This window comes from Carassius gibelio, chromosome A10 (genome assembly GCF_023724105.1).
Source record: "Carassius gibelio isolate Cgi1373 ecotype wild population from Czech Republic chromosome A10, carGib1.2-hapl.c, whole genome shotgun sequence".
Taxonomy (NCBI): Eukaryota; Metazoa; Chordata; class Actinopteri; order Cypriniformes; family Cyprinidae; genus Carassius; species Carassius gibelio.
In genome coordinates this window covers 7672196-7816374 of record NC_068380.1, presented here as the reverse complement: position 1 = coordinate 7816374, position 144179 = coordinate 7672196, and the positions used below count along the sequence as shown (strand labels likewise).

At 36.9% G+C, this 144179-nt stretch overlaps 17 protein-coding genes and 1 long non-coding RNA gene across 21 annotated transcripts; 6 read left to right on the top strand and 12 right to left on the bottom strand.

The window, feature by feature from the left end:
• Window positions 1-27749: 27749 nt before the first annotated feature.
• On the top strand, window positions 27750-32038 carry LOC128021023 (SET and MYND domain-containing protein 4). 3 transcript variants are annotated; one of them, XM_052607893.1, is made up of 10 exons: window positions 27750-27995; window positions 28193-28337; window positions 29286-29375; window positions 29507-30428; window positions 30646-30786; window positions 30873-31045; window positions 31125-31260; window positions 31331-31447; window positions 31610-31733; window positions 31790-32038. In XM_052607893.1, exons 1-10 carry the CDS (start codon window positions 27862-27864, stop codon window positions 31938-31940), a joined length of 2133 nt encoding a protein of 710 aa, XP_052463853.1. In that variant the 5' UTR covers window positions 27750-27861; the 3' UTR covers window positions 31941-32038. The 3 variants fall into 3 exon arrangements, with proteins under 3 accessions (XP_052463853.1, XP_052463852.1, XP_052463850.1); XM_052607892.1 differs by having other exon boundaries at window positions 27751-27995; window positions 30526-30786; window positions 31811-32038; XM_052607890.1 differs by having other exon boundaries at window positions 27751-27995; window positions 30526-30786.
• A 16396-nt stretch (window positions 32039-48434) lies between these two features.
• On the top strand, window positions 48435-49511 carry LOC128021033 (trophoblast glycoprotein-like). Its single transcript, XM_052607908.1, has one exon. The coding sequence runs from the start codon at window positions 48435-48437 to the stop codon at window positions 49341-49343; it is 909 nt and encodes a 302-aa protein (XP_052463868.1). The 3' UTR covers window positions 49344-49511.
• Window positions 49512-56088: 6577 nt separating this feature from the next.
• Window positions 56089-57117, top strand: LOC128020643 (olfactory receptor 10A4-like). Its single transcript, XM_052607256.1, has one exon. The coding sequence runs from the start codon at window positions 56152-56154 to the stop codon at window positions 57115-57117; it is 966 nt and encodes a 321-aa protein (XP_052463216.1). The 5' UTR covers window positions 56089-56151.
• Window positions 57118-59286: 2169 nt separating this feature from the next.
• Window positions 59287-60092, top strand: LOC128021034 (cytochrome c oxidase assembly factor 4 homolog, mitochondrial). Its single transcript, XM_052607910.1, has 2 exons — window positions 59287-59433; window positions 59625-60092. Exon 2 carries the CDS (start codon window positions 59626-59628, stop codon window positions 59872-59874), a length of 249 nt encoding a protein of 82 aa, XP_052463870.1. The 5' UTR covers window positions 59287-59433; window position 59625; the 3' UTR covers window positions 59875-60092.
• A 1450-nt stretch (window positions 60093-61542) lies between these two features.
• LOC128020642 (olfactory receptor 1468-like) lies at window positions 61543-70721 on the bottom strand. The gene is made up of 5 exons (XM_052607255.1): window positions 70465-70721; window positions 70348-70405; window positions 69925-70164; window positions 69238-69295; window positions 61543-63106 (listed from the first exon to the last, which is right to left on the bottom strand). Exons 1-5 carry the CDS (start codon window positions 70719-70721, stop codon window positions 62088-62090), a joined length of 1632 nt encoding a protein of 543 aa, XP_052463215.1. The 3' UTR covers window positions 61543-62087.
• A 537-nt stretch (window positions 70722-71258) lies between these two features.
• On the top strand, window positions 71259-73674 carry LOC128020641 (cytochrome c oxidase assembly factor 4 homolog, mitochondrial-like). Its single transcript, XM_052607253.1, has 2 exons — window positions 71259-71300; window positions 73474-73674. The coding sequence occupies exons 1-2, from the start codon at window positions 71259-71261 to the stop codon at window positions 73672-73674; spliced, it is 243 nt and encodes an 80-aa protein (XP_052463213.1).
• Window positions 73675-74468: 794 nt separating this feature from the next.
• On the bottom strand, window positions 74469-75585 carry LOC128020640 (olfactory receptor 1M1-like). The gene is made up of 2 exons (XM_052607252.1): window positions 75564-75585; window positions 74469-75487 (listed from the first exon to the last, which is right to left on the bottom strand). Exons 1-2 carry the CDS (start codon window positions 75583-75585, stop codon window positions 74469-74471), a joined length of 1041 nt encoding a protein of 346 aa, XP_052463212.1.
• A 312-nt stretch (window positions 75586-75897) lies between these two features.
• On the bottom strand, window positions 75898-76746 carry LOC128020639 (olfactory receptor 2S2-like). Its single transcript, XM_052607251.1, has one exon. The coding sequence runs from the start codon at window positions 76744-76746 to the stop codon at window positions 75898-75900; it is 849 nt and encodes a 282-aa protein (XP_052463211.1).
• A 6622-nt stretch (window positions 76747-83368) lies between these two features.
• Window positions 83369-84958, bottom strand: LOC128021027 (olfactory receptor 1468-like). The gene is made up of 2 exons (XM_052607900.1): window positions 84849-84958; window positions 83369-84729 (listed from the first exon to the last, which is right to left on the bottom strand). The coding sequence occupies exon 2, from the start codon at window positions 84699-84701 to the stop codon at window positions 83703-83705; it is 999 nt and encodes a 332-aa protein (XP_052463860.1). The 5' UTR covers window positions 84702-84729; window positions 84849-84958; the 3' UTR covers window positions 83369-83702.
• A 2375-nt stretch (window positions 84959-87333) lies between these two features.
• LOC128020638 (olfactory receptor 1468-like) lies at window positions 87334-88338 on the bottom strand. Its single transcript, XM_052607250.1, has one exon. It carries the CDS (start codon window positions 88336-88338, stop codon window positions 87334-87336), a length of 1005 nt encoding a protein of 334 aa, XP_052463210.1.
• Window positions 88339-92723: 4385 nt separating this feature from the next.
• Window positions 92724-93722, bottom strand: LOC128021030 (olfactory receptor 1468-like). The gene has a single exon (XM_052607905.1). It carries the CDS (start codon window positions 93720-93722, stop codon window positions 92724-92726), a length of 999 nt encoding a protein of 332 aa, XP_052463865.1.
• Window positions 93723-101416: 7694 nt separating this feature from the next.
• LOC128021028 (olfactory receptor 6N1-like) lies at window positions 101417-103976 on the bottom strand. Of its 2 annotated transcripts, XM_052607903.1 has the most exons (2): window positions 103963-103976; window positions 101417-102410 (listed from the first exon to the last, which is right to left on the bottom strand). In XM_052607903.1, exons 1-2 carry the CDS (start codon window positions 103974-103976, stop codon window positions 101417-101419), a joined length of 1008 nt encoding a protein of 335 aa, XP_052463863.1. The 2 variants fall into 2 exon arrangements, with proteins under 2 accessions (XP_052463863.1, XP_052463862.1); XM_052607902.1 differs by lacking the exon at window positions 103963-103976 and having other exon boundaries at window positions 101417-102415.
• A 3437-nt stretch (window positions 103977-107413) lies between these two features.
• On the bottom strand, window positions 107414-108412 carry LOC128021029 (olfactory receptor 2A12-like). Its single transcript, XM_052607904.1, has one exon. The coding sequence runs from the start codon at window positions 108410-108412 to the stop codon at window positions 107414-107416; it is 999 nt and encodes a 332-aa protein (XP_052463864.1).
• A 1957-nt stretch (window positions 108413-110369) lies between these two features.
• LOC128020637 (olfactory receptor 51E2-like) lies at window positions 110370-111368 on the bottom strand. Its single transcript, XM_052607249.1, has one exon. It carries the CDS (start codon window positions 111366-111368, stop codon window positions 110370-110372), a length of 999 nt encoding a protein of 332 aa, XP_052463209.1.
• Window positions 111369-116082: 4714 nt separating this feature from the next.
• On the bottom strand, window positions 116083-143523 carry LOC128021026 (olfactory receptor 51E2). The gene is made up of 4 exons (XM_052607899.1): window positions 143425-143523; window positions 142936-143099; window positions 117569-117713; window positions 116083-117371 (listed from the first exon to the last, which is right to left on the bottom strand). Exon 4 carries the CDS (start codon window positions 117341-117343, stop codon window positions 116339-116341), a length of 1005 nt encoding a protein of 334 aa, XP_052463859.1. The 5' UTR covers window positions 117344-117371; window positions 117569-117713; window positions 142936-143099; window positions 143425-143523; the 3' UTR covers window positions 116083-116338.
• Window positions 119425-127696, bottom strand: LOC128020636 (olfactory receptor 13C2-like). Its single transcript, XM_052607248.1, has 3 exons — window positions 127069-127696; window positions 124905-125281; window positions 119425-119628 (listed from the first exon to the last, which is right to left on the bottom strand). The coding sequence occupies exons 1-3, from the start codon at window positions 127694-127696 to the stop codon at window positions 119425-119427; spliced, it is 1209 nt and encodes a 402-aa protein (XP_052463208.1).
• On the top strand, window positions 129576-133424 carry LOC128021035 (uncharacterized). The gene is made up of 4 exons (XR_008185460.1): window positions 129576-130333; window positions 131416-131456; window positions 131549-131663; window positions 133021-133424. It is a non-coding gene; the product is annotated as an uncharacterized LOC128021035 (long non-coding RNA).
• Window positions 134540-135514, bottom strand: LOC128021031 (olfactory receptor 8-like). Its single transcript, XM_052607906.1, is given in 1 exon segment — window positions 134540-135514. A coding segment is annotated over 1 exon segment (960 nt). The 5' UTR covers window positions 135500-135514.
• Window positions 143524-144179: the final 656 nt, after the last annotated feature.

Sequence of the window (144179 nt, the reverse complement as noted above, 5' to 3'; positions counted from 1 at the left end):
CTGGACTTACCCAGGGGCAAGTTACACAATCAAACAAAACTGATCAGAAAGTGCTTTCATAATAACATAAAGGAAGTCCATTCATGTTTCAGGGATGTCTAAATGATGGCATGAGAGTGAAAAGTAAGGTTGAGAGATGAAAGCATGGCAGAAGTGGTTCATTTTTGATCTGTGAAGATTTACAAGGCAATATGAGACACACAAACAACTGTTCTCAAGTTTTCAATTTACATACAGCATGAACAATGGGATTTCGGCAATTGCTAATAGGTGTGATTTTATCGTGCAGTTTCGGTTTGATATCTCACTCAGGTTGGGGTTGAGGTGAGCTTGTTCTTTGAAGACTTTAGCTAAACTCAGAGCAGGATGCAGATTCTCCTGGCAGGATATATGGTACAGCATGTCTAATCTGAGCCTGAGGCGGGAAACCCACAGACCACCCACAGTCTGTTCATGAACTGCCTGATGCTTACTGCACACAAAAACGCCAAGTGCTAACTAAAAACCATCCATTTCAGTCTGATTGAATCTGACTGGATTTACACCATTTTTGAGTGTGCCAGTCTGCTAAAGATCCAACACTTTTGAAGAAGAGCTTTTTACTGGGTTTGCTGCATTAGTAACAATTAAACAAGATATCCACAAGCAGAACTGACTGTTTTACTTTTCTCAGCTATATCTGTTAAATAATCTGTACACTGAAAAAAGAAGGCGTAGAAGCAATTAGCAATCACTAGTAAATTTAAAACAATTACAAAAAAACAGCAAGTTTAACTTTTATTTTTGTTTCAGCAAATTGAGAACTAATTGTGATTACAGTGTTTCAGTAAAAAAAAAACATTTGTTGCATCACTAGATAAATATTTTCATGTTATGACCAATAAATAGCTCATAAATTAAATAAAAACTTAATGTACATATTATTAGTCAATACATATAATTAAACATCCACTCTTTCGACCCATACAAAATCTCTAATACTTACTGATTACCAGTACAGTAATTATTTCAAATCATGCAACTTTAGAGATACACATTTCCAAGTACAAACTGGCATGAAAAGCCAGTTTTTGAGCACAGAAACAAATGTCTGCTCTGAAGAGGTGCCTGCGCTTGAAAGTGACAAGAGTTGTAGAATCTGTTACGCACCAAGCTAACTGGGGAAGTCATGGCCTAAAGGTTAGAGAGTCAGACTCGCAATTGAAGGGTTGTGAGTTCGAGTCTCGGGCCGGCAGGAATTGTGGGTGGGGCGAGTGCATGTACAGTTCTCTCTCCATCTTCAATACCATGACTTAGGTGTCCTTCAGCAAGGCCCAGCTGCTCCCCGAGCGCTGCAGCATAAATGGCTGTCCACTGCTCCGGGTGTGTGTTCACAGTGTTTGTGTGTGTGTGTGTGCACTTCGGATGGGTTAAATGCAGAGCACGAATTCTGAGGGTCACCATACTTGGCTGAATGTCACGTCACTTTCAACTGAGGCACCGGTAGCTTTCTCCAGATGTTATTTTATGCATATATGACTTTACAAGCATACAGATTAGTATATAGAGCAGAGAAGATGGAAAAACTGTGAGTGTGTGAAAAAGAACAAAAAGTTCCCTCGTGAAGGCCCGAGGGCAGAGATGGTTAGTGTGACAGCCTTCCATCTCGTCAGACAGAAGCAAGCACAAAACTGATCAGTCTCCTCAAATTTAGGTGCAAGAGCACATTTGCATGACGCCACTGGAAACTTGAAGGGTGTTTCATGATGCGGGCACAGCAGGGGTGACTCATATGACAGCGCTCTGACATTCTTGAAGTTCTGGCTTGGAAACCCAAAATAAACTGCCAAATTAAAACTAAATTAGTTATAATTTCATGTATATTTTTATTTTATTTTTTCTGAAAAAATAATATATATATATATATATATATATATATATATATATATATATATATATATATATATATATATATATATATATATATATATAATATAATATATAATTGTATATATATATATATATATATATATATATATATATATATATAATAAAGTTATATATTATATTATATATAATATATATAATTTTTTTTTTCTAAAAAGAAAAATATAATATATATAATATATAATTGTATTATATATTATATAATATATATAATTGTATTATATATATATATATATATATATATATATATATATATATATATATATATATATATATATATATATATATATATATATTATTATTTTTTTTTTATTATTTTTTTTTTTTTTTTTTTGGAAATAATTATAGTATATTTACACATATGACAAAAACAGTTCTTATAAAGGAACTGCAGTGTACTAAAATTTTATTCACATTATCATACAAAAGTTTGGGGTGAGTACAACTTCAAACTCTTTATTTAGTAATTAATAATAATTCCTTACATTTATATAGCGCTTTTCTAGGCACTCAAAGCGCTTTATATAGACAGGGGGTATCTCCTCATCCACCACCAGTGTGCAGCATCCACCTGGATGATGCGACGGCAGGCATATTGCGCCAGAACACACACCAGCTTACTGGTGGAGAGGAGACAGAGTGATGAAGCCAATCAACAGATATGGGGATTGTTAGGAGGCCATGATGGTCAGAGGCTAATGGGCGAATTTAGCCAGGATGCCGAGGGATTTTTAACGACCACAGAGAGTCAGGACCTCGGTTTAACGTCTCATCCGAAGGACGGTGCTCGTTGACAGTATAGTGTCCCCATCACTACACTGGGGCACTAGGACCCACAAAGACCACAGGGTGAGCACCCCCTGCTTGCCTCACTAGCACCTCTTCCAGCAACAACCTAGTTTTCTCAGGAGGTCTCCCATCCAGGTACTGACCAGGCTCAGCCCTGCTTAGCTTCAGTGGGCAACCGGTCTTGGGCTCCAGGGTGATATGGCTGCCGGCTATTTAGTAAGAACTTTTAGTAAGAATGCATTAAACTGACCAAAAGTCATCAAAAGTGAAGCAAGTAAATAAATGTATAATGTCACCAAAGATTTCTATGTCAAAAGAAATTGCTTGAATTCCTTTGTAATGTTTATTGAGCAACAAATCAGCAAATAAAAATTATAAAGGATTCAACTTTGCAATCAAAGGAATATAAATTTTTTTAATAATCATATCGGAAAATCTATTTTAAATTAAAATTTAAACTGTTTTTACACAGTTTGAGCAAATAAATAGCCTTTGTGAATATTAGAATATTATATTGTCTTATATGTTACCATTTTTGAACAGTCTGTGTGTGTGTGTGTGTGTGTGTGTGAGAGAGAGAGAGAGAGAGATATTGTGATATTCTGATGCCAGAATATTTAACACTGCTCTCGATTGCTGCTCTCTCTCTCTCTCACACACACACACACACACACACACACACACACACACACAGGCAGAAATTATGTTGACAGCCACACACACAAAATAATTTCTTTCTGACAAGCAAAGCCAAAACCTTAGGCCATCAACTTCTTTTCTGCAAAAAAGATCCACATAAAATCTACATGAAATCATGCCCGAATATGTAAAGGCCTCAATCTCAGGGAAGCAGGGCTGGACCCTTGAGAAAAGCTAATCCTCTTCATCGCCTGAGCCAGATTCATTCTGAACGTTTCAGACAGACTAGTACTGTGACTCATCATCGCTGGTGTAGGGAGGTGCAAGCATTTAACAGAACAGCCTGCAGAAGAGGGCATGAACGCGTTTAGTGGAACAGCCCTCGGGACAGCTGCTGATGGCTCGGAGTAGACAAAAGCAGTTTGCTCATTTTCTAAGGATGTCTTCCTCACATAGTTTATTATTTATTATTCTTTGCTAATGCGCCGAATGTCCATTAACTCTAGGCGTGGCATGTCTCTGGAGTTGTCCTGTCAAAGTGTGTCCCTGGAGACATTTGCATGCACACACACACAGTATCCATGTCTCAATACATATCTGTCATACCAATTTCTATAGCTGTAATTGGCAGTGACTAGCGGCTGTTGGTGAACGTCCACTTCCATACAGTCGTTCTCAAATAAAAGCAAATGCTTGCTGTCGGCTGGGATGTCTGCTGATCCAAAAGTCATAATTATTCAACATGGTGAGTCATTCAAAGCTGGGACAATTAAGAGCTGCCTCAGTGAGCACGGCTACAAGACTAAAGCCTGTGACACCAACATCAGAGCGGTGTGCCGACTGTTTTGCCACTGAACACACCGCAAAAAGCCAACAGGCACATAGATTCTGTACCTGTGTGAGAGAGAATACCTGTCTATAACAGCAAGTGGCAGGAATAAGGAAGCCAATTTCTGCCATGGAATAAAAAAATTAAACCGTTATTTGCAACTTTTTAATCGGGCAATTTTGACTTTCTTCCTCTTAGTCTGAGAAAATTCTCAGAATGTAAAAAACTCAGAATAGAAATTCAAAACTGCGAGATATAAACCCAGAATTGCGACTCGCAATTCTGTGTTTATATCTCCCGATTCTGACTTTACGGGCCCTATCTTGCACCCAGCGCAATTGACTTTGTACACCGACGCATGTGTCATTCCTATTTTGCACCTGCGCAAAGCGCGCTTTTCCCTCCACAGAAGCACGTCGCTAAACTAGTGAATGAACTTGCGCTCCCTGGGCGGTTCAGCGCAAAAAAGGAGGCGTGTTCCGGCGCAAACAATCCCTGGTGCTATTTTGTTGTTCCATTAAACAATTGCGCCACTGACCAGAAAAAACCTAGTCTAAAGTCAGTGGCGCGTTGCGCGTTGTTCATTATGCTATTTTAAGGGCGCATGCTTGGCCATAATGTATAGCGTGCACAACGCGCATACACTTTGCTCATGTAATCTACACAGATGCAACAGTTATTTTTGCAAATCATAAATTGTTACACTAAAAAAATATTAACACATGAGATGACGGAAATCATTGTGGTGTGCCACGAAGATGTGAAAAAAATAGGCATAAAACTAGCTCACAAATTATTCAGGCTAATTATTCTCCCATCCCCATACAACACAACTTCTCTGTCTTTCACTGCTCTTACAAGAACATCAGTCTCCTGGCTGTGAACCGCTCCTGGCGTGCGCCTGGTAAATACGCCATAATAATAGCAATCCATAATGGAACTTGCGCACCTGCTTTTAAAGGGAACGTTGGATGACGCTCTGATTGGTTTATTTCACGTTACGCCCAAACCACACCTATGAATAATGAAGCTACTTCAGACCAACCCATTTTAGATTTGCGCCGGGCGCAAGAGCCATTTATCCCGCCGGGAAAATAGCAACAGCGCCGAGACCCGCCCACAAAGTTACTTGCGCTTCGCGCTTTGACACTTGCGTTTCAGATCGTTAAAATAGGGCCCTACATCTCGCAATTCTGCTTTTTCTGTTCCCACCACAAAATAAAGAACAAAAAGGTAATTGCGACATCCTCACAATTCGTTTCTTCTCAGAATTTTGAGCTTGTATCTCACAATTGCACATTACTAATTAACAAGTGTCGCTGACAAGGTCCAACTACTGCCGATGATGAAGAAAACGATGCAAAAACTGGACTCACAGAAGCTCAATGATGTCCCAACTTTGGCCAATGTTGGCTTGGGGTGTCGCCACTTTTAGAAAATCACATTTAGAAAAACAAATGTTTAAAGTACATCGTGGAAAAGTCTGTCTGCCTTGTGCAGTTCTTGGCTGTGTGTAGCACCTACTGCTCTGCAGATGATTTCTGAAAAATTTGCATGTTTAATTCCCTAAAAGTCAGAAAAAAGTCTGATTTTGCTGCAAAAATGTAAATAATAATAATAATAATGATAATAATAATAAATATATATAAGCAGATCTCAAGGTAGAAATTAAACATAGATTGTATAATGGTTCATTTAAAGGCACACTGGATTTTTGGGCTCTCTATTACATTTTACCATTTGTAGTTGACATAAAATAGCAAGTTATTTGTAAAGGAAATGTTTTTATTATATACTATTATCTTGCTTTCTAGTTTCTAATGAAAAGCTTTCCATAGTGTACCTTTAAGTAAACTTGTTTACTCCTGCCACCTGGTTATACACACCCTTCATGCAAGACCATTTAAACTTCTTGTGTTCTTTTTCAAACATCTCAAATAAATTACAAATAACTCTGCACTCAGTACACACAGATTTTTGCAACTTACTTCAGAGTGCAATGTAAGTCTTAAAAACAAATTCACTGAAGCCTCCAAAAGGCTTTCAGAGCAGCAGGAGGGCTTCTCAACCAAGCATCACATTGAACAGAGATGTCTTCATGGCCACAAAGAGTCCCCCAGCAGGCTTCAATGAAAGAATCTGCAGAGAGCACATTTTCTCTATATTCTCTTTATTACCATCATCTCTGTTCTGACTGAAAAACAATGGCAAAAATAATTATTGATGTTTATCAGTCAGAGGAAACTATCATTTCAGCATCTAAATAGATAAAACATATTACTTTAACTAAATGGTGAGAAAATTGTGGAATGCAAATTATGCAAGGAAAAATAAAATAACAAAATAATATAAAAATAAAACGTATTCTATAATAGAATATTTGATATTACACAAACAACTAATAGTAGGTATTAAAGGTTTTAGTGTTAAAGTGTCAACATTTTTTAGGATTTAATTTTTCACAGTGCTTGAAATAATTTAGAATTCTGTATTCTAATATTCAGATAAGGGATCAAAATAATAAAACAGTTGTGGAATAACATTTCAGCATTGCAGACACAAAAACTGGCTACTGGCTAGTTTCTGACACTCAATTTCCAAATCTGTGCTTGGAGTCACTGTGCAAATGAGAAAAAAATGCCAGCAGAGTTATTGCTGAATCAAGCCTTTTGAGGAAAATAACCATAATAAAAATGTCAGTGTGAGGATAATTCATAAAGCTCTCTATTATCTTCATCCACCACAAACACACACAAACACACTCACGCTAATTTCCCATAAGTTTATTAAGTATGCCTATTATATCAGCTTTATGGGTGCGAGTGTGCGTATGCTTTGAGTGATGGGTTGAACATGTCAGTCTGTGTTTTTCAATTTCAACTGATTATTTTGGGGGTAGCTCAAAAATGTCCTGTAAAATTAACTGAATATAAAATGGATTTTTCTATCAATTGAATGGATCATTACCCTGAAACCCCTTTGAGCAGATAAATCTGTGCTATTACTTTCAACTCGACTGGACGCCAGCCAAGTTTAAATCGCCAAATGAGCCAGAATTACAATTTGAGCATCTGCATTGCATACCTCATTCTGAAAATGTATATTTTCATGAATAGTAGTCAATATAATAAAAAAAAAATTCATTTGCAAATCAAATGCCAACAAGTATCATAATACCGTACCACATTATTTTCACCAACACATTCTTGTTTGACATTTGTCATTGGTACCTTTAATAAAATGAATGAACTTGTCGCCATGGTGACAGTCAGTCACTAGTGATAAATGTGTAACAAAAAAAAGGGGTGATGGCATCCATTCAAAGGAGAATCTAATTAAAAAGGTTTCAGGAACAGAGAGCCACATAGGAATCTTTTAGAAAGCTTCTCGGCAGATGTCAGGAGGTTATTACACCCCTACATTACCACTCTGCTCTCATTAATATTATAGATATGCATTGCATGCATAACAGGGTACATTTTCTTGGATTGACCTTCTCGGGCTCCTTGAGAAAGAAAGTTGGACCCCATGTGCTCTAGGAAGCTCTAAAACTCAAAATGTCAAAGCAGACTGAAAGATATACTATACATTATCTTGTGCATAGATTAGGATTGTCATGATACACAATATTCAGCACATAATACTAATATCAAAGAAATTTCATGACTTTGATTCTATAGCAAAAACCAATATGCTATTAAATATAGTACAGTACATGGTATAAAGTAATATGCCATATGCTATAAAAAGCTACTAGTAATAAAATAATCAGCTATACTGTATGATAATATTTAGCAAACTGAATATTCAGCTTAATTTACTGTAGCTGTTATTTTACGGTATCTCCTGTCATGTCTTTGAACAAAAAATAAATAGTAGAAATAAATATAAACCTCTAAAGAAAAATGTAAATATCATAATCAGGATACTGACATTTTAATTTTGATGAAAGCATGACATGATATTTTGCATAATGTTTATAATTTAAATTACAATGTGCTGTCGAGACCACAGACAAGTGGAACTACACCTGTGAAACACTTGATGGCACACAAGAGAGTGCTTAGTGGAAATATGGAACAGGAAGCATCCAGTCTAACACTTCATCTGTGTTGGCACAAACACACACACACACACACATATACACACACACACACACACACACACACATCATGGATAGCTGCAGTGACCTGATACTGGCCCTGGCAGTTTTGAATCAGCTCGGCTTGAGTTTTAAAGGAAGTGGCACTGAAGTAAGTACAAACATGAGTGGCACAGACACTCAGGCCAAGTTAGTCCAGAAGGATGAATGCAGAAAGAGAGAGAGAGAGCGCTCTTTTTTTTTAGATCCATCTTTCAAATTAATGTATATGCCTATAAAAGTCATGATTTGACTCAGTGAGGATTTGGAGGATTTAAACATTGGGCCAGTTGTGCTTTTTATAAGGCAACTTCATAATTTTGCATTTATATTTATATACATGGAGAGAGTAAGATTTAAAATAATAATAATAATTAACTAATTAATCAATAATTTTACCAAGGTAGGATGCATTAAATTGACCCAATATGACAATAAAGACATTTATAATGTTACAAAAACCTCTATTTCAAATAAATGCTGTTCTTTTGGACATTTTTTGTTAATACTAGAAAATGTTTCCATGATGTCCCCAATAAATATTAAGCCGTTTTCAATATCAATAAGAAATATTTCTTGAGCAGCAAATTAGCATTTTAGAATGATTTCTGACAGTGTGAAGACTGGAGTAATGATGCTAAAAATTCTGCTTTGTCATCACAGAAATGAATGACAATATTTACAGGAAAGAAATTAAGAAAAATAAATAAATATTAAGCAAACAACTAAACTCACACTAATGCTGCGTTCCAGGGAGGTTTTTGAGCCTGTAAGCCATGATTTCAAACCACGACTAATAACTTTGTACCGTTCCAGGCAAGTCACGCCAAACTTCCTGAGCGCAAGGAATTGTAGCGAGATTATACATTTTATTGCAACATTACATTGTCCTAAAATCTATTTTTCAATGTGTACCACTTGCATAAACACTGCATCCATAGGCAATATTATCCGTAGGGGCTGCCATCGTCGTTTCGCATGATGTGTGACGTCAGAACTCGGAACTTGGAGTACATCGATCTAGGACGAGTCACGGGTTTGACTGCCGTTCCAGCACACTTTCACGGGTTTAAGGTTGGAAAAACAATGGTTGCCTGGAACACGGCAATATGCTCACTCACTCAACAAATTGTTCTGCATATAGGGTAATCAGCGGTCGTCTTTTTTTTTTTTTTTTTCACCGCCTGCGGTTCCAACACACGATCATGACCCTTTTTCGGTGGGACTGCATCATCCTTAAGAAATAAACGATACGCAAATCCGGCGTCAAACTGGGTCTTGTTTGTAAAACAAGCATCTTCGAAATGCAGGGAACAAACACAAACACTTGCACAACTACGTTGATGCTCTGTAAAAATAAACTCCATCCACTGGTCCCTTAATGCTTTTTTTTTTTTTTTTGGTAATCTGTGCAGGGTTGTCTTGCCCTGGCAACCAAAAACACACTTCTTTTGTGACATTTCGCTCTGGCTCTGATCAGTGAATGTCTCTGCTCTGTTCTAAGGGAGTGCGCGCTCTTCCAGCAGACGTACCCTTAGGACCCATTTAAGGAAATTCCGCTCCATCTAACGTCATACAGACCCATACTCGAAAAAACTTTCCGAAACTTGTGACAAACCAGAAGGAGTATTTTTGGAACAAAAATACTCCTTCAAACGTACAACTTAATTTTTGAAACTTTTTCCATGTTTAGCATGGGAATCCAACTCTTTAACAGTGTAAAAAACTCAGTATGCATGAAATAGCATTTCACCCCCCCCCCCCCCCCCTTTAATAAAGTTGAGATTGTTATGCTCTGTCTGTCTGTGGCTTTTGCAACTATACACGACAAGGGATGGTGCACCGTTTTCCAATGGATAATAGATCTATTAAAGTCTACAGACAGTCTACCTGGAAATGAACAGCTTTGGGGGCTCATCCACAATTTGAACCCAGGACCTCTCGCAAATTGGGGGCCCCTGCTGCCAAGAGGCCAGGTGCCTTTAGAGTTCCTCTGCAAAACACATGTAAAGTAAAAGTCTTAACCTTTTCTTTTTCCAATCAAAACAGAAGAATAGGAACTTTTTATTGAAACTACGTGTATGTATGTAAGTGTGAAAGGGTAGACAGACATTTGTGAGTGGGTTAATTGAAAGAAAGAGGGTGCAGTCAGAGGTTAGACAGCGAGCAGTGACCTCAAGCTCATGATAAGCACAGCTTCATTAAGATAACACCCAGCACCCTGCCTCTGATCAGGGCCCATGACTCCAGTGATAACCAGCGTCTTTCTGTCTCCCTCTATCTGTCTGCAGATGAGAGGAAAGCCTGAAAAAACTATTTAAAACTTAACGTAAGCTCCCCAAGAGCCTGTAAGTATTCGACCTTCAAAACATAATTTTGCACCAGCAAAGGTCCTTCAAGAGATACATACAGGTAGATTCTTATTTAGTTTTAAAATAAACATACACATTTAATCTTTTTTTCAAAGTTTCTATATATATATATATATATATATATATATATATATATATATATATATATATATATATATATATATATATACACTGTATAGTAAATTTATATTTGATATAATGCATTTAATGTAACAATAATATCAATTATAAAATAATGAATGATTTTAAATGATTTTAAAATAATGTTATGATTTTAAATATTCATATAGTCACACAGTTCTTATCACAAAGTAAACCCTCTTAACACCAAAAAAATCACAAGCAAGCAAATAAATAAATACAAAAATAAATTAGTGGTCGACCGATACTGTTTTTTTTTTTTTGACTGACGATGTCGATATCCTGCAAAGCAGGGGGTCCGATAGCCGATATAACTCTGCTATATACGTATAGCAGATAGCCGATATATATATACATATACACATATATGTATACTGAATGTTTTTGACTGTTTATGTGAATCTAATCGTCTTTCTTTTTTACACCAAAAGTAATTTTCTCCACCTCTTCCAAGAGTGAAAATGCTTCCTTTTTCTGTTATGGTATGTAAATAAGGTCATGTTTAATTAGACACGTTTCCTTTTCAATGATGCTCTGCACTTCAGAGCGGAGAAGAAGCTTTCAGAAAAGGTCACGGAGAGCAGGAAACACTGCGGATGTGAAAGAAGGGGGTTTATTAAGGAAGCGGTAGGCAAGCAGTGATTTAAGAAGATCAGAGAGAGGCCTTGGATGTGTGTGAAATTTGCTCGACACGCTGAAATGACTTGTTCCTTTTGAGTGTGTTGGCAGTGACACGTGTGTGTGTGTGTGTGTGTGTGTGAGAAAGAGAGAGAGCAGATTTGACATCAGCAAGTAAGAGTGTTACAGCTAATTTCGGCCACTCCCGTGGAAAGCACTCATCACCAACAGAGACATGGCCAAACCGAATTCTCCATGGATAGCGCTGTCAAGCTGTAAACACATACATAAACAGAAGCGTACAGACATAGAGAGCCACTCAGGCAGCAACGAAGCCTTTTAACTCACACAGGATGAAATATTAAATGGCACACCATTTTAATGTTATACCAGCCACACTGTCTAAAGGCTATGTTCAGAATATAATTAAAAAAGCATAATGCATACTGCGTAGTATACTTGTATACTTATTTCTTGCACTTTATGTAAGCTAAACATTTAAAAATGATGCTACATTTCTATCACGGTGCCTCATTACATTAAATGTTAAATTCAGCATTTGGATTTAGTTCTAAATTTGAATTTAGAATTTAATAATTATAAAAGCTTGTATAAAAAAAAACTGTTTATAAAAATAAACAAATAAAAAAATTATATCACATTTTGAGATACTGTGACATAAGATAAACACACTAATTAGGAGAAATTAAGACACACGATACAATTGTTAGATGTAACGTTACAATTCTGAGAAATAAAGCTGCAATTGTGAGATGTTAAGTCCAAATAATGATTTGCAGTTGAGATAAAGATATAACGATATTAAGGATATAAAAAAAAAGTCTAATTGTGAGATAATCATAATTATGAGGAAACAAAGCACCAGTTATGAGAAATAAAATCACAGCTACAAGAAATAAAGCTGCAACTGTGAGAAATAGTGTTGGATGAAAGATAGAAAGTCCCAAAAAATAGTCACACTTTGAGATACCCATTTTCATTTATAAGAGAAATATTCACAAGTACAAAAAAGTATATCAATTTTGGAGATATACATTTGCAGTTGTGAGTTGAAAACACCAGATATGTGAAATAAAGTTGCAACTATTAATAAAGCTGCAAATCTGAGATATTAAGTTGAAATTACGAAAACTACATTTGCAATTACAATATATATAAAGTCTTATTGTAAGATAAAAAATTAAATATGAAATAGTCACACTGCGAGATAAAGTTACAAATAATAAGAAAAAATATGAAAAAAAGCAATTTTGAGATACACGGTTGCAATTGAGATAATACACCAATTACAAGAAATGGCCACAATCATAAGAAATAGATCTTAAACTGTAGGATCTTAAACTGTAGTAATGAGAAATACATTTACAATTGCAAATGTTACAGTGTCTTTGTGAGATTCTGTTTAAAATAATAATTTATAATAATTATAACAATTCATTACATTTATATAATGCTTTTCTGCTGTTCTAAGCAGTCAAAGCACTTTACATTGTGAGGGGGAGTCTCCTCATCCACCACCAGTGTGCAGCATCCAACTGGATGATGTGACGGCAGCCATAGTGTGCCAGAACACCCACCACACACCAGAGAGGAGAGGAGACGGAGTGATGAAGCCAATCAGCAGATATGGGGATTGTTAGGAGGCCATGACGATCAGAGGCCAATGAGAAAATTTGACCAGGATGTCGAGGTCACACTTCTACTCTTTTCAAAAGTCATCCTGGGATTTTTAATGACCACAGAGAGCTAGGACCTTGGTTTAATGTCTCATCCGAAGGACGGTGCTTTTTTTGAAAGTATAGTGTCCCCATCACTATACTGGGCCACTAGGACCCACACAGACCACAGGGTTAGTACCCTCTACTGGCCTCACTAGCACCTCTTCAAGCAGCAACCTAGTTTTCCCAGGAGGTCTCCCATCCAGATACTGACCAGGCTCAACCCTGCTTAGCTTCAGTGGGCAACCAGTCTTAGGCTACAGGGTGATATGGCTGCTGGCCGAATAAGAAGGTTACACTGTGAAATTTCATTAAAACGCCACAATTACAAAACAAAGTAGCAACTGCAAGATATAAAGCCTTAGTTACAAGAAACAGAGTCAAAATTGTTATTTGACTCTAAGGTGGCTTCCATAAATATGAGTCAAAAGGAAGTATGGCATGGTACTGTGCTATTCCGAGCCTCGCCTTAGTACATATTCATATTCATCAGATCTTTCTACGTTCTCTCAAAGGCTGCCGCTATGTAGATTAGCATCTCTCCACTGGAGGTAAAATTGAGCTCAGAGTTGGTCAGATCTGTCCACACCTGATAACAGACAGGATGTGCAGACAATCCAGCCACAAATGACTATGATAAAGACTCTTATCTTGCCTTAAAATTCAGCATATCTATCCAATTCCCTTAGATGGCCCAAAAACACTTGCATGCTCTACTAAACGTTTCTACGTTTGTCAAACATGTCTAGTCCAGGACCGCAGGTTAGTTTAGTGATTACAGATTACAGGGCACGGAGGGACAGAATGTGATGCAAACATGAAATATTGTGCTCATTTTTCTATTTAACATGAGCACAAGATTCCAAAACATCTATTTACAGCAATGTTGTTGCTCTGATAAGACGGTATAATTTTTATGAAGTGTATGTAATTATGAAGTGAATGTTACACTGAATTAATGATCCATTCATAAATATTAAGAGGATTAATACAACTAAAGACGGCAAATACGTGTCATGCAGGCAGACGTTTTATTCAGAGGGACCTTATTCCAAATTCTTCGCAATTTTCGAGATGAAAGAACAACTGTTGGGTTTTTGTTTTGTGATTGTGACAAGAAAGGAACATTAATTTATGTAATGCAACTAAAATAAGCTTCTTATGTCGAATATGTTGGTTTCCTGTGCTTGAAGGGGGGAAAAAGTCACTCTGATAGTCACAATCACTTTGGTTCATCAGAGTTATCAGTGCTGAAAATGAAATGCAAGAATACCTTTCCACCCTGTCACTATAGAGCAGAGCTGTTTTATTGTAAGTGTGACCCACAAAGCATGCAGTGTGGAAAGCATTCTTTCATCGTCTAAAGAAAATAAATCTTGTTGAAAGCCCTGTGAGGAAAAGCATTAACATACAGTACATGCAGAGAGAAACAATTTTTCAAGCACAGTTGGGATGTGGGACAGTTTTGTTTTTGTCTTCAAACACATGGAGATCGCTGAGCTCAGCTGAATAGATCTTGTATGTTCATTTGATAGGGTGTGTTTGTCCAGTGGCTTAAAGGATTTGTTCACTCAAAAAAAAAAAAAAAAAAAATCATCATCATTTGCACAACCTCATGTCATTCCAAATATGTGTGAATTACTTTCTTTAGTGGAACACAAAAGAAGATATTTTGAAGAATGTTCATGCCACTGTCTTTCATTACACTACCGTTTAAAGCTTTTTAAAAGAAATCAATTCATTTATATGGAAAGGATACAATCTATATTATATGAATGCAAATATATATTTACTATAAAGGATACACATATACATACTTAATGGTAATATTCCTGTTTTGAATAAATGTTGCTCTTATACATGTAAAAATATATTTATATAAAAGCAGAACATGGATACTGAAAATTGAGCTTTGCCATCACAGGAATAACTTGCATTTCAAAATATATTTAAATGGAAAACAGATATTTGAAATTGTTATAATATTTCATAATATAACTGTTCTTACTGTATTTTGATCAAAGAAATGCAAACATGGTGAGCATAAAAGACTATTTTTTGTTTGTAGTTGTCTCATACTTTTAGATATGTGGTTATTTGTAAATGCTACTGCTAATGTTAGCTTTTAATACATGGTTTTATCCTGATTAAAGCTTTAATACAGCACGGCAACCGCGTGCACGTCCATGTTTAATGCTTCTCCTAGTTATGTGTAAAATATCTGTCTGTCTATACACAAAGGGTATAATTGGAACAGTTAATTGTTGGAGCGGAGCAGATGAGCTGAATGAGAGAGAGAGAGAGAGAGAGAGAGAGAGAGAGAGAGAGAGAGAGAGAGAGAGAAAGATGCAGGGCGTGTGCAGAGCAGGGCGACATGAGGAACAGTATTAAGAACCACTGCTTTAGAATGTTGATTTTGAAACTTGTGAATCCATTAGAATCATTAGAAGACAGAATAGCGATACATATATGAAAATATTTTTCATGCACTAGTTTTGACGGCATGGCAACAACTCTTTCTCTTTTCTAAAGCAGTGCAGCATGGCCTCGCCCCCTTCTTTGCATTTGTTCCTGGATGTGGGGTTTATGTAAATTTCAGGGTTTGTGACATCACAAACCTGGGAAGTAACTCGTTGTAGTCCCTAAAAGCTGTTATTGTCGGCATTGAACTGCCATAATTTTAAAAGATGATATCTCCATTTGCATTGAACTATCAGCATCGTTTGCAGATATTGTTTATGCTCAAACAGAAACATTACACACTATTACACACGTTAAAATAGTGAAATCACAATGAACCACACTTTTAAAGGAGAAAAAATTATTTACAGTTCAGTCAAACATACGCGGAAATCCTGGAGGGTCAGAGGGGACAGGACCCCCCATCTGAGGGTTATCCCCTCGAAAAATATGATTAAAAACAATGCTGTATATTATAAATAACCTGTTATACTATGTCAACGTTATTTTATTTACTTAAACATGGGATGAAGTTATTATTTTCTCTTTAATACAGATGATGGCAATCTATTTTTCGATGAGTCCGCTATGTGGGCGCTGTCACGGTGAGACCACAACAGCTTGAAGTTGTCTCATTTGGCACGGCCTCCCTGCTACACTAATAGTAGTAAGGCTTTCTTCTGTGCAAACTTTTCCTTACAGTACAATTTTAGCTGTATTATTTTTGTCCCCTTCAAAAATTGCTCTTGAGAAACTTCATGTTTATTCTCCCCCCTACTGTTAGACGACATTTCTGCTCCTCCAGCCAACACAAAACTGTTTCGCAGTTGTCAGGTGAATGAGGAAGCTGCTAATAGTGGATTTCCATGCATACGTTACTTCATCAGTTCATTTGTCACCTCAGATGAATTTGCAAAACATTTTAACATGCATATAAATGTTCCATGAAAGGCCATAACATGAAATGGTTTCCTCTACAACATTTCTTCAGTTTTATAATCAAATGCATTTAATTATGACTGTAAAACACCAGGGTCAAGAAGAACTGGAAAAAAAGACTGTAGACAGGAGGTGAGAGGGAAAGGCCAAATGTGTTTGCAAATGCGTGTGTGAGAGATCAGAACAAATATTCTGGGAAGTGGTTCAAGGAGCTGAGAGGATTCAACTTTTTCAACAATGCAAATCACAAATACAGGCATATTAAAAATGAAGTGAGAAACGTACATATGTTTGCCAAGATATGAATTTCAGTTGAAGGTTACATGCAAACACAATCTATTTGTAATGCAAACTGATTAGTGGTGAATCACAGGAACATTTACACCCTGGGCAACAACGCATCTACAGCTACATCAGTCACCTGACATAATGAAGTAACTCTGTAAGGAGTTAGTGTTTTCTGTACCTTTAAATAAAAAATTATATACTTGTGCTGTAATTTAATGTTTCTATAAAAGGATATATATATATTGGTTTAACACAGAGACATACACTTTATTAATAAGTTGATTATTTCTACAATAAAAGAAAGTGAGTTTGTTTCTTCATCTGAACAGATTTGGAGAAATTTACAGTACATCACTTGCTCACCAATAGATCTACTGCAGTGAATGGGTGCCGTCAGAAGGCGAGTCCAAACAGCTAATAAAAACATCATGACATAAAGTTACAACTCCCTAATATTGGATTTCTTTTTTACAAACATGCAGCTTTTCACTTTACAAGACGAATTGTGAATTATCACTTTAAGAACTGACTTTTATTCATTTAGAGTAACATGAGACTTACAAGGTTAAACATTATGTTGAAGAGGACACATGAGAAACCTCATGTTAACCTCATGTTAATATAAAATAATAACAAATTAAAATACAATTATCAAAACAAAACATGTTTTGTTAAAAACAAGACAATAGCAAAATCTGCACAAATTAAAGCAGTACAATTCTTTTTTTCAAATACTTTTTAATTAATAACTCTGTGTTTACCTAATTATTATATTGTAATACTACAAAATTAACAAATATGAACATTTGATCCATTAAATTAAAGCAAAAATGATTGGGTAAATGTGCTAAAGAGTGGGACTCTTAGAATTCTCAAAGTGAGCAAATACAGAAAGGAATTAATTAGACTAAAAACAGCATACAAAATTATGCATTTACATACAATAATTACCACACACACAAAATTAAATGCCGACTGCTCCATTTATGTCAATATCAAGTTAATGCAACCATACTGTTTTTATCCGTATGTTTTCAAAACACAAATTACCTCAGCTTTAACTACCAACACAGATTTCTTTATTTTTTATTTTGGCAGGAATAAACTCTTCTTTCTCAATGTTGAGACTGTAAAATAATGAAAAAGAACATTTTTAGCTTCATATATTCTCATTAGCAAGTGCCTCATTAGCTGTAAGTATGTCCCCATAAGGATCATTACATGATGTAGAGAGCAGCAGTGGGTGGTCCTGGCCAAAGAATCCCCCAATGCTGCAACACACCCCTGACAAATATTAAATTAATTACATTTATATAACTGGACAACGCTTCTTCCCATGCATTAAAAAATTTGAAGTAAGCCGGTGTTTAGAGAGAGCGCGGCAGTGTACATTTACACTGCAGAGAGCCTTTTTTATTTTGCCTTTTTTAACTTTTTTTTTTTTTTTACTTTTCTTAACTTTTTTTTTTTTTATTCAGGCAGGGGAAGGACATGTTAGGATAACCTGAAGACTTCTAATGCATAAAATCACATCACACTTTTTTCCACTCCATTGCTCGCAGGTGAACAGTTTTTTCCTCACACACACAAAATAAATATTATCTTGATGCCTCTCACATCTATCAATTAAAGTTATGTTTACACTTCAATTAACATTAGGTTGTCATTAAAGGGTTAGTTCATCGAAAAACCAAAATTATGTAATTAATAACTCACCCTCATGTCGTTCCAAACCCGTGAAGCCTCTGTTTATCTTTGGAACACAGTTTGCAAGTTTTTTTATATCACCCGAGGACCTTAAATAAATGGCAAAATCCTCTCAAATTTTTATTCAATTTACTTCTCTTGTTTAATTTCATGCACTCTTATCCATGAATGCAAAAAGGGTTGTCATACTTCAAAACCTATCCAAAAAGCAACAAAAGTTGCCCTTAATATTACAAGCCTTCTCAAAACAAAAGCTTTATGCAAGGGAAATCAAACAAATTATGTCCATTAAGTTAAACCAGAAGCAACCTGTCTTATTTCAATATACACACATGCAAATGAGATTTTATAGCAAGATAATTTTTCAATGAGAAAAAGGTGATTTTTTAAAGGCTCATTTGTGAGCCCACAGCCTAATGGTTAAGTGTCCAGCATGTGTTGTGACATGCTGAGCTGTGGTGATCATGTGGATATTGTGCATTCAAATCCATTTAAAACACTTCCTGTTTCTTTTTCCCATGATACCTTCTCCCTGCTGTGTGTTTATCCAATAAAGAGAGTAACTTTGTTTGGCATGGAGTATTTTATGTATGACATCCTAAAATGGAGATCAAGCTGTGTGGGTTGTGAAATCGCTCTCCGGTGAGTAGTCTTCCTTTATCTCCACAAGCTAGCTGCTAAAACAGCAGGTGGCATGAGCCGTGTACCGGCACATGTATCTTTTGATGCATGACAAATGACCGGTGTCATAGTAGCTCATATGTGACAGACACATTTTGCATGAGTTTAGTGGGTCGTCTCCCCATGTCTCTGGGCTCCCCGTCTAATGATGATTTATAGGGCTCATCACACCCACGGCATTGGCCATGCCTCTGTCTCCATTTATATTCACTCGCTGTTCCCACTCGGCTTCGCTTGCCTAGGTGACCTAATTCCATACACGTACACACACCGGCACTTTTACTTTTTTACTGAAGTTTACATAATAGACTGCTTTACTTGAATGTCTCTGTCCTTTTTATTCTGTTGCTCTCTCTTCTGTGGTATTATTGTTGAATTATCTTACTTAGCCATTGGGCATGCTGTACATTTCAGGAACAAAATTTACAAAAACTATGTAAATACAAGTTTATCAATAGCAAATGTATGACATATTACCAATAAAAAAATTAAAAAAAATTCAGTATTTTAATATAATAGCCACTTAAACATTAATAGTAACCTTCTGTGCAAAGTTATATCTGACCTTTTAATGCCATAACCAAGTACTCCACCTACAAGAATGACATCAGTAGACAAGAAGAGCTACCTGAAAATGAACAATTTGTCATTTTTTAGAAATCTTGACCTTTCAAACATTCACAGACTTATAAATTAACATATGCATAACTCAGTTACATTTGTTCCATAGAATATTTATATAAATTGCTGTAGTACAATGACAACATCAAATCCAATTGTTTAATTGTAGAACTGGTTGTTTTATTTTGTTGTCTTTTAATATCATACATATTTTTCTCAAACAATTTTTTTATATATTAAAATATAATCTACAGTTTATGGAAGTGAGTTTCCATATTTTTTAGTTTATATCTCACTATTCTGACTTTTTTTCTTGCAATTCTCAGGCGAAAAAAAATCAGAATTGCAAGAAAAAGTCAGTTTATATCTCACAATTCTGTATTTAGATCTTTAGGAAACAAAGTCTGAATTGTAAGTTAAATAGTCACAATTACGTAACAATAACCTTTTTATTTAGTTATTTATTTTATTCCAAGGCACACAGTTGCCTTTATACACGGATCCCTCTTAAGCAGGATTTGTGGTCTGAAAGAATGAAAACACCTTATTTAAAGAACTTTACATATCAAACTAAATATTAAATAATACTACATTTAAATTTAGTAGTAATAATAATCTATTAACAAAAAAGCTTCCATTGTTAGTGAATTACCATAAATGTATTTTGGTTTGCTTTTACTACAACAACAAAAGGATGAGTCAAAATTATTTTATTTTTTTGTGAAAAAAGCATGTTACAGGCACTGCTGATGAAGCTTAAGTTGTATTTAACCCAGAACATTCCTTTATAAAACATTATATGGTGTCTTTTGTGTTTTTGATTTCTCCTGTGTGTAAAAAAAAAAAAAAAAAAAAAAGTAATTACAGATAAACACCAAAGCATAAAAATAAATTAAAAAGCCACAAAGTAATGTTTCTCTTTTTACATTGTGAAAAAAAAAACCTTGTTTACAGTGTCTGTGCCTAGTGATACTAGGCATCTGAATCTTATCAAAGCTTTTAGTTCTCAGAGTATTTAAAAGAGCACCGTGACTATCACACACACACACACACACACAAGATGCAGAGGACATGCAGCAATGAAATGATAGGTTTAATTAACAAACAGCCAACTGAGTGTTAGTGAGAATTTACAAGCGAGGTGAATATTTGATGGAGTCTGACATTCACGTGGACGGAGCGCCAGTAAGCCTCGTTCCAGCACAATGCTACCTGTCTTATCAAGACACCACAGACGCGACAATAAACCAACAGAGAAGCCACAAGACAAAGGAGAGAGAGAGAAAGAGAAGGAGCAAAAAGGGCAGAAATGAGAGAAAAAGGGTTTGTGTAGAGGGAGACACTTCATATCCATCTCATTACAGTAAATGAGAAACACAAACAGCGAGTGTGAGGCGGACAGAGCTAATGAGCCCAGAGTGCTGAGGTAATTACATCAGAGACGACACTTCATCAGTAATACCGACCTGATCCCAGCCTTCACACACACACACACACACACACACACACACACACACACACACACAGTCTTGACACCTAATCCAGCAAACACACAGTTAGCAGGCCACATGCTGTAAACACACAAAAACCAGAGATGTATCCTTACTACAAGGAATGAAATGCTAGCATGATTTAAATTACTAAAGACTCATTTTGATTTATTTAAACTAATGAAAAATATGGATAAAACAAGTTCTATAAAGATCTGGTTACATAAAAATCTCTAGATGGAAAACATTGGCCTTACATAAACAGGTTTCTTCATCACAAATCTTTCAGATCTGTATTCCTAGACGAGATTTCTTTTTTTACATTTTAGGAAGAAATGTATTCCTGTGATGGCAAGCCGTTTTTTCAGCAGTTATTCCAGTATTCATTGTCACATGATCCTTTAGAAATTATTCTAATATGCTCACCTGTTGCTCAATTATTATTGGTGCTCACGTTGTTAAAAACAGTTTTGTTGCTTTATGATTGCAATTTATGATTAATATCATCATATATTTATTATCCGCTCCCTGTAACTCTGCTCTCTAATGTAAAAAAAGAAGCCCTTTCACGCAAAAATACATTTTATCATCCTATTTCTTGAAACGCTAGGAATTTTTCAAGACAATTCATCTACATACTGTTTGTGACTGGACAACTATCCTGTCAAAACATTATCAATAAAGGATAATGTAGTGAAAGTCTAGGGTTCTGAGGGTTCTGTTACATAAGATCGTCTTATACAAACCACCAAATTATAATGCGAGCATTACTAACTTGTTTTGCAGCTCAAATGAACTTCAAGCAGATGCTCTTTTTGCCTTCAGTCAACCAGAAGATCCTTTTTTTACATCCCTGATCCAGTGGAGCACATTCAAATTAATGAAGCTGAATTCATTAGACACTAAAGATTTGTTGTGAAAAATTATGGAAAGACTTGGGGAAATTATGATGAAAAAGTATGGGAAAACTGGTGAATTTATTTTTATATTATTGTGTGTTACATATTATTGATCAGATCATATTTTATTATATTATTATTATAAATATTTAAATGTAACAAAGGAAAATACTTTAGAAACTGCAATATAATTTGTTTTACCATAAAAATACTGCAAACTTTCAGCTTGCTGTAAGCTTTTGATAGATTTGGACTTTTTCTCTTCAGTTCTCCCAAATGGTTTGCTTTATTGATCACCAACCAATGCAACCAAAATTAATAGTGAAACACAAAAAGAAAACAGATGTTCTCTATTGATCTTCATGACACACACACAGAGAGATATATACACACAACAAGAGTGACACATGCACGATCATAGACAACCCTAGGAAGATGCCAAAGTCTGTCAGTGGATATGACACACACACACACACCATCGGTCTCTCTCGGTTAAGGCGATCAAACGTAAGGGCATGGAAGGCTTCTCACAATAAATCAGCAGTTGTCTTCTTGGATTCTTGTCTAGATATTGTATAAATAATGTTGTTCCAAGAGTGGATATGAATGCTGTCCATGACTATAAATAAATGTTATAAGCAGCTGCTCAATGATTACACTTACATCACATTCGATCAGTTGCCAGACACGTTTGAACAAAGTGTTTTACAATGTATTCAAAATATACAACTGTACCCTTGAAATAAAACTCATGGTTTTATTGTAGTAAATTGTGAATGCATAATCACAGTCCTATAAATACACCCAAAGGAAGCTTATTCAGATTCACAAGAACAATGGATACACTTTACAAACACTAAAGGTTTGCCACAGTGGCGTAGCCACGGATGTACCAGGGTGTGCCTGTGCCACCCACAGTGGCAGCTGGCACACCTAAAAATAGATGCAGAATTATTTTTTATAGTCTCAATAAAAAAATGTTTACTAAACTTGGGCTATTGTTGTTTACTTAGAATATTTTTTTTTTTTTTTTTCGCGACTCGGTTGATTCAGATCGGCACTTCGGAGACTATTCGCGACTCGGTTGATTCAGATCGGGACTTCGGAGCCTGTTCGCGACTCGGTTGATTCAGATCGGCACTTCGGAGCCTGTTCGCGACTCGGTTGATTCAGATCGGGACTTCGGAGCCTGTTCGCGACTCGGTTGATTCAGATCGGCACTTCGGAGACTATTCGCGACTCGGTTGATTCAGATCTGGACTTCGGAGCATGTTCCCGACTCGGTTGATTCAGATCGGGACTTCGGAGCCTGTTCGCGACTCGGTTGATTCAGATCGGCACTTCGGAGCCTGTTCGCGACTCGGTTGATTCAGATCGGCACTTCGGAGTATGTTCGCGACTCGGTTGATTCAGATCGGGACTTCGTAGCATGTTTGAGATTTTTTTAAATTCAGATCTGGACATCGAAGCAGGAAGTGTTTGACAAACAGTTGGTGATAAATGAATATTTGAACTTGAGGCTTTTTTTTTTACCTGTCGATTCAGCATGTACATGGACCCACACACAAAGGTGGACACACTCTAGACGGGTGTGCCAGGTAGGGTGACCACCCGTCCCGCGTGGCGCGTGCGCGCACAGCGTTTGAAGCCCAATACATGCCTCCCACAAATTGAGACTGTGTCACGCATAATCAATGTTTGGGTGAAAAAAAGTTGGTCGCTATATCTGAAGTCACCAACCCGTCGATCGCGGTCGACAAGACGATCTTGGAAACATTTTAAGTCGATCGCGAAGATTTTTCAAAATCTGAGAAAAAAAGGTGCAAGCCTCCTTGGAGTTGGGAGGTGCGAGCCTCCGCTGACTGCGCGCGCACCTCTCGAAACAGACGAGACATTTATACTTGACGCAACTGTTTTAGAATGAAAACCAGACCATACAACTGATTTAGACGCGGGTGCCGGTGTGATGAGATGTACTAATATCCGTCTGCTCGGGTATGATTGTTTTAGGCCTAATTGAGTGATTATTGAGGTAGGTAATATTGATGGCAAGGTTCGCTGAAATAAAAAAACAAACAAAAAAACAGTTCGGTTCACCACACACAGTTCGGCACTCGCTTCAACTTAAATCTGACAAAGCATCAGTAATATCATCTGTAATATGGCTTGCTATAAATGGCACGTAAAAATGCCTGCGCATTCTGGCTTCCCAGACATTACAAAAACATGAAAAAAAGATCTATATTGAGCAACTACAATTCATTTTAATCCTATAATTATATATTATAATTTATTTAAAGTGAATAAATTGTAATGAAAAATAAACAAAATGAAATAGCTAAAGTTAAAAAAATATCGTATTTGGAAGAAAATTATTACATTTAACAATTAACTACATTTTGACACGACCTGCAAATTAACACTAGGAGTATGGTTGGACGGAAGCAGTGTGACAAAAATACTATCCCATAATTTTGCACAGTAATCTGACAATAAATGTGGCACACCCAAATTTTCATATGCACACCCAGAGTCTCTTTTCTGGCTACACTACTGGTTTGCCAAAATAGTTTATCCTAATTTGTAAAATAAGCAGAATGATTTTGAATCAAACTAATTTACAGCTTGAAAAGATGTCGGACTCAGATTAACACAATGCAAAGTTACTGTAATTTGCTTGCAAACTTATTTCTTGAAGACTTCTGTTCACAGTTCAAGGGTTTGGGAAAGATTATGAAGTGGTTTTGTTTTGTGGTTTTTTTTTACAAATTTTTATTCAGCAACAATGCATTAAATTAATCAAAATTGTCAGTAAAGAAATGTACAATTTTGTAAAGGATTTCTATTCAAAATAAATACTGTTCACCATTTTATTGATCATAGAATACTGAGAAAAAAATTCCATAAAGATATTAGGTTGCTATTTTCAAAATTGATAAGAAGAAAGTTTCTTGAGCACCTAATCAGTATATTAGAATGATTTCTTAAAGATCACGTGGCACTGAAGACTGGAGTAATGGCTGCTGTAAATTCAGCTTTTCATGTAAGGAATAAATAATATTTTCATATTTATTCAAACAGAAAAACTTAAATTGCAATAATATTTAACAATTTCAAATGTAGCTTCTATCTTGCAATTTTACTTCATATTTCTCAATCTGCATTTATCCCACAATTTAAAATCATTTACATCTCACAATCTGACTGCTATTCCTCATTTAAAATTCATCTCATAATTACCTGTTTGCCCCATGAAAGACATCTATGTTTATAAAGGTCTCAAATGATTTAAAGTTCAGTAATACCAAATACAATGAGATCACAAGCTTACTGTGTGTACCTACTGAAACAAAAGACAAATGTAAATGTTCCTCTGACCTCAGTGGGCCGTGAAGCTTAACTGAGCTAACTGGCTTTCACAACCCAGAAAATGAAATCAAACAGTCTGTTTGGACAGAACATGGATCAGGACTTCATTATCCCATGGCTGAACCAAATCTCACAAGACACACACAATAAAAACACAGGGAACCCGAGCCACGGTGTCTCGCCTGGTGGTGCATGTGGCTTTGTATGAGAAAATGACTGTGTATTGACATGCATCCCCACACAACTAAAAATGTTTGTTCAGCTGTTTAACGCATTATGGTTCTCGGCTCTGATTAAAATGAGATCGTTCAAGCCCTAATTCTGTGCATAGACTGCATACACCAACTAAAAGCCATTCAATTACGTGATAGCACAACATTGTTATGCTCTGCAGGGTGCTGTTCACATCTGTTTGCTGGTGTTATTCCAGAAGGCACTGAAAACTGACTGGAGAAACTTCAATGATCATTTATTGTTAGGGTTTATATAATCTAATCTCTCGCCATTTTCTACAATAGAAGCCCTTCTGCGGCTCCTACAGGTTTGTTTTAGTTAATGAAATGCATTCTGCACAACCAGTGTCTTCTGAGTACGTATATTAAACTTAACAGTGAAGTTCATTTATGAACTGACTTATATTTAGAAAAACTGAAGTGACTGTATGCAAATGAAGACTCATTAGTCAAGCACTTTCAAATAGAGAAAACTCTTAAGAAAGATGGTAATATCAGAAAAGCACTACGTTCTTGGAAAACATTCCATCCACAGGCAACAACAAAGACAGTCATGAAAATACAAGATGTGCAAAGTGCCCTAGATCACAAGGTGCATTAATAGCATCTACTGAAACAGAAGTATGAAACACAACAGCAGAACTTAAAGCTCTTATAGAGCAACAACCCTATTTGTGATAAGCACAATCTATCAGGACCTGACTGAAGCAGCTGCTTTCTAGATACAATACAACATTAATATTCATATGCAGACACAGTGACACTTCATCAAAGCAAGTTATGACAGTTAAATAATCCTCATTTAAAATGAAGATGAATATTATCTTATCTGCTGATAATGGTGCCAAAGATATCAAGTTCAGTCAGAGCAGTATGGCATTTTGTTGAGATGAAAAAAAGAAAGTGTCATAATCTATCTCTATATATAGTAATAATGAGATAAATAAATAAAAAGTGACCACAGATTAAGGAAGCGGTAGTGTTTTCTCTCTCTCTTTCTTTTTCCTCTTTCTTCGGAGTACAATTTCTCACATCAAACCAAAAAACAGACAAATTAGCCTTGCAAATCCTATAAATCCTTATGAAGGAGATTCAGACTTTCAATTCAAATTACTGGGACACTGAATAAACATTATTTATAATAATGTCATGGACAAAATCTAATATTCAGTGGAGAATCTGAATTATACCTAATCTGAAAGCATTGTCTCTGTAGACACAATTGACTCTCTAAACAGACCCTTTTCCCCACTGGAAATACAATAGCTAATGAAGTCTCTAGAGAGCTTGACCAACAGAAGAGATATTAATGGAACAAAATGCATGGCGACAACTGAGACACAATATTTTTTTTTTCTCTAAAGAAGATAGTAACGTGGAACAATATTGCCACCTATTGGTAAAATTAACGCACCGTCCATCCTAGTGATTCTCACAGCATTTCCACTTTTAAATACACGCATGTGTTGATGAATAAAGCAAGTTATCGTCGCTACGTGAATGCTATTGCAAAACAATAAATAAATAAATTATATATATATATATATATATATATATATATATATATATATATATATATATATATATATATATATATATATATATATATATATATATATATAATGAAATAAAAGAATCTTATTTTAGATATTTTCTTGGAAGGGGTCTCAAAAAAGTGATGTATTCAAGTTTTTAAACGAATAAATAATAATTAAAATTGATGAAAATATATTTGAATTAATGTTTAATAAATGTATCAATACGTCCAGCTTCAGAGATTTGAAGTTAAAAAAAAGGCCCATCATAACCTGTATAAAAACATAAATATGCGTTCAGTACGAGTAACAGTTACAGGGCCTGTATTTTGAAAGTTGATAAAAGTTTCAACAGGAAGTCACTTTACTGCAGCGAAATCAAAAGCGTTTGAACAGTTTCGTGCCTTTTGTTTGTAGGGTTATAGCTCACTGACAGGATTTTTGAATGGATCTGCCCTGTCCAGAGTGGGTTCTGTATGTCGAGCAGAAATGGACGGAACTGAAAACCGAAGGAACTGAGCGCTTTTGCCGTCTGACAGATATAGATGCCATATTCAACTACGGGCTGTCATTAATACGGTCAGCACTGTGGAATTAGATAAGTTAGATAAAGTGATTAATACTACACTACTTTTTTATATTATTGCTGCACGAGTTATTATACGTTATTCAGATGGAGTGGCAAAAATCTACAAATGTTTAAATATTAGCTATATATACGTTTCTTAATAAATATAAATATTCTACCTACCTTTTGTCATTTGTCCATATTTTAGCCCAGAAGATCTCAATGCCTTTTCTAGACTCTCAGAGAAGTACTCCGTACAAAAATCTCCCGAGAGGGCACCTGAATTTAGACAGCAGGGAAACCTAAGCTTCAAAGTGAAGGATTATACATCCGCAGCATTGTATTATTCCAAGGTAAGGAAAAGACGCGATCTAAACACCTGCTTCATATAACATTACTTAAGTAAATGTAATATGTGTACAAAGTCGTTTTGTCGTCTTATTTTGGTGTGGTTATAAATGTTCCCTTACTGCTGCTTAAGATGCATCAACCGCGTTAATTTCCACGAAAATTGTTTTATTTATTCAAGTAACCAAACATAGCTGTAGGAGGCTCAACCAATGAAGTGGGTTTGGCAAGGGCTTATGTTCTTGTCTGACCAATGAAAAATTTAATTGGAGCAGAGAAAACCTGTCTGATAGCAGTCTTTTGTGGCTCTTAAAGTGATAGTTCACCCCAAAATGAAAATTTTATGTTCATTTGCTTTACCCCCAGGGCATCCAAGATGTACAGTAGGTGACTTTGTTTCTTCTATAGAACACAAACCAATATTTTTAAGTCAAACTGTTGCAGTTTATCACTCTTATAATGTAAGTGGATGGGAAAAACATACAATGGTTAAAAGAAAAAGAAAAAACCAAATTAGACACAAAACGATCACTCTGTGCAAGAAACTGAACCGTATTTATATAGTTTTTTTCTTACCTCTGATTCACGCAATATCTGAACTGTCAAAACTCTCCTGGGCGCATCCTTCTATGTATGTTCTCAGCAGGAGGTGCATTATGCCTTGTCTTGCTTTATGGCGAATCGCAGACTTATAAGTGCATTACTGCCACCTATCTCTCGAGTGAAAGAAGGCCTCACTCGCCTGCTTCTGAGAACACACATAGAAGGACGAGCCAAGAATCTGTTGTGGAGGAACAGTGACATTGTGAATTTGTGAAGTTAATCATCGTGGCTAAACGTTTTATGCTGGTTTGAGCTTAATGTTTGCATTACACTGATAATGGTTTGGATTTCAAATGGCAGATGGTACTGTGACCATAATATATTCCCACTCTCTCGGTTTGATGTTTCAGGGTGTTTGCCATGCTGAAATGAATACAGAAGAGATATCACTGTGCTATGCTAACCGTTCTGCTGCCCTCTTTTACCATGGACTCTACAGAGTAAGAGTCTGTCTTATGCATCACAAAACATTATTTTTTTTTTAGCCATTCAAATAAGAACATGGCACCTTATTAAATGCACAGCTGACGCATCTATACAAGTTTAAGTGATTATCTCCTTTTTTTTCCAGGAATGTCTTGAAGACATCCGGCGCGCTTTGGAGGCTGGTTACCCAAGCCATCTGCAGGACAAGCTGAGAGCTAGACAGACCGCATGCCTGAGCCAGCTTAAAAAACCTGAAAAATCCAACCAGACAACCACAAATAATCAAACACCACCATGCCAGAAAATCAGAAACACTAGGAGTTGTATTTCACCTGGTGTGACTGTATACTTTAGCCCTGAGAAAGGTCGTCACATATTAGCCACGGAAAATAAGACCGCTGGTGAGGTCATTCTGGAGGACGAGGCTTTCTGTTGTGTACTTATACCAGGAAAGACATTTAATACTGAAAACCGACACTGTCACCACTGCCTGAGCCAATCACTGAGCTTTGTGCCATGTCCAAACTGCAGTTACGTTCGGTACTGTGGAGAGAGCTGTCAAAAAGACGCTTGGCAGAGCTGGCACCAATGGGAGTGCCATATTGGAGCAGATCTGTTGGCCATTGGGGTTTTGGGACATCTTGCACTAAGAGTGGCGCTGAAAGCTGGACAAAACGAGGTCAAAAGGGTGAAAAAAAGCACTTCAGAAGAAGACCATGTGACATGTAGCTCTTATAAAAGTGATTTGCCATTCAAGTTGAGTCTTGGAGATCCCTGTGGAGGAATTTCAGACTGTTATCACGGCAACACGTACATGAGCATCTATAGCCTTTTACCACATGTGGCACAACACTCCCCCAGCTCACGCTTCTTATTAGCGATTACCATGGCAATGCTTTATAGGAGACTGCAAGGTGGACCCCCACCGGACATGTGGGCATCTTGCGAGAACAAAGGAGTTAGTGGAACCTGGGAGCCTGAGATGAGTGTGTTGGGAGCCACAGCTCTGAGACACATGATGCAGCTTAGGTGTAACGCTCAAGCAGTCACTGCTGTGATGGTCAAAGGTTCGACAGAACTCATGCTTAAACACAAACTGCAATTTAATACATTTGATTACTGAATATTCATTATTGTTGATCTTTTTTTTCTCAACTCTTACAGAAGAAAGTAGCATGGCTGTTCAGTCGAGTAGTGAAATCCGCATTGCCACAGCAATTTTTCCTGTTCTCAGCCTGCTTAACCACTCCTGCAGTCCAAACACAAACATCTCTTTCACCACAGGCTTTCAGACTGACCCACTCAATCAGTTCGTTTGTTCTGAAGATAACGATGACCATCCCAAGAACTCTCACAGTTGTGTGAAAGCCACTATACGTGCTTCAAAAGATCTTACTCCAGGCCAGGAGATTCTGCACTGTTATGGTATTATGTAATCTTGGGATTATAATTTTTGGGGAATTTGTGGGGATTCATCCGGAAACAGCTGTCATAAATGTCATTTTTCTCAGGTCCTCACTGTAGCAGAATGGAGGTGAAGGAACGTCGGCGCCTCCTGCTGGAGCAGTACTATTTCCACTGTAACTGTCAAGCCTGTCAAAGAGACCTATTAGAAGGAAGCCAGAAAGCGACAGAAAACGCAGCCCCAGGGCTGAAGTGTGTAAAATGCGGAAAGCCTCTTCAGGTAAACTTTTGCAGAAAAGCACACCTGATCATTTAGGTGGTTCATTGTGTGGTATCTTAATGTATGGTGTACATTTCAGTCCCATATGGATGGGTACAAGTGCTCTTGGCCGTCCTGTGGTCATCAGATCACTAGTGCTGATGTGCAGAACACACTAAAGGCTTTACAGAGTCTATTGGATAAGGCATTTCATCTCATGGAGCAGCACAGATTAGGTACAGCCTCAATTTGAATCACAATCTATTTTGTGTATTTGTGTATACATAATGTTTTCATGTTTTGCAGACGAGGCCCTAAAAATCCTAAAATCAGCTTCTTCTCAGGCAAACAGCATGCTAACAGAGATTCACCCTCTCCAAGGAGAGCTAGCAGATGTAACAGCTCGTGTGTACGCCACCACCGGTGAGAATAAGAGTCTAATGCAAATTGTACCTTTATGACACTGTAAGATATGTAAATGTTGTACAGCAGTGCTATATGGCCTTTTGAATAATTAAATAAGTAACATCTGAGTTCATAAAAGGAAAATGTATAGTATGATTATTATTATTAATTTTCTAACAGGTGAATGGAGTCTGGCTTCATCTAGTCTTAAGCGTAGCATTGTTGCCATTCAGGTCCAGTTCGGAGAGGACAGCATTGAGCTGGGACGACAGCTTTTTAAACTAGCACAGCTACATTTCAACGGGTAAGATCTCAATGTGTCAAACTCTCTGATGAGACTTCTTATACTCCTCACCTCAGCGTCACTTTTTCCTTTGACAGCGGAGACTGTGGTGCGGCTCTCTCTGTGATTCCCAGGGCCCATAAGCTCCTCTCTCTCCACTGTGGCCCTCACTGTGAAGAACTACAGGAACTGTGTGAAATGGAACGGTGTCTGCAAGGACTTCTGTGAAATGAAATAACATCTAAAACTTAATGATATTTTCAGCAAATGTGATACTCTCAAAGCCTGCTTTTCAGATTTCAGTATTAAAAGTTATGAATCAACAATGTGCTAGTTTATTGGAGTTCTTGGTGCCCCAGCTATTATTGCTTACTTCTTTGCACAAAGAAAAGAAAAGAAAAACTAATTTCTGGATGTAAAGAATTTATAATAAATATAATTTAAAACCTGATTTCACCTCTAGATGGCGGTCTTTAACAACATCCATGTGTATATGTGCATGGCACATTTACGTGTAAAAAAAAAAAGACCTAATGCATCACTTTTAGACTATGATTGTACTCCATATTCCGATTTAGCCTGTTATTTGACATCATTAAAAGCTATTTGTAATTCATACTGTACCATCACGTCATAATATCCCTCAGGAAACACTTAAGAAAAAGTAGAATCCTGCGCTCTTGCATATTTAATGTGCTTCAGTACATAAACAACGGAAGGAGAACCTCTTAAAACATTTAGTTCATCATATTGCTGTCGGCTTATACAGTGGGATCCCTTGAAGTCAGATGTGCTAGAAGAAAATGTATCGCCAAACTCCCATTCAATAATACAAAAAGATCATGCATTTAAGAAAAATTGTTGTGAATTAGTTATTAGGCTTAAACAGATTAATCTTGCCCACATTCACTCATCTCTCTACATTGGTTCAATAATCCATTAAAGGCCATTGATGCCACTGACATTTTATGTTGCTAATGGACTCTCACACAATTAGAGTGTAGCCCATGGGATGATCTTTGTGCCCGCAAGAAAGTAAACCAGCCTCGATGTACTTCTTCAAAAAGAATAACAACTGGTAAATGGGAACACAAGCCAGTGGATTTTGCAGGTTCATCAGTCTTGCGACCATCGGCCTGTGTGAGGTTTTTGGATATGCTGTTTATTCCAATGGTTGGTTTGAGCCTCTGGTCAAGGTTCTTGCGTCGGTAAATCTGCAGGGGATCATGTGATTATATATCTCAAGAGAGCAGGCACTATGTGTGTGTTTGTGCGACCTCATGTTGACATTCGGGGCCGTTCAGACTCACAACAGACAGATAATCATCGTGGCTGGATATGTGACCTCCATGTAAGAAACACATTTTATGCTTAAGGGCATGTTCATTATATTTTTATGGAATGAGATTAACATTTAATACCTTGGAGATTAATCATAAGCTTAAAGGGCTTATCTGAAGTGGCTTATCAATACATTAAATAAAAATCAAATATATATATATATATATATATATATATATATATATATATATATATATATATATATATATATATATCCATTGATTGACTGATTCATTCATTCTTTCATTCGTTTTTATATTTTTGTGAGACTTAAAATAAAAAAATGTCAAGGTGATTACAGTCCTGAGACTTCATTAAAGGAATCCAAAATGTCTTTAAAAAAATAGTTATAAAAAATAGTTTTAAGTGGAATTAACATCTGAAAAAGCAATATGTCAGTGTGACAAGTGGAGCGGGGCGGAGAGCCGTGGGAACGGAGCGAGGCCAGTGGAGTGATTGGGAAATGAGCGACACCTGCTCCACTCACCCGTCTCGCGTCCCACGGAGGAGATCAGAAGGATACAAAAGAGGAGCAACGACAGGGAAGGACGAGAGAGGACCAGGCCTGGGATTTGTTTTGTGTTTGGTTTTTATTTGTACGCGACAGTCATCCGCAAGGGGCTGTCGCGCTGTTTTGTGTTTATTATTAAACTTATTATTAAACTTTCACTTTACATATTCTGTAAAGAAACACTCATTTGTCATATGACATATTTGTCTAAATGTATACATAGCATGTGATTTACATGGTACGTACAGTTGGCCCGGATTAACTACTTAAGACTTTTTAAGACCTGGACAAATAAAATGAATGCCATATAATTGGGGTAAGGCAATGTCTATGTCAACATATTACGCAGTAAAACAACTGCAAAAAGCATGATTTAAAGTTCAGATACAGGTTTTCACGAAACAAAAGTTGTATACAATCATAAACTTAAAATTTTAACCTTTAAACAAATTTTTATGTATGAGTCAATAGTTTTAATTACATTCATTTAAACAATTCTTAGCAATCAATTATTATGTTAATTTAATAACACATAAATATATATTGGTGTCTGAATTGTTTCGATTTTTTTAATGCATTAGCAATAGATTACTGTCGATCCACCAGGTCACATTTACAAATGCTTGATTGCTGCTTAAAAATATAGCTCGATTTTTCGAATTGGTCTGAAGAAAAACAGAAGACAGGATTTTGAAAAATGCACATTCATTCACTGCCAGCAGATGGCGCTTTCAGAACAGCAGAGAAACAGTGGTTTACCCTGCGACAGCAGAACACAAAACAGTGCAGCACCTGACTTTGAAACATGCAGCGCCCATGTTTAACCAATGAAAACATAGCCTTTTGAAGTTCAAAGGCCACATTAAGCCATATGGTCTTTCTGTCCCCAAATTTAAGACCTCCTGAAATCATAATTAAGACCCACAGAAACCCTGTGACCTAAGCAGATTGACACCTGCATCTCCCGCTCTTTTGTTTGCAGTGCAGGGGCTTCTGTAGCAGCAGAAATGCCCGCCACTTTATATCAGGTGGATTTATCCGTCTCCTCAGGCTTTTGCATTTATCCTCACACTGTCTACATGGATTAAAGCCCAACTGAGCAATACACAGTGTGTCCCAGTATGCAATGCTTACTGCGCAAGTCAACAAAATATAATCTACAGCAGCCTCAAACGTATTTGGACACCCAAGCCACACTTAAAAATGTACAAATTTAATTTCATTAGATATAAGATATAAAACCAGTGGGATTAAATGATGCTAGATGCTTTTCTCAAAACTAAAATTCACTTTCTGAACCATTTTTGCAATGATAATTTATTAATAATAATAATAATAATAATAACAAAACAATAATATGAGAGTTTAATTATTAATTTATTCTGTGCTGATTGTTGGGGGGAAAAGTGCCCCAATGACTTTTAAGAAGTATTTTTATTTTCTTTCTTGTTTTTATTTGCATAATTATTCTGTACTGATTTTAGGAGGAATTTCCAGAATGGATTTAAACATAGTAATGTGTTCAACTTAAACAGACCTGAATTCTACACTTAGCTATTGAATTGCTTTCAGTCTCAAATGCCGTCTTGGTCTTTTATTTATCGGATAGCTTTCTGATCAGTAAAAATGCATGAAGTAATCAAGCATTTATACAACATTTATACAAAATCTTTTTTGAAATTTGAATTATATATATGTAATCCTAAATATAGTTTAAATATAATTAAAAACACATCTATTTATGAAACATTTTAAGAGTGCTTAAGTGTTCAAATACTTTTCGGGGCCATAAATGCTTCTTAGCTTCTGTTGATAATGAAAAGGCATCTATCACGTCTCTTATAGATCATTGGCACATCCTGCTGTGTGTCTGGCCTGGGTTCGTGCCACCACGTAATTCCATCAGGTAACCAGACCTGATTATGTAAACTGTCTGCATGCAGGTTTTATGATATACAGACTCATGAAAGAGTCGATCTCATTGGCTGATTTGTCAGATTTGTGTGCGTAAGAGTGTGTGTTTTGCTGATGTCAGTGTCTCAAACTCTCTCTGCTGGGGAGATGAGTGAGCGGTCCCACCAAGCACAACACTTGGCTGTCAATCAAACACAGCAATTTATAAGCCAAGGTCACGACAGGCAGCGAGCAAGAGTGAGAGAGGCAGTCAAAGAGCTTCTGCCATCCCTTCAGAAAATATGATCAAACTATGAAGATGTTTGTAAATATCTAACTGATGAATCATAATACTATGATATCCGTTATATCTGATATGAATCTATAATACAGAATACAGAATAAAACATGCAGAATCTGAAAATGCTGTGAACATTTACTCAACATTCATTTTGTTACAAAAGCTGCATGAGGTTCTATGTTGCTTTTCTGTCATTTTGAGTTTGACAGTCCTAGTTCAGTTAAATGTCAAAAAAAATTATATATGGAACTATGTGTGTAAGTAAATGATAACAGAACTCATTTTGGGGTGAACTGTTACTTAAAACAGGTTTCCATTTATGCTTAATTAACAGATATTGTATAACAGGCTGTATATAACACAATCAATAACCTGGATCATAATGCATCAGCTGAGGTTTCTGTATTCAGACCTGCAACGCCTTGGTCATTTGAAACATGAGCGGAAGAAAAAATTATATTTAATAATTATAATTATAATAAGACTATATATATAATAGATTAAATTAAAAATTATATTAAATTAAATGTATGCATTTAGCAGACGCTTTTATCCAAAGCGACTTACAGTGCATTATAATATTAATATAAAGAAAAATGAGATTACATAACAACAATATAGACTAGTGTGTGTCACACAATTCTAATATCAAAGACTATAGAATAATTAAAAGGACTTTGCTAATATGCTGATTTGTTGCTCAAGAAATATTTCTTATTATCATCTTATACTGTATGTTGAATATAGTTGCTTAATATTTTTGTGAAAACCATGATATACCGTTCAAAATTTGGGCAAGTAAGACTTAAATAAAAATCAATTAATTCATCAATTAATTAATTAGTTAATTTTAGTAATTAATATATTTAATTGCAATAAACTGACCAAAAGTGACCAAAAAAGGCATTTGTATTGTAACCAAAGTTTATTTGGTTCCACTTTATATTAAGTGGCCTTAACCACTATATATTTACATTTAAATTCAATTCAACATCGATAATATGAACCATTATTGATAATTTCGTACCAATAATGACTGAGAGGCAAATCAGCAATGATTTGAGGATCATGTGACTCTGAAGACTGGAGGAATGGCTGCTGAAAATTCAGCTTTGCATCACAGAAATTAGATTTTAAAATAAAATTCAGTTTTTATACTTTTCAGCTGTTATAACAATTTACAATATTACAGATTTTACAGTTTTTACTAAATAAATGGCAATTATAATTATTAAAAAAGCAGTAATAGGATATCATGTCATGCAGAGGTGCTAAATATTAACACATTGTTCATTACACTATCTCTGACCTTATTTTTCATCTTTTTTTAGTAAGCTCACTGACACATAATGGCTGATAAAGCAGTTTTAATCTCCTCTCCATGTGCATAATAAAGTCTTCATTACTCTCCTCATTAAAGTCATTATTTTAATGTATGAGCCAAACTCACTAATTGACGGGTCTAAGGGCCATTAAAGTTTAATCAAGCTACATTTTTCCAGCAAAATGGGAGGGTGCTAGCTTGAGCAGAGACTGATTTAATAAGGTTTCAGTGTTGTCTAATAATTTATCTATCTATCTATCTATCTATCTATCTATCTATCTATCTATCTATCTATCTATCTATCTATCTATCTATCTATCTATCTGTCTGTCTTCTTTAAAAAACAATGAGATGCTGCTCATATTTGTATGTCAAGATTGAATGCGGCGCTCTTCAGCTCTATACTGTAGCACACTGAGCTATATTAACCAGCTCTCTGGGCAAAAAACCAGGTCAGCAGAAAAGAATGAAAGAGAGAATTAGAGAGGGGAAACTGAGTCAAGTTTATTTGAAAGGTGATGTAATTTCAGCTGCAGTTTTCTAAAATTGGAAGTTTAGGAAGGACAGAGCAAATCCCAAGAATATCATGTACAGTCATCAGATCTCCTCTATCAGAAACGCAGGCAACATAAAGTTCTCATTTGGTTTGTTGGGTTATGTTTTTTTTGTTTGTTTTTTTTCCAGCAATAATGGATATTTCACCTCTATTCAGGGTTCTCAGAAATAGAGTTCATTATAGTTGGGTAATTCGAATTTTTGAGTTTCATTTGCTCCAATAGCAAAAGAAAAATAGCATTTCTGACTTCACAAAAGAGGTAAAAACCATCAAAAAATTTATTGCATTCATTTAAAGAGAGAAAGATGTCAAATTTGTAGTCACTCACTCAGCTGTTGTATTAAACACTCATGCAGTAGCATTTACTAGTTTTCTGTAATTTAATTACAAGCTGATAAAACACAAAGTAGTGAACACGAAATACAAAAAATTGTGCTTGATCAATTATGCTGATAACCATGGAAACACATGATCAGTCTGTGAAAAGGGTCGATGGTTTTAAACAATCTGGCCAATTTCAGTTACTTGTCCTCAAGAGATCATCATATTTTGATTACTTAATTACTTTTTCAAATAGTTCCTGTGCACAGTTAATGTTGGTGTAAATGATGTCTCTTCTCTTAATCTATTTCCTGTTGAACAGATGTCTTTTCATTCAGGTGTAGTCCCTGAAGCTCTCTGTGATGGAGGAGGACACTTCTTCACTGAGCAAACACGAGTTCTACACAGCCACATAAATAATTGAATTTGTGCGCAGACACTGCCCAGGCCACACATCAGTCCCACCAAGGTCACTTCCGAGTCCCACCCGTGGAAAGCAAGCTCCACTTGTCTTCAGCATCCAGGAGAAAAACAATGAGAAATGCAACATTTTTGATTTTAGCCCCTTTCCTTTCCTATCCTGTTTTCGAGAGGAAATGGTAATATAAAAATAAAAAATAAAGAATAAAATTACACTATCGCTCCTAGCGCTCACAATAGTACTCACATTAATGCAAAGAACTGTAAACACTATCAACCATCGGAATGACAGAAAATATGAAGTTGTTTGCTACTTTTCACATTTTAGGGCAGTTTTGGGGGGGGGGGGGGTCAAATTTAGTGATGTGTTACAGTACATTACAGTAATTATTTTATGGTTGTCCTGATTTCAAGGTTAGAGTTATGGCAAGTGACAGAAAAAAAAAATGCAAACATGACCCAGATGTTTTCTGCTTTTAGATAAACTTCTGTTTATTCTGTTTACTGTATTTAAAGTTTTTCTTTAAGTATTATCCTTTGAAATTTGTAAATTAAATTATACATTCTGAATACTTTTGTCATTCAGACCAAAACTTTTGATATCTTACTGCTTTTATTGTTTTCACAAGTTTAATAAAGCTGTATCATAGCCTGCATGTAATATGAAAAACTTCTTTTTGGGGGGGTGGGGGCAGAAATCATGCAAGCTTGTGCATGACGGTGGCACCAGAAATCTGTCATTAGGCTAATGCCAACTGTGTCTTTGTGTAACTGTGAATTTAGTTTGTTAAAACCACTTGATGAAATACATACATTTTGTAGAGGGAAGTAAATACACATCAGTTCTGTTGCTCTTTCTATCTTGTTCATCAGCTGAGCATTGCCAAGAAGCATCAGGAGCAGCAGATGTTGTTGTCCTAAAGGTGTCAACCTGCATTTAGAAGCCATTTATGTCAGAAGCTGAATGAGATGCATTATAAGATGGTCATGTTGGAACACGTAACCAGATGATACTGAGCTATGCTGCCCGTCTGGACGCAGCTTGCTCCGTTACAACTGTGGATGACTAATTAATGCCTCTTTGACAGGTGACACTTTTTTATAAGTATCTGTTACTCTCCAGCCAATAGGCTGGTATATGCATCCAGAGTGACCAAGCAAAGATGGATTCCACCTCCATTATTAATTCCCGTGGTTTAGGAGTAGTGTTTAAGTAGTGTGTCTCTCTGCACTCCTGCAGTGTTCCTCTGGGCCTGGGACTACGCTTGAAAGACCCGGTTTGATTACAACCTCAGGGGCCTTTGCCTCGCTGTAGATGTATGGAGAATAGGAACGTAGAAGGAATTCCTTTGAATTTTTATGACTTGGAAAGTGATTAGAAGGGTTTTTAGTCCGTCTCTGGGACGGGAGATACATGACACCTGTGAATGATGAGATTGATCGATGCGATGATTGATTTTCTTCATAAAATCCATTTGTGAAAGGGTAGTTTGGAGGATTGTGTGTCTAATTCTCACTTCCTTTAATAGGGATGCTTGATCTATAAGAATCAATGACCTTGAGCGTGAAGCAAAAGGACGTGTGATTCCCGTGGAGTGTGAGATATAAATGACCTTTTGATTGATGAGAAACGTGTACCTGCATTGGTGCTTTATCAGGGCAGAGCAGTTTGTCATGCAGACAGCCAATTTTAAATTTACGTGGTGGTGCGTGATGAATGAAAAACCTCCTGATGAAGATATAGCTTGCGTGTGTGCCAGAATAGCATACCATAGGGCAGAGTCCTTCAACTCCTCACCCTTTTCTTAGAGGCAGCTCTGAAGGACTCAAGCAATGGGAGGGACAGAATGAACAGCATTTACCCACAAATCCTTGCCTTTTGGGACATATGCGCTCCCCTGATGTGAAGCCAATGGGAGCGCACTGTAAACACATGAGCTTGAATCTCCACTGACTCATCGCTTCTGTAGGTCACTTTCATCACTGATACTTTCTGCATATAAACTTCTCATTGCCACTGCAAGCCTCCAGAAGTTTCTAGAAGTCTTACAGGTAAACCTGGAACCTTACCAAGCATAAAAAAACTGTCAAAATATAAACCTGCACGGCAAATAGTAATGAAAAGGGAAAGGGATTTCACTGTGTATATCTTATTTTGGTATGGTGACAGCTCTTCAAGTGAAGTGAAAATGTTCAGATGTCTATCAGAAAAAAAAAATTATTCTGATATATTATTAATAGTATTTTATGGTATGTCATTCTGATATAAATGCATTGCTGAAATAATAATATATTCATAGAAATAAAGCTGCAAATGATTTCCACAATCATTTTACATACATAAACATATTAGGGATGCAACAATACAGTTAGCCCATGGTTCAATACATACCTCAGTTCTTTTAACCATGCTTTTCGGTTCGGTTCAGATGGATTGACAACATTTTTTTTGTTATTCTATGCTTAGGCAATAGGTACGAAATAAAAACGATTATTTGCAATACTCCTTTATTTTACTTAAAAGCATATGTACTGTATGCTGGAAGGATTTAGCGAGGGACTGTTGTTTTTTTAAAGGACTTTATTACCTGCTCTGCTATCCTGCGTTCAGATATTGCTGGGATGTGCAGTCATGTTGGAAGGGTTTCCGTTTGAGTAGGCTACATGCGTTAAACAATGCTTGCAGACAGTAATTTTTTTGTTTAACTTTATCTGCCTCAGCATTATACTCAACGGTAAAACCCAAATGTCTCCACACCATGGATTTAAAAAAAAACTCCGCCGTTTCCTTGAACTGTAGCCTATCTGCACCGCTAACTCGCCATGTTAAAGTGTGGAATGATGGTTCAGCGCCCCCTAACTTTAGAACACAAGTGATTGAATATTTACTTGCCGGGAGGAGTTTCCTCATCTCAGCTCGTAGACTACAGGCACACACAAACAGTCAATTCGGAGAGAAATAAAACACACATCAATTATTTAAACGTAAAATGCAATTCACAAGCGTGTATTGCACCGTGGATTTTGTACCGAACGGTTCAATATTAGATTGAGAATTGTGGCATCCCTAATACATATATATGTATGTGTGTACACACATATACCTAAAGTTAGTAGACAGACAGACTGACAGATAGATAGATAAAAAAAAAAAAGATAGTTGCAGCTTTTACTTTAAGAAACACATGAGTTCCCTCTCTTACACAGATACGTTACATTAGGTTCTTAATCTCTGTGGGTTTTTTTGTCTGAAAAGTGCATGCTTGACTTAAAGGTTTGTCATTACTCCAGCTTCCTGGTTTAATTCAGCCAGAGGAAAAATTCAACAATAAGCAGGAAGGAAGGCTACTCACCCATAACAGCTAGTTTAAATAAGTACACAGAAAGCTTTATTTTTTTTTATTTTTTTTACAAGGCTACCGATTTGTTTTCCTACCGTCTGCATGTATTCAGAATGTAAGAGCATCTCATATTGAGCAGTTTTATATGCAACTATAATATGGATCTGAATAAACATTTGTACGTCTGTTGACATGTCCTTGTTTTAAGGAGCTAGGCTTTTGAAGCGCAAGACCACAAAGTGATGAGTATGTACATATCATTTTTAAATTCTGCTGCCAGTATGGCAGAAGTTCAGATCTACAAATCACTAGTGGCTGGCACCCTTGTTTCCATCAAGCCTGCGGGTCAATGTGACAGCTGTAGTGTTATAATCACAAGGTTTCTCATCTGTGTTTTGGTAATCACATGTAGACACAGTCTGACATTCTGGTTGAGTACAGATCTTTGCAGATGTCCCCATGTGATTTCCTCTTTCTCTGCCAGCCAAGAAGAAGCACCTCGAGTTAATGAGGAAAAAACCCCTCTGTTAATGCTTATCAGAGCCAGCAGAACAGCCATAATCAGCTCCTCCAGGCTCCACCATCCACCCACCAACCCTTTTGTCTGGGTCACGGGTGAAAAACAAAACACTTTGGTGTGATCATAAGAGGAAAACTGATGTTTGCAGTTGGACACCTACACCACACACTGGCAACAACACCTGCAGGGACTGCAATTACAAAGCTGCCCTTTAGGAGTCTCAAAAATGTGACGTTAAGAGAATATCTCAGTACTGCAAGACAGAACGTCTTACTTTCAAAGAAAAAAAAAAAACAGTTAAGTGCTTATTTATTATTGCATGCATCTTGGGAAATCCAGAAGGAAAAAAACGGAAGCCCATTTCCACCACAGAATAAAAAAAAAAATAAAGTTAAGACTTTTCTTCTCAGAATTGCCAATTATATCTCACAATTCTGAGTTAAAATCTAGCTACTCGCAGTCTTTTTATTTGAGCGGTACACCAACAGTTCATATGAATTAGTCACCAATTCCCCAAAACATAAAATAGTTACAAACTGCTACAATATTGTGTTCTTGTATATTAATAATTCAACAGTCTGGTTTTGATTGTTCTAATGTGTTGCATGAGAGACGTTTGATAATGCACTGCTTTGGTTAAGGGCTCTTATCTGACAATTAACTAAGATTCACTCTGGAGTGGATGTTGGAAATTTGCGGAAATGTGCTGTCAGGTTTAATGCAGACCTTTCGTGGAGAGATCAGGTTGATCTGAAGTGAGCAGAATGGAAAATGAGATATCAGAGGAGCTCACCCAAACATAGCACACTGTTACCACTGATCCAGCAAGCAGAAAGCAGCTCACATGCTGCCAATACACACACACACACACACACACACACACTTTAAAGTGACGGGCATACAAACACATGGCTGAGTGACGCTAAACTAATGCTCTTTACAAACAATGTACATGTGGTGCAAATGCACAAACACACAAAAAATATGTATACACAAAACTGATGTACAAAATTACATTTCAAATGCTTAAATATAAATTGGAGGAAAACAAGCACAATTCACAAATAAGATTTTTGCATTATGGTAATGAGAACTTTGTTGGAAATGTGTGAAAATGTTTTTGTAATGTCTCCCATTCTCACCAAAGCTGAATTTATTTAATAAAAAATACAGGGTAACAATAATGTTGTGAAATATTATTAGAAATATATAAAAAAAAACAAATATAAAAAACACTTTTCTATATAATGTACTTTGAATTTTAATTTATTCCTGTGATGCAAAGTTAAAGCTACAACTTCAGTGTCACATGATCCTTCAGAAATCATTCTGATTTGGTGCTTAATTTTAAAAATTATTATTGATGCTCTATTAATATTTTTTCTATTTTTATTAGTTTTATTTTTTTGTTACTGCACAATACTTTTTTAATAAAAAATTTATACAAAATTTTTTCAGGATTCTGATGAATAAAATGTATACAAGAATAACATTAATTTGAATCTTTATTTAATCCTTATTGTTTGATATTTTGCAATATTATAAATGTCTTTACTGTCACTTTTGATCAATGTAATGTGTCCTTGCTGAATATAAGTATTTATTTATTTTCTTATTTCTTCCAAACTTTTGAATGATAATCACATTTTCCACAAAAAAAAAAATATTATACAGCAAAAACTGTTCTGAATATTGAAAATTATAAATGTTTCTTGAGTATCAAATCAGCATAATAAAATTCATTCTGAAGGATCGTGTGACACTGAAGACTGGAGTAACAGCTGCTGAAAATTCAGATTTGCCTTTACAGGATTAAATTACATTTTAAAATTATATATATATATAAATAAAAACAACTAAAAATTCAAATTCACACATTTATTCACTGCTGTAAAGCATCGTTCTCGCTTACTTTCTGGTGATGGCGGGCAGCCTCAAGGATAAAGTAATATACCCAGCCAAGATGCCCATTTGGAACATGAGAGCTCATATCTGTTGCACGCCTCAAACCGGCTTATAGGCTGACAAGTACAATTAGGCCACTTTGTCGGGTACCCACAGAATAAAATAATCATGGTGCATCACTCGATAACAGCCATCACTTAGGCTATAGCCCTTCTGATGCATGCAATTTTGATGATTACGATGCTGCTTCTCAGTGTTGATGTAGACATTGGGTTAAAATCGAAAGCACACTGTTACGTTTTAAAGTAAAGTGATCTGTAATATATTTTGTGTGGCTAAAGGGTAGAGGATGGCTAACTGTAACAAAATGCCACAAAAATGTAATTATCTCCAAGCGTTAAAAGCTATATGCACCACTTGACTGGAGAAAATTACGAAAATGCTGAGTGCTCTTGTTTGAACTCGAGTAACCTTTGGTGGAAAAGTGACTTTTCTTGGGGCCACAATTCTTCTGAAGGAGCCAGAAGCTTTAACCTTGTCACCAAAATGAATCCTCCATTTAGGTCTCTTAGCATGTGAGAGTTACCAGTATCTATTTGTCTGTCAGATTACAACTGTAGAATTTATTTTATTGTGTTATATTCAACACAGTGCCTGAGAAGACAACAATCCAGAGAAGCAGAAACTGTTCTTCAAAAATATTGTTAAGGGACCAGTTTTAGGACAAGACAACAAAAATTGCAATGGGTTGAATAATACTTTACATGCCAACAGATAGTACACCACAGACCGATAGGATGGAGTAACATTAGACCCTGTAGACCGCTGGCGTTCACAATATAGATTGGATTGCAGGGGCCACAATAAACAGATAGAGCAAATCAAAGATGGCATCAGAGAGCATGCATGCAGAATTATCTTTTGGATATACAAAACTACAAAGAATTGATATTGTGCTTCGGTGTTAAATATTTAAAGGGGGGGTGAAATGCTGTTTCATGCATACTGAGTTTTTCACACTGTTAAAGAGTTGGGTTCCCATTCTAAACATGGACAAAGTTTCAAAAATTAAGTTGTACGTTTGAAGGAGTATTTTTGTTCCCAAAATACTCCTTCCGGTTTGTCACAAGTTTCGGAAAGTTTTTTTTCGAGTATGGCTCTGTGTGACGTTAGATGGAGCGGAATTTCCTTATATGGGTCCTAGGGCACGTCGGCCGGAAGAGCGCGCGCTCCAGTATAGCAAGGCTGAGCAAAGACATCAGAGGGATTCACTGAGCAGAGCGTCGCGAAAAGTCACAAAAGAAGTGTGTTTTTGGTTGCCAGGGCAAGACAACCCTGCACGGATTACCAAAAAAAAAAAAAACAGCATTAAGGGACAATTGGATGGAGTTTATTTTTACAGAGCATCAACGGAGTTGTGAAAGTGTTTTTGTTTGTTCCCTGTATTTCGAAGATGCTTGTTTTACAAACAAGGCCCAGTTTGACGACGGATTTGCGTATCGTTTATTTCTTAAGGATGATGCAATCCCAATGAAAAAGGGGTCACGATCGTGTGTTGGAACCGCAGGCGGTGAGTAAAACTGCTTAATATATCTCTGCCTCCTTGTTAGTGCGTCCTCCTCCCATGCCGGAGACCCCGGTTCGAGCCCCGCTCGGAGCGAGTTGTTGCTGCTGCTGCTCTCGTTCAGTTTCAGCCTCGGGATCTGATTCTGGATCATAAATAAACGGCTGAATCTGACTGTAAGCCATGGTTTGTTTTGGATGATGGTTTTTCCTCACGATAATGTCACAGCTTCCAAACGCTCTCAACGCAAAAGCCTACTGGTGCTCGTGATTCTTTAGCTCCGCCCACACGTCACGCCTCCAGGCGCTCTTGTTTTTCCGGGAAAAATCGGTACAGATTATCTTTCTCTTAAGAATTTAATAAAACTAAAGACTTTTTGGAGTTATGAAGGATGCAGTACTACTCTATAGGTACTCAAGATTAACAGGATATTGAGTTAAAACGAACATTTCACCCCCCCTTTAATAGATGAAAGAATTGTTAGCCCTACATTATCAAACTCAGTCCATAGTAAACCATGCATACAGGTTAGTTCATGAGCATGTAGAAGTAAACTGTGAGCAGGGTTAAGCCATCCATGTACAGGGATTAGTAAACGTTTATGAATTAATAGTCGTAAGGATTGTTCAGATATTAAGCATAAAAAAATTCAAATAAAATAATTAGGTGCGACAACTTCATTATTCACTGTGCACTTATAATACAATGGACATACAAGGGGGTTTAAAAGCAGAAATGTGAAGCTTGTATTTTTGGTTTGGATTTTTCATTGATTTTTCAGTTTGTTATTCAAGATCTCTGAATCCTCAGGTGGAAGAATTCTTATGTGAGTTAGCTCAAAGTCAGCAGTCCTTCTAATTGTGTCCTGTCCCGACTCACCATTCCATGTAGGACTGTATATCTACACTGCAAAAAGTAGTAACCAGCAGTTGTTACTTTAAAGAGTGGTTCACATATCAGTGCACTGAAAATGTCGGTCCCAAAACCTGGTATTGATTGCTACAGTCTTTCTACATACACAAACACACATTAAGCACATATTAATATAGTAGCTATTTTAACAATATCAGACAACAATAGTTATACATTTCGATACAAACTTTTTAATGGTTAATTACAATTAGATGTGAATTCTTACAGTTTCTGACAAATTTTTAGTTGTTGTTGGGATACTTTGACCTTTAATTAGTGTTGCCACCCACCCTTAAAAAATACAGAATCCCATATTTAAAAAGGTAAAATTATGCGCCTGGTATCAAATCAATTCGGAGCGCGATGCGTCCCATATTTTACAAATGTCAACACATAGATGAATCAACAAAGCTATTGTACACCGTTTAATACTACCAAATCACAATTATAATGAAATCAAATTTATAAGCATTAGAGAGAAGTATATTTTCACGTTATTGGAATTTGGCGTCTTTGTTTCCATAGCGATGGAGTTGAATACCCAAGACGCGTCACTCGTATAGTTTTGAATGGGGAGTAATGCAGCGCTCAATATGGCCGCTAAATCGAAAGAAGAATGTGGGTAACCAAACGGTTTCTGGTCCCCAATTAATCTAATAGAATTTTTTCTCTAGTTACCGAGGATCAGCAGCTGTCCTACCTACATTCTTCAAAGTATATTGTTTTGTGTTCAATAGTTATGCAGGTCAAGGAAAACCTGGATAAATTTTGACAGAATTTTCATTTTTTTTTTTGTTTTTACCTTAAGAGTGACAGACACATCCATGCCTCTAAAGGTATAGGCCTATTGTTTGATTCAAATGTGGTTAGTCTTAATATACTTCATACATTATCAGAACTTAGTAGACATAATTATATTTTTTAGACATTAGTAGCCAGATTAATTAATATATTATAGGCCTTTATGTTATACATTATTAATTTATCATATTAATCATAAATAGGGCTATACAATAAATCATGTAATTTGGCATTTAAAAAAAAAAAAAAAAAATGTAGACAATTACACACACACACACACACACACACACATATAAACAATTCATCCCATACTGGTAAAAGCTGCAGAATTATTATTATTATTATGGATAATCTAATTTAAAATAACATTAAGTTGTTATGTTGCAAGTTTCCATATGGTTAACTGTAGAGCTACGACTTCCTCGATTATTTGAGTATGAGTGGGTATCCCTTATTTTGCCTAGCTGAAGGTGGTAACCCTGCCTTTAAGGAGTCAAATTTTGAGAATGTACCCATGCTTATGATTGCTATTTTTACACCCCTGCTGAAGAGTCTCATAGGCAGCATGCTTTATTCTCCCACAGCGCATGTAGCTGTCCCGTTTAAAAGTTTCTAAAATGCACGGCTCTGTGTATCTCTCTCTCGCTGAAAGTGGGCGAGGTTTTGCTCACCTCAGGGATGCTGCTAGACTGGACTTGATCGCCTTTTAGTGTAGGCGTCGTCAGGGGAGCTCCAGAAAGAGAAAATGCTGCCGGACTGAACACTCTCTGGCCACATGGACTGCTTTCCTCGATGGCTGAAACGGTTTCCCGAAGCGAAGTGAATCCGAACTATGAAGAGAACATATGCTGCCATTAAACCTTTGGAATAACATTCGCGTCAGATTAAAATGGAAATGAACAGAAAACCACTTTGCGTTTCATCTCACACTTTAAAGCGATACCATTTTAGCGTGAGGCTGATGTGTTTGTTTGTTTTGTCCGCTGAAGCTAATCAATGTCACGATACCTACATGCGTTATGACGGATTGGTGAGTTGTGAAAGACTCATACTACCTCTCGAAGTGCCCAGAAGCATCCAAAACTTAACTTTATACAGATACAATATCTCAGTTTTAACTAAGAGAGCGTTTTCAGTCAATGAGACCGACACGGACTTACGCGCGCTGTCACTGCAGGACAACAACATACAGGTGATCGAAAATTGTGCGTTTTGTGGACTCCCCCGACTTCTTTCTTTAGATTTGAGTCACAACCGTTTAATGGTTGTGCACCCTGGAGCCTTTTATGGCTTGGAACAGCTACGTTATCTTAACCTCAGTAACAGTTTGATGACCTCGGACGCGAGCCAATTACCCCTCGCGCTGTCCACGGATAATTTGGGTAATCTTCAGAGATTGGACCTGTCTGGAAACCGTTTGGAGGTAATTCCTCTTTCTGGGTTTGGAAACCTCAATTTAACCACATTAATACTGACAAATAATTCCATTGCGACCCTGGATAGTCACAATTTAACGAAATTAAACGAGTTCAAGGAAATACGTATCTATTTATCACAGAACCCGTTCGAGTGTAAATGTGACAAACTGAAGGAGTTTTATAATTGGCTGAAGAATAGCTCCCAATGCGCAGACTCCAATAGCCTGAAATGCGCACAACCCGAAAAGAGGAAGAACACGCACGTGATGGATCTAGAAAAGAGGGACATGGAGTGCCAAAACTTGGATGCCCGATCTTATGTGCTTCTAGGCATTGTGTTGGCCCTCATTGGAGTTGTGTTCCTCATGGTGTTGTACTTGAACAGAAGAGGCATCAAGAGATGGCTTAATAACATTAGAGAGGCCTGTCGGGATCAAATGGAGGTGTATCATTACAGATATGAACAGGACTCCGATCCCAGGTTAGCAAATGTTGCAGTTTAAGCGGAACCTTCTGACCTTGTCTCCTCGAATTGTTTGATGAAACGCTATGACAATAAAGTTTTGTAGATATTAAGCCCATGTATGTTAGTTATAAGACACGCATACCCTTACAAATTTACAAAATTAACTTTCAGCAGATACACTTCTTAAATAAATTGTTGAAATAGATATGGAATTTCACTCATCTTGCACTCATGGGTGTATTATTATTATTATTTTTTTCAATAAAATGTTGAAATGGGAATGTACCTCCATCCTGTCTGGGACCAGCAATCAAGAAAGCTGTTTTTTTCTGGTTACAAGCCATTGAGATGAATGGGAATGCTGATGGGTAGCTTTCTCCAGGTATTACAGATCTCATTGCAAGCAGTAACCAATCATGTTTCACGATGTGATGTAAATGGAAGCCTGTTGGCTATTTTTAAAAGATCCTTAGACAGAAAATTCATCAAAACAGCAAAGACAACAGGGCTCAGATGAACCGTTCATTTGTATTAGATGCTATGGAATGAAGAAAGTTTAACTGTATATACATTTACCAGTTTATAAAAATACTAATACATAAATAACAATTCTGAATAATATATGAAAGTGCAGGATTTGTGTAACACAAATGCTTTCCTCTGTGCATTGACTTATTGCACCAAACAGTCCAGTTATAAAATCCTGGACAAATGTAAGCAAAAATATACAATAACTTCTCTTATACTGCTGAGAAATGGGCATTAATGTATTTAATGAAATGGGTAAAGGATCAACTTTTGTGATATCATTTGAGAATGTTTAATTGCAATAGGGTGAATGTGAAAAAACTTTATATGCACTGGAGTACTGCTTGAATTTAGCTTTTTTACCATATATAACCCTGTATACAGTGCCAATACATTATTGATCTAGAGTGAGACACAATAAGCCTTTTTTTTCTCCAATGTTTGATTAGACAGTTGGTTATGCATATGGAGATTTGACTGTACAAAAATGTGCAGTTCTTAACTTCATCATCTTCATCTGTTATGCAGACCAGATAACCTTGTGATGAAATTAAATTATAGAGCCGTGACATAATACTATTTTATAAACAAATGACTTGCATCCTCAATAAAACTCAAGATATCCTCATTGACTGCTCTGTTTGTGTTTTATGTATGGGTCATTATTTTTGGGTATTTTTATTTATGCTTCATTTTGTCTGGATTTTATCATTGAGAATGTCAAATAAAGGCATCAGAATGAGGAAATCCAGGCTGAGAGAAAATCTTTTTTTTTTTCTCCATTCAAACATAATGTGATTGCAGTGAAGCATCTGGTAGTTTCTTACAGTAAGTGGGATTTTATTGAAAACTTTCAAATATAGTTTATATGTACACAATTTTTCCTCTCAATCTCTTTCTCTCTTTAGAGGATATCTCTCCCCAATACTGATGATAGCTAGAGACAATTTGCTGCTAATAAAAGAACAGAGGCATGACTCAAGACAAATCTGTAACATAATTATAGCAGAGCTGGGATTAATCCCATCAGGGTCATATCTATAAGGGGCAAGCTGACGTCCTATAAATCCCGAGTCTCGCCCCCGAGCCTGCTTCATTTGCCCATGGTTTAATTACTAGGTTCCTTATGACTGGGTGTTTGATTTTAAAAAAGGTCAGTCGTGCAGCAGCACAAGCCTTGATACAAATCCTGTAGGTACTGAGAAGAAAACAAATGTCCTGTGCAAATCTATTTCCCTCCAGGCAGCCCAAATAATTTTTTGTAATGAAGTTTTTTTTATTGATGTTCACTGCAATGCTTCTAATGCTTCATTAACCTTTAATTGGTTTCTGTATCCTGCTCAATACAGATATTCGAGAGGCTAAAGTGACTTCTCAGTGTGTGGGAGACTTTTCTAATTTTCAGTTCTCTATATAAATATTGTGCGCTGACTATAGACGTGAGAACAACTGAGATTTACTTTAAGTTTCTTCTCATTTGTTTTCCACCATGTGGCAAATCAAATTTATATAACTTGATTTTGAGTAAATATGACTTAAACTATACAGCCTGTTTTTCACATAAAGCAATCTAATTAAATAAAAGATTTAGTATAATGCATACTAATCATACTTTTATGGTACTTTTATGTGAGTTTTGGAGTCTGACAGTCACAATCAGTGATCTTTACAAGTTATCCTTGTGTTTTACCAGTGATAAAATCATATGCTTTTGGAAAATGGCAGGATTTGGGCCAACTACTTCTTTCATTTTTCTCCTACAAGGCAGTGTTGCTTATTGAGTCATTATAAAACTATTTTTTTAATTAAAAAGAAGGGCACTATTTTAACAAAAACATTAAATTACATTATTTGAGTCCTAATATTCTGGGGAAATAATAATATTATATTTACTATGGATATTTTATGTTCCTGCACCTTCAGGGGTAATATTTTACTATTTTTCAGAATAATAGTGTTTTGAGGTTTCTCATAATATCACAAAACTAGTGGTGCTGATGCTGGCCAAGAAAGTTGCAGATGTCCATATTATGTGCTGATAGCATCAGTTCAGGCCTTAGACGAAAGATGGAAAGAATACCTGCTGCATCATTCATCTGTTATATTCAGCTCCTCACAAAGAAGACGAATCCTCTTTCCCAATATTTTCCATTTCTCACATATGAACATATTAATCGTACATGACCTACTCCAGCCCCCAGTCTCTCAGCGTCCCAGCAGAGTTAGTCACTCTCCGTGTGTAAAGAGTTAGGCCTCTGACTCATAGTCCATTGGCTCTGTAAGCCTGAGTGAAATTCAAAATGACTTTGTCCAGTTCACTGCCTCTCTAGAATTGAGGAATCGGTCAAATATTAAAGCTGACCACAGCAAAAAAGAAAAAGAGCAAGGGATAAAAAAATGAAACCCATCAAAATAGGCTATTTTCTCTTATAATGGCCAGCCATAGTCTTTTGTGCTCCTCTGGTCTTGTGCCAATTCACTCTCAACCAGCCATTATGATTCTATATTATCTTTTACAAACCAGGAAACATTAGCATAGTACCCACCGCGCAACTAGACATATTTTCAACAGTATACAGAAGTTTTTCAGAAGGTAGCATTCCTTATACACTCTAAATGAATTTTTAACACAATAAATAACCATAATAGAGTGTTTTTATCTACAGTAAATGCAGTGCTTCAAATGGTTAAAAACAATCTGGCACTTCTCCAAGGAAACAACAAGTTATAGTATTAGCATTATCTCCCATAAGCACTTACTAATTATTGGAATGTCTGTTCATTTGGGATTGAAAATGGTTGTTTTCATCACTCTAATTGAGACTCATTAAAATACCTTTATGTTGACAAGTTTAAAGAAAGTGACTGTGGAAAGGAAAACTGGTGACTTTGGGAATTTTGATAACCAGGCTCTGCTCATTAAGCAACACACACACACACACACACACACACACACACACACACACACACACACACACACACACACACACACACACACACAATGATGAAATTCAAGTGTTTGTCTTTTATAAGAGGAAATGGGGATGCCACTTGACAAAACAATCGTTTCATCAGCAATCTTGAGGCCAAAGCAGCTTCCAAAGAAGATATATTTGAAGGTTTGGAGAGATATTGAAGGCAGATGTCAGCTGCTGTCTAACTGGAGTTTCAATTAAAGCAAAATCAAGGTGGCAGATGCAACATCTCATTTATATTCACATCTGATTTTTCTCTCCATATATCACTGCAGCCAACTCTCAATATTTTAAATAATCATAACAGGAGAAAAGCTTATCACTATCTGATGATCATTGTTAACCTCAGTTGACTTCTTAAATTTTGGATCCTACAAACCAAATGAATCTTCTTGTTAATGACTAGGGGCTTTCTCTCTCATTTTCTTTATTTTCATTGAAGTTCTGAGAGTATTATGTCGTCTTTTAGACTGGGGAGATCAATTAACTCGCTCCGAGGGCAAGCATTGTTGTGTTTACATTGTGTCTCCTCTAAAGTCATTAGCCCTGACCCTCATGAGATGAGAGCAGCCTGGGGTTAATTAGAGAAGAAAGCATTCACACAGACTAGACCTGATTGTTTCTGTTTAAGAATCGCCTTAATGAGATAAAATAACAAATTAGTCACTAATTTGAGAATCAGGTTGTTTATGGGTGTGTTTTTCCCATTGGATTGTCATTTCTTTGTACAGTATGTATACAGTTGGTGCCAATTTACAAGGAGATGGCTGCATTTCCAAGTCCAAAAAAAATGGTCATTCAGTTCTGTTTGTCTGACCAATGTCAGACTGGAAACATTCACTCATCTGGAGAAGATGTGAAAACTCAAAACAGATTGAGTTGAGACATTTGGTCAATCCAATATAGCCTCAATCCAGACAGCGCAAATCCCTTATGCAGTGGAAGTCCTGATCAGTGTTGGGGGTAAAGCAATGCAAGTAATGTAATCAGATTACTTTTCAAGTAACTAGTAAAGTAATGCATTACTGTTTAATTGTTTAATTGAGTTGCTTTTTCAAATAAGTAACTACCCATTTACTGACTGACAGCTTTCCCATCCCCATGTTGAGAGAAATCTGCAGTAAGTGCAGAGGTGTTGTGTGTACCGTGTTGTTACTATAGTTCTTTAGTGTCTTTGCTGCTGACCTTCAGTTATCCAATTCAAACATAATGTTAAGCAAAAATGACTTTATATAAAATTTCATCTGTGTTTCTTTATTTAAAAAGTGGATAAGGAGGATAAAAAAACAAAGGACTGGAAATGCCTTTTATATTACATTAAGACATGTCTATGGTGATGTGTTTTACTGTAACAGCACTGTTTGTTCATGAAGTGTTATGATTCTCAAACGAAACAGTGCTTTCAGGCATCTCAAATTAATTTTATAAAAATAAAAAAAAAGTTTCAGGATTGATTTACCACATCAAGCAATTAAGCCGTTTTAGAACTTTATAAAGGTTTAGGTTGTTTATGTGTGTCCTTTTACAAGTTGCACATACTGAAGCATTTAAAAGGAGATTTTCTGTCTGTATGAAGAGAACACACTGCATGATTTTCAGAATAGTCGGATCGCTGTTCATTTCACACTTCACAACTGTCTGGAGAATCATCTAGTTGCTGTTGTGTGCTCATATTACACAGTTTTTCAGTGGAAGAATCGCTGACAACTCTGTCTAGTCCACAAATGTTTAACAACCAAACACATGCAAGAAGTGATATAGAAAATAATGTAAGAGCACACAGTTCTTGTTGGAGACATTATTTCTTTCTGTTACAAATTGTAGCCAGCAGGAAGCTTGCGATATAAGCACTGATTTGCTGTGTAAAATAAAAATAAAAAAGGAAGAATATGAAGGAGTAAATGGTTGCCTGCTAAAGTCATGCTTGTTGATTTTCTGTTGCAAGTTTATGACTCTGAACTTTGATTTAATTTCCAGTCAAAACACATTTCACACTGCATGAGTCATGGACAGATATTTAGCATGCCCTTCTCCCTTCTCTCTATCCCATTTGTTTTCTGTTAATATGTAATGTCCTATTTATAAAAAAAAGGCAAAAATATACCTTTAAAAAAATTGTGTAGTGTGTACCCAACATAACAAGTCATTATAACATTCTGTTTCCTGTTTGTCTGAACACTGTCAGACTTAAAACTGAAATACATTAAAATTATTATTTCACAAGTTTGCCTGCCCATCCAGTCTTGATGGTTAATAGTAAACATACTTGGCTTGCTTAAACGAGTTTAAATACTATTCAAATGAAAAAATTGTGTTCATGGTGATGTGTTTTTACCCTGGCAGCACTGTTTGCATTATTAGCATTATTATTAATGGAGCATTATTATTTCCAAATGAAACGGTGCCTTCAGGCAACTCAAATTCATTCATTTTAAATGACTCCAAAATTACAGCAACAGCTTGATATCTCTAAATCTACTTATTATGATACGAAGAAAGGGTTTCAGGATTAGTGTCAATTTAACACCTCAATCAGTCAAGCTGTGTAAATTGTAAAGCTGTGTTCACACATCTCTGAAGTGCAGTCGTGTTAAGTTATTATCTTTTCCCAGTCTTCACTTGCACATCTGGTATTTTCTAAAGAATGCCTTGCTTGTGTTTTATCATTTTTGTTAATTCTTAGATTTTTATTTATTTCTTTGATTTGACTTCATATTATAAAATGAATGTTTTTAAAGCATTTCAATCTTAGGTTTTTGTTATATGATTTTCCTACTACAGTGTTATTTAGTTCATAATGCCGCCTTTTGAATCATGCCTCCAGGGATTTTTGTTGTTTAAAAAACAACACAAAACATAAACAGACTAATTAGTTACACCATCATTAATCTCACATTAATGAAGTAAAAATCACTAATGAACGTCTTTTCTCTCAAGACTATTAGATACAGTAGCAGAGGTTCTTTTCTGTTTAATGATACCTCTGGAGGAAAAACTGGCTCATATATTGGCCAAAATGTTCTCAAGTTCACATCCAGGATTCACAGTGATCCAGAACTGCGAAGCGGAGACAAAACCGTGGTTTGTTATCCACAAACCTCTACGACATTTTTTTTCATGTATGTATGATAATCAGTCACTGTAATATGTTCAATGTAGGAAGTTTCTTTATCATATTTCTGGTTGAATGTCATAAGGGCTTATGTCCTCAAATAATACAGACTTTAAAGGTGATTTGTGAAGCACAGACTGTTTGTGACTGTTTTTCGCAGGTATTTGGTTTCTCACTCACAAAAAGCAAAGCACACTGCAAGGAAGCTGGGTCGTAAGAAAAGGACGGCCATGCAAAATGCCAGCAACTCCATCATTCAGCCTGCAGGATTTTACATTGTTGCCTTGAGTTCAATGTCTTACAGTAATATCTATGTCATGTTCCTCACTGTGGTTTACGTGATCACAGTCACATGCAATGTATTTCTGATCACCATCATTTTCTATGACCACCGTCTGCATGTCCCAAAGTTCATGGCCGTTGGTAATCTGGCTTTGGTTGATCTTATTCTCAGCACCTCTCTTGTGCCTGGCATGATTAAGACTTACATTCTTCTAGACAATTTTGTGCCATTTAAACTGTGCCTTCTGCAAATGTACACTTACTATACTTTCTTATCTCTTGAACCATTTTCCTTATGTATTCTTTCTTATGACAGGTTCATCGCGATCTGTTTCCCTTTAAGACAGGAATCTATAAACACAAACTCCAGAATGGCTTATTTAATCAGTGCAGTTTGGTTCTTTTCTATTGTTATAATTCTCTATGCTGTTACATCCATCCCAACCCTGTCCTTTTGTGGCTCTCTTGAGGTCCACAGCTATTTTTGTGATTACGCTCCTGTTTTAGTTCTTGCTTGTGGTGACACGACACCTCAATGGAACTATGCCACTGCTTTAACTATGCTCTTCATTACTGTACCTTTGGTTTTTATTTTCTTGACCTACATCGGTATACTGACTGCTGTATTCAGAATGAAAAACCATCAGAGCCGTTATAAGGCGCTGGCCACGTGCACAGAGCACCTTATATTAGTGGCTCTTTTCTTCATTCCTATTGTAATCATCTTCAGTTTTACATTTTTTGGAATTATTTGGAACCCCAATGTAGGTCTGGTGAGCTTGTGTTTGTCATCCCTCCTCACACCGTGCGTGAATCCCATCCTCTACTCACTGAAAACTAAAGAGATTCGAAGCAGGATTCATTCTTTGTTGACCCAGAGACTGTCTGTTCATCCTCTAAGAAATGTACTTTAATGTAGAACATAACTGTGGTTGAAGTGTAAAGTGCTGAGATTATTTATAATATTGTCTTGGAGGCTTTCTGTAATGCTTTTGTGACTGTATTATACTGTGTTTATATTAAAATGCCTTGTTTTTCTACAGAATCTTTCTCTGCAGTTGTCTTGTAAATACTAACATACTTTTAACATACTAATTTGTATTATTTAATTATAAAGAACACAATACATGTTTTTTAGTTCATTGTGCAACCTCTCTGTATGTTGCACAAGAAAAGAAATTACAATTAAGTGTTCATCCATGCATGGTCATTCTCAAAGTTCACACATAATATAAGATTGGTTGGAGAGAAACAGTATAAACTAAGTGTGATAAAACAACAATATTCTGTATCCACAAAATACATTATCACCACTCATAAAACCAATTATTTATTTTTAATAATAGCACTGTTTAAAATGTTCTTTCTGTGTATCCACAAAAAAATTAAAAGCTGCTTGGTCTGCAAAGTGCAAAGATGGTGCCAGGTTTACTTGCAGGCCTGTTTATTCGAACAAGGTCATTGCTTTAATAAGACTGGCAAATTAGTCACTTTGGCATTGTTGACTTAATTTAGGGAGAATTGGGTTATTTGGGGAGTCATAAGGTTGTTTATGGGTGTGTGTTTTTCCCATTGGATTGTAATTCCTTTATACATTATGTGTACAATAGGTGTCCAAGGTGATGGTTGCATTTTTTTCAAAGATTGGGAATGTTCTTTATGTTATCGGTTCGTCTGACTTGAAACTATAGCTCATCTGGAGAAGCTGTATCCACTCAAAACACCACAAATTAAGAGAAGTGTTCAATCCAATAGCCTCTGGACAGTTCAAATCAGCAGAAGTTTTGATCACAATGTATGGAGTCCTGATTATGGGTTATCAAAGCTAATTATACATTTTCTTAAGCATTTAAGAAAAGTGGGTTATGTGTATAAAAACATGAAGAGCTTTAAAAGTGAGTTTTATTGTGCTCTCTAAATTGAGACAGCTTTCTGTGGTAATGTGTTTTTCCTGTTTGCAGCACTGTTTATATATGAATCATTCTCAAATGAAACAGTGCCTTCAGAAGTTTCATTAATTGAGTTTAAACTACTCAGAAATTACAGCCACAGCTTGATATTTTTAAATGCAATTATTGAAAGAAAGAAAAAATGTTTCAGGAATTATGTTACACTGTTTGTCAGACTTCACTGAAGTGATTTTTCTCAGTCTTCCTCTATCATGTCTGGCATCTCCTGAAGCATGCAGGATTGTCCTATGATTTCTAGAATTTTAAAGTTAAATATGTGTACTGTTTTATATAGTATGCAATGTCACCTTAACTGTTTGTTTTTTTTTTTGTTTTGTTTTTTTGTCAGAGGCAGGGACTGTTCATGGAAGGAAAGATGAACACAACAAAATATGGAGACATTCTAAATGAAAACCTGGTCTAAAGAGCTCAAGATCTCAGACTAACTCCAGACTCTCTGGAAAGACCTGAAAATGGCTGTCCACTAAGTCACCAACCAACCTGTCAAAGGATCTGCAGAGAAGAGTATCAGACAATCCTTAAATCCAGGTGTGTAAAGCTCGTCACATCATATTCCAAAAAAAAAAAACCGGCTCTAATCTCTGCCAAAGGTGATTCAGTATTGAATACTTATTCCCATTTCTTTTTTTTTTCTTTTTTTTATACATTTGCAAATGTATCACAAATACAGTTTTTGCTTTATCATCACTGTGCGTCATGTGTTGATTAATTAAAAAAAAAGTTAAATCAATTCCTACATAGAATGTGTGTGTATGTGGGGGGTATTAAAGCGGTATACGTTTATACTATTAGTCTACTCTGGCCATCACCATTTATTAATCAAAGAACACAATCTATAAAGGTGCAACACTCGTTTAAATCTCACATATTTAAGAATTTTCCTGATAGAGTAAACACGTTTGGAAATGTTTTCAATAAAATAAAAAAATGCAGAAATAAACCTGTATCAGTTATACGGTGCTATCGTGGCTGCTATGTGTGACGTGACAATCATGACACCCCACACGTGCACCCTCAAAAACACGAGTTCATGACGCCCTGACTGAGGTGTCGTGACTAGCAAAAAAGTGTACTGTATTAGCTGATTAAAATTGTCTGATACAACACTGCCATCTAGTGGTTGACATCTACTGCCATTTTACCTCATGCACTCCGACCCTTAAAAATGTAACACATTTCCTGTTCGTGGTACGAAATGTTGCCGAAAGGACATGTTATGAAACCGTCCTGAAGCTCTTGAAATCTTAACACACTTCAAAGGCAAGTTTATTTAAATATCAGAGTTTTGCTGCACAAACACGAGCGTGTAAGACGATCTTAATACTGATTGTACGAGCGGTTTGTTGTTGTTTTTTATTTAAAATTTGTATACAACTTTTTACTTGTATTACTTTTAAAACTTAACTGGATACTTATTGTAACACATTTAAAATTGTAATGGAAATTATTAGGATGACATCGACTCCATCCCCTCACAACCGGAGCAGGAGTGAGGAAGAAGATGATCCAGTGGACGGGATGATCTCCAGGACAGGCTGTGCTCAGCTGCACTATGCTCTACAGGACTGTATGGCTGAGCACCAGGACTGGAGGAAATGTCAGACTGAGGTTCAGAAGTTTAAGGAGTGCATGACCACCTACCAGAAAACTCGCAAAGAGCAGCTCCTGAAACAGAGGACTTCTGCCACACAATCTGCCTGACACACAGGCCTCTGAGACAGTGCTACACAATAAAACATTAATCTCGCTTTCCTGAAAAAAAAGGTGTAGTGTGAAGATTGTCTTTCAAAAGTGCATTGAAATTTTTCATGATATATGAAAGGTGTGATTGTGTAGTACGTTTTTAATGTATGTTTATATGCTTAAAAAACACGGTTACTACACTTTTACTTTAATAAAACCATGGTTAATTTTCGTAAGACTAGTATGTTATCTGCTATTAATCTTTCCAAATAATCTGTAATGAGCACTACACAAACACGTTTATTTATTTTTATTTAAGCGTTTTACACGTTTGTGTCTCATATGTATAGTTATGTCTTCATTATTAAGTATTTTGGTCTGTTAGAAGATTTAATTCGATTTTTTGTCTTTAATTTTAATTTTTTAACACTGTGACTGTTTGAAGGCTGCAACAACATGTTACTTACATTTTATGTGTTTATCTTGAGCTCTAATGCTCCCCGTAGACTGGTTACCACTCTTAATGCAAGCATCTTCTCTAATATAGTATAATATAAAATAACTATATAAAATTGTTAAAACCTTCGTACACATTAATATATTATCCTTTAGTTTTTTTTATGTTTTTGCATACAAATAATTTTTCAATTTAGACTGTCCTTATTGAAGCTTAACATTATTGTATGTTAAAGGGTTAGTTCACCCAAAAACGAAAATTATATCATTAATAACTCACCCTTATGCTGTTCCAAACATGTAAGACCTCCTTTTATCTTTGGAACACAGTTAAAGATATTTTTGATTTAGTCCGAGAGCTGAACTGAAGATGAACACAGAGCCGAGCCAGATAACGAACAATAGACTGACTCGTTCACGAGTGAAGAACCGTTTCTGTCAGACGCGTCCAATTCGTGAACTGAGGAGCTGATGTGTGATGTGTGATTCAGCGTGAAGCAAACCGACACACAGGGCGTCTGAACTGAACTGATTCTTTTGGTGATTGATTCTGAACTGATTCTGTGCTAGTGTTATGAGCGCGGGTAAACCGAAGGCTTGAATCAAGGGCAATCATCGCAAATGACGCCATTACGTCGAGCGCAAAAGAACCGGTGAACCGTTTTCTTCAACCGGTTTATTGAATCGAACTGTCCGAAAGAACTACTGGTGATCCGAAAACCGATGCAACCGGTTCTTCACTCGTGAACGAGTCAGTCTGTTGTTCATTATCTGGCTCGGCCCGGTGTTCATCTTCAGTTCTCTCTTCACAGCAGTTCAGTCAGTGTACTGTTTGAGTGCATGCATTACTCCGGGATATTGGTTTGTTTGAACTCCGAGGGAGTGTCAGCCACATTAAAAAGTGAACCGCTTAAGTCATTTGTGGATTAATGCGTATTAGAGATGCGAACCGTTTAAAACGATTCAGTTCGATTTGGTGAACTGAATGATTCGTTCGCGAACCGGAAATCCAGCTGCTTTGATTTGAACTCTTTTCTCAGTCTTCCTCTATCATGTCTGGCATCTCCTGAAGCATGCAGGATTGTCCTATGATTTCTAGAATTTTAAAGTTAAATATGTGTACTGTTTTATATAGTATGCAATGTCACGGAAGAGAAGACAATGCTGAATAAAATCGTCGTTTTTGCTATTTTTGGACCAAACTTTATTTTCGATGCTTCAAAAAATTCTAACTGACCCTCTGATGTCACATGGACTACTTTGATGATGTTTTTCTGACTTTTCTGTACATGGACAGTATACCGTACACACAGTTTCAATGGAGGGACTGAGAGCTCTCAGACTAAATCTAAAATATCTTAAACTGTGTTCCGAAGATAAAAGGAGGGCTTACATGTTTAGAACAGCATAAGGGTGAGTTATTAATGAAATAATTTTCATTTTTGGGTGAACTAACAATTTAATTCTTATTTTGAAATAAAATTTCCTTCGTCGTGTCATTAAAGGCTACAAAAAAAGAGCCACACTAAATCAGTGCAAATAATTTTATTTGAGCACTGTGAAGGTAAATTCTGATCACATATGAGAAATTTGTTTAATTATTTTATATCTACACAGCTGATCCTGTTCAAGTGGATATTTGTTAAATTATCAATTATAATCAAAGTATATAGCTTTTTCTGATATTTATATGCAATTAAGGACATCATCTTTCATACAATCATAAAACAAACAAAAACATAAAGGACAAAATGTGAAAAGACGAGCACCTTTATTTATTTTCTCTGTTTCACATTTCTTTCTATGATAGTGTTTACTTTGTTGCGTTTGTATAGTTCTTTTATGGATTGCATGACCTCCTCTGTCTTTAGAGTGTATATGATTGGATTCAGCATAGGGGGTATTATTTGTGTCAGGGAATTGTTAATTATCCGTGCATTTAGATCAATAGATGCTGAGATGGATTTAACATTTACACTTAAAAATGGAAGATAAAAAATAGCCACTAATAAAAGATGTGAGGTGCAGGTTTTCATGGCTTTGATGCGATCAGCACCATGAGCAATCTTAAGCAATGCTGCCGCAATGCAAAAATATGAGAGGCTTATCAATATCACTGGGAGACAAATTAGGAGACCAAATAAAATATATGCCATTAGATAATTTATGGAATTACTGTTACAGGAAAGACTGATGATGGGGCCATGATCACAGAAATAGCTATTGACCACAGTAGATCCACAAAAAGAGAGTCTGTTGACTAATCCCACAAGTACAGCAAATAAAGTCATAGAAAAAATCCACATACAACCTATAATGAGTGACATTGATGTTTTGGTAATAACTGCATGATACCGTAGAGGAAAACAAATAGCAACCAGTCTGTCATAAGCCAAGGCAAGTAGTGTCAAAGACTGAACGTTCATGAAATGAAACACAAAAAACATATTCATTAAGCATGCTTCATATGAAATGTCCTGGTGCTCAAATAAAAACATGTCTATGAGTTTTGGAATCAAAGCAGAGCTTCCACACAAATCAGAAAGAGCCAGATTAAAGACTGCAATGTATTTGGCTGTTTGAAGTCTGCGGGCCAAATATATGATACACATGATAAATGAATTCCCCAAAACGGTCACAGCATATACAAAACACAAAAACACATAGAAGTATTTTGCATGTGGGATATTAGAAAATCCATTGATGGAGAATGTTGCAGGGCGAACAAAGGTCACATTTGCAGAGTTTGAATGCACTGAAGTCAAGCTGCCTGTTGTGAGGATTGTTGTGTTACCTGTGATAAAGAACTCTTTTTAGATATACACTCAATAGCAGACTATTAAAATAATTATTTGAGTGTATCAGTCAATATTGCTTGGCACTATGATTCCTATCATCCTCCCTAAACAATTATTCTTAATAAATACAGAACAGTGTGTCTAAATAGTTGAATAGTAAGGATAGTTTACATGAAATTTAAACAAAATAAGACTGGCACAAGATTAAAGATGCGACACTTACAGTTTATACTTAAAAACAAACACTTTCATATTTAGTTATTTTATAATTATTTTAAAGAATTCAATACAAAAATCACACTGCTACTAACAATATAACTGGAACACAGTTTGTATAGTAAAACATGATTTTCATCATTTCATCATCATCATTTTATTTTTTATAATTTTTTATAAAGCATTTTCACAGACATCAAGTCCTTTGTCATGATAAGGTTAATAACTGAAGAAAATATAGATGTCAGAGCAAGAATAATTATAGTATTGGTGCTTAAAAGGACATGAAAGACATTTGTTAGGCAGATGGGCACATCAAATACAGCCACTACTATTAAATGAGCAGTACATGTCTTTGTGGCTCTTTGATGGTCATGTGGGGTTGTGAACAATGTTACAGCTATGCATGTATATGAAAAGATAATATAAAAAACTGGGAACACAATGATGACCTGAAACAGAACACGCATGCTGACACAGCTTGGGACATTTGACCCGAGATCACAGAAATGAATGATTATGACACTAGTTCTGCAAAATGAAAGTCTGCTCATGTTTGTGTGCATTAGTGCTAGCATCCACAAAGCAGCAATTATAACAAGCATTGATCTAATAGCTACTAATCTGTCAAAAGACAGAACAGTGAGAGTTAGGGAATTAACTAAAACAAATAACACATTGGAGAGTATGTTACACAAGCAAAATCCAACTGAGGCTTTCAAATTCAACTGATTCCCAAACAAAACTGCATCCAGTTGCTGAGGGATTTTTGTAATACTCTCACTAATGTCTGTCAATGATAAATTAAAGACAGAGATATATTTAGTGTGAAGATTTCTGTCCGTAATGATAATAAACATGAGACAGGTGTTTCCTAGAAAAGAAATAAAGTAGGCAATTAAGAGGAATAAATAAAAGTATCTCATGTGAGGCATACCAGAGAATCCAGCAGACAGGAAGGAAATATTCCTGCTTCCAGTGACCTCTTGAATCATCTTTTTTTCATCCTGTCTGGGCAGAAATGCAGAATAAGAAAAGGTTTAAAAACAATATTAATGTTAATGAATAGTTAATATGATATACTTACAGTAAGGTCTTATGGATGTTTGCCTGGCCTGCAGGGTCACCGTAATGCATTATATACTAAATGAAGAGATGTCAATCCCTTCAGACTATCACTATAACATTCTCCACCAATGGCAAACCTTTAAAGAGCGGTCATCCTGCCAGTCAAATCACAGCTCTGACAACAATGTCAAAGACAGTTAGTGTATTGTTCTAGGTTGTACAACTATTATTTCTTGGCCCACATCTTAAATTTAAACATCTCAGGTGAATAGAGTGGAAAATTTAACTAATACACAGAACTAATATCACTATATGTCACCAGCTGATTGATTACATTAAGAATTGCAAACATCTTTTGTATTACAAGTTTTCTAAAATGTTTAATATGACAATAGAGGCATTATTTAGTTAAATATGCATTAATTTGCATGCATTTCCAGAATAGAGATCTGAATATTCTAAATGTCATTTTGTTTACATATTACAGATCCGGGTTTGAGCTAAACTCTGCAGCGCATTGGCCCTCCAGGACAAGATTTGAATAACCCTGTTGTACATAAACACAACCCTTTGTAAATCCATCAGAATATAGATAGGAATTACATTTGGTAAATGCAAGATTTGTGGCTCAGTGCATGAGAGAAAAAAACAATTCATTTTGAGAAATAGGCCTTTAACGATATGTATTAAAAACGGCTCATCGGATGGCCATTTTTCACACGTTCATATGATTCTTTAGGGTCTTAATGAAAACTCTGTAACATCGTTTGGTAAAAATTTCTCAGTGGTAGTGTAAAAAACACCTTTTTTTTACCCTGTCACAAACAACTCCTTTCAGAGCATGCCGTTTTGTAGCATTTTCCTTTAAATGCAATATGAGCTCTGCTGACCCTGCCCCTTTCTTCCTAGCCGCTCTCAGAGAGACTTTAGTCACATTCATCGTCCAACTTACTAATTAGCACATTACACTAGGAAAGGTGATTTGCAAAAGATTCTTTAAAAAAAACTTTATACTCACTTGTTGGTGAAGCTGGACCACAAATGATTCGCATGAAGATAGAAGCATAGGTAGATAAGGGGCACATTCCCTTTAGAAACAAATCCACTGCATTTTCAGTGGCTCAGGTGTCAGAAGTAAATGACGACTGCTATGTTAATTATTACATCCAACAACAGAACACCTCACTCATTTAGGAGACATTCTTGTCCACATCTGCTTCGGCGGTGAAACAATGGTGGACTGATGACAGCTCACTCAGGACGGGTCTAAGGTAAGACGCCACACCAGTCTGTGCTGAAATGCCACTGTCAATCAAACTATTGTGGGAGGGGTAATGTTTTGAATAAAAAGTAAAAATACATAAATAAAACATAACCCTATATCAGTCATACAGTGCTACTGTGGCTGCTATGTGTGACACAAGCATGACCACCACCACCCACACGTGCCCCCTCAAAAACACAAGTGCCTGACGCCCTGATTGAATTCAGTAGAAATGTAGTGACTTTAGAAAATAAGCATATTAGATGATTAAAATTGTCTGATACAACACTGCCATCTAGTGGTTGACATCTACTGTCATTTTACCTCATGGACTCGGACCCTTAAAAACTGAACACATTTCCTGTTCATGGTAAGAAATGCTGCCGACTAGTCAAGTTTTGAAACCTTCCAGAATTTTGCTACACAAACACAAGTGTTAAAGACAATCTGAATACTGATTGTACGAGTGGTTTGTTTGTTTTTGTCAGGGCAAACAAACACTGGATCCAGTTGCGAATGAACAGGGAGGGAATGTTCAAGAGAGCAAAGAGGCCAGATGGTAGGAACAAGTCTCTCAGTCGGTAGTCACTCCTTGTCAGCGCAGGGACTGCAGTGGGCATAACCTCGAGAGACAGAAACTAAAACAGGAAACAGTGAAGGCAACACACCAACTCGAAACCATAAATCCAAGCACTAGCACTACAGCAGGAAACTCCAACAAACTGGACTTGATGGCACTGCAAGGAACGAGAATGACAGAGAACAGTAACAAACGATCTGACACTAGACAAGACAAACACATCTGATCTGATTTCTCGTCAGCAGCAACTGATGCTGATGGCCAATCAGAGCAGTGACACAGAATGAGCAAACGGATCTGCAAACCACGACATTACCCCACCCCCTAGGAGCATCACCTGATGCTTTCAGAGGGTACTACCTGTCAATTGTAGTCATCAATAACGGAGTGATCCAATATGTCTCGGGCAGGAACCCAACTCCTCTCCTCCAGACCGTAACCTTCCCAGTCCACTAAGTACTGGAATCCGCATCCCCTCCCCTTTGAGTCCAGAATACGACTAACCGAATAAGCTGGTTCCCCATCTATGATTCGCGGTGGTGGGGGAACTGGGGTAGGCGGATTAATAGCAGAACGAATGAGGGGCTTAATTTTGGAAACATGGAACACGGGATGAATTTTCCGGTATGCCAGAGGAAGTTTAAGGCAGACCGTCACCAGACTAAGGATCTTGGTGACATTAAATGGGCCAATAAATTTGGGAGCTAATATTCTACAAATGGAGCAGAGAGGAATATCAGTAGATGAAAGCCACACTTTTTGACCAACAACGTAGATGGGAGGCTTTGACCGGTGGCGATTGGCCTGGTCCTTGGTGTGTAACCCCACCTGTAGAAGAGTCATCCTGGCTGTTCTCCAGATGTCCCTGCACCTCTGGACGAATTTGTGAGCAGAGGGGATCGCGACTTTGGATTCTAAACTGGGAAAAATAGGTGGCTGGTACCCTAAACTACACTCAAATGGTGATAGGCCCATGGACAACACTGGTAATGAGTTATGCGTGTACTCAACCCAAGAGATCTGCTGGCTCCAAGAAGACAGATTCTGTGACGCCAAACATCGCAACCCTCATTCCAACTCTTGGTTGGCCCTCTCCATCTGACCGTTACTCCGGGGATGGAAACCCCAGGAAAGACTAACATTCGCCCCACTCTCCAAAATTTGGATATAAACTTCGGACCCCTGTCAGAGATCACATCCGTCGGGAGGCCATAAATAGGAAAAACATGGTCAATGACAGCAGCCGCTGTTTCTCAGGCAGAAGGTAATTTGGGCAGAGGGATGAAATGAGTAGCTTTCGAGAACCTGCCCACCACGGTTAAAACTACCGTGTTACCCTGTTTCGCCTGTGACGAAATCTAGCGCAATGTGTGACCAGGGTCTCGAAGGAACTGACAACGGCTGAAGGAGCCCCGCTGGGGGTCGGGTTGAACTCTTACAACTAGCGCAGACCAAACAAACCAATACAAATTGGCGAGTGTCACGAGCCATAGATTGCCACCAGAACTGTTGCTTAATAAGAGAAATGAGAAATGACTTACTCCTGTATGACAAGCCACCTAGGAACAATGACCCCACCGAATAACGTTGGACCGTAACCTCTCTGGCACGAATAATCTACCCGGTGGACATCTGGGCAGAGGCACTACCCTATGTAAGGCCGTGCGGACCTTCGATTCGATCTCCCAAGTTAGCATCGAAACCACACACCTCTGTGGAACGATGGACTCTGGAGATACCGGACGTTCAAATTGGTAAAAAATTACGGGATGACGAGTCTGGTTTGATGTTTTTAGAACCAGGACGGTAAGAAATGGAAAAATCAAATCGACCGAAAAAAAAGTGTCCACCGAGCCTGCCTAGAGTTAAGTCGTTTGGCGGATCTGATATATTCAAGATTCTTGTGGTCGGTCCAAACAATAAAAGGTACCCCCGAACCCTGCCAACAACTCTCTATTACCCATGTTGTAATTGCGTTCAGCGGGTGACAAATGATGAGAAAAATAGGTGCACGGATGAACCTTGCCATCCGCAGAGGAGCGCTGAGAGAGAACCTCACCTACCCCCGCCTCTGACACAACGACCTCCACCACAAACTGACGAGACGAGTCAGGGACGACAAGAATGGGGGCTGAAACAAAGCAGCTGCATTAGACCACCTGAAGGTCGTCATGGTGGAGGTCAAGGCAGTCAGAGGCGCAGGTCAAAATTGGCAAAGCCCAGAAACCTCTGCAGGACCTTGTGGGAATCTGGAGTTGTCCAATTTACCACTCCCTGAATCTTGTCGGGATCCATGCGCATCCCCTCGGATGACACAATAAATCCTGGAAAGGGGACAGACTGTGCATGAAAAATGCATTTCTCTGCCTTGATGAAAAGCCCATTCTCTAACAGCCTCTGAAGCACTCGCCTGACGTGCTGAACATGTTCCTGGAGAGACAAAGAAAATATCAATATGTCATCCAGGTAAACATATCAAAAATTGATTGACCATGTCTCTCAGCACATCGTTAACTAGTGCCTGGAAGACTGCAGGGGAGTCGGACAGGCCGAAAGGCTTGACCAAGTAATAAAAGTGCCCCCTGGGGTATTAAAAGCGGTCTTCCACTCATCTCCCTCCCTAATGCAGACCAAATGATAGGCGTTCAGAAGGTCCAACTTTGTGAATAAGGAGGCCCCCTGCAGTCTCTCGAAAGCTGAAGAATTCAATGGCAAGGGAGAGGTGTTCTTTACTGTGATGTTGTTCATCCTTCGATAGTCAATACAAGGACGCAGGGTACCATCCTTCTTAACCACAAAGAAGAATCCCACCCCTGCAGAAGAAGTGGAAGGGCAGATGAGTTTGGCTGCTAGAGAATCAGAAATATGTTTCTTCATGTCCTCCCTCTCTGGAGCGGAAAGTGAGTATAGCCCACCCTTAGGCGGAGACGTACTTGGCAATAACCCTAGGGCACAGTCATAGGGACGATTCGGAGAAAGAGACGCAGCCCGGGACTTACTGAACACTTCCCTCAGGTCCAAGTACTCCTCGGGCACGTTAGACAGATCTGTCTGCTTCTCCGGCAACACAGAACGAGACACAGAAGAACAAGCAGACACCAAACAAGACGCATGTCAATTCTCACTCCAAGACATGATAGTGTTCTGCCGCCAGTTTATGTGAGGATTATGTAGTGTGAGCCAGGGGTGTCCCAAAACCACTGGAGCACCAGCAGAATCAATGAGGAGGAAACGAATCTCCTCCACATGGTTGCCAGATGTGACGAGACTCACTGGTCCAGTAGAGTGTGTGATCGAGGACAGTAAGTGACCAGCCAGAGAGTTGACAGTGATGGGAGGCTTGATGAAAATGAGGGGGATCCCGGGTTGGTGGGCCAGGCCTTGATCCATGAAACTTCCCTCCGCCCCAGAGTCCACCAAAGCCACACACTGATGATGAGAGTTGGCCCACTGCAGTCTCACTGGGAGGAGCGTTGATTCGCGGGTGGATTCGCATAGGGAAATGCCACCCATCAGTAACCTCCCTGCTACTGATGGGCCCTGACTTTTACTGGGCATTTAGTTGCAAAATGACCTACTGCTCCACAATACAAACACAGACCCTGTGCTCTTCTGCACTCCTTCTCCTCCCGGGAAAGGCGAGCTCTGCCCACCTGCATGGGTTCGGGATTGAGTGCGGTACTCACCGTATCGCAAGGAGGAAAGGGGGGACGAGCCTCCATGTCTGGAACCTGGTCTTGGAGTTTCAGACCATCTCGACGTTTCAACCTTGCGTCCACTCGAATGGCCAAGTCAATCAATCCATCCACTGCAGTTGTTAAGTCCAGAGTGTATATCTCTTCTTGGATACGGTCATCCAACCCATGCAGAAACATGTCCCACTGTGCCTCATCGTTCCAACTGCACTCCGCTGCCAGCGTCCGGAACTAGATGAAGTAGTCTACCACTGACCTGTTGTGTTGTCATAGATCCGCCAGTGCCCTGGCTGTATCTTTGCCAGACACAGCCCGATCGAAACACCTTCCTGAGTTCACTACTGAAAACTTGGAATGACTATAGACACCGATGTCGCCGCTCCCATACTGATGTTCCCCACAGCGCCACTCTACCTGATAGCAGCGTGATGACGAGTGCAACCTTGGATTCCTCAGTGGAAAATGATGAGGGCTGCAGAGTGAAGAACAGTGAACATTGAGTCAGAAATGCACGACAGAGTTTGGGCTCACCCAATTAGGCAGCAGGCGGTGACAGTTGTGGTTCCGTGTTGCTGGTATGTTGGCTGGTGGGTAAAACGTTTTGGCACAGTGGGCACGTGAACAGGCTCGACTCTCAGCTGTTGTATCTGGGTAATGAGATCTGAGACCTGCTCTACCAAGGCCTGAACTGCTCGACTGGTAGCCATGATCTGTTCACCCTGACGATGAAATCGAGTGTCGTTCTTCTTAAGGATCGCTCGTACCACGGTTACATTAGCTGGATCCATGATGTTCAGATCATTATTTCAGGGCAAACAAACACTGGATCCAGTTGCGAAAGAACAAAGCCTTTATTTGAATGTTCAAGAGTCAAGAGAGCAAAGAGGCCAGATGGTGGGAACAAGTCTCTCAGTCGGCAGTCACTCCTTGGCAGCGCAGGGACCGCAGTGGGCATAACCTCGAAGACAGGAAAATAAATCCAAGCACTAGCACTACGGCAGGAAACTCCAACAAACTGGACTATACGGCACTGCAAGGAGCGAGAATAACAGAGAACAGTAACAAACGATCTGACAGTAGACAAGACACACACAGGACTATAAGTAGGCCAACAGAAACAAGACGCACCTGTCGCTGATCTGATTGCTCGTCAGCAGCAGCTGACGCTGATGGCCAATCAGAGCAGCGACACAGAATGAGCAAATGGATCTGCGGACCGTGTTTTTTGTTTACATTTTTTATACAACTTTTTTACTTGTATTACTTTTAAAACGTTCCTTGTTACTTATTATAACACATTTTAAATTATAATTGAAATTATAAGGATGACATCGACTCCACCCCCTCACAACTGGAGCAGGAGTCAAGTCAAGTCATCTTTATTTATATAGCATTTCAAACTAAAAAGATTGTGGCAAAGCAACTGAACAACATTAATTAGGAAAACAGTGTGTCAATAATGCAAAATGACAGTTAAAGGCAGTTCATCACTGAATTCTGTGATGTCATCATCTCAGTTCAGTTTAAATAGTACCTGTGCAATCATTTGCGATCAAGTCAACGATATCGCTGTAAATGAAGTGACCCCAACTAAGCAAGCCAGAGCGACAGCTGCAAGGATCTGCATCTGTGGCTCTAGCTGTCCTGGTCTCGGCTGTCTTTCAGGGCTGTAGAGGTCCTCTCTAGGTGCTGATCCACCATTTGGTTTGGATACCTACTGGATCCGGGTGACTGCAGTGACCCTCTGATCTGGATACAGACTGGATCTGGTGGCTACGGTGACCTCGGAATAAGAGAGAAATAGTCTAATATTAGCGTATATGCCATTATTCTAATGATGTAGCAAGTACATCAGGTGTTATGGGAAGTTTTCACGGTTCCGGTGTACCTATTTAATGCAGCCTAAAAATCCTTTAACAGATTTGGATATTAGAAGCGTATTAGTGTGTTATGTGTAAGCCAGGTTAAAGAGATGGGTCTTTAATCTAGGTTTAAACTGCAAGAGTGTGTCTGCCTCCCAAACAATGTTAGGTAGGTTATTCCAGAGTTAAGGTGCTAAATAGGAAAAGGATCTGCAGCCGCAGTTGTATATTATATTGTATATATAGTTGTATAAGTGTTTGATATTCTAGGTATTATCAAATTGCTTGAGTTTTGAGAATGCGGTGGATGTGGAGGACTATAATGTAACAAGAGCTTGTTCAAATACTGAGGTGCTAAACCACTCAGGACTTTATAAGTAATAAGCAAAATAAAATTAAGAACACTAGCTGCTGCATTTTGGACTAACTGGAGTTTGTTTATTAAGCATGCAGAACATCCACCCAGTAAAGCATTATAATAATCTAACCTTGAGGTCATAAACGCATGGATAAAAATGTCTGCATTTGACATTGAGAGCATAGGCCGTAATTAAGATATATTTTTGAGATGGAAAAATGCAGTTTTACAAATGCTAGAAATGTGGCTTTCTAAGGAAAGATTGCTATCAAATAGCACACCTAGATTCCTAAATGACGATGAAGAATTGACAAAGCAGTCATCAAGTCTTAGACAGCATTCTAGGTTATTACATGCAGAGTTGTTGGGTCCTATAGTTTACACCTGTTTTTTTTTTTTTTTTTAGAATTTAGCAGTAAGAAATTACTCATCATCCAGTTTTTTATATTGACTATGCATTCTGTTAGTTTTTCAAATTTGTATTATCAGCATAACAGTGAAAGCTAACACCGTGATTCCTGATGATATCCCCCAAGGGCAACATGTAAAGCGTGAAGAGTAACGGCCCTAGTACTGAGCCTTGAGGTACTCCATACTGCACTTGTGATCGATATGATACCTCTTCATTCACTGCTACGAAATGATGGCCCATCATAAAAGTACAATATAAACCATGCTAATGCACTTCCATTAATGCCAGCAAAGTGTTCTAGTCTATGCAAAAGAATGTTGTGATCAATAGTATCGAATGCAGTACTAAGATCCAATTGCACTAATAGAGAGATACAACCATGATCAGATTGTTTGTTTGTTTTTTCTCTAAGAAGGAATATAATTGTAAGGATACTACTTTTTCTAGTATCTTGGACAGAAAAGGGAGATTCGAGATTGGTCTGTAATTAATTAGCTCTTTGTGGTCAAGTTGTGTTTTTTTTTTTTTTTTTTTTTGATGAGAGGTTTAATGACAGCCAGTTTGAAGGTTTTGGGGACTTATACTAATGACAATGAGGAATTAATAATAGTCAGAAGAGGATCTATGACTTCTGGAAGCACCTCTTTTAGGAGATTAGATGCAATAGGGTTGAACATGCATGTTGCTGGTTTAGATGATTTAACAAGATTATACAGTTCTTCCTCTCCTATAGTAGAGAATGAGTGGAACTGTTCCTCAGGGTATCTATAGTGCACTGTCTGATGCGATACTGTAGCTGATGGCTGCATAGTTACAATTTTATCTCTAGTAGTATTCCTCTTAGAATTAAAGTCATTATTGCTGTGATGTTGGGAAATGGCAACACTTGTTGATGCTTTATGGAAGAGGATGATCCAGTGAATGGGATGATCTCCAGGACAGGCTGTGCTGAGCTGCACCACGCTCTTCAGGATTGTATGGCTGAGCACCAGGAAGGGAGGAAGTGTCAGACTGAGGTTCAGAAGTTTAAGGAGTGCATGACCACCTACCCGAAAACTTGCAAAGAGCAGCTTCTAAAACAAAGGACTTCTGCCACACAATGTGCCTGACACACAGGCCTCTGAGACAGTGCTGCACAATAAAACATTAATCTCGCTTTCCTGGAAAAAAAAAGGTGTAGTGTAAAGATTGTCTCTCAAGAGTGCATTGAAATTTTTCATGATTCATGAAAGGTGTGATTGTGTAGTTCATTTTAATGTATTTTTATATGCTTAAAAACATGGTTACTACACTTTTGCTATAAACACACCATGGTTAATTTTGTAAGACTATTATGTTATCCGCTAGCATTCCTTTCCAAATACATTTGTAATGAGCACTACACAAACTACACAAATCTTCTTTAATATAATATAATATAAAATAACTATATAAAATTATATTAAAACCTTTGTACACATTAATATATTCTCCTTTAGTTTCTTTATTGTTTTTGCATACAAATAACTTTTCAATTTAGACTGCCCTTATTTATTTATTTTTTTACTTTTTTTTTTTTTTTTTTGAAGCTTAAAATTTTTGTATGTTAATTCCGATTTTGAAATAAAATTTCCTTCGTCGTGTCATTAAAGGCTACAAAAAAAGAGCCACACTAAATCAGTGCAAATATTTTTATTTGAGCACTGTGATGGTAAATTCGGATCACTTATGAGGAATTTGTATAATTATTTTATAATATCTACACAGCTGATCCTGTTCAAGTGGCCATTTGTTAAATGATCAGTTATAATCAAAGTATATAGCTTTTTCTGATATTTATATGCAACAAAGGACATAATGTCTTTCATACAATCACAAAACAAACAAAAACATAAAGGAAATGTGAAAAGACAAGCACCTATATTTATTTTCTCTGTTTCACATTTCTTTCTATAATAGTGTTTACTTTGTTTCGTTTGTATAGTTCTTTTATGGATTGCATGACCTCCTCTGTCTTTAGCGCGTATATGATTGGATTCAGCATAGGGGGTATTATTTGTGACAGTGAATTGTTAATAATCCGAGCGTTTAGATCAATAGATGTTGAGAAGGCTTTAACATTTACACTTAAAATTGGGAGATAAGAAATAGCCACTAATAAAAGATGTGAGGTGCAGGTTTTCATGGCTTTGATGCGATCAGCACCATGAGCAATCTTAAGCAATGCTGCAGCAATGCAAAAATATGAGAGGCTTATCAATATCACTGGCAGACAAATTAGGAGACCAAATAAAATATATGCCATTATATAATTTATGGAATTATTGTTACAGGAAAGACTGATGATGGGGCCATGATCACAGAAATAGCTATTGACCACAGTAGATCCACAAAAAGAGAGTCTGTTGACTAATCCCACAAGTACAGCTAATAAACTCATAGAAAAAATCCACATACAACCTATAATGAGTGACATTGATGTTTTGGTAATAACTGCATGATACCGTAGAGGAAAACAAATAGCAACCAGTCTGTCATAAGCCAAGGCAAGAAGTGTCAAAGACTGAATGTTCATGAAATGAAACACAAAAAACATATTCATCAAGCATGCTTCATATGAAATGTCCTGGTGCTCAAATAAAAACATGTCGATGAGTTTTGGAATCAAATTCGAGCTTCCACACAGACCAGAAAGGGCCATATTAAAGACTGCAATGTATTTGGCTGTGTGAAGTCTGCGGGCCAAATATATGATACACATGATAAATGAATTCCCCAAAACGGTCACAGCATATACAAAACACAAAAACACATAGTAGTATTTTGCATGTGGGATATTAGAAAATCCATTGATGAAGAATGTTGCAGGGCGAACAAAGGTCACATTTGCAGAGTTTGAATGCACTGAAGTCAAGCTGCCTGTTGTGAGGATTGTTGTGTTACCTGTGATAAAGAACTCTTTTTAGATATACACTCAATAACATTAAAATAATAATTTCAGTGTATCAGTCAATATTGCTTGGCAGTATGATTCCTATCATCCTCCCTAAACAATTATTCTAAATAAATACAGTACAGTGTGTCTAAATATTACAATACAGTTGAATATGGTAAGGATTTCTTATATAGTTTACATGTAATTTAAACAAAATTTAGACTGGCACAATATTAAAGATGCTGTACTTACAGTTTATACTTCAAGTAACACAAAACAAACACTTTCATATTTAGTTATTTTATAATTATTTTAAAGAATTCAATACAAAAATCACACTGCTACTAACAATATAACTGGAACACAGTTAGTATAGTAAAACATGATTTTCATCATTTCATCATCATCATTTTATTTTTTATTCTTTTTTGATAAGCATTTTCACAGACATCAAGTCCTTTGTCATGAAAAGGTTAAGCACTGAAGAAAGCATAGATGTCAAAGTAAGAATAATTATAGTATTGGTGCTTAAAAGGACATGAAAGACATTTGTTAGGCAGATGGGCACATCAAATACAGCCACTACTATTAAATGAGCAGTGCGTGTCTTTGTGGCTCTTTGATGGTCATGTGGGGTTGTGAACAATGTTACAGCTATGCATGTATATGAAAAGATAATATAAAAAACTGGAAACATAATGATCACCTGAAACAGAACACTGACACAGCTTGGGACATTTGACCCGAGATCACAGAAATGAATGATTATGACACTAGTTCTGCAAAATGAAAGTCTGCTCATGTTTGTGTGCATTAGTGCTAGCATCCACAAAGCAGCAATTATAACAAGCATTGATCTGTTGGTTACAATCACATGATACCTCAGTGGTAAACAAATAGCTACTAATCTGTCAAAAGACAGAACAGTGAGAGTTAGGGAATGAACTAAAACAAATAACACATTGGAGAGTATGTAATACAAGCACAATCCATACAGGATCAACTGATTCCCAAACAAAACTGCATCCAGTTGCTGAGGGATTTTACTCTCACAAATGTCTATCAATGATAAATTAAAGACAGAGATATATTTAGGAGTGTGAAGATTTCTGTCCGTAATGATAATAAACATGAGACAGGTGTTTCCTAGAAAAGAAATAAAGTAGGCAATTAAGAGGAATAAATAAAAGTATCTCATGTGAGGCATACCAGAGAATCCAGCAGACAGGAAGGAAATATTCCTGCTTCCAGTGACCTCTTGAATCATCTTTTTTTCATCCTGTCTGGGCAGAAATACAGAATAAGAAAATATTTAAAAACAATATTAATGTTAATGAATAGTTAATATGATATACTTACAGTAAGGTCTTATGGATGTTTGCCTGGCCTGCAGGGTTTCCCAATTTATTATATACTGAATGAAGAGATGTCAATCCCTTCAGACTATCACTGTAACATTCTCCACCAATGGCAAACCTTTAAAGAGCGGTCATCCTGCCAGTCAAATCACAGCTCTGACAACAATGTCATAGACAGTTAGTGTATTGTTCTAGGTTGTACAACTATTATTTCTTGATCAACATCTTGGGTTAAATTTATACATCTCATGTGAATAGAGTGGAAAATGTAACTAATACACAGAACTAATATCACCATATGTCACCAGCTGATTGATTACATTAAGAATTGCAAACATCTTTTGTATTACAAGTTTTCCAAAAATGTTTAATATTAAGATGAGGCATTATTAGGTTAAATATGCATTAATTTGCATGCATTTCCAGAATAGAGATCTGAATATCCACATTTCATTTTTTGATATATTAAAAGTTAAGTTTTTTTTAAACTTTTGTTGTTGTTGTTGCTTAAAGGGGGGGTGAAATGCTATTTCATGCATACTGAGTTTTTTACACTGTTAAAGAGTTGGACTCCCATGCTAAACATGGACAAAGTTTCAAAAATTAAGTTGTACGGTTTGTCACAAGTTTCGGAAAGTTTTTTTCGAGTGTGGCTCTGTGTGACGTTAGATGTAGCGGAATTTCCTTATATGGGTCCTAAGGGCACGTCTGCCGGAAGAGCGTGCGCTCCCGTGGGGCAGAGCACTGAGAGCAGAGGCATTCACTGATCAAAGCGAGAGCGTCGCGAAATGTCACAAAAGAAGTGTGTTTTTGGTTGCAAGGGCAAGACAACCCTGCACAGATTACCAAAAAAAAAAAACATTAAGGGACCAGTGGACAGAGTTTATTTTTTAATGGCATCGACGGAGTTGTGCAAGTGTTTTTGTTTGTTCCCTGCATTTCGAAGATGCTTGTTTTACAAACAAGGCCCAGTTTGACGCCGGATTTGCACATCGTTTATTTCTTAAGGATAATGCAGTCCCAAAGAAAAAGGTTCACGATCATGTGTTGGAACTGCATGCGGTGAGTAAAACTGCTTAAAATATCTCTACCTCCTTGTTAGTGCGTCTGCCTCCCATGCCGGAGACCCGGGTTATATCACCGCTCAGAGCGAGTGCGAGGAGTGTCAGGAAGGACCCGGTGAGAGAGGGGTCCGAAAAAAAATCAGCACAGACTATTTTTCTCTTAGAAATATAATAAAACTAAAGACTTTTTGGAGATATGAAGGATGCAGTACTACTCTATAGGTACTCAAGGTTAACAGGAGATTGGGTGAAAACGAGCATTTCCCCTTTAAATAAATTTTACAGTTATTTTCATTGTTATTTTAGGAATAAAATCTGGTGTAAAATAAGGCAAATTGTACATAAACAAAACCCTTTGTAAATCCATCAGAATATAGATAGGAATTAAATGCAAGTTCAATGCAAGTGAAGGCAAGATTTTTGATCATTGTTCAATGATCTGTTCATTTAACTTCCATTTATTCACCACCAGAGGTCATCCTCCACAACACAAACTCACACTACACAGTACAATCTGGACTACATTTCCCATGCCTTATTGCACCAATCACATTCACCTGATAACAATCACACTATGCACCTGAGACCAATCACACACACACACAATACAATCATCAGCAGTGTTCATTTTGACACGAAATTTTAATTTAGTTTTAGTCTTAGTCTTTTGACTATAATTCTTTTTAGTTTTAGTCAAGTTTTAGTCATCTGATTTGTTTTAATTTTAGTCTTATTTTAGTCGACTAAAATTGCTTGGTATTTTAGTCGACTAAAATAAGACTAAAATCAATAACAGATTTACTAGACAATTTTTTACAGCTGGTATAGGAAACAAACTTAACCAAAATATATAAAACACAAATTCAACTTTATTTCAACACAACTGTGTCTTTATTTCGATTCAAAAGCTTTTCTGCAGCAACAAACACTGTCATGATAATGTAAACAATAATTAGCTGCCAACTGACCATCAATAAAAGAAAAATAAAGTTAGGTCCAGGACCTTAAAGCTTACAGCTGAGCTGAACAATAAGTGCATACATTTAAAGTAAATATTTAATAAGTTGGGTGGATAAAAAAAGTAACAAGATTTTTATGGTATTCATTTGTCTAGCAATATTGTATGTTTTAAATACTACAATATTTCTAGATTAGTACGTATAATGATAGGATGTGAACATTCACGTTTCACATGACTAATATAGAAATATTTGTGATATTGTCAACAAGTAGAACATTATAAAATATACTAAACATTAGTATTAATCAAATGTATGTATCATAATATTACGTATTAGTATTGTGCTCTCATCTAACTTGAAGAAGGGGCTATTTTACAGTACTTTTCAGTTCGTAATATTTAATGCTACAACATCTACGTACTACAGTCTTCCAATTTTGCTTAGCACAATAAACAAAAGAACATTGTGAAATTACATTTGAGAAAATGTCCAGGTGGCTCGTCTGTAAATGACTTTTCAAATTGGTTGTGTTCTTGCCACGAATGAGCGCTCTGCGTGCTTTACACTTTGTTTTGTTTTGTTCGTCGTCAAATGTGAAGTGAGCTGTGGACATTTTGTCGCTCTTTTAGACATCACCTCTTCAAATGCCGACTTCCCGGGAGCTCATTTAAAAACTGAAAACCTTCGCTTCGCGTCTCAATAAGTCAGGCTCGGATTGGTTCTCTTCTCTCATGCAGTCTCGCCTGTTCCGTTTTGCCGGTTCTTTTGTTGATTCATTGCATCTCTCCCGTCTGCAGATTTGATATTCGTCACAGTCTATTTTCGTCTCGTCCTTTATTCGTTGACGATAATGTCAATCAATTTAGTCATAGTTTTAGTCTCCATCAGTGCCTTCTTTTTTAGTTTTCGTTTCGTTTTCGTCCGCAAAAATATATTTGTGACGAAAATAATGACGAAAATATTTAGTCAACGAAATTAACACTGATCATCAGACACGCTTTATAAGCATTGGACTTCCTCTCACATACGGCAGAGTATTGTTCTGCACATATCCCTCTCCTAGCGATAGTTGCAATACCAAGCCATTCCCTGTTTGTTTTTTATAGTTTTGTCTTAGTTTCTAGTTGTCATAGTCTTGCTTCAGTTTATAGTTTTCATAGTCTTGTTTCAGTTTATAGTTTTCATAATTCTGTTTCAGTTTATAGTTTTCATAATTCTGTTTCAGTTTATAGTTTTCATAGTCTTATTTCAGTTTATAGTTTTCGTAGCTTAGTCTTTTTCCTGCCTTACCCTGTTTCTCGTGTTCTGACTCTGGATTACCCCTCTTGCTTAGCCCTCTGGATATTGTTCGCTCATCGAAGATCCACTCTTGCCCTAGGAATGTTCTTTGTCTTGCCCACTATATAAATGTTTGCCAGTGTTTGACCCATGCCTGTTACTACAACGTCTCTGTGTAATAAAAGCTTGCACATGGATCCGCATGTCTCATGACTCGTCAGCCCTGTTAAACTTAGTGCATGAGAGAAAACACGTGACTTTCTGACTGGAAGACCTTAGGCACTAGGGGTCAGCAGTAACACATCCAAGCACCATCACACTAAACAACTGGAGCCCCCCAAGGATGTGTGTTAAGCCCCCCCCCCCCCCCCCCTTCACTCTGTTGACCCATGACTGCATACCATCACACAACTCTAACCTCTTTATTAAGTTTGTGGATGACAGGACTGTGGTGGGTCTTATTAGAAACAGACATGAGACAAAGTACAGGAGCGAGGTGGTGAAGTGACAACAATCTCTCTTTGAATGTGAAGAAGATGAAAGAGATTGTTGCTGACTTCAGGTGAGTGCACACTCAGCATGCTCCTCTGACCATCAAAGTTGCGACTCTGGAGAGAGTAAGCAGCACCAAGTTCCTGGGTCCATTTTAGAGGACATCTGGACCGACAACACCGCAGCACTGGCCAAGAAAGCAAAGCAGCGTCTCTACTTCCTCTGCTCAATTAAGAGCCAGAGGACCCTGGCCCCCATCATGTGCACCTTCTACACAGGCATCCTGACTAGCTGCATCACTGTGTGGTATGGCGCCTGCAACACATCCTGCCAGAAGACTCTTCAATGCATAGTGAGAGCAGCTGAGAAGATCGTTAGTGTTAGTCTACCCTTTTTTGGAACATTTATGGAACCCGTCTCACCTGTAGAGCACCCCCCCCCCCCCCATATTTTTCCCCAGTCAACACTGAACTCTGCTGCTCAGTCCCCAAAACCATAAACACCCCCCCCCCACACACACACACACAAGCACACACAAGCTAACACACTGGAACCTGCACCAGACACTTTGTACAGCACTGGTCTGCTCACTACCTCATTCAACAGTTGCTGAGCTTATTCAACCTCTGCTGTCAGTTTAAATAAAGAACTGCTCTCTGAAGATTTTTTACATTTTAATCAGACTGAATAAGCTCTTTTGCACTACAATCATTATATCTGCACTGTTTACTTCAGTGGTTTGCACACTGTCTGCCATGTGCCTTGTGTTGCTTTACTTATCTTTCTTTTTACCTTACCTATTTGTATAGTTGTACTTTATTTTATTTTATGTATTAAATGTTCTGTTGTTAGTGTTATCTGCATGCACCAAGGTTAAAAGTGCATGAAGTATCCAATGAAGCCTTTAACAGAATATACTGAAATAAATATATTAAGATATATATATCTCGACATGTAGTTTTGAATATTTCCTCTAGTCTGCAACATGTTATTAAAAGCCAAACAGCTCAAAATATCAAAATTAACCAATGCATAAAAAAGTTTGCCTGTTATGTTTTGCCTTCATCAACCAATGAGTATGCATAAGGTATTAGACTTATTTAAGATACTTTAAGATACTTTCTATCATTTCTTAATCTTGAAAGGCCTAGTTGCAATGCCTTCGTTATTATATGTTAGAAAAATGTAAGAAGCGAGACTTAATTGATGACTGTAACTACACAATTGAGTGTCCTTCTACCTTTACAGCAATTAAAAATATGTATTGTATAATATGGTTGGCACATTAAATCTATTGGCAAAATACAGCAAGTCACAATAGGCTTAACCCATCATCAAGGTGTGCGTTTCCCAAAACCATAGTTGCTAACTAACCAACTTTGTTGGTTCATACCTGTCAAGTTTTGGATTTGAAAATAAGGGAAATTTTCCAGCGCCCATTGCGAGCAGTCCCACCACCCCAACAAAGCTCCAGTATCCCTTACATTTTAAGACAGGTGTTATAGCCCAAATTAAAACACAAAAGGGTATATATGAAGAGCATTTATTTAAAGGCTTATTTGCATATTTTCTGTTAATTTAACATTGATGTCTTTACATTTACATTTTATTTTAATTCCACACATTCTTTTCATTTCATATTGCTTTTCTTTAACAGTTTTTCTTTTCATTTCACATAACTTTTCTTTTACTCTTTTAGTGAGTTGTTGTACCAATTTGTTGCAGACTTTGCATTCTTTAAAAAAAGTAAATTCGCTGTCCCATTTATCACGGTATTTACACATGGGTTTTGGTTTTTTGGCAGGTGTGCCTTCACTCTCTATTGTAGCATCCATCATCCGTCTCTGTTTTTTCTTTTGTTGTTGTTGTTTTTCCCACGTTATAACTCATGTCATCTGACCTCACACACCCCTCGCGACAGGCTACTACAGGTGGGAGTAATCGCGAGACTAGTGACAGAGCTCAGATTGGGAATGTTTTTTTTATTATTATTTTATTAATAACGCAGGTAAAAAAAAAAAAATACGGGAGATTTACGGGAAAATACTAATACGGGAGGACGGCGGGAAAGAAGGGTAAAATACGTGACTTTCCCGGCCAAAACGGGATACTTGACAGGTATGTGTTGGTTGCGATGCAATTTCCCATTGCCAACCAACTAAGTTGCTAACAGGTTAGCAACCATGGTTTTGGGAAACGCACCCCAGCACAACACTTGCTTTTGCCACTAGAGGGCAGACTAGAATCAGAATTTGTTTTCCCCCTAATCAAAGTGCTTCTTTTATTCTCAGTGTCCTTTTTAATAGTTTCTGTAGAAGTTTCTGTTAATTTTGCTTAACATACTATACTGTTGTCTGAGCTCTTTGGCATTGTGGGTCTCACAAGTGATTTGTAAACTTCCTTCATTTGCTATAAGCATATTTACACGTTGTTAATAAATGTATACACAATTTATGAGGTTCATATCTTTTTACCGAGAGATGTGAGACTAATATACAATCGCCTTTTACTCACCTTCATGTTATTTGTACATTGTATGAATGCCTTTTTTCCATTGAACACCATTCACTTCATTTTAATTTTTTGTTTTGTTGAAAATTAATGGCCATGTTAATATGACTTTTTGTTAAGTCAAATGGCTTTGGCACAATATGAACATTAGTAAATAATATTTATTTGTGTGTGAACAATCCTTATGTACACAAAATCACATCAGCACACATGGAAAGCCTTGTTGCACTTCAAACAAACATTTCACTCATTTAACAAAGTTAAGTACATTTATTCCTTTAGTTCAATTCATAATTGGCCATTCATTACAATACATTGCAACTGCATTACAATGCAAATTCTAAATTCTGTGACCTTATAAATATTTTGAGTGATTTCTTTAATCGCACGTGAGAAGGCTGAGATTATTTTCGACAACATCTGAACACACAGGTCAGTCAGTTCTGTCAAATTAACTATTTGTTTAATGCTCTTAACAGACTGTATAACCAACTGGATAGTCATAGTAAACAAAATTACAGATTCCTTAAAACAGTTCAATAAAATCAAACTGTTTTATTAACCCTTTGTATTTACCCTTTTGTTCTGTAGTAGCCTAGTGTTCACCTTTTTGCGTTTGTACAGATCTTTTATGGACTGCATGACCTCTTCTGTCTTTAGAGTGTATATGATGGGATTCAGCATTGGTGGTATTGTCTGTGTCAGGGAATTGTTAATTATCCGCGCATTTGGATGGATAAATGTTGCTAAAGCTGCAATATTAATACCTAAAAGCGGCACATAAAAAATTGCCACCAACATGAAATGTGACGTGCAGGTTTTCATTGCTTTGATCCGGTCAGCACCCTGAGCAATTTTAAGCAGAACTAAAGCAATGCAGAAATATGAAATGATTATCAGTATCAGTGGCATACAAACCAGGAGACCAAAGCAAATATTTGCCATGGTAATATTTATGCTATTATCATTACAAGCTAGTCTATAAATAGGGCCATGGTCACAAAAATAACTATTGACTACATTAGATCTACAAATAGAGAGTCTTGTGATTAAACTCACCATTGAAGAAATAAAAGTGACAGAAAAAATCCACATCACCCCTATGATCAGAAACATTGCTGGTTTGGTTACAATGACATGATACTGTAGAGGAAAACAAATAGCAACCAGTCTGTCATAAGCCAAAACAAGTAGTGTCAAAGACTGCAGATTCATGAAATGAAATACAAAAAACATATTTGCCAAACATGCATCATATGAAATGTCCTGGTGCTCGAATAAAAACATGTCTATGAGTTTTGGAATCAAAGCTGAGCTTCCACACAGATCAGAAAAGGCCAGATGGAAAACAGCAATGTATTTGGCTGTGTGAAGTCTGCGGGCCAAATAAATGATACACATGATAAATAAATTCCCTAAAACAGTCACAACATACACTAAAGACAAGAACACATAGTAATATTTTGCATGTGGGATATTAAAAAAGCCATTTATGAAAAATGTTGCAGGACGAGCAAAGGTCACATTTGCAGAGGAGTTTGACTGCGTGGAGCTCATGATACCTGTTGTCTGGCTTTTGTTTCACCTGCGATGAACAGTTATAGAAATACTTCAAATAAAAGAATATTCATATTAAAATGATTTCATTAATTTGCAGTATAATCAGTAGTAAGAAACAGAGAAAACGCGTGGTTTATATTCTACCTTCTCCAAAGCTGCCACCATCTCATTAATTTACCAGCCATCAGACAAATTTATAGTAGATCATTCTCTTGAGCTTTGGACTTTAGTCCACAGATCATCCCTTCTCCCTGCAGAGTTGAAAAAAAATGGGTAGGAGCAAATTTAGCATGTGACATCATAAATGTATTGCTAAATAGGAATACTGTACAAACATAATGATAAATACATTACAAAAAGTATAAAGAGAGATGACTTTTGAAATTACTATACTCCAAAATAATAAGTTTATGAAGTTGACCCTTTGTGCATTCTTCTGTTTATAATCAAAAGTGATGCTGTCCACAAAGCATCCGATTTTTTAAGTTTTGATGGTGTAACAATACTACACCGAAATAATACTGAAGTTCTGTATGGTAATTTTCTTGTTGTGCATGCCACAAGAGCCAGTCGACGACATCGATCATCATCCATATTTGTTTTTCGTTTGATCATGCAAGTTTATGTGACATGTTGTGTTTGTGGAATTGACACTGTGAAATCGCTACTACAATTGTCAGATCACACGTCTGTCTGTCTGGCGGAATTGTCTAGTCTAGTGTGTGCATTTGGAGAATTATAATGTTAAAAATTGGTTGAAACTATTCTTATATCTGTGGTCTCCTATGGTTTTAAAATCGGTTCAATTTTTAATTTAATCGTCTATTGTGACCCAGGCATTAACAGCGCTTTTATCCGAAGTGACTTACAAGTAGGGGTGCGCGATAAATATCGTCCGATAATTAATGTGCATCTCATCAGTAAAGCGGGTTATCTAATCAGCGGGAAATTCCATCAGGTGTGCGATTTCACATAGAGCAGCTATTACTACACAGAGCCGTTGTAAACTGACGATTTTTATCGCGCACCCCTACTTCCAAGCTTAAGCAATTCATCACAGCACACAGTAGGCCTATTTATGTTACAGGGCGAACAAGACGTGAAGCAAGTTAATCCATTTGCATGCTTTTATAAATAGACGTGGTCATAACAGGCATGGGTCAAACAATGGCAAAGAGGTATATTGAGGGCAAGACACAAGAGTAGTCCAGTAAACGGGCATGGTCAATCTCCGACGAACAATGTCCAAACAAGAAACACAAGCAATGGTCCAGGTGAGGTGTAAACAGTATCCAAACAGGGCAAGAAGAGAAGGGCAATCCAAAGACAGGCAAGATATCCAAAACTACATCTAGATTAAACAGGCTAAACAGACAAAGACTATTAACTCTGTAACATTACTAGACTAGCGATATGTCCAAACAATACTCAGCAGTTTGAGAAGGATCTGTGTGTGTGTGAGACTGGTTACAGGTGTGTGCAATCAGAGCAGTGAAGGATGGGAAATGTAGTCCAGAGTGACATGCAACACTCTGTGTAAGGTGAAAGTCAATATAATAGGAGCGCAACCTCTGGTGGTAAGCGGTAAAATCCATGGACATGATTCGTGACAATTTGCAGGATATAATTTCAAGTTTATTAGATTAGGAGACATAGCTAAGCAGAAGAGAAATGCAAAGAAGAGAACTACGTTTTTGTTTATTTATTTATTTGAATGAAATGAGAGGGAAGTGTGATATGACAAACATTAAAATATTGCCATTTCATTCATGTTGATAGTACAAAGGATCTAAGATGAATTTTCTGTACTTTTACAAATGCTAGTAGGGAACATTTAATGTTTTTTATATGTAAGATATCCCATTGTTTATTGTGCAGATCAAACAAAAATGTGTTGCTGAGCACTTGTGTACTAGGCTTGTTTAAATTGTTTATTTTTTGTCATTCTGACTGCATTCATTTTATTGAATAAACACTTAAAAGTTTAAAGTTGAACAAATTTAGATCCTCATAGAATGCCCCAAAATGTTTCAAATGGCACAGAATGGTGGGAATAACTCACTGTGTAACACACGCCTTATTGCGTTTGTACAGTTCTTTTATGGACTGCATGACCTCTTCTGTTTCAAAAGTTACAAAATCAGTATTACTATCGCAAAACAATGGTTTGTCAAGTTGTGTTTTTTCTGCTTTATTCTTTTTTGTAAAAACAGTTATGGATTGAACAGAAGATACAGGATTCATCTTTCAGAGTTGAACATTTATGTTTAAATGCCATATAAGGATTAAGTTCACTGAAGCACATGCCTGCATTACATGGTCTGGAATCACTCAAGAAAAAAAAGAATAACCCTGCAAAAGAAAGACGTACCTGCTAATATGTCATATTACAGAATGGTGGGAATAAATAAATTCTAAGTTAAAAAAATGGACAAAGACAAATAAGTATTTTGAAAACCTTTTGACATTCACGAAAAAAAAACTGTAACAAAGGATTTTTATACCAGCATGTCTGTTTTATACAAGATAAAAGATGGACAAAGTCTCATTCAAACAGACAATGAAAGCAATCCAACTGTAAAATAAGTTAAATATAGTATTAACAACTTTGTAAATAAGTCATTTTAGATCACTTAAAATTTTTCACATTGAATTTCATAGATTTTTCACCAATTGTATTCACCTGACTGCGTTTGTACAGTTCTTTTATGGACTGCATGACCTCCTCTGTCTTTAGAGTGTATATGATGGGATTCAGCATAGGTGGAATTATCTGGGTCAGAGAATTGTTAATTATCCGAGTATTTGGATGGATAGGTGTTGTGGCAGAGGCAATGTTATTACTTAAAATTGGCAGATAAAAAATTGCCACCAATATGAGATGTGAGGTGCATGTTTTTATAGCTTTGATCCGATCAACACCATGAGCAATCTTAAGCAGAGCCAGAGCAATGCAGAAATATGAAATGAAGATCAGTATTGGAGGTATGCAAATCAGAAGACCAAAGCAAAGTTTCCCCATCACAATATGCACAAAATTATCATTACAGGCTAGTCTATAGATAGGGGCAAAATCACAGTAATAAGTATCAATTACATTAGATCTACAAAAAGAGATTCTATTGACCAAATTTGCAAGTACAGAAAAAAAGGTCACAGAAAAACTCCACATCACCCCTATGATCAGAAACATGGCTGGTTTGGTTACAATGGCATGATATCGTAGAGGAAAACAAATAGCAACTAGTCTGTCATAAGCCAAGACAATTAGTGTCAAAGACTGCAGATTCATGAAATGAAGTACAAAAAACATATTTGCCAAACATGCTTCATATAAAATTTCCTGGTGCTCAAATAAAAACACATCTATGATTTTTGGAATCAAAGCTGAGCTTCCACACAGATCAGAAAAAGCCAGATGGAAAACAGCAATGTATTTGGCTGTGTGAAGTCTGCGGGCCAAATAAATGATACACATGATAAATGAATTCCCTAAAACAGTCACAACATACACTAAAGACAAGAACACATAGTAGTATTTTGCAAGTGGAATATTAACAAAGCCATTTAAGAAAAAATTTGCAGGACGAACAAAAGACACATTTGCAGAGGAGTTTGACTGCATGGAGCTCATGATAACTGCTGTCGGGATTTTTTGTATCACCTGTGATAAAGAACTGTTATAGAAATACACTCAATAAAAGAGAATATTCAAATAATGATTTCATTTCTAGTCACAGTGAATGCCCTGCTCTAATATGATAGATGCTAAAATAATAGTACAACAATTGAGTCACTACAGTTAAATCAATAGATACAAACAGCAGAAACACATGGTTTATACTCTACCTTCTCCAATACAGCCACACAATCATTATTCTGCCAACTATATTTAACATATTTATATTGGATCGTTCTCCTGCACTTGGGACTTCAGTTCATGGATCAGCCCTTCTCCCTACAGACTTCAGGGGGGAAAAAAGGTAGGAGTAAATCTTTACAAACTATGATTGAGAAAAAATATACAAGATAGCAAAAACATTTCTCTAAAAGCTTTTTAAAGTTAAGATAATGTGTTTACCCATGATAACAAGAGACTAATATTATTGTCTGAAATATTAATATCAACCACAAGTCCCAATTTAAAAAGTTGTGATTAATTTACAAAGTAAAGTAATATACAGGCATATATATATATATATAATCCTATTACTAAAAATAAATAATGGCATAAATATGTTTGATTCGTTATCTTCCAGTTATTCCATCGGATTTGAAAAAAAAAAGCAGATGAACAAACAGAATTGTTTTCTTTTTGTCTGTTTTCTTTCCCCATGTTACGGTTTTGTTTTGGGTTTCTTTTCTGTTCTAGTTTTCTTCTCTTTTATAGGTTACCAGATAAGGATCTACAGTAAACCTGTCACCAATTTGGGACTCTAGTTAAGGTGTTTGGCCTTTGTTGGAAGGGGAGCTCTTGTCCTTACCCTGCAGTTGTGCTCCAAACCTTGACCTGCACTTTGTTAATTGTTTGTATCTTTATTGCTGTTCATTTATCACCTTTGGCATTTAGATGTAACAATTGGGCGCTCGTCCAAGATTTTTGTTATAGCGTGGGAGGTCCAGCTTCTAGGAAAATACATTTGTATGTTTGATATATTTGCGCTAGCGCCTGTTTAATATGAAGGTGGAGTGTATTTTAACTTGGTATTTGATTCATCAGTGTGCTAGCACTAGCAAACAGCAGTTTGGTTTGTTATTGGGAATTGTTTAAGAGTTTTTCGGCATTTTAAAAAACTGTGGATTGTTGGCATTTTTGTGCTGTATTAATTGGTATTGGTTTGTTTGAACTCAGAGGGAGTGTCAGCCACATTAAAAAAGTTAACAGCTTAAGTCATTTGTGGATTAATGCGTATTGGAGACGCGAACAGTTTAAAACGATTCAGATCGATTTGGTGAACTGGTTCAAAAAGATCCGGTTACATTGAATGATTCATTCGCGAACCAGATATGACAAACTGCTTAGTTTTGAACTCTCTCACAAAAGACACAGAAGAGAAGACAATGCTAAATAAAGTCGTAATTTTTGCTATTTTTGGACCAAAATGTATTTTTGATGCTTCAAAATATTCTAACTGACCCTCTGATGTCACATGGACTACTTTGATTATGTTTTTCTTACCTTTCTGGACATGGACAGTATACCGTACACACAGTTTCAATGGAGGGACTGAGAGCTCTCAGACTAAATATAAAATATCTTAAACTGTGTTCCGAAGATAAATGGAGGTCTCACTGGTTTGGAACGACATGAGGATGAATTATTAATGACATAATTTAGATTTTTGGGTGAACTGTCCCTTTAAGTCCCAACCTACGCCTACTCTTGTTGTTTCATCTGTTCAGACAGATAATGATTCTGACAGTAATCATGATAGTTTACAGAAGTTGGAAGGACCAGTGGTACTTTGTAATGAAGATATAGGTTATGCTCCTATCATTTAAGATGGCCATGTGTCACTGCTTGGAAGTACTGATGACGTTCCTATTAAGGTTCTTCGAGACACTGGTGCATCTGAATCATTCATTTTAGAATCTGTTTTGCCTTTTTCCAGTATCCAGAGGTATTCGTTTCACGTGCACTCATGCGTGCAATGAGTAAAAAAACAACTGATGAAGAAACTCAATGATAAGGACCTTGTGAATTCACAGAGGGTAGTTCCTGGTCTCCATGTTTTGCTTTCTGTTCTCATCAGGTCTGGGTTTCTGCTCAGAGACAGGATCCATCTTTGAAGTTCCTTTTTGATACCATTTTGTCTCCAGAGTTTGAGAGTTCAGTTAATGGGTACTTCCTTGAAAATTAGGTTCGCGGAAGTGGACTTTTAACACAAAGGACTGAACCAGTCATAAAGGTAGTTGTGCCTGTACCTTTGTAAAATACTGTCTTAGGGGCCGTTCACATATCGCGCCTAAAAACACGTGGAAAACGCTAGGCGTGCCGCTTTCTCCTTCTTTCCAAAGCGCTCGGGCAGTTGCGCTCCCGAGGCGTCTGCCGTTGCTAAGCAACCATGACCTGCTCTTTCCATGAAGACGCGGAAATGTCAACAAAGGATAAATGGATTTGCAGCACTAAAAATTGCTTGTAGTAGCTCTTCCTTCCTTCGGTTCTCTTTCTAGCATGCACGCGTTTTCCGCGTGGCTCGAAATAGAACCAACGCCTATTTTTCACGCGACACGCAAGTTTGTTGGAAGCGGTTCCAGGCAAAATAGAATGGGAAATATGTTTATATGTCATTTTGTACACAAATACATATTAATTCATGACACTTTGATGTTTGAAAGTCTATAGGTAGACATCAATTCAGATATAAATGTAATTAAAAAAATAAATTAATAATTATTGATTTTCAAATATTGCACCTGTCAAACATAGTCTATTTTGCCGTCAATGCTGTTGATGGTGTCCTTTATCAGTAGGCTTTATATTTATGCTCAACGTGAAGTATAGATATTGTTGTCGTGAAGACAAGATCCTGGTCTGTCGGCGGTCTCCCTCTATGTCACCTACAGTAGCAGCAGCAACCAGCGCCGCGTCAGGCACGATTCTGGTGAGGCAGGCCTAAAAACTGGGATTGGTAATGCTGCACTGTAATCATAGTTATTTATTATATTTTTCATTATATTTTATTATATGTTATTGGTTTGAGACAGAGTATATTATTTAGTGGAGAACTTTGCAGCAGTATTGTATTTCTTATTCTTTTTTATTTTATATATATTTTATTAAAAAGTATTTTTTACGTGTATAGTAATAAACAACCTGCAGTTTAATGTTTGCATTTCTTTCCCTTACTGTACCGAAAATGAACTGAACCGTGACTTTAAGGGTGTACTCACACTGCCAGTTTGAACCGTGCCCGAGTGCGTTTGACCACCAAAGCGCGGTTCGTTTGACTAGTGTGAGTGCTTCGAACCGTGCCGGGGCGCGGCTCGATTGGCCGGCCCGGGCCCGCTTGGAAGAGGTGGGCCAAGGCACGGTTCAGTTGGACTCGGGCGCGGTTCGCATGCAGTGTGAGCGCTAACCGTGCCGGAGCACGGAAAAGGACGCGTTGCGTCACGGTTTTGCGACACTCCAAAACCAACATGGCAGGGAAAGGGTCGCTTTGGTCTACGGCAGAGGTGCAAAACGCATAAAAACGAAAAACTGCAAAGTCCTTGCAAACATCCTCATACGAGCAGCACGATTACGTGAAAATTTTCGCGCCACTAAGGTGACACATCTGTTTAACAACAGTCTGTGGACCAAACAACACAAAATTATCCACAAAGAAAACAGAGCGATGCACTCCATTGTGTTCAGAGAGCGCCGCTCTTCCTGTTTATCCCGAAACCGTCACACCATAATGACGTAAGCTTGCTCCGGCACGAATGCTGAAACCCTATATGTGAGTGCAGGCCAGAGGGGGAGTGGGGAGGGGGGACAATCGTACTTGGGCCCGGTTCATGGCAACCGTGCCTAGTGTGAGTACACCCTAAAACCGAGGTACGTACCGAACCATGATTTTTGTGTACCGTTACACCCCTGGTCTACAGACAACTGTCAAAAGTTACAAAATCAATATTACTATTGTAAAACAATGTTTTGTTAAGTTGTGTTTTTTTGTCAAAACAATTATGGACTGAACCGAAGATAAAGGATTCTTCTTTCAGATTTTAACGTCTATGTTTTTTAATGTCATATGAGGATTAAGTTCACTGAAGTACATGCCTACATTACATGGTCTGGAATCACCCTGCAAAAGAAAGGCAAACCTGCTGATATGTCATATTACAGAATGGTTGGAATAAATAAATTATAAGTAAAAAACTGCAAACATATCACAAAGAACTCTTTGGAAAAGCTTTTGACATACAAGGAAAAAAACTGTAACAAATTATTTTTATACTAGCATGACTGATTTATACAAGATGGACAAAGTCTCATTCAAACAGATAATGTTCACAAGTCAGTTTTGATCACTTTCAATTTCTCACACTGAATTTCATAATTTTTTCACTAATTGTATTCACCTTACTGCGTTTGTACAGTTCTTTTATGGACTGCATGACCTCCTCTGTCTTTAGAGTGTATATGATGGGATTCAGCATAGGTGGAATTATCTGGGTCAGAGAATTGTTAATTATCCGGGCATTTGGATGGATAGGTGTTGTGGCAGCGGCAATGTTATTACTTAGAATTGGGAGATAAAAAACTGCCACCAATATGAGATGTGAGGTGCAGGTTTTTATAGCTTTTATCCGATCAACACCATGAGCAATCTTAAGCAAAGCCAGAGCAATGCAGAAATATGAAATGATGATCAGTATTGGAGGCAAGCAAATCAGGAAACCAAAGCAAATTTTTCCCATCAGCAAATTTAGGGAATTATCATTACAAGCTAGTCTACAAACAGGGCCATAATCACAAAAATAACTATTAACCACATTAGAACTACAAATAGAAAGTCTATTGAGCAGACCTACATGTACAGAAAAATATGCCATAGACAAAATCCACATCACCCCTATGATTAAAAACATTGCTGGTTTGGTTACAATGGCATGATAATGTAGGGGAAAACAAATAGCAATTAGTCTGTCATAAGACAAAACAAGTAGTGTCAAAGACTGCAGATTCATGAAATGATATACAAAAAACATACTCACAAAGCACACTTCATATGAAACATCATGGTGCCCAAACAAAAATGTGTCAATGATTTTTGGAACCAAAGCTGAGCTTCCACACAGATCAGAAAAGGCAAGATGGAAAACGGCAATGTATTTGGCTGTGTGAAGTCTGCGGGCCAAATATATGATACACATGATAAATGAATTCCCTAAAACAGTCACAACATACACTAAAGACAAGAACACATAGAAGTATTTTGCATGTGGAATATTAGAAAAGCCATTGAGGAAAAACGTTGCAGGACGAACAAAGGTCACATTTGCAGAGGAGTCTGACTGCATGGAGCTCATGACAACTGCTGTGTGGTTTTCTGTGTCACCTGTGATTCAATCCATTCAAAAACATAGAATGTTCAAGTAATCATTTAATGTAAAGTAATCCAGTCACAGAGCATTAATGAAAATTTATTAATTTTCTTTGAAATAATTTGATAAGAGGCAGTAAAAGCATTACAGAGAAACAGAGCAGAGGAAACATGGTTTATACTCGACCTTCTCCAAAGGTGCTCCCATCTTACTATTTTACCAGCCATCAGATAAATATATATTAGATCATTCACTTACACATGGGACTTTAGTTCATCATCAACCGTTTTCCCTACAGATTTGAAGAAAAGAAATGCAGGAATAATGCTATAGAACTGTTTAGTTACTCTTAAGCTGTATAAAGAGTTACTTGTGAAATTATGCCCTCAAAAATACAGGTAATATATTGGGCCTGACTTGTATGTAGCACACAAAGCCATTTAAATATTTAAGTAAAAAGCACTTAAAATTCTACTTCTAAAAGATAAAGACAATTAAAATAGTTCTTAAAGCTTTTCTAATTTTTGTTTCCCTTTCCCCCTTAAGAAAAATAAACGGGAGAGGACAAATATATATATTATGCAATATTTGCATTTCTGTGAGGCTTTTATCACTGGCTATTGACAATGCTTTCCCTAATGTAAAAGTCATATCCATGAGGAAATCCTTTTATGTCAGATACAAGTCACTACTGAGCAATATTGAGTAGCTTATGCATGAACATGTATATGTTCTACATGTCTAAAGTATAGGCCTGTAGAAAGAATAAACTAACTGATTTTGCTTAACAACTTAAATTTAGGGCTGGGTATCGATTCAGATGTCCTGATTCAATTCGATTTAGATTCACAAGCTCTCAGTTCGATTCATTTCTCAATTTTTTTATTTTAATTTTTATAATTATATTCAGTGAATATAATTTTAATACAAATGCTATCGAGTTTCAAAAAAAATTACAGTAAACATCAGTTAACAAATGGTGAATTTATACAAAGAAATAAAGATTTATTAATATTTATTGGTAGTAGTAGCAGCATTGTTGTTACATTGAGTCTTAAGACTGCTAAATAGTAATATATTTTTGACAGTTTCTTCACGTTTTTTTGATAGGTTGCTGTGAGGAACTTGCAGCTGCTGTACAGTATTTGATATTTTGGTAGTTTTGTCAAATCAAACAATAAACTGCTAATGAAGTGACTCTCACAGCAGCTAGGGATGAAATTTGTGTATGCTATTCATATCATCATAGTCAGACAACAGAGGTTGATGGCGAGCATCATCCGCGCTTGTGTTAACAAAACAGTGGTTGCAACATCCACCATTCATTGTGTAAATTATGGCGCCTTTACGCGTGATGTCAAAAACTTCCACAGATTTGTGGTATTACTATAGAATTTGACCTGAGCATTGCAAATTACACTTTGTTCTTAGTTCTTGTCAACAGTATCTCCGCCATGATAAGACCTGAATAAGTGACAGGCTTTCTAACATAACATTGCACAAGGGAAATAAGAGGGTGACATCTAGTGGAGAAGACTAGTTAAAAGATTAACATTAATCTGATCTTCTTTTAAATGTTTGCTGAAATAAATAGCGGAAAATATCGATTCAAGGCTTTTGAGAATGAATATCGAATTTACGTAATTTGAAATATGGATATGATGAAACATTGGTCTATTTAATAAAACTTATTTAAACTTACTTAAAAGAAACTTATTGTGCATGTCTCATTCAAATCCCTGGTGATAGATATGTGTGACGAGTGGGGCGGGGCCGAGAGACGAGGCAACAAGGAGTGAGGCCAGGTGTAGTGATTGGAGATGAGCTACACCTGCAACCCACCACCTGTCTCGAGTCCCACGTAGGAGACGGAAGGATATAAAACTGGAGCGACGACCGTGAAGGACGAGAGAGGACCAGGCCTGGGCCTTATTTTATGTTTTGGTTTTTATTTGAGCGCACCAGTCGTCCGTGAGTGGCTGGTGCGCTGTTTTGTGTTTATTTTGAATTATTAAAATGTTATTTGATTGTCCGCCGGTTCCCGCCTCCTTCTTCCCGATGATTAGGAAGTTTATCATTACAATATGCATGTGCATAATGTCTGCAACTCACCCGTTAGGATCCTTAGACAGTTGGTTGAATTAGACTCATATTCCCTTGTGAGTCTTGCATTATTAACCCCAAATTATTATTTGATTCAATTTGATTTGTGAACTGGCTTGATCGATTACTTCTAAAAAAAACGTCTTAAAAAAACTATTCGTTCAAGAATCTGAAATCACATTGTCTTGGTTTTGCACTGATAAATGGTTCCAAAAGGTGGCAACACAGACCCTCTCAAAAACGAAACATCTCTGGTGATGCAGAGTACCCTGTGGACATTGGGGAATGCCGCCAGCAGAACCATTGTCTTGAATGGTTTGAAAATCTCCAATCCTATTGGTCCACCTAGCCCATGACATCACGGATGGGTAGTATAAAAAAGCACCTGCTGAATGTGTCACCAACTGTTAAGTCACTTTTATTTATATAGCGCTTTTAATAATACAGATTTTGTCAAAGCAACAGTACAGCATTAATTAGGAAAACGGTGTGTCAATAATGCGAACACTTATTTTTCGGTTAAAGCCAGTTCAACATTGAATTCAATGATGTCATAATCCAGCTCAGATCAGTTAATAGTATCTATGCAATCAAGTCAACGATATTGCTGGAAATGAAGTGTCCCCAGCTAAGCAAGCCAGAGGCGACAGCAGCAAGGAACCAAAACTCCATCGGTGACAGAATGGAGAAAAAACCGTGGTAGATACCAGGTTTAGTCAGGGGGCCAGTTCTCCTCTGGGACCGAGGACTGTTGTCTGAAGGAGACTTGAAACAGGCAAGCAGAAAATATGGCGAGGGGGACGCAGGGAACCATGGTTACATGTGTAACCCGAGATGTTCCCCTTCAGGAAGCAGACAGACTGGCTAACCGACTGTCTGCTAGCTGCCTCATATCACAGAGGTCAGTAAATTCTCAGCACATAGAGACTCTTTCACCTAGATATTAGACTATAGAGACTGTGTCTGTTCACCGAACTAGAAAATACAAAAAACGTCCAGACCAATTTAAGAGTAATAATTTAATTGCGGTTCAACAAATAAAAAAACAGATGCAATATGGATAAACACATGATAACACATTCGGCCACTATAGTGGGTTCATGGGACAAGGGGCATGACTAGGGACCGGTCAGGGGGGTCAACAGGACATTTGGCCACTATAGTGGGCAATCGGATAAATAGTGGGTCTGTCGGATGGGGCGTGGCTTGTGATTGATCAGCGGGGTTCGACAGGAGATTTGGCCACTATAGTGGGTAATTGGACAAATAGTGAGTTAGTGGGACGAGGTGAGTGGCGCCAAACTGAGGATGAAGGCGGCATTACTTCTGGGGGTCTCGGATAATCGGAGGGCTCCTGTCAGGCCCCTGGGGGGGTTAGGCCCCCCCGACCCTACACAGGTCATTAACATGATGATATGATGGTTTGTAGTACTTGCGTTCCACGATGGTACAATGTTGCCAGAGGGCAACAGCTGAATAATAAATAAATAAATATGTTTTTTCAAGTTTTTAATTAAAGAAATTGATATTTTAAATAAATATATAATTTTTTTCTTCATGAAAACGGTTTCAATTTATCCATAGTGGTACAATGTTGCCTTGAGGCAACAAACTTTTAATTAACTAAAAAAATAATGATAATGTATATTGATATGTAGTAGTAGCCCTTTATTGTCACTAGTCACAAGTACCAGCGAAATTAGCCATCAACCTGTCCATAAATACACAACATACATAAAATGGGGTAGACAGAACAGGAAGACAGGGAATTGAGGAAGAAATACAGCATAACATTAGGGAAATGAAGAGAAAAAAAAACAACACGCATACTATGCTCTTTTTGGGAGTACAGTATGGGAATATGAAAAAACACCTCAGCAACAAAAGCACATACACCATAAACACACGACTTTGCAACTGGGGACGGAAATTGGGGGGGTCGAGGTAATCCAGTGCAGGCAGCAGCCATCCTACCCTGCAGCTAGAAAGTCTGGTCTTGACAGACTGGCGGTACAAAGCGGTGAAGGCGAGGGATGGGGGTGGGGAGGTGAGTGCATATCTGTATATGTGTAAGAGTTTGTGTATTTGTAGGCCTGTAGAGTTGCGATTCTCTCTTGATGCCTCAGTCCGCAGATTATACAGCGTCACAGCAAGTTGACAGAGTCAACAACAATCAGCAGGTGTCTTGTGGGAAATGGGTTGAGGAACGCAGAGCGTCTCGTTGCCATGCTTTCCAAGGGGAAAATTTGTTTTCCAGCCAAGGCCAAGCTGGGAGTGGAGCCGAAAGAAGATAAGATCCCAGTTGTTTTGGTCTAGTAGCTGCATTCCAATTTAACGGTCACTATGATTGTCTTTTTTGGTCTCCAAATCCTCCAATTTCCTTTCCAAAGCCGTGAGCTTCACCGTGATGTTATCCATATTGCGGTTAAAAGTCTCAGTCTCAATGCTGACAGCTCTGCCCACTGCTTCAATCATGACGGGCAGCCTTGTGAGGCTTTGGACTGCTGTTCCAGTCTTCTGAATTTCCCGATAACCCAGGGCAAAGCCTAATCCAATCAGCAGAAGACCTGTTATCATGGTTCCGAATAGGTAGATGTCTTCAATGTCGTCCACGGAAAGAGCCGCCAGACACATGACCCGCCAATTCGCCCACGCATCCATCGTGTAGCCAGCTGCAAACGTTCCAGCAGGGCAGTCAGGTTCCCCCGAACCCAAGCTCCTCGTCGAGAAGATGGTGTCGATTGCGTTGAGAGACCAATTTATCAAATCCATGTTTCAGTTTAGGAAAGCAGAGCAGAGAGAGTCTCTCAAAGTAGACTAGACAAGAGACAGGCGAAGCAGGCAAGGCAGGGGAGGAGAGGAAAGAAATGCGACCGCCTCCATTGAGAGCTAAAGCTTTTTGTTATAGTGTCCATTTTTAAGCAGGAAAAACATAACAAACAATTATTTCCTCATTGATATCATATTGCGTACTATAGAGGGTTAATGGCTGCAGGACCGGATGGCTGTTTGCCTGCGCTGGATTACCTCGACCCCCCCAATTTCCGTCCCCAGTTGCAAAGTTGTGTGTTTATGGTGTATTTATTATGTGCTTTTGTGCTGAGGTGTTTTTCCTGTTCCCATACTGTGCTCCCAAAAGGAGCATAGTCTGGGTGTTGGTTTTCTTCTTCTCACTTCCCTAATGTTATGCTGTTTTTCTTCCTCAATTCCCTGTCTTCCTGTCCTGTCTACCCCTTTGTCATATTGTATGTATGTTGTGTATGTATGGACAGGTTGATGGCTAATTTCGCGGGTACCTGTGACAATAAAGGGCTACTACTACTAATACTACTAATTTGTTTAGTTTTGAGCTGAAATTTAGTTTATTTTTTATGTATATTTTTGTCTTTATTATTTAGTTATTTTCTGCATTGTGTTGACAAACTTTTGCCCCAGGGGAAAGCGGGACAGGTAGTATGTCACGTGATGTTCATTTTGCAACACCCAGTGACTTTAATGTATAGACACATTATTTAGGAATGAGCGCCACTTTTGTATGTTTTTGTTTTGTTAGGTAGAATAGACAAGTTATTGTGTGAAACACACTGAAGACTTTTTTTTCTTATTTTTTTTTTATTAGTAAGGTTAGAGGTTGAATTTGAGTTAGACTGGCTTTGTTTAGTTCTTTTCTTTTCTTTGGTGCCACTTGTGTCCCTCTCCCCGATTTATACCGGTTTTCTTTATTATTATTTAATTTGTGTAAAATTGTATAATTTCTTTCTTGTTGTTTTGTTACCTTATACACTATCTTTACTATTGATGTCACGCAATAAACTAGGTTTATTGGCAGGTTTGTGCGGCATTTGTCTTTTGCTACCATCATCGGCATGTACAAATGATCACAATCTCAATGTTGTCTCTCCTAACCCTGGATCAAAATTAGGAAGTTGTAACAAGAGGGACCGCCAACTTGAAAACAGCCAGAGACATGGCGAGCCAGCCCACACCTAAAACCATCCAGCTTAACAAAGGAAGGGACATTCCCCATAATCAAGCTGGGAATACAGCTGTCCTCAATCAACTGTTCCAAAAGTAACGGGACATCCAAGTGAAAAACCCTAACAAAGGGGGGAAGCCCTACAGTATACTTGGCATGCACCCACAATGGCCACTAATGTTTTCAAGCATTGGCAGCAGAAACTAAGTGAGGCGTGGCATAACAGCTGTCTCAAGTTTTAATACTCTGAAAACAATATATGTCACTGAAAGACCCTGGGAGATAAGCTCACAAGCATCTCTCCACAGAGCATTTAAATATATCCATACCCAGAGAGACTCAAAAAATGTATATTCATATTAGAGAGTAGTGAAGTGAACCCCTCGTCATATTTAAGCTGTATTATGCAGTGTAAGCTGCGTTTGCCTAGGAAGATAAAACTAGCAGTTTATAAAATTAAACATTGATAGTTTATCAAAGGGTTTGCAAAAATTTGCAAAAAAAGACAGTGGTGCAGGATGTGCGATATAAATTGTCTGTGTTAGTATCGTAATTGTTGTTTTAATGATATGCTATTTGACATTATCAGTATTTTGCCAAAAACCAAACAAAACACTCCTAAAGAGTGCTTTGAAGTCTAGTAGTTTAGACTAGTGGACCCGCGCATTAAGACTGTGTTTTTTCACTGTGTGATTCAGTCTATTATAATGCATTTAGAATGATCACAAATAATATCAATATCAAAGGAAGAGTGCTGTTTTTCTCCACAAATCAGCATGATTTTACATACTGTATAGATTTCTTTTCAAACAGTTCAATAAAAACAAAGTTAATTTACAAACTTGCATTTTAGACACCATATCGCCTGTTTTTGCTCTACTTCAACAACAAAAATAAATCCAAACACACCCACCATTGCACAGTTTTCTGCTCTGAGCAACATTACGAATTTTCGTTCCTGAATGAATCAACAGTTTAAATGATTCAATCGCAATGACTCACTTTTTAACCGTGACTTGCTGACATCTACCGGCAGTTTTCATTTTCACATGTAAAGTATCTTAGTATCTTAAATATATATACAATTTCAAATGAGTATTCAACATTTAATGTGTCATTTATCAAACCATTATTTCTGCATTTGTAACTGCAGGTTAAATTCATGCCCTGCATTAAACAGTGTTTAATCTAAATGCCACTTTAAATGAAGCTTCTGTGTTTTCCTCTGCATTGAGTTTAGTTCACTGAAGCACATGCTTATATGGCTGTGGATCATCCATGGTATGGGAGGGGGGCTAATTTGTCATACAGCAGCACAGAATGGTAAGAATTACTGACTACATAAAACAACCTACACAATCCATATGGAACAAAAAAAAAAACTAATGTATTATCCAAAGATTTTCTCATTTTGACTTACTGTTAGCTTAGAAATGTTAAATAGAAAGGTGAATACTACATAAAAAATATATAATATGAAAATTAGTGTTGAAAATAATCACAAATCAGCTTACTAGATTCCTAGGTTTTAAACATATTTGCTTGTTTAGAACTACAGACAAAAGGAGACTGAGAAGCAATGAAATTAACCTAGTCATTTTTAATTACCTCTACTGCATTTTATTCTTCTATCTGTTGTTGTGTTCACTTTGCTGCGTTTGTACAGATCTTTTATGGACTGCATGACCTCCTCTGTCTTTAGAGTGTATATGATGGGATTCAGCATTGGTGGTATTGTTTGTGTCAGGGAATTGTTAATTATCCGGGCATTTGGATGTAAAGGTGTTATTATAGATGCAATGTTATTACTTAAAATTGGGATATAAAAAATTGCCACCAATATGAGATGTGAGGTGCAGGTTTTTATGGCTTTGATCCGGTCAACACCATGGGGAATATTAAACAAAACCAGAGCAATGCAGAAATATGAGATGAAGATCAATATCAGTGGCGTAAAAATCAGTAGACTATAGCAAATTTTACCCAACAAAATATTTACAGAATTATCATTACAAGCTATTCTATAGATAGGCCCATAATCACAAAAATAACTATCAAGCACATTAGATCCACAAAAAGAGAGTCTATTCACAGAACCTACAAGTACAGAAAAAAATGTTACAGAAAAAATCCACATCACCCCTATGATCAGAAACATTGCTGGTTTGGTTACAATGGCATGATACCGTAGAGGAAAACAAATAGCAACTAGTCTGTCATAAGACAAAACAAGTAGTGTCAAAGACTGCGTGTTCATGAAGTGATATACAAAAAACATATATGCCAAACATGCATCATATGAAATGTCCTGGTGCTCGAATAAAAATGTGTCAATGACTTTTGGAATCAAAGCTGAGCTTCCACACAGATCAGAAAACGCCAGATGAAAAACAGCAATGTATTTGACTGTGTGAAGTCTGCGGGCCAAATAAATGATACACATGATAAATGAATTCCCTAAAACAGTCACAACATACACTAAAAACAAGAACACATAGTAATATTTTGCATGTGGAATATTAAAAAAGCCATTTATGAAAAAGTTTGCAGGACGAACAAAGGTCACATTTGCAGAGGAGTTTGACTGCATGGAGCTCATGATAACTGCTGTCTGGATTTTTCCTTCACCTGTGATGAAGAACTGTTACAGAAATACACTCATTAAAAGAGAATATTCAAATAATTATTTAATATCACATGTTTAGATGTTCTTTGATATAATCTTTTGATTGAATAATAAAATAACCCTTTCAGTAAAATCATTAGAGAGAAATAGAGGAAACACATACGCTACCTTCTCCAAACTGGTACCATCTCATTAATTTACCAGACATCAGCAAATATATAGTTAGATTATCCTCTTGAGTTTGGACAGAGGTGTGTCTAGAGCATTTTAAATGGCAGGAGGGTGATGGGCTAAACTAAGATTGACAGCTTTTTAGTGGTTATGAACACTCTTTGCAAGCTTTCTAGTCTATAATCCAATTAAAATGTAGGACTTTGTTTTTCGGCCACACACACATTGCAAAGCTTCGGCAATAATGTATGTTATACATTATTACAATATAACACAGTATTTATAATTTAAGCACTTAATTAAAATAAGTAGACTATTAATTAAATAACTAGAGAAGGCTGACTATAATCAGCTTGCTTCCATTTATTGAGATAAGCCTAATCCTCACCTGAATTAGAAAAAAAGCTCTTCTGGTCTTCAGTGATGCGAAGACAATGTCTGAGCGTGTTCACATAATATCAGAGCAAGAGCAGGGCCAATTAAAAAAAAACAAGCTTTTTTTATTTAAAAGCAAACGTCCAGTTTTGTGTGAGTGAAGGAAATCCACTTACGAGTGGAGAAATTCGTCCTTGCGCATTACATGGATCAAGTAATATTATGAACTCTCAATATTTGTCATACATCATGCTAATGAAACCACCTAAAATTAAGTATAAAGAGGAGAAGAAAGCGGCACTATAGGCAGCTGCACATGCCAGGATCCACCATTGCAAGATGCATTTAGAATTTTACTAAAAATAAGATTATAGCAAGACATGTGGTGGGAGGTGGGTGCCTTGGGGGCCAGAAAAATTTAAGAGGGGTCTGGTGCCACCCCTGGCCATCACTAAGACATGCCTCTGAGTCAGGAACCATCTTCTTCTCTCTACAGACATAAGGCTAATGGGGCAGGAGTAATGTAAATTTATACAGGCATGGAAAACTCAGCATTGCTATATTCCACAGAGCGCCACTGTTAGTAACTTAGGTACCATGGGTGAATTGGAGTAAGCCCATAGAACACAATGTATTTTTGTAAAGAATAAATATGCACCCTTCTCATTTATGAGGTGGTAAAACATAGCAAGAGCATTATTACTCTGAATATATTATGACAATCAGAACAACAGCATGTAATGATTAAATAGCCAAATAATAATAATAATAACAATTACTATAACTTACATTCCAGACACAGTTACGTTGTCTAGTTTTATGGCATCACCAAAAATAGTTCAGAACAAAGCCAAAGTGATGACATAATTTTCTCATTTATGTTTGCTCATTCAAGTTTACAATTGGCTGCACCCACTCTGTGGATAGTGGTTTTAGTGAACGAATCTGTGAATTAACAAGTCGGTTGAGTGAACGAAGACTCATTCATAAAAAAACAACCACTTGCCAAGTTACTTATTTGTCAGAATGTTTAAAAACCCCCTATGGTGATAAATATAATTTTAACTTTGATTGCATCTCTGTTTTCAATATGCTTAAAGATAACCCATGTAATAATTCATCAGTCAACTTGTGTTTTCTCCTTAAAACTCAAATGTCTCAAAAACATGGTTTGAAACAGACCCTTTTTTTCATACTGTCTAAAATACATAACAAATACCATGAATTAACCAGGCAAGACTTTTTATATTATCTCAAAAGGTCAGGTCTTTATTTGCAATGTCTCTTTGGAGTGTTGAGCAATGTAGTTAATCACAGATACGGTTGATTGTTGGTTTCATGAACGCAATGGCCAATCAGATTTGTCCCTTATAGCACACATATGTCTGCAAGATGTCTGTTAAAGTTTGCTTATCAGATGTTTGTACACAGCAGACGCTTTTCAAATGAAGCATCTGCTGTGTACAAACATCTGATACACGTCTTTAAGATGTCAGTTTTACATACATTCTAAATCATAAACATCTTTTCTCTAAAAGTCATATAATAAAAAAAAGACATTTGATAGGAAAGAATCCTATAGACGTATAACAGATTAAACATTCTTGAAAATATGTCTTGCAGACATCAAACAGACGTCTCTGTGATGAATGTGTGCTGTCAGGGGTTTAAGTTAATTCACATACTCATCACTCAAAATGCCAGAGCTTTGTTCAATGCTGAGTTCTGCACGCTTGCTAATCTTCTTTTTATAACAAACAAAGTGGGGACATAAATAGGGGAATAATTGTGCAGCATAGAGCTTCTGTGAAGAACTTTTTGAGATCTCGATGAGCAAAGATGAGTGACAGCTGCTCCTCAAATAACAAAGTGCTGCAGAGTTTAGGTTCAACTTGCCCTATCACACCTGCCAGGATGTTTCTAGTAAGCCTAATAATCTTATTTGGGGTTGGATATAAACTCTGCAGGACAATAGCCCTCAGGGAGCAGGATTAGACATCTTTGATGATATTTTTAAAAATTCCACAAACAACATTATTAAAGGTCCCCTTCTTCGTGATTCCATGTTTTAAACTTTAGTTAGTGTGTAATGTTGTTGTTAGAGTATAAATAATATCTGTAAAATTCTAAAGCTCAAAGTTCAATGCCAAGCGAGATATTTGATTTAACAGAATTCGCCTACAAAAAACGACCCGTTTGGACTAAAGCCCTCTAGTTCCTGTAGTAATGACGTCACTAAAACAGTTTTTTTGACTAACCACCGCCCACATGAATTCACAAACAGGGGGCGTGGCCTTGTTACCCTCCGACGGAGAAGAAGGAAGAGCTGTTTGTTTTTGTCACCATGTCATTGAAACGCTGTTTTTTTCATCTCTGAGTCCAATCACCTTTGTTTGGGCTTCCCAGGAACGCTGTACTTTGAGATTAATGGTTACAATTTATGTTTAACTCGGTTCCCGAAAATTATAATGCACATGTAAAACTATGTGCAGCTCATTTTGCTGAGGACAGCTTGCTGAGGACAACTTTCTCAATCTCAATCAGTTTAATGCTGGATTTGCACAAAGATTATTCTTGAAAGATGGAGCAGTTCCCTCTTTGTCTGGAGAAGGCATTGTTTTGTGGACCACAACCGGTAAGTGTATTTTATTATTTAAGTTGGTGCGTTTAACAGTTTCTGTAACTTATTACACAAAGGGCAACGCTGTTTAGCTTTGTTAACTAGATGTTAGGGCTGTGACAAAAAGCAAATGCAATTTTCATGCGGATCTCGTCAGTAAAAACGCTCCTGTGACTGTAAATACATCTCCAGCACGTGCGTTCTAGCCCAATCACGTTACCAGGAGGGGAGCCTGCTCTCAGCTACTGTCAAATCACAACACAGGAACCGCTGGCCCAATCAGAACTCGTTACGTATTTCTGAAGGAGAGGCTTCATAGAACAAGGAAGTCATCAGCCCGTTTTTGTGACAGTGAAAACAGCAGTATACAGATAGGTGAATTGTGTGAAAAATACTGTGTTAACAGTAACATGAACACATGTTATATTGCACATTGTAAACACAATCAAAGCTTCAAAAAAACGCGTAAAACGGGACCTTTAAGTATTATTAGTAAGGGAAATCAGGCAGGGGTGCTTCATTGAACCAGATACCGAAGCAGTCACAAAGCTTTTTACTTCTTAGATTGTGTACTTATGGCTCCTGTACATTGTAAATATTCTTACACAAGCATCAGAGCTTCTATAAACTTTGTATTGCTTTTCCACAATCAGTTTGAAATATTACTATTGCTGAAAACATATGAATGAGATCGTACACAATAATTTGCCACCGATTCAATCATCAAAACATACAAAAGCTTGGAGTTCCCATGAGATTTGTGTTGGAACTGAGTGTTCAAAATAGTACCTTATTCTAACGTTCTAATAGATCTGCTACTGATTCTGACTGATCGCACTCAGAACCATTCAGACTAAATTTGAAAAACGTGTAGATTAATGTGTGACATTTGTTTTTTAATAGTATCTTAACAGTCAATGCTCTTATCAGCTTAAAACCTATGTTAAACTGAGATAACCAATTGAACAACCATTGATGGCATTTAAGATTATTTTCGTCAAGAAAAAAAAAACAGACCAAAGCTAAAAACCTACATACAAATCCACACTGCATGTATATGTTGAACGTAAAAAGTAACTAAAAGTGTACTGTATTTTTAACAGTGTTTATTTATTGTGGAAAACTTTGTGTTTTTTGTTTAAAATAATTTTTTTAATTTGGTTGTGCATTATAAAAGTTACATACCTATATAGGCCTGTGTGGTGTATCCTGCATTTCTAGCATGTAGATAATATCTGGAATGTGACTGTGTTATAAGGTTTATATGCAAAAACTGTTGTACAGGATTGTACTGAGCATTTTTTTTTGCTAGCTTTATGTAGCAGTTCATCATATTTATATATTGCATTAATTTTGTTAAATAAGCAAGGTCAAATAAAATAATTACTTTTAATGAGTTTATTTTACTGAAGAACATTCAGGGCATTACATGGCCTAGAATCACAATATGATGTTAAGAAATAGTAACTGAATAAAACAATAAACATATTGCACATACACAATCTGTACAAGAAGAAAAAGGTACTGACAAATATAACTACTAATCATTCAATTGATTAAATGCAAATGTAGGGTAAAAGGGGTGTAATGTTTATCTAAAACGATTAAATGCATGTGAATACTGCATAAAAAAATAAATAAAGCTATTTAGATTTTGTTAGTTTTTTTCTTTTTTACAAAGAAAGGAATCAAGAAAAAAAATTATCATTGTCTTTCAAGCACAAAAGTGTTAAACATATTTGGTCTGTTTACACAGTATCTGTTGAAACTACAAACAGCTGATGAAATTAAACCTGCAATTATTTTTAATTTCTCCTACTGCATTTTATTCTTCTTTCTGTAGTTATGTTATCTTTGCTGCGTTTGTACAGTTCTTTTATGGACTGCATGACCTCCTCTGTCTTTAGAGTGTATATGATGGGATTCAGCATAGGGGGCATTGTCTGTGTCAGGGAATTGTTAATTATCCGGGTGTCAGGATCAAAAGGTGTTTTTAGGGATGCAATATTATTGCTTAAAATTGGAATATAAAAAATTGCCACCAATATGAGATGTGAGCTGCAGGTTTTCATGGCTTTGATCCGGTCAACACCATGAGCAATCTTAAGCAGAGCCAGAGCAATGCAGAAATATGAAATGAAGATCAATATCAGTGGCATGAAAATAAGCAGACTACTGCCTATTCTTCCCATCAAAATATTCATAGAATTATCATTACAGGCTAAACTATAGACAGGGCGATAATCACAAAAATAACTATCAAGCACATTAGATCCACAAAAGGAGAGACTATTCACCAAACCTACAAATACAGAAAAAAATATCATAGAAAAGCTCCACATCACCCCTATGATCAGAAACATTGCTGGTTTGGTTACAATGGCATGGTACTGTAGAGGAAAACAAATAGCAACTAGTCTGTCATAAGACAAGACAAGTAGTGTTAAAGACTGCAGATTCATGAAATGAAATACAAAAAACATATTTGCCAAACATGCATCATATGAAATGTCCTGGTGCTTGAATAAAAATGTGTCAATGACTTTTGGAATCAAAGCTGAGCTTCCACACAGATCAGAAAAAGCCAGATGGAAAACAGCAATGTATTTGGCTGTGTGAAGTCTGCGGGCCAAATAAATGATACACATGATAAATGAATTCCCTAAAACAGTCACAACATACACTAAAGACAAGAACGCATAGTAGTATTTTGCATGTGGGATATTAAAAAAGCCATTGATAAAAAAAGTTGCAGGACGAACAAAGGTCACATTTGCAGAGGAGTCTGACTGTATGGAGCTCATGATAACTGCTCTCTGGATTTTTGTGTCACCTGTGATAAAGAAATGTTGTAGAATTGCACTCAATAACAGAAAATATTCAAATTAATATTTTCATTTCCAGTTAAATTGAACGAACAAGCAAAAATATTTAGATGTTCATTAACATAATCATTCTAATAATAAAAAATGTTATTCAAGTAAAATGACTAGTGAGAAAAGTAAGATATGTGGCTTGTACTCCACCTTTTCCAAACAAGCTCATCTCATCATTCTACTAGCCATCAGACAAATTTATATGATTCTCTCGAGCCCGGACCTTTGGTTAATGGAGCTACCCTTTTTCCCTATAGACTTGAGGTTAAGGGGGCAGAAGTTTATTTATTTATTTTTGTTTGTTTGTTTTTACGACACTAACAAAATCACTTTTGTGTTACATAGAGCCATAATCCTCTTTTAATATACAGAACATTCATTTATAAGATGCAATGACAGAACAAGAGTAGCTTGTCAGTTATCAGTGCACAGCCTGATATGGACTGGATTAATTACATATTGTAAAAACTTAGTTAAAAGTTCTAAATGTGTTATTATTTACATATGATATGATCTAATTTTTGGAAACTGACCAAATCAGTTTATGGTCAAAAAAAGAAAAAACTCTACCAATCTACCTGATTATTTTAAATTAAATTAGATTAATTAAAGATAAAGAGAATATTGTACATGCTTTTAGCAGATATTTTATTTCTGCAGAAGTAACCCACGATGATAATTTAAGGGTACATGAAAAAATCCCATTTTAGCTACACAAGTTCATAAAGTTCTATCAAATTTGGATATAAAAAAATCAGCAGGGTCTGATCAAATAGAACCTTATTTTTCTTTCTTATTCGTTTTCGCTAATCGTGGATTCTGAATGCATTGCCATAGATTTTTCTTATGATTCAGTTTTTCGTTTGGACTTTTTACACAAACTTCTCATGGGGGCAGGCTTAACAGTGATCTACTCTGATTGGATAGTGAGTTTTTGATGGACAGATGCTCTCTGACCGAGAAGTACATACATCACTCAGTGGCATGCATATTGGAAAGCTCTCACGGTGATTAAATCTGATTAAAAAAAGTGTTCATTTATTATAATTTTACTGACACTATTTAGAGTATTTTATTTTTAAAAACTATCTTAGGATACAAATGTCTTCAAGAATGTGTTGTTGTCATATATAGGCAGGCCAGTGAGTTATATCCATCTTTTGTTTATCATCTAGTTTCTTGTCTGTTATTATTTACTAAGTGGGTTTATAGATGCAGAAAGCTGTTGTTTGTCATTATACTGAGCACTGTATATATTGTACTGGGCTTAGTCTGTGTAATTGCTTGTCACATTTATTGACTATATATTTTTTGTTAAATTAATGTGGCCCAATAAATTTATTTAGTTCACTGAAGAACAAGCCATTACATAGTCTGGGCTCACTCTCATGAAATCAAGTTGAAACCCTTAAAGCCACTGTTTCACAAATTGAGGGTCAGTCAGCAGAGCTCAAACAGATGCCATCTAATGATTCATTCAATATATATGGAGTGTGAAGTTTTTCAGTTCATGATGATAATAAACATGATGCAGAAGCATTTGTAAAACATTTGTTAAATTTTTTTGACCATTTACCTAAAATTATTTATATTCTAAGGTGATTTATTTGCTGAAATATTTTTAAAAGAAAAACTTAAAAATATTGAACTTAAATGAACTTAAAATATTTGTATATTGTTTTAAAACGAAGAAAGGAAACACAAAGCAACTTTACTAGGTTTCAGTCCTGTGGTCTAAACACATTTGGCATGTTTGCAACACAGTGTCTGTTACAACATCAAAAATGTAATATCAGTGAAGTTTCTTATATTAAATACTTCTTGAAGGATCACAGCTAATAAGCAGTACGATTATCATTGTTATTGTAATTATTGTTTTTATTTCTTAAATTTTACAAATGCATTTTATTCTTCTTTCTTGAGTTGTGTATACCTTATTGCGTTTGTACATTTCTTTTATGGACTGCATGACCTCCTCTGTCTTTAGAGTGTATATTATGGGATTTAACATAGATGGTATTACCTGTCTCAAAGAGTTGTTAATTATTCGGGTGTTTGGATCAATAGATGTTGTTAAGGCTGCAATATTATTGCTTATAAGTGGGAGATAACCGATTGCCACCAACATGAGATGTGAGGTGCAGGTTTTCATGGCCTTGATCCGGTCAGCACCATGAGCAATCTTAAGCAGAGCCAGAGCAATGCAGAAATATGAAATGATGATCAGTATAAGTGGTGTGCACATGAGGAGACCAAAGCTAATTTTTCCCATCAAAATATTTATAGAATTATCATTACAAGCTAGTTTATAGATAAGGCCTTGATCACAAAAATGACTATCAATCACATTAGATCTACAAAACGAGAGTCTATTCACCAAACCTACAAGTACAGAAAAAAAGGTAACAGAAAAACTCCAAATCACCCCTATGATCAGAAACATGGCTGGTTTGGTTACAATTGCATGATAGCGGAGAGGAAAACAAATAGCAACCAGTCTGTCATAAGCCAAGACAAGTAGTGTCAAAGACTGCAGATTCATGAAGTGATATACAAAAAACATATTTGCCAAACATGCATCATATGAAACAACCTGATGCTCAAATAAAAATGTGTCAATGACTTTTGGAATCAAAGCTGAGCTTCCACACAGATCAGAAAAGGCCAAATGGAAAACAGCAATGTATTTGGCTGTGTGAAGTCTGCGGGCCAAATACATGATACACATGATAAATGAATTCCCTAAAACAGTCACAACATACACTAAAGACAAGAACATATAGTAGTATTTCACATGTGGAACATTAGAAAAGCCTTTTATAAAGAATGTTGCAGGACGAACAAAGGTCACATTTGCAGAGGAGTTTGACTGCATGGAGCTCATGATAACGGCTGTCTGGCTTTTGTTTCACCTGCGATGAAGAACTGTTATAGAAATACACTCAGAATATTAAAGTAATCATTTAATTTCTAGTAACAATGCTTTATAGACAAAATGCTTAGAATTTCTTTGATATAATAATTTTGAACAAATAATAAAATTTGTCATTGCTGTAAAATAAGAGAGAAACAATATTTATACTTTACCTTCTCCAAAGCTGCCAGAATGACATTACTATACCAGCCATCAGATAGATTTATAATAGATCATGGCTTGGGCTTGGGACTTTAGTTGATGGAGCAACACTTCTTCTCCCCATAGACTTGTAAATGAAGGGGCATGCATATGAAAATGTAGCAAAATCTCAGCAATTATATAATAGAATAGAATAGGATAGACTGAGAGGTCTTTCCAGTCATGAGATATTCTACCAGTACTGCTACTGGAACCATTTCACTGTTTGTATAACAGCTTTGAATGTATAACAGGATTATAATGGGATTATAGTATCAGAAATCTGTTGTGGTCATTGTACTGAATGCTGTGTATATTATGTTCTTGGTTTGAGTAATTGTTTGTCATAGCATTTCACTAAATTCATTTAGTTAAACAAACAAGGCATAATATAATCAGTTGTTTCACTTAAGCACAAGCCTGCATAGACGCAGGAACATATTTTATCTGGGTGGTGCGGCTTGATGTTGCAGGGTGGGCCTGCTCGCATAAAAAAATACTATAGTAATTTATAGTATAGTACAGTATCCTGTCTATAATATATACTGTATGATACCTTTTACTATAGTATGGTTAAAAAACATTAAAGGAATTTACTATAAATTACTATAGTATTTTTGTGGTTGATTTTAAGCATAATCCAAATATTAAACTGCCCAAACGTGGCATGGTAAAAAGGCTTTGTAAACATTGACAACTCTCTGAACCAGTGTTGTTGAGCAGGGGTCACCATGCTCAATCATGGAGGGCCGTGTTCTGCAGAGTTTACCCCCAACCCTTATCAAACACACCTGAACCAGCTTATCAAGGTATTACAAGGTACAGTATATGAAACTTCCAGGCAGGTGTGTTCAGACAAGTTGGATGTATACTCTCCAAGTTTGGTGACTCTTGGTGTTGAGCATTATCAAATTTAGAAGCTGCAATAGGAAGCAAATCATGCAGTGATTGACAGCACTCTGATCCAATGGACAAAAGTTCTCTGATCCAAAAGTCATAAACCACAACAACAACATATAAAAACGAAATAATCGTTTAAATCGTAGTCATTTGTGGAAAATAAAAATTGTAGAAAAAAATCCAAGCCGTGCAAAAAAATGCAAACCTGTAATAAAGGATCTGAGATCACTCTCAAGAAAAAAAATCACCTGATCTCAAACAAATGTCATTCAAGACATCACTATATTAAATAATGGTTTAATTTCCAGTTAAAGAGCACTGATGAACAAAAACAGTTGGATAATCTTTGATAAAATCATACTGAACTAATACAAATAAAAGCAAACATTGGAGAAAAACCATTACAGAGAAACAGAAACATATGGTTTATACTTCATCTTCTCCAAACCTCCAACAATATTCATCATTCTACCAGCCATCAGACAAATTTATATTAGATCATGCTCTTGACCTTGGGATTTTAGTTCATGTATCAACCTAATAAAGAAGCTGATACTCAAAACAACAACATGATTGTGAATTATGGTCATATTTGAACAGTGAATGCAATGTTGACTAACTTATTTTAGGCACAATATTGCCAGTTACCTGGCCCAGTTTTGATCCATCAACGAAAACATTTCTGAATGAAGCTAGTAAACTCTCTGCGCAGTTCTTTGAAAGTCTGGGCCGGACTCGTCCATACAATGGAAGAGTTTGGCCTGTAAGACCTGTAAGACTGCCAAGGACTGGAGCGTTGTAGCTGCCTGTCCAGCAGATGAGTAGTTTTGTCCGGCAAGAGCTGAAGTAGTCCTACACAGCTTGCATGGGTGGGCAGCCTTTGCCTTTCAACCGATGGCTGAGGGTGGGCAGAGATACGCTGCCACAGACTCATCCAGGGGAGGCAGATTGTCATGCCCTTTTTCTTCAGCATCATTGACAGTCATGAGGGCGGACGAAGAAGAGGCACGGGAGCAAGCCAAGTAGGGGGCATGGCAAGACTTGGTGATCTTGTCATGGACCTCCAGGAGGAATGGTGAATTTCATTAATGGGGGGCCTGACTGCGTCCCAGCAATAACCCATCCAATGCTGTGGGTGGGCTCCTCAGGCAGGGACCATTCCAGACCCAGCTCTTTTACAGCCTTCGCCAGGATGCGAATAGTCCATGCCTGGGCTCGATGTGCTGGGCTGTGCAGATGGCAAGGGGGAGGGGTCAACGTATATGAGCCCCTACAGCTCTCCCACATCTGAAGACTCTAACGACATGCTGTCCATCAGGTCACACTCACTCTCTCCAAATGAGACTATGTCATAGTTACAACAGCCAAAAATAAAAACTAACATTGAATAGTTTGAGTCAATCTGCCCAACTACTGATCACCATAACGGTGATGTCAAACCAAACTATTATTTTCAATGAACCTTCAACATCTAAACCTCTGTTAATCTCAATAAGAACATTTGTTAATGTATGAGAGAAATAAAGTCAGTCTGGTTTATAAGAAGTGAAGCTGGTACTGCTGTTTTTTAGGTTATTTATAATGGTGCTTGACATCAAACAAAGTTTGGGTTTTCACTTTCAATAACTTCTGAGCAATGTAAGTCCATATCTATTGCGGTGGGAAGTTTTATTAGAATATTAAAAAATAATATTTTAACAATGTTATCAATACACTTTTTTCAGAATAGGGAACTTCTCTCATTTTGCTGACCACTTAGGCCACGTATATGAAGGTATATGAAACATCTACTGTATTTGAAGTAATGTACGATTACAATGACATCTGACATCCCTTTACTTTACTATGGTATTCTTATAAAACTTAAAAAAGCATGATAACTGTTACCCATAGTTTTCTAAGCATGTTAAATTCTCATAAAGTCAATCTTAGTTACATTAGGTACTTGATATGATACTGACCTGCAAAGAACCACCCTGTTCTGTAAAGGTAAAGCAAAAGAGAACATAATTATGAGGGTATCAACTAATATGGATGGTTAGCAAAGTTAACAGTGCAGGACTGGACATCTAGCTTAACAGTTACCTTTCATGAAACAAGAAAGCCTAACCGAACTCAGAAACACTGATTACCAACGTAGCCGATCAGCACGTATATTTAAACTATAAACAATAGAAATGTAGAAAGGTGAGTGATTTTGGAGAAGAAAAATATAATAAGATGGAACTTACGTTTATTGCTGTTTTACTCTGGCAGATCACGAAGATGGCAGTTCGTTTTTCCCCCTTCTTGTTACTTCAGGCACCAAGCAACGACCCAAAGTAACTCTTCTGATTGGCTGAAACTCTAATCTCTACACAGTCCCGCCCACTACGTCTACAGATGCACAACTCACTTTTGAACCAAATATCTCGGTGCAAAAGGGAGAACGCGTGAAACTTGTCACTTGAAAGTGAAAAACAGTGTTTGAGATTCGTCACAGCAGATTCAAGCAGCTGTAGTTGTGTACTTGTGTTTGTGTTAGAAAAATATACAAGACATTTCTGAGAAAATATTCTACAAGTGTGCAACTCTCATTGGATGAATTCACGTACTGGTTTGCGGATGTGCAAAATTTCTCCACAACTTCAAATTTCTTGATGCGGTTGTGTAAATGCATTTTGCACTATATTCACTGCAGCAATTGTATCAAAATGTGAGCATACAAGTTTCTTAATTTGTGATTTGTAGAATAGGATTTGTGCACCTGCAATGAAGAATTTGAGAAGGTGTAACTGTTGTGTTGTGTTTGTGGGAGAGAAAAAAAGTCACAGGTTTCAACTCTTAAAACATTTCTCTCTGTGACTTCAAATTTACTGATACACATGTGTGGCTTTTCTCTACAATCGCACTGTCACATGCGTTCAGTCATCTTGACTCAAATACCTTCTTACATGTACTTCTTGAACAGTGCTATCACTAGCAGACTTTCTCCAGGCACATTGCATAGACCTGGGTAACTGACATTAACATTTATTGTGTTTACATGAGAATTTTTAAAGGTGTCATATGATACTATTTTAAAGATCATTGTTTTGTGTGTTTGGTGTAACAGAATATGTTGACATACTTATATAATATTCAAAAAATTGTTTACTGTGTGCGTTCATAGATACAGAATGTTATTATATGGACTTACACTGTCTGTGTGTGATGGGGTTGTGTAACTGCTTGTAGGTATTGATTGTTATACTTCAGTTAAACACAGATTAATATAATGATTTAGTTCCCTGAAGCACATGCCTACATTACATGATCTGAGGTCTCAAGAAATTAAAAGCTGATTTAATTCACAACCTGTCTGAGGGCCACAATCAGCAGAACAAATGCCAGCTAATGATTCATTCAAGGTATCTATTCATAAGGATTAAAAAACATGATGCAGAATTTAAAACATTTGTTATATTGAAATAATTGTAAGGCAAATGTACTTTCATTTGACTTGTTAAAATTAAATCACTGAATAAAATTTTGAATATTTTTAAAGCTTTATTTTTTTTAGACGCTTGACTTAAATTACTTGTACAGTGTTTTGAATAAAAGAAGCAATTACATAAACTTCAATAAATGTTTCAGTATATTTTGTAAATGTACAACATCTACATACAGTATTTCATCAAGGAACTCTGTTTAATGAGATATTTGTTAAATGATCACAGCTGATGAAACAAAACTAAATATCTGTAGTCAAAGAGTTTCTTTCAGGCATGTAATGAAAGTCAACACCAATATTGTGCAAGGCAAAATCCACCTCCTGCTGTTTCACACACTGATCAGAAGATATGAGATGAAACCTGTATTTATTTTAACTTTATCCTTCTGCATTTCATTTTATTTTCTTTAGTTGTATTCACTTTGCTGCATTTGTACAGTTCTTTTATGGACTGCATGACCTCTTCTGTCTTTAGCGTGTATATGATGGGATTCAGCATTGGTGGTATTGTCTGAGTCAGAGAATTGTTAATTATCTGGAAGTTTGGATGCAAAGGTGTTGTTACAGATGCAAGGACATTGCACAAAACTGGGAGATAAAAAATAGTCACCAATATGAGATGTGAGGTGCAGGTTTTTATGGCCTTGATTCGGTCAGCACCGTGAGCAATCTTAAGCAGAGCCACAGAAATGCAGAAATATGAAATAATGATCAGTATGAGTGGTGTGCAAATCAGGAGCCCATAGGAAATTTTACCCATCAAAATATTTATGGAAATATCATTACAAGCTAGTGCACAGATAGGGGCATAATCACAAAAATAACTATTAAGTACATTAGACCTACAAAAAGATATTCTATTCAGCAAACCTACAAGTACAGAAAAAAATATCACAGACACAATCCACATCACCCCTACGATCAGAAACATTGCTGGTTTGGTTACAATGGCATGATACCGTAGAGGAAAACAAATGGCAACCAGTCTGTCATAAGCCAAAGCGAGTAGTGTCAAAGACTGCAGATTCATAAAATGATATACAAAAAACATATTTGTTAAACACGCTTCATAAGAAATGTCTTGGTGATCAAATAAAAACATGTCAATGATTTTTGGAATCAAAGCTGAGCTTCCACAAAGATCAGAAAGTGCCAGATGAAAAACAGCAATGTATTTGGCTGTGTGAAGTCTGCGGGCCAAATACATGATACACATGATAAATGAATTCCCCAAAACAGTTACAACATACACTAAAGACAAGAACACATAGTAGTATTTTGCATGTGGAATATTAGAAAAATCACTGATAAAAAATGTTGCAGGTCGAACAAAGGTCAAATCTGTTGAGGAGTTTGATTGCATGGAGCTCATGATAACTGCTCTCTGGCTTTTGTTTCACCTGTGATGAAGAACTGTTATAGAAATACACAAAATACCAGAATATTCCCATAATGATCTGATTTCCAATCACAATGATTAATGAATAAAAATTCTTAATGTTCTTTAACATTACTATTAAACTAATAATACATTGTTTACAGTCATTGTAGTAAAATATTAGAGAGAAACAGAGGAAACACATTGTGTATACTCTACCTTTCCTAAAGCAGCCAGAATGACATTTTCTAACAATCATCAGACATATTTATATTTGATCATGAGCTTGGGACTTTAGTTCATGCATCAACCCTTTTCCCTATAGACTTGAACAGGCTCGTCATAAAGGGCAGACTTTGGGGTGCTGGGAGAAGAGAACATAAAAATTTTATTAAATAAGTACATAGGCAATTATGGCATACTGTTATTTCATATAATGTATTGCATAATGTATTACAATGCAGAGGTGCAGATAACTGCCACTTTTTGTAATAAGTAATTAGTAGAATATCCTGCTATTTTAGAATAAATACAATTTTGCTATTTGCAGTGTAAATAGCATATTACTTAAAATACAGCTATTTTCACTTAGTCTAAATAGCATCTATCACTAAATAAATATGCTATTTTTACTCAGTGTAAATACTAAATTAGGTTTTATTAACAAAGTTCGGGAGGAGCATGTTCGGATAGACTCAATCAATGGTTAGATGTACAGTATATATACAGCAGTCTCACCTCAAATCATTGATAGTCTTGCAGCAGTTTGGTAACTTCTTAGGTCTCAGCTCTGCTACCATGTCTCAACAACTAAGCACAATTCATTGACAGTCTTGCAGCATCCCCCCACCACCCCTTCTCCACACTTTTAGTCCTTAAACATTTACATAGGGGGGAGTACTCTGGGTTCGAAATAGGCTTTATCACATGAACCCGAACCCCAACCCCCAAATATATAATGAATTTATATTTTTATGATCTAAATGAGAGTGTATTTTATATGTTGATATGTAGGCTACATATTAGTGTTCTAAGAATCTTCAGTAGTCTTACTGTACATCAGCACCCAATCCAGTTACATTTGCAAAATACCATGCTTTTAGACAAAAGCCCCTTTCACACTGCATGTTGGACCGGAAAATTGCCTGAATATCCTTGATCCCGGGTCGGGACCTAGTAACATTACCGGGTTCAGTCCTGGAACGAGCGCTGTGTGAACAAAAGCCAGAACTAATGCGTAAAGGGTGTGTCATAGTTATGACACACGTTATCGCGCAACTTTTTTACCAGGTGTTCTGAAGGCAGATTAGCATTCGGGATGAAAAAAATATGTGAAAACTGTAATGAAGCAGAGATCAGTTAGTTCCTCACTCTCTGCGCTGACGGACACATAATCCTTATACGCCATATTTCGTATGTCATTTCTGCCGTGACATTGCAGAAAATAAAAAACATCTCTAAAATACAATTCCGTGTTGCTCATTGTCACGTGTAGCTGTCGCGGGTGGTTAGGACAAAAACTACATGGAAAAGATACTTTTAATTGTGTAGCCTCACGTCTGTTTGGAACACACAGTGTTACAGTTTAATCACCCCCAAAAAAATATAAGAATAAAAATATTAATGCTAACAGATCTAATGATTGAATATGCAATTAGGGAAAGTAGAGAGAAGAGATCCAGTCTGGGGAGTAGCAGGAACAGTTGATTTGCATGGCAGACAAAGAGATCCAGATTTTATTAAATATTCATAATTGTTTTAATAAAAACAAACTACTCAGGGAAAAAAAATCTAAATATTCATCGTGTGACCATCTTTTGATTATTTTAACAAAAGCCTGAAAAGCCCAGAGGCTCACAAATTTCCTGCCCTCTCACCCTCTCCTGCTTCCTCATTCGCGGTCGTCTAGCGGTCCCTATGCTCGCCCTAACCCCACCATCCATGCGGTGCAAGCTCTATGGGACTGTATTCCCTCCTAGCTCCCTCCTCTCCACACTGCCCCTCTGTCCACTGGTTCCTCCGGGCTCCCTAATCCCTCCGGCTCAGCCTTGGTCTGTCGTCGACCATCCTGTGCCTCAGGACTCCACTCCTACGGCTGCATCTCGTCCCTCTGGCTCCTTCAGGTTCCTCCAAACCTTTGGCTCTTCTTCAGTCCTCTGTCTCTCCGGCTCAACCACGGCCATTCCATTGCCCTGGATCATCAGCTCTCCATTTCCAACTTGGGCTACACGGGGCCCTGACTGCATTGGTATATCAACTACCTCTGGTTTTTGGTTGTGCTGTTAGCCATGAGGAAGTTTGGACTGTTGATCCAGGGCAAACACTTGTGTGATTCTGGTGTATATTAACACTCAGGGTGGTAGATGAAATCATGTTCCTTTGTCCCTCTCAGTTAAAATCTTGTTCCGAGGGGAAACAGTATTCTGGCAGGGGCACCCCTTCTGTCTCAGGGGCAGGGCACAATTTGGCATCTGCTTCCAGACCTCCGGACTCTCCTTGTCTGGCCCCCAGGGTGAGACGAGAAGCAATTCAGAGGGATACAGTCTCTCAAGCAAGAGTTACCTCTGCTAGTTGCTATATGCCTTAAAGTGGCACCTTTTCGCTGCACAGTGTTCTTCCAGAAGCGGAGATCCACTGAGATGTCATGTTGGTTCAGTACTCTAAAAAGACCAGTGTTAATTTCGTTGACGAAGACTATGACGAAAAATATTCGTCAACTAACCTTTTTCACGGACGAAAACTAAATAAAAACTAAATAAAAAGTCAGATATGATGACGAAAAACGTGACGAAATATAACTGACACTTTAGTCAACGAATAAAAATTAGACGAAAATATATGGGAGGGACGAATGGAGAAGAGATCCAATCAGAGCGAATCTTTGAGGGTAGGTTGATCTATGCAGAAGCAGCCGAGCCATTTTAAAAAGTCGCGGCAAATGCAAGCGCCACAGCTAAACAAACGCAGCAGCAGTTACACAGAAAAGAGAACAAAGATGAGTTTGCAGAAATTCGCACAGTTTCGAGGACGTTTTCATAACAGTTAAGTTGTTTACACAGGGAACTACACTGCGACCTTTTGAAATGCCATTTGGACCCAAATTTTTATGGGGTCGTAAATGTATCACTGATTATTTTTGTACCTACTTATGTGTAATGCTATGTTTTAATATGAGCATTTATTAAAACAGAAATGTGTATTTTAAGAATACGTTTTATAACGTGCTCCGAGCATTCAACGCATCAAGTTGGCTTCAGCCCCGCGCTGCGGGAACGCTGAACTGAGCAGATGGTTACGCGCAACACTTAACCGAGATCTCCTTCAGGACATTTGCGTCCTCCTGCACCTGAACGAACAAATACAAATCGCATTTTAAATAAACATAAGAAAAAGAGCGAAAAGTGAAAAAGCTCAATTCAGCAGCGCGGTGTTCTGGTGTTCAGGGAGCAAGCAGAGACGCGTCTCAAAGTCTTCTTGCTTTTGTACCGACAACAAATACATACTAAATATGTCGAAATACCCGTCTTGTAAAGTGTGTTCGAAAAAGTCTGTAGTTATGTCTTCAGTGAAAGTAAAGAGTTGGAAAGAAATCGGATGCGTATTTTTATAATGGATGCATTTGTCTCTTAAAGTGACCGCGCCTAAGTTACTAGCTCTGCTGTCAGTGTCTTTAATGTATGAAAATGAAAGTAAATCACTCACTGCTCTTGATTTAATTACTTTGTAGTTTTAACAAGAATTTATCCAAAGTCAATCCAAAAATCAGATAGAATAGATTATATTGTTTTACTAGTGACTAAAAAATAAAAAATAAAAATAATAGGGACCTGACCATGTTTTGCTTAAGTTTTTCTTTCTTTAATTGCTAATGCAACCTTTTCACACCACAGACTGAACCAAATTAAGCATTGCATCTGACATTATCAAGATGAATTTGTTGTTCTGACACAGTTTAATCCTGAGTTATTGTCATATTTTATTACCAATTTCTAAACTACAGGCAAATAAACTGTGATATTGTAAGAAACGTTGAAGGTGTCTGAATACATTTTGGTTTGATTGTGTATTTTATTTTACAGTGAAGACTATGCAGTGCTATTTTAAATGAACAAAAACAAACTTAAAAAAAATGTAAACTTTGTGTAAATAGCACAAATAAAGAAATTGAATGAACAAACAATACAAATATAATATATGTGGTTGTCTATTTCAATAATACTGTACTTCATCTTGAAAGAATGTCATATGCATTGCATATCATTCAGGACGAATGCATATCTTTTTCAGAGAGCATGTATATTTTTCATTGAGAGCAGGCCTTATGTTTATTTTATAAATACCATTCCATAACAGACTGATGGAAACATTTAGTCAAGTCAACTAAGTTGACTTTGTTCTACTAAAAAAAAAAACTAGACTAAGACTAAAAGACTTAAGACTAGACTAAGACTAAAACTCTTATGATATTTAGTCGACTAAAACTAGACTAAGACTAAAACATTTCAGATGACTAAAATGTGACTAAAACTAAATGGTGTGTTATTCAAAAGACTAAGACTAAGACTAAATCCGAATTCGCTGTCAAAATTAACACTGAAAAAGACCCATCTTTTTAACCTGACATGCACATATAACACAATCACTTTTCTATAATTCAAATCCATGAAAGGATTGTTAGTTCACATTAATTAGGTCAACTGGAATTGAAAACACTTCCCATTACACCCGATGTAATGTACTAGAAAAATGGCAACTATGCTAATATTAATCTATTTTATCCTTATACCAATGTCACTGTAGCCAACCAGATTCAGTCCATACCCAGTTAAGGTGGTCACTGAGATCCCTTGTATTCAGTCCTTATACAGTCCAGATGGTGGACCAGCACTTAGAGATGAGATTTACAGCCCTAAATGTCAGCGGAGACCATGTCAACTAGACAAGCTCTAGAGACAGATCTCCTGTGAAGACCTTGTCAACTAGATGGCCACCGGGGCAATACCACAAGCACCAGATGAGTCTTCTGCTCAATCTGACCTGTTGCAGTCTGAAAATAAACCACACCATGGAGGTTTCATCTGGCCAAGGGTTTTTTTCTCCATTTCTGTCACAAATGGAGTTTTGGTTATTTGGCAATGTTGCCTTTGGCTTGATTAGCTGGGGACACAACAATGAACTTACATTAACTGATAAACAGACTGTTTTCTTCAGTCCTCTTATATTATCAGCACACATTTTTCCTGTTTAACACTGTAGAGCTGCTTTAACAATCTGTATTTTTTACAACACAATTTTTTTTAATTTTTTTTTTACAATATCAATAGAGGTGACTTGAACTGACCTTGGTGGTTTGCAAGTGATGTCTCATGACAAGGCAGAACTAGCCCTGTACATATACTTGAACAGTACACAGAGCTTTAGGAGATCTGGCCAGCTTTTTGTCTGCTTTGGAGGACAGCAGAAGGGGAAGGCTGTCTCCAAACAGAAAATGGACCACTGGATCATGGATGCCATTCTGTTGGCCTATCAAGCCCAGTGTATACCATCCCCACTAGAAATAAGGGATTACTCCACCATGAGTGTTGCAGCCTCCTTCGATTTAGCAAATAATGCCTTGTTGGAAGTGTAGGATATGGCACCTTGCAATGGATGCCGAGCTACCATATCCTTCAGCAGACATCTGTAGAGGTGTGGCTTGGCTACATCCAACAACTTTGTTAGATGCATTAGATTTATAGACATACATCTAAATGTAAATGTCTTTTAAAGATCATTATTTCGTTAATTTCGTCAATGAAGATGAGGATGAAAAATGAAAAGATGAACATTTTTTCTATGAATAAGACGAGACGTTGATGAGCTAAACCTAAAATACTGTAGGATTATTAAAACTACAATATAATGAAATTTTTGCCAAGTCTTCATTTACAGGACGAGATGGGACTATAATGTTATTTGAGGACTACCGGACATTTCAAAATGCATCCTATAATCTACTGTCTTGTCCTTTATATGTGTGTCCTGTCATTGTATTCAGTGCTCAAATACACACACATCAGTTCAGTTCAAATGTTTATCATATAGAGTATCTCGCGTAAATATAGTCAGTTATAGATTGAGTGAATGTAAACAGGTGGGCAAAAACTGAACGTGTGTCAGTATTACATGCATGCCTTCCATCCAAGATGTTAAAAAAAGTTGCTCCCTTTTCACTTCTGTTTAAAGGGATGGTTCACCTAAAAAGGAAAATTGTCATAATTTAATAAAGTTTTTCCAAATTCAATTTCAATCCAAATTGGGATAAAGCTTAATTGATTTGATCCAAAGAGAGAAGTAAATGTAGGTAACTGCACTTTGACTAAACTAATGACAAGTTGAGAAAAAATGCAATTACTTTTCGTAGACTAAAACTATACTAAATCTAAAGTCAAATAACTGAAATGACTAAAATTAAGCAAAAAAAGACTTAAGCATTTTCATATCAAAATAAAGACCAAGACCAAATGCCTGTCAAAATTAACCCTGAACAGAATAAGCTGATATGTTTTAATGTAAAAAAAAACTCCCTCTTGTTACGTAGAGATGTGGGGGCGTGTTTGAACGAGGTGTTTTAGTCTGGATCAGCCTTCTCTTTTAGATAGAATAAATCATTTTGTGGGAGACTTTGAGCTTTGTAACTGCAGATCTTACACATGCACAAATAGCTACATAACACACCAAAGAAAAGGAAAAATAGAAATTGCATAATATGACCTTTTCTCATATGATCTGTTTTGTGAATAAGTTGTTGCACTGCTAAAATACTGTCAACCCATTATGTGTTGTTTAATGTGTGAGTTCATAGATTAAGAATTTTATTATATGGATGGGGTTGTGTAACTGCTTGTAGGTATTGACTGTTTTACTTTAGTTAAACACAGATTAATATAATGATTCAGTTCCCTGAAGCATGTGTCTCCATTACATGATCTGGGATCTCATGATTTAATTCACAAACTGAGGTCCACAATCAGCAGAACAAATGCCAGCTAATGTTTCATTCAAGGTGTTTGTTCATAAGGACAATACACATGATGCAGAAGCATATTCAAAACATTTGTTATATTGAAAGAATTAGACATGTACCTTCTTTTGACTTATTAAAATTAAAATCACTGAATAAAAGTTTGAATATTTGTAAAGCTTTATTTTTACAGCCTTGACTTAACTTATTTGTATTGTTTTGAATAAAAGAAGCAATTACAGAAACTTCACTTAATTTTTAAATATTTTTTCTCAATTTATAACACCATTGCTGTTACAACATCTACATACAGTATTTCATCAATCAACTCTGTTAAATAAGATATTTGTTGAATGATCACAGCTGATGAAACAAATAACTATATATCTGTAGTCAAAGAGTTTCTTTCAGGCATGTAATGAAAATCAACACAAATATTGTGCAAGGCAAAATCCACCTCCTGCTGTTTCACACACACTGATCAGAAGATATGAGATGAAACCTGTATTTAATTTATTTTATCCTACTGCATTTCATTTTTCTTTCTTCAGTTGTATTCACTTTGCTGTGTTTGTACAGTTCTTTTATGGACTGCATGACCTCTTCTGTCTTTAGAGTGTATATGATGGGATTCAGCATTGGTGGTATTGTCTGAGTCAGAGAATTGTTAATTATCTGGGCGTTTGGATGCAAAGGTGTTGTTACAGATGCAAGGACATTGCACAAAACTGGGAGATAAAAAATTGCCACCAATATGAGATGCGAGGTGCAGGTTTTTATGGCCTTGATTCGGTCAGCACCGTGAGCAATCTTAAGCAGAGCCAGAGCAATGCAGAAATATGAAATAATGATCAGTATGAGTGGTGTGCAAATCAGGAGACCAAAGGAAATATGACCCATCAAAATATTTATGGAAATATCATTACAAGCTAGTGCACAGATATCACACATGTCAATGATTTTTGGAATCAAACCTGAGCTTTCACACAGATCAGAAAGAGCCAGATGAAAAACAGCAATGTATTTGGCTGTGTGAAGTCTGCGGGCCAAATACATGATACACATGATAAATGAATTCCCCAAAACAGTTACAACATACACTAAAGACAAGAACACATAGTAGTATTTTGCATGTGGAATATTAGAAAAATCAATGCATGTATTCCACGGTTCCATGTTCCTTCCGGCAGCAATTGTGAAAATATTAAACTAATAATAACATAGCGTACAGTCATTTTAGTAAAATCATTAACAGAAAATAGACGAAACACATGGTTTATACTCTACCTTCTCTAAAACTGCCAAAATTACATTATTCTACCAGTTATCAGACATATTTACGTATATTGGATCATCTTGAAATAATTAGGTTTAAGTATGTCTTTTTTCCATGGTATGAACAAAATAGAAATGAAAGTTATGGGTATGCTAATTAGACAAACTAGCAACTTCAAGCTAGCTGGCTAACATCTACAATTAAATTACAAAATGTTGCCTTTGATTTCTGTTAGTCTATTTTAGGCATTTCATATTGTTCATATTTCTATTTGTTGAAATAATTACTTGTCACTGTAGGCATAGTTGTAAGAGTAGCTCATATCTGGTCTCGTCAATAGGCAATTTTAACATATTCACTCATAAAATACCTACAAGGCAATTCAACATCTCCATTTATTTATCATTAAAATTTATTTACTACTTATGCCAATACTTATCAGTATTTGTGTTGTGTTGTGTGGCAGGGTGCAGAAATCTAAAATCTCGCCTAGGACTTTCAGGGTATGAAGAGATTTTCAAATAGTGTAACTAAAATGATCATGAAGAACACTGCCCATCCTAGCCTTATGTGTCGGGAATATAAAATAATTCAGCTGTGAAAAGAGGGTTCTGGGGGACAAAAAAAAAAAAAAAAAAAAAAAAAAAAAAACTTACCACAGACAATACGGTTTAAGGGGAAAAAAAGTTGTTCCAAGCCACATCTTCATTGTTTTTATGGGACCCATTAAATAATAAAAATAACTCTAGCATTTTAAATCTTGTCCAGAGTCTTATGTTTGCAAATACGTTCTGAAACAAGAACTACCCACAAAATGTCAAACATCCATATTTTTTTAAAACTCACATGAAAAAGATATAAGATGTACTTTACTAATGAAATAACGCACTTTAATATGGGATGTTGATGTTGTAAAGTATAATAAAATACTGACTTTCACCACACTTATTCTGTTATGTATTTATATGACTTAACTTTTTGCACTTCAAAGCATATAACATAAAAAACTATTATTCTAAACATCATGAAGATATAGTAACAAAAGAACACTGAAAATAAAGTTATTTAACTTGGGGGTGGGGAGCTATTATTTAAATGCGATTTGTCTTTTCAGAAGTCTTTTCACAGACACCATGAACTCCTCTGTCATGAATGTGTAGATTATAGGGTTAAGCATTGGAGGAAGCACAGTGGTCAGAGAGAGATTAAAAATCCTTGTGTTAGCATTTATAAATGATGATAGAGCATATGTAAAGGTGATGGGCACATAAAATATAGCCACTAATATTAAATGAGCAGTACATGTCTTTGTGGCCCTATGACGATCTTGTGGAGTTGTGATTTTGAACAATGTCACAGCTATGCATGTATATGAAAAGATAATAAAAAATACTGGAAACCCAAGGATGATCGCTGGGAACAAACTGGCTATCACAGAACTCGGGAAATTATTGTTACAAGCAGAACGATATATAGGCCCATGATCACAGTAGAAACTGTTAACAGTGACTATAAATTTGCAGAAAGAAAGTCTGCTCATAAAAATTGCTCCAATCATTGTTAGTAACATTGCTATTGTCCATGAAGCACCAATTATAACAAGCATTGATCCATGGGTCACAATCATATGATACCTCAGTGGTAATGAAATAGCAACTAATCTGTCAAAAGAAAGAACAGTGAGAGTTAGTGACTGCTCTGTAAAAAATAACATATTGGAGAACATATTGGACAAGCACAATCCATATGGTATCAACTGATTCCCAAACAAAAATGTATCCAGTAGCTGAGGGATCACAGCCGTACTCTCACAAATGTCTGTCAGCGATAAATTAAAGACCGAGATATATTTAGGAGTGTGGAGATTTCGATCCATAATGATAACAAACATGAGGCAGGAGTTTCCAAGCAAAGAGATAAAATAGACAAAAAACAGAAAAATGTAATAGTATCTCATGTGAGGTATACCAGACAAACCAGTGATGTAGAAGTAAGATGGAATAGAAATATTCCTGTTTTCAGTGAAATCAAGATTCATGGTAAGTTCATTCACTGATCCTCCATTCATCCTGTCTAGGCAGAAAATAAGTATTTATTTATTTTATTTAAGACAAGAAATATATGTTGGCAGAGAAATAAAATGTTCTAATGAGTTTTATATAAAGCAATTATAATACATTTATGTAATCATTAAGGTTATTGTGCATCATTAAATACTTGTACTCACAGAAAAGTGAAGAGTGGATCTGATGTATAAAACAGACAGCACTGTAAAAAGACTTTCCCTGACCTGTTATATATTGAACTGTATATCCCTCAGTTGATCGATTACTACAAACTCCAAGCCTCAATGGACTTGTCAGCTGACCAATCACCTAACAGAGCAGGCACCAGTACTAATCAAAAGAGGGGAGAAACTGAAGCCTATTTGTTGCTACATAACGACTATGCTAAGTTGTCTCAAAATTCTTAAAAGAAACAGAAATATTATCCTTTACAGAATGATATTTTTAAAATAGAGTTTTGAAACACTGCTAATATTAGCACTTGAAATGTTCCCTTGATCTCTGCGTTCTAAACATCCCAAAAGCTTGTTTTGGCAATCCGAGCCAGCAGAAGAAATCACGGTGTCCTGGTTTGTTTTGTGACCCCCTCTTCATATTATTTTATTGTTCCAAGAGATTTTACCTTTCATTGTTGTTTAATAGCTAACGGCATGAATCCAACACTAATAATCATTCACTTCATTATCAGATGGCTCTTGTAAATGAACAGAGATGTGAACAGACAAATGCACCAATAGTGAGGATGGAGGCCACGGCCATGTGAAAGAACATACAAAAGAAAGCCCTTTTATACACACACAAAAACAGATCAGCTAAAAGAACTTGCCTTTGCCATGTTTTTCCGGAACATGGATCGTAGCTCTTAAAGGTCCCATTCTTCGTGATCCCATGTTTCCAACTTTAGTTAGTGTGTAATGTTGTTGTTAAGACTATAAAAAATATCAGTAAAATTCTAAAGCTCAAAGTTCAATGCCAAGCGAGATATTTTATTTAACAGAATTCACCTACATTTTTGTTCCAAAAAAATCTCTTCCGGTTTGTCACAAGTTTCGGAAAGTTTTTTTAGAGTATGGCTCTGTGTGACGTTAGATGGAGCGGAATTTCCTTATATGGGTGCGCTCCCATATGGCAGAGCAGAGAGAGGCTGAGCACAGCCTGATCAGAGCGAGAGCGTCGCGAAAAATCACAAAAGAAGTGTGTTTTTGGTTGCCAGGGCAAGACAACCCTGCACAGATTACCAAAAGAGAAACAGCATTAAGGGACCAGTGGATGGAGTTTATTTTTACAGAGCATCAACGGAGTTGTGCAAGTGTTTTTGTTTGTTCCCTGCATTTCGGATTGCACATCGTTTATTTCTTAAGGATAATGCAGTCCCAACGGAAAAGGGTCACGATTGTGTGTTGGAACTACATGCGGTGAGTAAAACTGCTTCAAATATCTCTGTGTTGTTAACTTAGCTATCAGCGCGTAAGCACATCAAGTAAACAACATGCGATGTTGTCATCAAACTGCACTTTCCACATGTAATTACCGCTTAAAAAAAAAAAAAAAAAAGACGACATAAAGTGGAACTTAGTCATTTTCCAAAACCGCTAAGCAAATATATACAGTTTCAGTACATACCACATAGCATACCGCCTTTGCTGATGCTGCTCTTGTTAAATTTCAGCCTCTGGATCTGTTTCACAGCTTCCAGCTCTCAACTCAAAAGCCTACTGGCGCTCGTGATTCTTTAGCTCCGCCCACACGTCACGCCTCTAGGCGCTTGTGTTTTTCCGGGAAAAATCGGTACAGACTATCTTTCTCTTATGAATATAATAAGACTAAAGACTTTTTGGAGTTATGAAGGATGCAGTACTACTCTATACACTGTAAAAAAAAACTGTAATTTTACGGAATTTTACTGTTTTATTTTACAGTTTTTTCCACGTAATTTTGAAATACAGTTTAAAATTGTAAAATTACAGAAAGAGACTGTAAATTTACATATCTTATGTAAAATCACATGAAAAACATGTCAATGTGCATAACGTCCCAAAAATATTTTTGAAGATTTATTTCACATAATGCGCTATATTTATATGTAGTATGTGCAGTATGTGTGTGTGTGTGTACGTGTGTGTGTGGCATTAATAATATAATGCCATATTTTTTAATAGATTAAAAATATAAATAACAACTGTACAAAAGTTAACGTTCATTATTATTATTATTATTATTATTACTATTGATATAATATGTTGTATATGTAGCCTACATTGCGTGTTTGCATAAAAGAGCAGGTTAATCCTTTTTTGAACAGGTTTGTTGAAAAATCCTTCTCGAAAGAATCGTATTTCCAAAGTACTGTCAACTGACCACATCTTCTTCCGCTTGTCAAAATAGTTCTGCTCAGTTTGGTGTTTTATTACGGATTTATTCTCATAGTACCGTTTCATAATTTGATATAATAATATAATAATATGCTGATATTAAAATTAAAAAAAATAAAAAATGTAATATTCGAACTGAAGGAATTCCCGCCCTAGCGCAAGGACACATTCTCCTCCAAGCACGCAGTGGAGCTGCTGCGCGCGCAGAAGGAATAACTCGACCTTCAGTTTCACGGTCAATCTTCAATCTGAGGCGAAAATAAGCAGGTAAAGTTCATGTTTTCTCATTTTGGTCATTACTAAATGCTATTTCTACTATATATGAGTTCTAAAATTTAGAATGTTTACCTTTTTGAATCGTTAAACCAGTATTTCAAACTTCGGCGCTGACCAGTGCCGTTAGTCGTTAAGTGTGGGTAACGTTAACTTCTAATGTTATTTTGTCCCTGAGGGAAAAACAGGCTTACTTTAAGGAAAGTCGTTAGCTGGTTGTCTACGATACTGTTATTAAATATTATTATCATTTGTGGTTTAAGAACTCATAAATTTAACAGTTAGCTCAGTTAATGTTAAGTTCGAATATGTAGATGTTGCCAACTTTACCGAACTTCGACGCATAATGCAGTGTTTTTAATCAGTTTTGATATACATAATAGTAGGCGTCGTCTAAAAGCAAAAAAAAAAAAAAAAATCATATTTTTCGAGGCGAGATTGGATGAAAATTCTGAATTTAGAAACAGACTCATTAGGACCAGCGCTTAAAGTGACGCGCGATTTGAAACGTTATGTTCGTCTGCATTTCTCCCTCTTCAAGCACTGGTTATTACGCTTGTATAATGAAATTCACTTAACTACTTTAATTTGTCTGCATGTTTTACTCTTTTACTTCCAGATATAGTCTTATTGAGGGTCTGAAATATCGTTACAGTCAGTATTTAATCACTTTTTAATAAATTATTTCTGTTGGTTACCCTTTATATCTGTCTATCGGTTAAGCAAATATTTAAAATATTAAAAGTGTTTCAAAAAGCTGGTGAAACCATTGACCAGTTAAAATTGTGAATGAAAAAACAATGTCTGCAGTGTGTCATCTGAGAATTCATATAACCTTGTAATCTTGTAATCTACGCCTAGGGAAAAAAGTTTCACAACTTCTGTTTTAATCACCCTTCTATAATTAAAGACTGTTATAGCTTATAGGGATTATTGATAGACTCACTGATAGGGATGAACAGGTGGCGCAGATAAGGTTCAGAACCATAGATATAAAACATTTATCAATATATTTCTTTGTATTTTTGTAGATTTCCTTAAAATTTCACATTTACATGCTTTTTTTCTCCTTACAGATAAGTTCAGTGAGTGCTAAAACCATGGTCAACATGAAAGGGTGAGTTGCAAAATGCAAAGATGTTCACATATTACACTTGTAATAGTTGTGGTGTTTATGGTTTATGAACTTTATGTTTTCTGTTCACCCAGTCATAGTTAACGACCACATCACCATCTTCTGCAACGCTCTGATGTTTGCTTCATACAACTGCTTGAACATTTCATACCCAGGAAACCAAGGAGAAACGCAAGAGATTGTGCAAAGGTAAAAACACACACTCATACACTCACTCTCACACATATCACACTCACACGTGTGTTCTCACACACACTCACACTTTTTCAACACACACTGAATTACGCATCCTTACATACACTCACTCTAACACACACACTCTCACACACAGTCACACACGCACCCACACACAGTCACACATGCCTACTCACACACACAGACACTCACATACACGCAGTCACACACACACATCCTCACACTCACATACACATTCTCTCACATGCATTCTCACACACACACTCAATGTCACATATGCATCCTCACACTCTCACATATACACACGGTCACACACACATCCTCAAACTGACACACTCTCACATACACACACTCACAAATGCATCTTCACACTCGCACACTCACGTCCACATTTGCACACATGCATCCTCACACACACACACACACACACACACACTCACTCTCTCAAATGCATCCTCACACTTACATACTCTCAGATACACACACTCTCAGAAACGTTTCCTCACTCATACACACACTCTCACACGCATCATCACACACACAGTTACACAGTTTCACATACTCTAACAAATGCATCCTTACACTCACACACTCTCACACACGCATCCTCACACACACTCTCACACACATTCTAATACAAACATCCACACACTCTAACATAGACAGTTACACATGCAACCTCACACACATTCTCTCTCTCACACACACACACTCTCACACGCATCTTCACACACAGTTATACACTTTCACATATTCTTACAAATGCATCCTTACACTCACACACTCTCACACACGCATCCTCTCACACACACTTCCTTATACAAACATCCAAACATTCTCACATAGACAGTCACACACACTCTCACACACACTAACATACTCTCACACGCATCCCCACACAACCTTCTAGGGCTGCATAATTAATCACATGCGTTTTTCAGGCGTGTCTCGTCATTAAAGTCGGTCCTGTGATTAGTAGTAAATATCCATCACCTGTTTTCAAATTAAGCAACATTTAATAAACAGAGCTGTAGTTCACTGACAAGCTATGCAGTATCCTGTTCATAATCTAATGCGATTCATCTGCAAATGCATCTGACAACTGCATGTGGTTAATTGTGCAGCGCCACATGCATCCTCACACTCTCATCCTCACACAACACACTCTCTTACATTGTCACAACCTTCTTAGTCTGCCTCACACACAACTACCTCTCACATACTTCTTCACAACATCCACCACAAGCATGCCCTTTACAAGTTCTTATTGTTCTGCTTTTATTTTAAATATATTCACAGCATATGGTACAGTCCATGTTTTATTACTAAATATGTTTTTTTTACTCAACAGATTCCTTTTTAAGATGAACCCCGAGAAGGGATCGAAAGTGGAGAAGACCACATCGAGAAAGAAATCAGCAGTCAGTCCAAAGGTTCTTTCACTGATTAACAAGATTGCGGACTTTGAAAGGATGGAGTAAAACTTGGAGTGTCAGATCTTCCTACATTGCCTAGCAGAAATTCTTGACAGTGTCAAAGACTTAAAATACTTGCTGATTATTTGCTTTCATGGTTGATTTTTTTTTTTTTTAATGCATCATCTGTTGTCAAGATGAATTAATCTGTTCACAGGTGGTTCAGTTTTAAGGACAAATTAATTCTTATTTTTTATTTGTTTACCAATTTGCTATATTGTTGCAGTTTTGAACAATTCTTTTGTGTGTTGTTGCAGTTATTAAATATATATATATATATATATATACATATATATATGAAGAGTTCAGATGCAAAAGCCTCTAAATGCCATCTGAAATTTTCATCTAAAATTTGGATTTTTATCAAGCTCCTATATTTATTTTCAGTTATTTCACTTTAATAGTCTGGCAATGGACCTGCACATTGCCATTAAAGTAAAATGACTCAACTTAAGCATAGGAGCTTGATAAAAATCCCAATTTTAGATGAAAATTTCAGATGGCATTTAGAGGCTTTTGCATCTGAACTCTTCATATATACTGTTGCAGTTATGAAAAAAAACTGAATTGTATGTGGTTGCAGTTGTGATCTAATTTAAACTTTTGGGCTTATTTTTTTATTGGAATATTGTTGCAGTTTAGCTATAATCTCTATACTGGTATATTGTTGCAGTTTTGTACAAAGAATATTAGTAAATTGCAGTCCTGAACAAACTATTTGTATATTCTTGCAGATTGGTCAATAAATTATTAAAACACATTTTTGCACTTACGGCTGATTATTTGAATTAAAGCAGTGTTCAAACTTTATGATAATTTAATGGTTTTTTTCTTATTAACTTTCCACAATATTTATGTAAAACATCTTATCAAACATTAAAAGCTGAAGAAAATACAGAAAATATGTAAAATTACAGCAAAAAACTGTATTTTTGAATTACGGAAAATTACTGTTACTTAATGTGCACGTTATTTAACGGTAATTTTCCGGCACCCCAGCTGCCGGAATTTTACCGTTTTTTTACGGGATTTTTTTTTACAGTGTAGGTACTCAAGATTAACAGGATATTGAGTGAAAACGAGCATTTCACCCCCCCTTTAAGTAAGGACCAAAAGAATTACACACTAACATTATTACACACTATTGTTTTAATAACAATGAAAATTATATTTTTAATTAGTATTTAATGGATTACAGTAGTTTGTTAGTGTTAGCATTTGTTGTGGGTTTATGGAGTCATGGTACCCGTTATCTGGCTTTTACAGAACTTGTATTATTAAATCAAGTTTAGAAATGCGTAACATTGAAGCATATATTATTTAACAAAAATAATAAGTCAATACAGATAACAACAGTGTATGTCTAACCATGTTTTTAAAATTTGGAAAAAGTGTTCATTTTGGAGATGGGAATATGATTCTCCGTTTAAGAAGCCTTTTCAAAGAGACCTTGAACTCCTCTGTCTTTAATGTGTAGATTATAGGGTTAAGCATTGGAGGAAGGGCAGAGGTCAAAGAGAGATTAATGATCCTTGTATTAGTGTTTATAACTGTGTTAAGAACATATGTAAAAGTGATGGGCACATAAAATGTGGTCACTACTATTAAATGAGCAATACATGTCTTCATGGCTTTTTGACGGTCTTGTGGGGTAGTGATTCTAAACAATGTCACAGCTATGCATGCATATGAAAAGATGATAAAAATTACTGGAAAGCCAAGAATTAGTACTGGGTACAAACCAGCTATCACATAGCTGGGGAAATTATTGCTACATGCAGAACGATATATAGGCCCATGATCACAGTAGAAACTATTTATGATGACAATCACTCTACAGAAAGAAAGTCTGCTGATGAAAATTGTAGAAGCAATTACCATAAGCAGTGCCACTGCCCAAGTAACTCCAAGTATAACAAGCATTGATCTGTGAGTTACAATCATATGATACCTCAGTGGCAAACAAATAGCCACTAATCTGTCAAAAGACAGAACAGCAAGAGTAAAGGACTATGTTGAAGTAGACACAAAGACAGAGAACATGTTAATCAAGCACAAAACATACGGGATCAACTGATTCCCAAACAAAAACATATCCAGTAGTTGAGGGATCACAGCCGTACTCTCACAAATGTCGGTGAGTGATAAATTAAAGACAGCAATATATTTAGGAGTGTGAAGAGTTCGGTCTAAAATAATGACAAACATGAGGCAGGAGTTCCCAACCAAAGAAATAATGTAGACAAATAACAAGAATACATAATAGTATCTCATGTGAGGTATACCAGAAAAACCACTGATGTAGAAATAAGATGGAATGGAAATATTGCTGTTTTTAGTGAAAGCAAGATTCATGGCGAGTTCACTCACTGATCCTGTGTTCATCCTCTCTGGGTAGAAAAGCAGTATATTATTAAACATGGTTTCATTACATTTTCTTCTAAAACAAATATTACAACTACAGACTCTGAGAATAGATATTAAGACTACATTATAATGTCAAATAATTACGCACTTTTATACACACACAGAAACATATACATAAACACATTAAGCTCTAAAAGCACTTTTATAGTTTAGCATGCACCTTAACTTCCATTGTCATATTAAACAAAATGAATATATACATATACATATATATATATATATAAAATATGCAAGATTTTGTATAATAGATGCTACAAATTCAGTGGTTTACTCACTTTAAGAAAGATACAACAACAGAAAGTTTTGCTCTAGCTAGTACAGAAACTGCACTGTAATAAGACTTCCCCAGACCTGAACTATATATCCTTCAGGTAAAGATGGCAGTCCTCTACAGACTTGTCGGTTGACCAATCATAGCACAGATCTAGCATAATTGGATAAATCAGAATCAGGTACACTGACTAATCCACAGGGATGTGCAAAACTGCAGTTGTGGAGGGAGCCCTTAAACTACAAAAAGTATGGAGGCATCTGTTGTTTTACTGGTGAGGGATCACATTTAAAAACAACCTCAGATTTGGCAACACTGGTTGGCCTTTACTACACAGAGCCATAGTTCACTGAAAATCAACACAAAATCTATTTGAAAATTGCAGGCGATTCTTTGTCGATTTTGAAAGTGATTTTGTGTAGCTTGTTGGTGGACTATGGCTCTGTGTAGTAAATGCAGCCCCACCTGAACCAGTGTTGGCAAGTCCGCAGTTGTTTTTCATGTCCTCGGGTTGAAGTGACCCCAATACCAATAATGTGATGTTTAGCCCCTAAAATGTGAATTTTACCAAGGCAACCCTGCAAAAAAAGGTGTATTTTAACCTCCGGATACAATTTTTATCGGGGAACCTCCTAGAAACGCGATTGGGCTAGTTTTGAGAAGCAACTGGGCAGGATTTGTTTTGAAAACCTGGCAACCCTGATCTGAACACACATGCTTGAAATATACTTCTAAATCACAGGAGTGCCTTTACTGCATTCTATTTTTGCACAGCCCTATAAAAAAAACATGCTGTATATTGTAAACATTTTATAAAACAACACAAATGGGGCAAAATGCATTTTAAGTTTAGAAAGATTTTTAGTCTCCCCCTCCCTTGCCTCACAGTGCTTTGGTCCAAATGCCTGCTTTTCTTTTTTACATCACCTACACAGACGCACAAGACCTGTGAGCGAGATATCAATAATTGTGGATCTCCAGTAAAGTCATTATTTTTTCTTTATGATACCAATGTATTTTCTATGAGTCATCTATGTTCGTAATAATAACTTTACCTGCTTAACGGAAAGAGATGCCAGGTGTTCACAACAAAACCCACCCAGTTGCTACTCAAAACTAGTCAAAACTAACTGCGTTTTGAGGGGCTAAAATGCACATTATTTGGGTGGCATCAAACCACGATGCGGACATGAAAAACTGCCTGCGGCAACAAGGATAATTTAGCCCAATTTCATGGGAAAATCATGGACTTGGCAACACTGTAGATAGTATATTAGTGGATAGTAATGACAACAACTGACATTGACTGGTGCAACCAGAACAGCTTGACATTGTCTCATTTGACATTGTCTCCCTGCTGCACTAAAAACAGTACAACTTTCCTCTGCATGTATATATTAGAGTTGGGCATAGATTAATTTTTTTTAATCTAGATTAATCTCACTGTGATATTGAAATTAATCTAGATTAAAATGGCTCATTCGAATTCTGCCGAAGGCATTCAGAATATGTGTGCTACCCAAATAAAATTGACAAACTAGGTGGTGCATTAGAAAAGGGGCTCATCTCCTTGTTTTCAAAATGCATCACAAAGTGTTTGAAAAAGCTGTAAACTAATTCCACATTGCACAAGGTGCAAACAACCTTGCGCCTGTTTCACACCAATGTTTAAGTTTTTTTCAGTTTTGCAGGTGACAAGGTACGGAAACCAAATAATTAAATTAAAAATAGCACTGGATAGTCTTCAATGTAAAAATGAAATATACAATCAAACCTACATTCATACACCTTCAACATTTCTCACATTATTAAAGTTTTGCTATATATATAAAAAAATTATATCTGGTGTCTGAATAATTTTTGGTTTGACTGTTAAAACTACAAAGTAATTCAGTCAAGAGCAGGGAGTGATTTTCATTTTCATTTTCTTGGATTAACATTACAGCAGCCAGTAGCTAATTTAGGCGCGGTCACTTTAAGAGACGATGAACGCATCCAATATAATACACATCCCATTTTTTCCCTCAATTGTTTACTTTCACTTAAGAAATAACTGACAGTTTTTTCAAGCATAATTTCCAAGGTGGATTTTTAGACATATTTTGTATGTATTTGTTGGCACAAGAGCAAAAATAAGAAATTTGATGTTCAAGTGAGACACCTTTCTCTGCGTGAGCCCCGAACACCAGAACACCGCGAGTACTGAATTGGGCTCTTTTACATCTTTTTGTTTGTTCAAACTGAGAGAGAGCGCGCGCACGCGAGGGAGAGAGAGCGCGGGAGAGAGAGAGAGCGCGCGGGAGAGAGAGAGGGCGAGCCCCGGCCACACGCTCCCCATCTTCAAACGCGAGGGCTGTCTGCGCTCTCTCCCTCATGCATATTAATCAATTGACACGATGGTGTCGATGTTTAAATCATTTAAAATTAGAATGTAAGTGTGCTCACCGCATTTTTGTTTGTAAGAAAAAAATGTATTTCATATCGCAGAAAAATAAAATAATCGCAATGTCATTTTTTCCCAATATCGTGCAGCCCTTATATTTATATATATCTTTACAAGCACAATTTTAGCTGGAATTTTTCTTAGACAAAATTGCTTTAAGCCCTTATACAGTCGTGAGTTTCTCCATTTTTCTCCATTTTTATAGTTAAACTCCATGCATGCGAAAGAGCTGTTGGATCTCAGTCTGCTCTGGATGCCTACATCATTACCGACCCACAGTACTGCATCTCACCCATAGCGGAGGCGCTGAGAAGCAGAAGAGGGGTACGTTGGGAGGTATCTGGGCTAGGCTAATGGCTAACCCACACCAGCCAGCTATCCCCACCATCGTACTAGCTATTGAGAGTGAAGAGTCACGTGCCGATTTGGGTTGATTTGGGCAGGGTCTGAGCCGGTCGGCCATTATGGCAGGATACGCTATCGGTTGCCAGGAGCAATGCCTTCAGAACTTCACAGAGGCACGACTAAACATTTCAGAGCTCTTTAATTTTTGCGCATTTATTATTTTGGCGGAACATAGACGGATCTACGAATACGAGAAAAAAAAAAAAAAGGAAGAAAGTAAAGCAATTTGGGGTGCTCCGATCACGATCGGCCGATCGTTATGCGCATCTAGAGAAGATGCACAAATCCACTTCATTTTCAGCGTTTTTTGGCGCATCTTCTCAGTTAACAACGGCTCCGTGTAGTAACAGCTGCTCTATGTGAAATCACGCACCTGATGGAATTAACTTTCTTCCTTTTTTTTTTACATCTCTCCCAGCTCCAAGAACAGGATCAAGGCACTAAATGAACTGTACCAGCACATCAGTGAGCAGCAGACAACCCATCCTGATGCTTTTCTCATCTTAGTTGGGGATTTAAACCACGACCATGATCTCCCCAAAATACACCCACACATTGACTTTACAACATGGGGTAACAACACTCCACACGCTTACTCCACACAGAGAGGAACTTACAAGGCTCTCCCCCACCTTGGTGCCTCAGACCATATCATTGTCATGCTAATTCCTGCATACAGACCGCTCGTTAAAGTCACCAAACCAGTTCAAAACATATACAAGTGTGTCCGGAAGGGTCATCAGAGGCTCTTCAAGACTGTTTTGACAGCACTAACTGCAATATGTTTAAGCAGGCTGCCACATACAATAACACCACATATCTCCAATAGTACACCGAGACTGTCACCACCTACATCACCTACAAGTGTATTGATGATGAAACAGTCAAACATACAAACAATTATGGACTACTAAAATCCCCCAGCTTGGATCTGTCACAGCACAAACTCCCCAACTATTGCAACTCACTTGAAGAAGTTAAAGCAAATGGAAACACCATATACTACGCAGCAATCATCCTTAATTGAAGAAATTTGGCAAAACATCTCTGGAGAGAACCTCATATTATTAAATTCGAAAGTGTTTTCCATATTTGGATCAACATTTGTGAACGCACATTTTCTGCAATATCGTGCGTCAGGTCATGCTACCGTTCGCGTCTTACAGACTGCATCTTAAAGCCTCTTATACTTTTCTGCTTTCCGCTATGGACCGCTAGGCAGGCATGATGTAAACATCGCCATCGGAGAGTGTGTACCGAGGCTCTGAGCAGACGACCGCGCGGACAGGTGCACGTGGTCAGTACTCTTCAAAAGCACAATTGCACATGTTCAGGCAGTGTGAAGAAGCCCATTGCCAATCGAACCAATCAGGCCGGGCTCGGGCTTGTGTGGTAAATGAGCGGTCAAGTAATGGGTTTCGATTAGCATGAGAAAGATGCGAAAATGTATGCTGATTAGTTGAAATGGAGGCTTGCCTCTGATGATTACATTTTGGTAGCACCAGCATCTAAAGCAAAGTCTGAGGTTTGGAAAAGTTTTGACCTGTTTATAATGAGAATGACAACGCACCATCAGTGAGGACAGGAACGCGCTGAAGACATCTACAGTGGATTCAATCATTTTCCTCCACAAAAACATGTAGACCTAGCCTAATCTTGGTGAGTAAATGTTTTTCAAATAATATCTAAATATTATTTGAGTCTTAAATGCATAATGTAGACAGAGTAGGCTATATAAGCTAATGTTGGCATTCTTTATGTCAGCTGCTATGGCGAAGCAAATCCAGCCGAGCTTTTATCTTAATTCATTTAGTTATTGCCAAATACGCATCTTAATTTAGAATTGATCTTAATTATTTTAAGAAAGACTTGATTTTATTGGTACGTCGGCCTATTTATATACTAAATGAGCCTATACCTAGGGCTATTTATAGAGTGCTGAGATGTTATGTTACAGAGGACTGATTTTATTTATTTGTTCAAACTTCCAAGTGACCTATTACGTTAGTCTTGTATAAATTATGTTAAAACATGTATATATGACTCATTCCTGACAAAAGGCAAAAAAGCTGTTGTGCGTGCTTACATTTAAATAATGTCGGGCTGTAAATGGGTTCGGGCTTTTAAAAAGCTGTCAATCTACTTGTGGGACTCGGGCCGAAATCTGTCGGGCTTAACTTTTAAGGCCCGATTACAGCTCTAATAGAAAATCGAATCGAAATTGAATCGATTTGAGATCTTGTGAATCGAAATTGAATCGATCTGGAACATCTGAATCGATACCCAGCCCTACATTACAGTCCTGCTGTCTCCATCCTGCTTCAATGACTAAAGTCCAGTTGCACTTACTTCTATTTTCATGAAGTGCTTTGAACGGCTAGTCATGCACCATATCATGTTTACCCGCCACTTTCCCAGGACCCCTTCCAGTTTGCATATCGGTCCAACCGCTCGACTGATGATGCCATTGCCATCCACTCAGCACTCAAATTTTTTCTAGAGAAAAAAGGATTAATACGTCAGTATGCTGCTCATAGACTACAGTTCAGCATTCAACACAATCATCCCTCAACAGCTCATTCACAAGCTGGGAGAAGATGAAGGAGATTGTTGTTGACTTCAGGAGAGTGCACACTCAACATGTTCCTCTGACCATCAACGGTGCAACTGTGGAGAGAGTGAGCAGCACCAAGTTCCTGGGTGTGCACATCACAGAGGACCTCTCCTGGACCGACATCACCGTAGCACTGCCCAAGAAAGCACAACAGCATCTCCACTTCCTCTGTAAACTGAGAAGTGCCAGAGACCCGGCCCCCATCATATGCACCTTTTACAGAGGCACTATAGAGAGCATCCTGACTAGTCACAAATGTCACAAAAGGAGTGTTTTTGGTTGCCAGGGCAAGACAACCCTGCACAGATTACCAAAAGAGAAACAGCATTAAGGGACCAGTGGATGGAGTTTATTTTTACAGAGCATCAACGGAGTTGTGCAAGTGTTTGTGTTTGTTCCCTGCATTTCGAAGATGCTTGTTTTACAAACAAGGCCCAGTTGGACGACGGATTTGCGTATCGTTTATTTCTTAAGGATGATGCAATCCCAATGAAAAAGGGTCACGATCGTGTGTTGGAACTGCAGGCGGTGAGTAAAACTGCTTAAAATATCTCTGCCTCCTTGTTAGTGCGTCCGCCTCCCATCGGAGACCCAGGTTCGAGCCCCGCTCAGAGCGAGTCGTTGCTGCTGCTGCTCTCGTTCAGTTTCAGCCTCGGGATCTGATTCTGGATCATAAATAAACAGCTGAATCTGACTGTTAGCCATGGTTTATTTTGGATGATGGTTTTTTCCTCAAGGTAAAGTCAGAGCCGTTAAATATGTTTTTCAATGGCTCTGGGTAATGTCAAAGCTTCCAAACGCTCTCAACGCAAAAGCCTACTGGCGCTCGTGATTCTTTAGCACTGCCCACACATCACGCCTCCAGTCGGTCGTGTTTTTCCCGGGAAAAATCGGTACAGACTATCTTTCTCTTATGAATATAATAAGACTAAAGACTTTTTGGAGTTATGAAGGATGCAGTACTACTCTATAGGTACTCAAGATTAACAGGATATTAAGTGAAAACGAGCATTTCACCCCCCTTTTAACTGACTCATAAAGCATACAATGGCTCACAACCTAAGTACACTTGGCTTTAAGCCAAATAGCCCAACTGTTAAACAAGTCAGACTCTGGTTTTTGGAAACTGAGTGTATAATCCAGGGTTATTTTGCTCAGGCAGACTGGGAGGTGTATAAAGTTACAACCATATTGGATGATTCTTCCATCAGCATAAAGGAGTATGCAGAATGTGCGAATGGGTACATCAGTACTTGTGTAACCCCCTAAAACTCAGGGGGGTACTTCAGGGATTTCTGAGCTAATTGAAAATATCACTTTTCTAAGTTCGTTCTAGGAGCTTTGGGGTATTTTTTTTCCTTTTAAACCAAAATCTCAATTTAAATGAACAACTGAAATATCACGTGGAAAATATAAAACAAAGCCACAGACAAGAATTCGATTATATTCACTCTCCAAAAAAAAAATAATTGAGCTTGATAACAATATAATTATAACCCAAGGAAACTGATTTCAAGTTTGGAAAGAAAGAAAAAAAAGTTTCAGTCCAAATGTAGTGTGTAAACAACAACAAAAAAATCTCAGTCCTGTGTGATGTGTGGAAAAAATAAGAAGAAATGTCTCAGTCCTACCACTTCACGAGGAATAATATTCAGTTAATCAAGTACGAAGGAAAGAAGAGCTGATGAGTTGATGGAGTATGACGAAGAGAATTTGTCCCAGAGGAATCCACTCAGATGATTCAGGTCCAATTGTATCACCGAACATCAACAATATCAGAACACATAGATAATTCCTAGTAAGAGAGATCACATGTTTTTTTTTTTTTTTTGAGCGCTAACAATACACTTTTACCTAAATCAGTTTAAGAGTAAGAGTTATAGGTGTATACATTTGCAAATTCACTCAACATTAGAACAAACGCAAGCATTGCACACCTCGTGCTCTCCTTGATTAGCAAAACTAGCTTTATGGTGCTATGCTTAGCTGCTCTAATCTTCACTTCCGATCACATGCACGATTTAACCACATTTTCTTTGACATGAATACATTCTGACTGGTTTTGCTCAAATAAAACAACATGACAACAACATATCTCGTTACAAACAGAATACACTCACCAGAATGTCTCAGAAAACAGTCACTGAAAACAATGTGTTCAACTTCTCTTCCACAGTGTTTCAAGTTCAACCTCCCAACTGACATAAACAATAAATCAGTTATTCAAAAGACAATTCGCAATATAAAGGCTTATTGTAATCAGCATAGCCTAAATTACTCACTTGCCTTGCATTTTGTCCATGCGCGCTACTGCTCTGCACTCTCTCCCTTAAAGGGACAGTATCAGGTTTTAAAGAAGCATGACTAAGAACTAAAAACAATACAAAAATATCAAGGGTTACACTTGCACTGACAACATTGTGCCCACCATACAAGTCAGAAAGATTTCAAGCCAAAAGCACATTTAGATCATCTAGTAAAGAGAATATACAGCAGCAAAATACAAACTGAGGAAGGTCATTAAAGGGAGTTCAGGGAGAAGATTGAAAGCTTTTTATTCTACAGCTGATACAAGAACTTAAGGGAACAGGCCAAGATGTTATCCCAGTGTGGGCGCTCAGGGCATGTGCTACAGAGCTGTCTGGTGTTCTTACCTCTATTTTTAACCTGTCCTTTTAACCATTTGAGGCATATGATCACACCAGTGTGATCAGTCTTGGCTGGTCCCTGTAGCATATGATCACACCGGTGTAATTCGAACTTTCAGTGCGTCACGACATCAACTGCTGAATTTAAACCTGCTTTAGCGCTTTGACTGGTGCAGAGCCAGATTGGACATGCTGAGCGCTTGTCATATTATCACACATATTCAGTT

Excerpts from the sequence above, each read along its gene's own strand:
- LOC128021023 (XM_052607890.1), top strand. The coding sequence starts at position 27,862 with ATGGATCTGCCCTGTCCAGAGTGGGTTCTGTATGTCGAGCAGAAATGG. Across the intron at positions 30,429-30,525 it reads CACTGCTGTGATGGTCAAAG|AAGAAAGTAGCATGGCTGTT; the intron begins GTTCGACAGAAC and ends CAACTCTTACAG. Across the intron at positions 31,261-31,330 it reads CATGGAGCAGCACAGATTAG|ACGAGGCCCTAAAAATCCTA; the intron begins GTACAGCCTCAA and ends CATGTTTTGCAG.
- LOC128021033 (XM_052607908.1), top strand. The coding sequence starts at position 48,435 with ATGCGTTATGACGGATTGGTGAGTTGTGAAAGACTCATACTACCTCTC.
- LOC128020643 (XM_052607256.1), top strand. The coding sequence starts at position 56,152 with ATGCAAAATGCCAGCAACTCCATCATTCAGCCTGCAGGATTTTACATT.
- LOC128021034 (XM_052607910.1), top strand. The coding sequence starts at position 59,626 with ATGACATCGACTCCATCCCCTCACAACCGGAGCAGGAGTGAGGAAGAA.
- LOC128020642 (XM_052607255.1), bottom strand. The coding sequence starts at position 70,721 with ATGGATCCAGCTAATGTAACCGTGGTACGAGCGATCCTTAAGAAGAAC. Across the intron at positions 70,406-70,464 it reads ACCGCCTGCTGCCTAATTGG|CCCTCATCATTTTCCACTGA; the intron begins GTGAGCCCAAAC and ends TTCACTCTGCAG. Across the intron at positions 70,165-70,347 it reads CGTCATCACGCTGCTATCAG|TTCCGGACGCTGGCAGCGGA; the intron begins GTAGAGTGGCGC and ends TACTTCATCTAG.
- LOC128020641 (XM_052607253.1), top strand. The coding sequence starts at position 71,259 with ATGACATCGACTCCACCCCCTCACAACTGGAGCAGGAGTCAA. Across the intron at positions 71,301-73,473 it reads ACAACTGGAGCAGGAGTCAA|GATGATCCAGTGAATGGGAT; the intron begins GTCAAGTCATCT and ends TTTATGGAAGAG.
- LOC128020640 (XM_052607252.1), bottom strand. The coding sequence starts at position 75,585 with ATGATAGGAATCATACTGCCAA. Across the intron at positions 75,488-75,563 it reads GATAGGAATCATACTGCCAA|GTAACACAACAATCCTCACA; the intron begins GCAATATTGACT and ends TCTTTATCACAG.
- LOC128020639 (XM_052607251.1), bottom strand. The coding sequence starts at position 76,746 with ATGATTCAAGAGGTCACTGGAAGCAGGAATATTTCCTTCCTGTCTGCT.
- LOC128021027 (XM_052607900.1), bottom strand. The coding sequence starts at position 84,701 with ATGAGCTCCACGCAGTCAAACTCCTCTGCAAATGTGACCTTTGCTCGT.
- LOC128020638 (XM_052607250.1), bottom strand. The coding sequence starts at position 88,338 with ATGAGCTCCATGCAGTCAAACTCCTCTGCAAATGTGTCTTTTGTTCGT.
- LOC128021030 (XM_052607905.1), bottom strand. The coding sequence starts at position 93,722 with ATGAGCTCCATGCAGTCAGACTCCTCTGCAAATGTGACCTTTGTTCGT.
- LOC128021029 (XM_052607904.1), bottom strand. The coding sequence starts at position 108,412 with ATGAGCTCCATACAGTCAGACTCCTCTGCAAATGTGACCTTTGTTCGT.
- LOC128020637 (XM_052607249.1), bottom strand. The coding sequence starts at position 111,368 with ATGAGCTCCATGCAGTCAAACTCCTCTGCAAATGTGACCTTTGTTCGT.
- LOC128021026 (XM_052607899.1), bottom strand. The coding sequence starts at position 117,343 with ATGAGCTCCATGCAATCAAACTCCTCAACAGATTTGACCTTTGTTCGA.
- LOC128020636 (XM_052607248.1), bottom strand. The coding sequence starts at position 127,696 with ATGAATGGAGGATCAGTGAATGAACTTACCATGAATCTTGATTTCACT. Across the intron at positions 125,282-127,068 it reads TTGTAACAATAATTTCCCGA|CTTGTAATGATATTTCCATA; the intron begins GTTCTGTGATAG and ends TCTGTGCACTAG. Across the intron at positions 119,629-124,904 it reads AACACAGCAAAGTGAATACA|CACAACCAAAAACCAGAGGT; the intron begins ACTGAAGAAAGA and ends CATGGCTAACAG.